The following is a 144179-nucleotide window of genomic DNA, read 5'->3' as shown; positions in this document are numbered from 1 at the left end:
TAACACGTGTAAAGGAAAATTGTTGAATTGTAAGAGAAATGGATGCAAAGTAACAGAGCCGTCCTGCAAAGTGAAATCGCACACACGAAAGTCTCTGTGTAATGTTCTGAGATGATTGGGAATCAAAGGCAAGAAAGCATTCGCGATCCCGAAAGAAAGTGAATGAATGAAAAGCATAGTATGTGAACTATATGTGAATATACTAAGAGAGCAGAATATATGAACTTTGTAAAAGAGGCCAAGACAAACTATAGAAAATAAGAAACCACAATTACCAAGAAGCATTGCTGTCATATATGAATTCTGGGAGACCCCCAGAAGGCAGACTAGAGAAAATAAGAAACAACAAATACCAAGAAGTATTGGGTGTTACATACAAATTTTGGAAAAATGCAGAAGAGGACAAACCGAAGAGAATAGGAAACTACAAGTACTAAGAGGCATTGGCGTTGTAAGAGGAAGAAGATTGTGGATTGTAGAATTATTGAAAGAGAGGTGGAAGTGGTCATGCAGAGGTCTATATAAAATCCTTGCAGTTTCTAAAGTCTTTGACAGTGAAAGGACACCTGAGACAAAACGTGGGGAAGGGAATCTCCATGGAGCGAAAGACAGGCTCAAGCCCGGAAGAGGGAAGCCGGTGCAGAACTGTGTGAGACAGATGAGACAAAATGTGGGGAAGAGAACCCCCACAGAGCGAAAGACAGACTTGAGTACCTCAGAGGGAAGCCTGTGCAGAACTCTGTGATAAAGTGAAAACTGAAAGACAAGCTCGAGCCCGGCAGAGGGAAGCCTGTGCAGAACTGTGTGACAAAGTAAAAACTGAAAGACAGGCTCGAGCCCGGCAGAGGCAAGCCTTTGCAGAACTGTGTGACAAAGTGAAAGGTGAAAGACAGCCTCAAGCCCGAAAGAGGGAAGCCCGGACAATAATGGTCAAAAGTGGAACTGTATATTTATGACAAGGCGGACAAAGCCTAAGGAAGTGAATGAACTACCAGAAGCTTGAAGCCCAAGCCTGAACTGTTAAATTGTGCCAGTAAGCTAAAGTGTGCAAGACTGTAAGAACTATACTATCCACTTATACTTTTTTAGGACTCTGTAGACCCTGTTGTGCTGAACGTGGGGAAGGAAGTTGTTATTTAGAGCCATTCAGACATTTCATTCGAGACACTATTTTCCTTTTGATTTCCCTTAACACTTTTGTCATTTTGAGAAGGAGGGCAAGGTTAGGTTTTCTTAGTATAGGCCTTTTTATGGTGACCAGACTGACTGGGACTGTTTTGTTATTCATTAAATGGTCAAGATTACTCCAATTCTAGAGTTAGGGCCAGTTAGGAATTCCACCACCCCAACCAAATTACTAAATAAAGGTTTTTGAAACTTGGATCCATTGTGTCTGTGTCTACTACTGATACCATGTCTTCCTTACATGTGCCAATGGTCTGTAAGGCGCAAACGAAATGCAAATGGATTGACTTGCTTCGAAACCACAAAAGGTCCAAAGTACTTAGGTGATAGTTTAGAACAGAAGGGACCAAGTGGCAGGGAAGAAACTTAGAAGCCAGCCAGACCTTGTCACCGGATGATACTCAGGATCTTCCGATAGTTTCTTGTCCACTTGGATCTTGTTACGGATTTTCAAGTCCCCTAGACTGCGAATAGCAGTTTGGTGGGTTTCATGTACTCTGTCCAGATGAACTTCCAAAGTGGAAAGCAGTGTCTCTTTTCCGATGGGTAAAGGAAAGTCCTGTGCGTGGTATTCAAAGCAAACAAAGAATGGAGACATACGAATAGCAGAATGATAAGAACTATTTAAATAAAATTCATCTGTGTCCAAATAAGACTTGTTTGGAAAGACTCCTAGGTATGTCAGAGCGGTACTGGAAGTCCACGGACGAAGAAGAGCCCAACTCCCTCCCCAGTATACACAGAGGACTCAGTCAACAGCAAGTTCAACTGCGGTTTATTAACAAGTAAAACAACAGGGATCAGCACAGGAACATGGAATCTTTCATGCACATCACAGCTTATCCTGGCTCGCAGGCCAGTTTTGATACAAAAATGAATCACTACTCCGTTACTGCTCGAGCCTTTCTCCAAAAACCTATTGAGGTGTGGGATTGGCCGTCAGGAGTATGGTAGCATACATGGTCCCCTATACTTGTTACTTCTACTGGCTCTCCCATGTCAGGTGGCTGGCCTGTCCTGTTCCCATAACATGTATTTTCTACATTGTTGCAGAGAAGTGGTCTCATCATTGGCCCTTGCCATCCCCCCCTGGATACTAAACTGTGATTGGTCAGCACTGTTGCCCCCAGGCCTGGAACTAGAACTAGTTCATAGCACTCTGTGCACCTCTTCAGGGTGATGGGAATGACTATTGTCTGCATTGTACCTTGTGTGTACCACCTTTTGCTCATGAGAATGTGCTCCTTACGATTGCAACAAATGTCGCCACCTATGTTCGTTTCTGCTGGGATCGGCTCCCTTTCCCACACAGGAGAATGTCGATGGTCTCCCTTTTCCGAATCACGTGTCTGGAGACTACGAAATTTAGCTTTGCAGCTCCTAATTCTGAGGATGTATTCCCTTTTCTACAGCTGGTCCCTTGTTGGTTGGGGACTGGAATGTCCCTCTGTATCTCTTGACCATGGCTGCGGGCCCTGTTTCGTACGACTTGCTCTCTGTCCAGCCTGAATCGGCTTCACTCGTTCTTTGCTCAGTGCTCTGAGGCCTGCTGTAATTTTCCTAAACTTTATAATGTGGGTTCTCCAGTGTCCATGTTACAATATACATTCGATAGGTTAGTCACACATGGTTCTGTCAGGTCCCATAGGTGCTACTGCAGTCCCACGGGTTATTCACGTTAAGCATCTGCAAGCTTTGCTCAGGAGCTCTTTTTGCCTTGCGTGTTTCTTCATTGCTGCATTTGGATAATGACAAAATAATAAAAGCAATGACAGTGTGTATATGTATCTGTCCTCTAACTATTGAACTGTACGCTTGTGTTCTTCATGTATTTGAGTGTGTGTTTATGCCGTGCAGTGCGGATTGTACGTGTGCTTCATGTCTAATGTTTCTATGTCATGGTGCCACTAGTGACATCAGCACTGTGGCTCCTCGTTGTTCAGCGAGACTGTCCATGTAGGATTCTTTAATCATGATCTCAGGCTCTTCTCCCACACATGGATAGACCTGTATGTCTCTTGGCCTGTATGGCTGACTGAGTGGGTAACTCTCGGTATATTTATCAATCATAGGTGCATTTGGAATTTGACCGAAATAGAATAGATGATTGTGGTGCTTTCTGGCCTTCTGTCTCGTCATGAACTTGATGGGAGCGGTTGGGGGTGGTCCCAAGATGCTGACTCCCTCTTCAATCCCCTCTCTGGTCGACTTGTCAACCACATCACAATAACTCAGTCCTTTCACTGTTGGCTGACATATCTTCGTTTTTCCTCCGAGGTGCCCATAGCAATTTGTGTGATCATCGAAAAACCAGTTCATATAACAGCACACTCCTTCAGGGTTGCACCACACCCGTTTGCCTTCATAATATTTTGCATAGAATGGGTTGTCCAACTTCATTGTCCTAAGCAAAATCAGTTCATATATCACTATTCTCTCCCTTATCTTGTCCCTTTCTGCCACAATCTCGTCCTTTGCTCTCCTATGTTTATCAGGACCTGCATGCCGATAGCTTCCTCCGCCGTCTTCTTACACCTCTTGAGACAGATTTATATTCCGCACGCCAACATTCCTGCTAGTACTAGTGCTCCCATTATCACCTTTAGTCCATCTGATAGCCATGACGTCATCCATGACCATATGTACCCTGTCCAGCTCTGGTATTTTCGTGTTCCCCTCGTCGCTGCTTCCATTTTGGCATGCACCCGAGCTAGCTGTGCCACTGCATCTGATAGGGTACCATTGTCTTCGTCATTGGCAGGCATAAATGTGCAACAAGAACTCCCTACCTTTGTGCAAACTCCTCCTTCCATAGCTGTGAGCAGGTCCAGAATGTATCTATTCTGGAGCGCCACCAGCCTTATTGCTTGGAGCTCTTCTTTTATTACCTTCAACCCATTCACTGTGGAGTTGATGGTCACCATCAGCTCCCACCCGGCACGGCCATCTGAAGCCATTTTGCATTTGTGTATCTCTATACAGATGGTATTTTTGATGCAAAGAACATTAGTGTACTTCTGTACAGCCTGTGTTCTGCTGGCACCTCATCTAGTGTGGTCTCTGATCATTCTGAGAAGTAATTACCTATTCTCTTTACTCTGCTCAAAGAAGCTGGCTTCTCTGTCGTGGCTCACTGTTCCTCTTTCAAAGATTTCTTCTTCCTCTTGTTCGTGTCCATCTTCGGGAACTCATCGAGCTTCACATATTTTCTGGGCACGACCAATGATGGCATGTTGACGTGCACCAATGAGCAAACTCCTCCCGAGTTGGGTGGCAGCTTCTCATATGTATTTGATCTGCATGCCCAGTATTGGTCTATCAGTACTGCTGTGCCTGTCTTCATTGCTGCATGCTTCTCTATGCTTCTGCATCCAATGTTTTCTCCAACTTCCACTTATAACACAGTGGCAGTTTCTTCAAGGGTATTATGGTCATCAGTCCAGCTTCATTCTCCACCCATGTCAGCACTTTTGCCCAATCCTATAGACACTTGTCATTTTCTTCTTGCACTTTGTTCACTGGTGACTGTGCTAGGGTGAGTGCTTTGCTTCCCACCACTCCATCCTTTGATCCATCTGCTGTGTACTCCTGGCCATACACCAGTATCTGCGGTCCCTCCCAGCATCCAGGTTGTCCTCCAATTCCCTTCACTCTTGTCCATGGACATGGCAATTCCTTCAGTGTTATAGTCTTAGTCTCTCCCTTCTCTGGCCCATCAGTCACGTACTGTATTGCTTTGACTAACTGCTGGTGGTTGCTCTTCATGTCTAGTGTCTTCATATAATTATCTTCATATAGGAAGATGGCTCAGGACAACCACCTTAATGTTGCTTTCTTCCCTTGATACATCAGGCATTGTGCTCTTGCTGCTGGTATTTCAGTTGCTATGAACTTTCTGGAGGCTCTCTTATCATAGGGGATTAGTGAGCGGACATAAGAGCTCTCCCCGGTGGTTTCCTTACCTACTTTTGTCATGTGTTTGTACCACATGTTGTTAGACACTCGAGCAGTGTCGGAGAGATACAGGTTTATCCTTTCATATCTGGTTCAACACTGTGCTTACCTCTCCATACTGTATCTGCAGTGCTCTTCTGTCCACCTGCAATATTCCCTTGTCCACCTGACATGATCATTCCACCGGCTCGGGTTGGGGCAAATGTTAGTAGAGGGTACAGTCATAGCGCTAGCAACACATGAAATTTTCTAAAATGCAAATATAATAACACCGCTAGGAATAAGTAGAACTATGACATTTTTTAATATTTGGTTCATTTTTTTTTTAACCTTGCTGCCCATCCTCCCGCAGCCTGGAGATACAGTTGCCCACCTGAAATGCACAAAGAAATGCATTATTGTTTTTAGTATTGTAAGTCACTCTTAAGCCCTGCAAACCAAATAATCACTTTAAGCAAATGCAAATACTTCGTCCCACACCTGCCTTACAGATGGGTCTCTTAGTGCAGGGAGGATAGGGGGATTGCCGTGCTCAAGCTGTTGGTATGTTTGGGCAAAATACTATAAAAAGACAAGGTAGTATATTCTGGGGGATCGTGCTCAAAATCTGCTGGGTCTCCTTACAGTGTGGACACATTGGTTTGAGAAAGTATCTGGGTGGTGGGCAGAGGGCAACATGAACAATCATCAACAATTACATCGGCTTACTTGTCAAAAGTATGTAGTGAATAAAACAACAGACAGTGTTCCCTCACTCTAAGTCGATCAGCAGTCGGCTCCCTAACTCTGTTGCCCGTGACCAAATAATCATTGACTGTCCTCCACTAGGTCGTGCACGCTCAAAGTCTGCTTGTATCTCTTACAGTTGCTGAACGTTGGCACTTTCGATCATGTTGCCAGGTGCGGCCGTTGCTCTGTAGGGCTTGATATGTGCCAGTTGGTTCCAGACCGACTTCCTCTCTAGTTTGACAGCATGGTCTGCCACCTGTTCAACTATATGGGGTCCTGTAAATCGAGGCGCATTCCAACGCCTCACAAAGTTCCCTAAAAGTACAATATTCCCTACGTTCACTGGGTTTTTTAATCCAGAGTCTTGTGGTGCGCTATTGCAGTCGCTCTCTTCGCCGTCTTCTGGGCCTCCCCGGTGTCGCTGTATCTGCCGAGAAATAAAAGAGGAGCTAGTGATCAAGTAAGTAATGTACTCATGCATTTCTTGTCCTAACACATCTGCACTCTTTTTTTTTAAACTTCTTTTTATCATTTTCATCATAATAAACAGAGACAAAAAAAACAAGGAAAAGAGAAAAAGGATCAAAACAGCATCAAACTAAACCCACCCCCCCCAACCCTTGCCATAGCGCCAATGGTTCTTCCCGCCCAGTCGTTTCCCTCTCAATCTTTTAACCATAGATGTCCAACAGCTTGAGTCTCTGAGGGCACCATTGCTCCCTGAATTCCCCTTTCAAGTAGGCCAATGTCTCTCCCCAGTCCGCCGAGAAGTTCTCCAACTTATTATTAGCTGCATAAGATGCCCATTCCATCAAAATTATATCCCACATTTTCCTTAACCACTCTTGCTCTGTCGTAATTGTGGGGCTCTTCCACCTCTGGGTGATGAGGGCCATCGCAGCCAACGTGAAAATAACTTTTCCCTTGGTTCTGCCTCTCCTCTCCGCCCCCCAGCCCTCTCTTTCCCAGGATAATCTCACGTGGGTCCTGACTGGCTCCCCCCCCCCCAGCATCTGGGAGAGGGCCTGCGCAACATAGCTCCAGAAGGGCCTAATAATGGGACAGTCCCACCATATATGGGTTGCTGAGCCCACTTCCCCACATCCCCTCCAGCACTTCTACTCGGTTGCCGGGTACATCGCATGTAGGCGAGCCGGAGTATAATGCCAACCATACATGTATTTATACCAAGCCTCCTGCAGCTGGATCGCCCTTGCCACCTGTTACTCACCACTCCGAAATAGGCCGAAGATGCAGAGAAAATGACCTTGGAGATGTTGGTGGTATAAGATTCAAAATTCAGCCTTCCATCCCAGCTCCCCTGAGTACAAGACTCAGGCTTCCTCAAAGAGGGGCTCTTTTCCACAATGTACCTCTCTGCTGTTTTAGTTGGGACAGACAGAGGTGTCAATTGAATAAAAGAGCGGGGAGAACACACACCACCAATACCAATGCTGCAAAGGAATACAAAGATATTAGACAGTGTTGAGATTATGCAAGTGATTAGAACAGTTGAAGTAATTGGACAACTACCTAAATAGATATTGGAGTGGAGTTTCCCCGGGATGATCTACAAAGAATAACACAAATGAGTGGAAATGATCTAAATCAGTATTAATTTCAACTATAGCTATAGAATTGATAACAACTGACCTGAGTAAAGATAAATGGAGGAAGAGGAATCCAGGATTCTGAAGACAACGACAGGAGAAAATAACAAACAGGGAAGTTAGTATAAGGAAGTAACCCCGAACGGCATGAGGGATGCTCTAGTGCCGGGTTGGTGCAGTTCAGGAAAGCGTTTATATGCACTTAAGAGCATCTCACAGGAAAGTCACTCAATGTCCCAGAATACAACAGAAGACAAATATCCAAACTAGTCGTGGAGGTAACAAATAGCAAAGATGAGGATTGTCAATCAACTATGTACCTGAGTACACGAGTATAGTTGAGTAGCCGTTGAGATGATCCGGATAGTAGACAGCAATTTGGTGTGCAGAGCGGCAACCAGGAATAAGAACCGCAAGACACAGAAGAGAGCCGGATCCAGTAGCGTTCCGAGTCCAACAACCAGACGAGCACGACAGGAACAAAGGAGGAGACGAGGCAATCCAAAAGTCAGGCAAAGGTCAAAACCAGGAGTTCAGATGAGGAATCGTGTAGGGAGACACAAAGAGGAAACGGACGAAACCGTGTGTAGCTGGTAACGCTAATTAGCAGCAACGAGCCCCTTGGAAGACGGTGGTTTTATAGTCGTAAGAGGGGCGTGGCTTGCTGTATGTCTTCCACGTACAAGACGTGTCAGGTGACCCGGAGTGCTTCGTCGTTTGTACAGACGCCATGGTAGCTTGTACCTGGACCATAGAGGTGCCTGCAAAGAAGTCGTATTCTGCAAGGAGGCCCGCGGGGAAGCCTGAAGTATAACAGCATCCTCCCCCAAAGACTCCGGCAACCCCCTGGCAGAATGGAAGCTCCTCAGAAGAACCGGGCAATGCAAATTGGAGAGTGGCTCCCAAGTACGGTCCTCAGGCCCACACCCCTTCCAATCCACAAGGTAGAACAACGTACCCCTAGACACCCTGCAGTCCAGGAACCCGAGACCTCATATTCCTCCTCACCATCCACCAAGATCGGCGAAGGACGAGTAGGCAGACGGGTCCGTGGACGAAAGGCTTGATCATGGAGACGTGAAAGACTGAATGTATGTGCCATGATCGTGGCAGAGAAAGCTTAACTGCCACAGGATTGATGACATCAGTAATGACATAGGGTTCCACATATTTGGGCAGAGGCGAGCGTTTGCCTGCAATTCGTAAATTGCGGGACGACAACCACACCCTCATGCCACTGCGAAAGATCGGAGCAGGTGATCGATGCACATCAGCATACTTCTTGGCACGATCTTGAGCTCGAAGTAAATGATAGCGTACATCCCGATGAATCTTATCGAGATCTCTGATGCAATCTTTTGCTGCAGGATTAATGGCCGGTAATACCGGATCAAGTGGGAGTGCCGTAGGATGACCACCATACAGGGCAAAAAAGGGAGAAACTCCAATTGATGTATGCATAGAGTTGTTGTATGCAAATTCTGCATAAGGCAGAGAAGTAAACCAAGACTGTTGGTACTGAAGGCATAAACAGCGTAGGTACTGTTCGATGGTAGCATTAGTTCTCTCGGTCTGCCCATCCGTTTGAGGATGGTAAGCCGAGGAATACCTGTCCTCAATATCCAGAGAAGCTGTAAGAGAGTTCCAGAATCGTGACGTAAATTGTGTGCCACGATCAGAAACAATAACCGAGGGTAAACCAAAGAAACGAAACACATTTGTCAAGAACAGTCTTGCCAATTCTGGAGCTGCAGGTAAACCAGAGAAAGGTATGAACAATGCATATTTAGTGAAGTAATCAACAATTACCCAAATAGTGTCATAGCCCTGGACGTCAGGAAGTTCCACAATGAAATCCATTGACAGCATCTGCCAAGGTTTGTACGGCACAGGAAGAGGTTGTAACAAACCGACTGGTTTGGCTCTAGATGTTTTACAGTAAGTGCATATGTAACAAGTCAAAATGTAATCCTTTACATCACGAACCATGGAAGGCCACCAAGCCCAACGCCGTAAGGCTTCAAGAGTTTTTTGACTTCCTGGATGTGCAGCAATCAAAGAATCGTGAGACCACTGAAGCGCTAAATCTCTAGCTTGACCTGGGGGTATATAGACGCGCCCTTGAATGAATGGCATACCCTGAATGATTTCCAGGTTGAGGTCAGTGATCTATTTTGGATGTTTTGAAACCCAATCAAGGATGATTGAACGCAAAGAGGGCTGAACCGAACAACCACAAACAACTTTGTTCGGTAGAAGAGGAAGAGCTTCGACCTGTTGAGACTGACCATCCGCATGCAAGCGCGAGAGAGTATCAGCCGAAACTTGAGCTTTAGCAGGACGGTATGTGATAACAAATTGGTATTGTGAAAAGAATGAATGCCACCGCGCCTGTCTAGCTGTAAGACATTTCATAGATTTGAAGGCTAACAGACTGCTGTGATCCGAGTATACAGTTACAAGGTGTTTGGCCCCCAGAAGATGGTGCCTCCATTCCAAGAATGCGTCTCTGATGGCTAAAAATTTGCGTTCTGTGATGGAATAATTTCTTTTGTAAGCTGTCAATTTACGAGAGAAGTAGGCAACAGGATGAATCTCTCCCGAATGAGGACAGGTTTGAGACAATACCGCCCCAAGGGCATAACCTGAAGCGTCTGCTTCAACAAAAAAAGGAAGCTCGGGATCAGGATGTTTGAGGACAGGGGCGGAAGTGAAGGCTGATTTTAATTGATCAAAGGCTCTCTGAGCTTCTGAAGACCATACAAATGGTACCTTGGCACTTGTCAGAGAGGTAAGTGGTGCAGAGATTTCAGAAAATCCATTGATGAAGCATCTATAAAAGTTTGCAAATCCCAGGAATGATTGTAAAGATTTGACTGAATTGGGCACAGGCCATTCCAGGATCGCACTAATTTTGGATTGACTCATGCGGACTCCATTGTTAGTAAGGTCATATCCCAAAAATACCACCTCTGAGGCATGAAATATTCACTTTTCAGCTTTTACAAACAATCTATGTTCTCTCAGACGTTGGAGTACTGTTTTGACATGTTTTTCGTGGTCTTCCTGGTTTTGTGAATAAATCAAAATGTCATCCAGGTAGACAACAACAAATTGATCAAGAATGTCGTAAAACAGATCGTTCATGAAAGCCTGAAAGGTTGCCGGGGCATTACATAACCCAAAGGGCATGACAAGATACTCAAATAGACCTTAACGTGTTTTAAATGCGGTCTTCCATTCATCCCCCTCTCTCATGCGGACAAGATTGTAAGCTCCTCTGAGATCAAGCTTAGTGAATATTTTGGAAGAACCCAATTGATCAAGGAGGACAGAAATCAGAAGAAGAGGATACTGGTTTTTTATGGTTGCTGCATTCAAAGCACAATAATCAATATAAGGACGTAGATCCCCTTCCTTCTTAGGGACAAAGAAAAGTGGTGATGAAATTGAAGATTTGGAAGGACGAATGAATCCCATGGTCAAAGCCTTGTCTATGTAATCTTTAAGGACTTTGTCTTCTTTGAGAGTGAGGGAGTACACTCTGCCGGATGGTATCTTTACTCCCGGTATTAGGTCTATTGGGCAATCATAGGCTCTATGTGGGGGGTAGAGTCTCCGGCATCCCTTTGTCAAAAACATCTGTGTAATCTACATATTGAGAAGGTATAACAGAGGCAACATTTTTAGAGGCAGCTCCAAAATGCATAGTAGGAGAAACTAGCGCCCTGACTGGACTATCCTGGGTAATACAGAGTAATGTATATATTGGAAGGGAACTGAATCTGAGATGTCAACCAGTCGATGGCAGGATTATTAAGTTTCAACCATGGAATGCCCAGAATGACTTTGTAAGCTGGTGCTTTAATGATATCGAATGATATGTCTTCAGTATGGCCTTCATCAGTACTCATATGCAGTGGAACTGTTTGGTGAGTTACCATTCCTGAGACAAGAAGTGAACCATCCACTGCATTCACTGTTTCATGTATAGTTTTGCGAACCAGTGGTATTCTTGACATGGCGGCAAAGCATTGATCAACATAATTACCTGTTGCACCTGAATCAATAACGGCTGTTGTCTGGAATGAAACACCGTGATATAAGGAAAATGTAACAGGTAGGCGGACTAAATGACTCAGATTCTGTAATGTAGAGTCCAAAGGTGAGTTTCCCGACATAGGGACTCTGTCTACTGTTGGGATTTGGTGTTTCCCGCCTTTCTTTTAGGTTTTTTGGAACACTCAGGTAATAAGTGATCAGAGGCCCCACAGTGCATGCAGAGATTGTGTGATCGACGATATTCCCGTTGAGCAGGGGTAAGCGGTCCCCTAACCACACCAATCTGCATAGGTTCAGGCGCAGGAGGTGAAGAAGATGAGGCCTCTGCTGAAACCGTGCTGAACAATGCTGTTTTCATTTCGCCGCGTCTTTCGGATTTACGAGCATCAATCTGAAGGACTAAGTCTAGCAGTTCCCCGAATGCCGCGGGAACTACAGGAACAGTGGAGAGGATGTCCTTTAGTTCATCTGAGAGGCCCTGATAGAAGATGGCTGTCTTCTTTTCTTCAGGCCAGTCAGTTTCTGCTGCCAAATGATTGAACCGAGCCAAATAAACCAATAAAGAATTGTTCCCTTGTCAATGTTTTTAAGAGTTCCAGGTCAGTAGCTTGAGTAGCATAACGTGTATAAGCCGACTTAGTTGTAGAGGTGGGAAATGAGGCGGGGCGACACAGAAAATGTAGTTTGCATTGGTTAATGAAGGTTCGATATTGTTTAGGGTTGCCTAGGAAGCATTCAGGAGGAGCTAGAGGGAACTTGGTTGTAAGCATGATCGGGTTTGATTCCTGCTGTGGAGGTGGAAACCCTGAACCTGATGCTGTAGCTCCAGCACCAGCCATTTGTGACACTGGTGTGGTAACCAAAGACTGAATGGCGTCCATGCGTTGGCGCAGTGCTTCTTGTGCATTGGTCAAGTCGGTATGTAGATCCGTGACCATTTGCACGATTTGATTCAAAGCATCACTGGCCTCCGTGGACATATTTTAAGGCTGCTAATTCTGTTTAACGGCTACTCAACTATACTTCTGCAAGGAGGCCCGCGGGGAAGACGAGCACGACAGGAACAAAGGAGGAGACGAGGCAATCCAAAAGTCAGGCAAAGGTCAAAACCAGGAGTTCAGATGAGGAATTGTGAAGGGAGACACGAAGAGGAAACGGATGAAACCGCGTGTAGCTGGTAACGCTAATTAGCAGCAACGAGCCTTCCTTACCTCCCCAGACATTACTCAGTGCCTAATCTGGAAGTATCAATGTCTCTCCTGCTCTCCCACCCCAAACTCCTGCTTGCATTCCTCAAACGTTTTCACCCTTTCACCACTGAACATGTCCCTCAAAGTTCTACAGTCTCCCCTCTCCCAATTTAGAAATGCCCCTCTCTCCAGCCCTGGCGTGAAGTCCCCATTATTGAAGATTGGGGTGAACGGGGATGGGAAGGTCGTAGTCACCCACTTCTCAACTGCCCTGTCCCAGCTATCCCTTCACAATCGCACTTAAGTATAGGTGGGACGGTCTCAGTCTAGGTGGGAGCCACAGTACTTCCCCCAAGTGGTGCCGAGCTACAGCTCTGTCCATTTTCACCCAGTGCTTAAGATAGTCCTCTGAAAACCATTCCCTGATTACCCTTAGTTGTGCTGCTTCATGATAGCGGCGAAAGTCGGGGAATGCCAAGCCCCCCCTTCCTCTGAAAGCCACTAACAGTCGCCTGGACAGATGCGGCCTCTTACCCTCCCAGATGAACTCCTTGACCGCCCTTTCTAATTTCTTGAAAAAACTTTCCGGGACCAACAGGGGGATGGCCTGAAAGAGATATAGTACCGGGGGGAGAACCATCATTTTGAGAACGGCCCCTCTTCCCAACCAGGATATTCTTAGAGCGCCTCATTTCCTTAAGTCTTTTTTGATTGTCAATAGTATGGGCTCATAGTTTGCCCCATACCAGCCCGCCAGAGAGGGTGTGATCCTTACTCCCAAGTAACACAGCCCGGAAGGACTCCACTTGAACGGGGAAATTGCCCTTGTCTCTCTCGCCTCTTGCTCCCCTAGGGACAGGTTCATTAGCTCTGACTTCTGGAAGTTGACTCGTAAACCAGAAAGCTCTCCAAATTTAGTCAGTAGTTCTATGCTTGCCCTGATGGAGTCCTTTGGGTTTGTGAGCGTGAGCAACGTGTCATCGGCGAAGGCCGCTACTTTATGCTGCACCCCCCAAATGGTATCCCCTGAATCTCTACCGCCTCACGTATGGCCAGGAGAAGTGGCTCCAAATATATTGCGTAAAGTAACGGGGAGAGAGGGCACCCCTGCTTTGTCCTTCGCTCCATTCTAAATGGCTGAGACATCTCCCCATTCACTAGGATCCGCGATGTGGGATTTTTATAATTTTCTGTGACCATTTTTATAGACCCCGTTCCCAAACCCATTTTTTCCATCACCTGGAATAAGAACAACCACTCCACCTGATCAAACGCCTTTTCAGCGTCAAGCGCCAAAAGGATCGCCGGAGTGGTCGTCTTACGCGATTTCTCCACCAAATCAGCCACCCTTCTGATATTATCAGCGGTTTGCCTCCCCACAACAAAACCTGCCTGTTCCTGGTGGATCAAAAAGGGTAGTTTCTTTTCCAGGCGCTTTGCCAAAATTTTGGTGAACATTTTTGCCTCTGTGTTTATAAGGGCGAAAGGACGGTAGGAAGTACATTCCTCCGGGTCCTTTCCTACTTTGTGGATAAGGGAAATTTTGGGCTCCTCCATCGAGGGGGTAATTCCACCCCCATCGCCAAATGTATTAAACAATTGTGTTAAGTGCGGTACTAAAAGATGAGAGGCAGTTTTATAGAAGGAGGCCGGATAGCCATCAGGCCCAGGTGCCTTGTTGAGGGGGAGCGTTACTATGGTGGCCCTAACCTCATCCTCTGTAATAGGTCGGCCCAGATCCTCGCCTTCCTCTCTAGATAATCGTGGAAGAGGGAGATTCCCCAGGAACTCTTTTTGCGGCTGCGTATGTGGGCACTGTGAAGAGTACAGCGCTCCATAAAATTCTACCAGCCTCCCCTTTATCTCTTCGCCCTCAGTGAGTCTCTTGCCCCCCTCATCCTTGATGGCTGTTATAACCTTCTGCTCCCTTTGTCCCCTCAGGAGGCGAGCTAGGAGTGAATCTGCCTTATTAGCCTTTGCGTAGAAGTTTTGCCTCACCCTGAGCATAGCCTCTTCCGCTTTTTTAGTCCGTAAAATCCCCAGCTGGCCTTCCGCCAACCTATATTCCCTATATGTCTTCCTGGTAGGAGTCTCCCATACCCGCGCCCTGGCAACCTCAACCTCATTTTCCAGCTGAGTTTCCAGACCTCTCAGTAACCTATTTCTCTCTGCTTTCATAGCGATGAGTTCCCCCCTCAAAGTCGCCTTAAAGGCGTCCCACCTCATACTCTGACTTGTGTCCAAGCTATTGTTCCTCACGAAGAAGTCCCGGATCCTGCCTCCTATCTCCTCCCGTATTGCTTGGTCCCTCAGGAGTTCCCCCACGAATTTCCAGCTCCACACGCCCGGCCTTCGCCTCCCAAACCGCACAGTCATTTGCACAACCTGGTGGTCTGCTATCCTTAGGGGGCCCACCTCAACAGCCTCCACACCCCCCACCAGGCTGGCAGAGATCCAGATGTAATCAATTCAGGTCTGGGTTCTGTGGACATCTAAGAGAAAGGTAAACCCCTCCTCGTCACCCTGTATTGCACGCCATACATCACATAGCCCGGCCTCCTCCCATCTCGCCCTCAACTGGGGAGAAGCCACTGCTCCACCCCGTTCCCTTTCGTGTCAGAATCGGTCCCCCTTCCTATCCCAAGCGAGATTAAAGCCACCCATCAATATCACCTGTCCCCTTGCAAAATTCTCTAAGATGCCCAGGGTTTCACGCAAAAATTGGTCTTGGCCCGCATTAGGGCCGTACACCGAAGCAATAGTATATTGTGAACCCATTATCTCCCCCCTCACCATAATGTATCTCCCATTACTATCCCTAAGGATATCATGAGGGCTAAAATTAATTCCCCTCCCAAAGGCCAGGGCATCCCCCCCTTTCTTCGTAGGGCCCGATGCAAACAATATCGGTGGGAAGCCCTTTAGGCGCAGGCGACCCTGGTCCCGCCTTAATAAATGCGTCTCTTGTAACGCCAGCACATCTGGCTTTTGAGATTTAGTAAATAGCTACAACTCTGTTCGTTTGAGGGGGAAGTTTAGCCCCCTCACATTATGTGTTAGCCACCTGATTGCTGTGCTGAGGTGCAACATGCCAACCGTGCCCCCGTTTTGCCCTCACCACACACCCCCTTCCCTTCCTGGGGAGGGCGCATATATCCTTCCCCTCCTTCTGCCCCTTTCATATTCAATCTACCATCCCCAGAAATCCATCCTACTCCATTGGCAACTAGGACTTCCCCAAGCCTCCCCTCCCTCCCCCCTCTACCTTTCCCCACCCTGAACCCCCAACTTAGGGTGAGGCTGCCCCCTCGCCCCACCCCCCTTCCCTGTCCCCCCATTCCCCTCGGACACTCCTGCCCTTACTCTTTCCAGGTTGTTTTCACCTCCGTGCCTCCAGGCGCCCGTGGAAAGCCCTTGTTCCCACCACCCCCAACACAAAGCTTCCAAATCGAGAGACTATGCCCCCGGGCTATCCCGTGTCATCGCCCCCATTGCACTCTTTGACTCCGCCAGAGTCCTCCACCCTGGGCCACACAGCACCGCTCTCCTCCTACCTCGAGGCCCCATCCCCACCGTGGACCACTCCCATGGTCTGCTCCTCACCCCCTGTTTGCCCCGGGTGGAGAGGGACCCCCCTGCTCCCCCTCCTTGTTTTCCATATCTAATCTGATTATACCAGCTGCCTCCTGCAGATTGGTGGCTCGCCTCTGGCTCCCCTCCCACTCAAACACCACCCTGAAGGGAAAAGACCATTTTTACTTTATCCTCTTCCAGACCAGTTCCCTCAGCACCGGACCCATTTGCCTCCTTTTCAACAGCATGCTAGCGGCCAGGTCCTGAAACAGAGAAATTTATTTTCCTTTATAAAACACTGGTTCTCTTTGCCTCGCCGCTTTTAGTACTGCTTCCTTTTGGCTATATCCGGCAAAAGCCGCCAACACATCCCGCGGTCTGGTATTTGATCCTCCAGGGAGGCGGCCCATCCTGTGGACCCTGTGCAATTCAATTGCCCCGGGTATTCCTCCCCCAGAAGCCCAGCAAAGATCCCCTCGATCACTCCCTTCAGTTGTTGGTCTATAACGGCCTCCGGCAACGATTTGATCCTAATATTAACCCTTCAGGATCTGTTCTCCAAATCTTCTATCGTTACCTCCAAGTTCCTTGTTGCAATGTCCAACCTATCTATGGCCTCATTGTTCGCCGTTGTATCCCTTTCGCACTCCTGGAGGCCCCTTTCCAATAGGTCAGTCCTCTCCCCCAGCTGGGCCGTCTCCTGTCGGGTTTAAATCACTCCTCATCAACTGAAATTGTTCCTGAAAAGTTTTGGCCAGTCAGTCTCTTAAGTTCTGCATTTCTCCTCTGAGGTCTTGCTTCGTCATTTGTATGGATGTCTCCGGGCCTTCCTTATTCCATTCCTTCCTGGGCTGATCGCCCCCTTCCTCGCGCCGCTCTCTGCTCTCGATTGCTGGCCAGAGTGAAGTCAAGCTTCCCTTGGGTTCTCTAACAGGAGGAGTGGCTTTCCCTGCCCTTCCCTTGGGCCTGGAAGGCATCTATATTAAGTCACCCTGGCGGCTCAGCGGTTGTGTACACTGGCGGTCAAGCTCTGTAGTGTCTTATCTTCTGCTTGGGGGGCCCTTCCCACGCCCACTCCCAGGGGGACTAGAGCAGACCCCCCGCATCAGCACTGCTAGTTCAGAGCCCCCTCCGCCAAAGCAGCGTTGTGTGCCACGCTGGGACCCCTTCCCTATTTTGGGGGGCCTCGCTGACCACCAAGGCCTAAACCACTCCAGCTGTGTGGGGGTCTTCAACCCAGCGAGGACACTCCCTTGTCAGCCCCCACACTCCTCATCTCTACTTGGGGCTGCTTAGTTCATCCGGCGAGTGCATGCAGTCCTCCTCTCACTCCTACTTCTCACTGCTCCATTTTTCACCTCCAACCCGGAGTGGGCCTGGCACCAATAGAAGGGCCCTAGGCGGCAGGCGGTCCGCACAGCTGTCGCCTTATCTCCTCCAAAGATCTAGTCCGCTGATGTGCCTTCTCCGCTCCTTCTCTGGGGCCTACTTGCTGCCCGCCTCACACTGCTGCCCCCAGCAGGTCCCTGCTGCTGTTCATGTTGGTGAGGGTGTATCCCCCAGGAGGGAGAGGCTCCAGATGTCCTTACGCCCGTTCTCCAGCCGCTTAGCCCTTCCTCTATGGCAACTCGGGCTACGTGCCTCCCTGAGGGGCCCCCTCACAGGCCGCCGCTTCTACTTGAATAGGGGTTTCTCAGGGGGGGGCCCTCCACACCTCCTCTCCAGCTGCCTTAAATACCCTGAAACCTCCCTCCGGAGCCGGCGGGCCTCTGCTGCCTTCAATGGCTCTGTTTATGCCGGGCCTCCCCCGCCGATCACCTGCGTGCGCCCCTCAATCTGGGGGGGCAGGGGCCACCCACCACCCCTCCACGCAACTCTGGAGTGGCTTCGGGGGACCCCGGAACCCCCTCGCGGGTCGGCCTGCGGCACTCGGCTCACCTTTCAGGGGGGAGGTGGGAAACCCGCCCCACTCGTCCACGTCTCCCGGGTGGTGCCTCGGGAGTCCTCGGCTGCTGCGGAGCTTCCACCACAATGTTCCCGGTGGCTCCGCAGGTGCCGGCTAGCTTCTCACAGGATGGGGCGGGCTGCCCCTCCGTCCGCCTCTCGCGTGAATCCTGGGCCCCAGATCCTCCTCTCCAGCCTGCGCGTCAGCCGGACCAGCTCCCAACACCGTAATGGCTCCATGGGGGAGGGGGAAGGGAAATCCTCACCTCCGGGCCGTATCCCTCCGTTTGCACTCCTGAGCGCCGCCGGGGCTGCACCGCCACAGTCCTAATGCTCTTGTGCGCCTCGATGTTGAGCTTTGGCTCGGGGGGTGGTGGGACCGCCCGAACCAAACCTCGGACACCGGAGCTGCCGGCGGGCATCTTGGAATCTCATCTGCACTATTTTCACAGTCTTTCAGTGCTCTTGTGGGAGGAGCCATTAGGAAATGCATGCGCTATCCTGTCACCAGCTCATGGGGCAATAAATGGTGGTCGGACCCAGGCTTATTGCACAATGCAGACAAGGCAAGAGGTAAGAAGTGCAGCCAATTTTTCTTTGTGCTCTGCTGCATTTTGGCTATGTCCTCGGTCGGGAAACCATTAAGGTGTTCACATGCTCCATTCACTTGCGGGTGGTACACAACGGCCAATTTGTGTTGAATACCTGGCAGCGTGGTGATGTGCTGGAACATTTCATTGGCAAAGTGAGGGCCATTGTCAGACCGCAGGACCTCACACATGCCCCATCTCGGGAACACTTCCCTGACCAGGAATTTGGTCTCTCTGAGTGCGCCAGCATGTGAACAGAGGCCTGCTTCAATCGAACCTAGAGAATGGGCACACAACCACTATAATGTAGCAATATCCTTGACATACTTGGATCATGTCGATGTAATCGACATGTAAATGCTGGAATCGGCCTACTGGCCGAGGTATGACTCCTCTCACAACTCTCAAGGTATGCCCTGCTGGAAACTGTTTACATGTCAAGCAGTTACGGACAAATTCAGCCACGTATTCCACCAAATTCGGACAAAACCATGTTTCTCCAATTCGGACAGCAATGACCTCTTTCCTAGTGTTTGTGTGGGATGGTGCAATGGTGTCAGTGCAGTGTTCAGTAATGCTAGTGGCATGGCCACTTCCCCTGTGTTATTCTGCCACCATGGGGCATCTGTAGAAGACATTGTACATCCCCTTTTGATCCAAAATTCCTTCTCTTCCATGGGTGCAGCTCCCCGCAACTCCATAATATGCGCTTCTGGCAATACATTGTACCCTTACTTCAATACCATATTCCTGAAACACTGTCCGGCATTTGCTGTTGCCTCGATTTCTAGTAGTTCTCCAAAATACGTTGCACATTTACCTTCAAAGTCCGATGCTTCATTTCCCCTTGAGATGGGATCTTCCCCTCTAGTATGGGCTTGGCACTTCACTATTGCTACCCTTGTTGGATAATTCATCACTTCGATCAGTTTTCACAATAGAAGTGCATGCTGTACTGGTGACCCATCCACCCTCCTGAATTCTCTCCTGATCCATCGTGCCAAACCTGCGTGCACTGTTGATGTTACATAACCTGAGTCAGAGTATATTGTCTTTGTCTCTGCTGTGCTGTAATGCTAGTATCAGGGCCACTAGTTCTGTCGCTTGAGTGGAATAATGGGATGATAATCGCGCACTGTCTACTACCTCACTTGTTCTGTCCTCCTTCAGCCTTACCACTGCAGTTCCAGTATGTTTGACCCCATCTGTCTGGTCAATAGTCGAAGACCCATCAATTTACAACACGTCTCCCCCCTCATGGGCATCCTTGTGTACTTCGCGAGTGCCACTGAATGCCTATATGTTTTCTGCGTAGTCGTGTACAAACTCCTTCCTGAAGAACTTCTGCTAGAAAAATGGCTGGGTTAACGACTCTGCACCTCACTATCTTCAGTGAAGCGTTGGATAGCACTACTTCATATTCTGATGCTCTTTGTGTTGTTAGCATGCTCTTTGGCTTCTGCAGTATCGCAAAGAGGGCGTGCCCCACATAAAGAGTGGTAGGTCATCCCATGGTAAGTGCTGCTGATTTCACTACCGTAAATGCGTCAGCTGCCAAAGCTTGTTCGCACCGATAGTGTCCTCTCATTACTGGGTCGTGCTTCCCACTGTAGTAAGCTAGTGGCTTGTGCCCCAAACGTGCCTTCTGTGTCAGTACTGCTTTCATCACTACACCATCAGCGTGTGAGAACAGGAAGAATTCCTTTTTGTAGTCTGGGATCCCTAAAACTGGTGCTGTGCATATTTCCTCCTTCAACATGTTGAATGTATCAGTGAATTCTGCGGCCCATGTCAGTGTCTTGTGTCCCTTTTGTGCTTCCTTCCGAGCTCCTAATAACGGTTTTGTGTATGTGCTGTAGTCAAAAATCCAGGCTCTGCAGTAGTTGCACAACCCTGAGAACTGTTGCATCTCTCCAACTGTCGTGGGCTTAGATGTCTTGCGTATTGTCTCTGCCCTTTCTGGGGGGTAATCTGTCTGCTATTTTGTGAAATTTTCTGTCCTATGAACAGCGCTTCCTTTCGCCAGTATTGTAACTTGGCCTTGTCAGCTATCACTGTCAACATGTGTACTTAGTCTCGTCTGCACTGATCCTCTCTCTTGCTACAAATCAAAATGTCATCTACATAAAGTAGCACTGTGCTCGCCATCTGTATGTGGCTCAGGTCCATCTGTATCACTATGTTAAAGATAGATGGTGACTCACAGTACCCTAGGAAGTCTTTTTTGTTTCCACTTCTGGTTTCTATACATAATGCTGGTTAAGTCTTGTGAGTCTGGGTGTAGTGGTACTGGGAAGAATGCATTCTTCAAGTCAATGACCATGACGCAGGCAGCTTCCGCTGGAATGCTGCAAAGGATTGCCATTGGATTGGCATCCAAAGGATATTCTGCTTCTACAATGTGGTTAAGAGGCCTTAAATCCTGTATGAAACGCCATGACCCCCCCTTTGCCTTTCTCACTGGGTGCACAGCTGTGTTGCTTGGTGACTCTGATGGCACTAGAAGGCCTCTCCCGAGTAGTGCTGTGATTGTCTCATAAATGCCCTTGTCTGGCTCTTTTGTGAGTGGGTACTGTTTTACTCTTGGTAAAATTGCTCCTGGTTTCAGTTTGATCTTCACTCTCCCTATGCTTTATGAAGCCCCACATCATAGGGACCTGGCCAGAACCTCCTCACATAATTGAGGTGGTGCTTCCAGTGCCATTGCCATCCTCTGTGGTACCTACCTGTAGTGTATCCTTAACCAGTAAGTTACACTCATCTCAAACACCATCTCTATCTCGAATTTCTCTTCCCTGAATAGCTTGTCTGTCACTGAGTCCAGTAGTTTTTTTTTTTTTTAAATGACCAAAGCGTAAGGCAAAATAAATTAGTGCTATTTATGTCCGCTCCGCGGACTCACTTCCCTGTTCGGTCCGCGGATTGGCCTCTGATTGGCTAGAAAAATTAGCTGACTTTTGCGTGCTCCGCGGACATCGGGACGCGGCTGCTGATTGGGTGGTGAGAAAACGTGAAATGCGTTAGTTTTCCTGAAACACCCGCATCTTGGATTTGCTGACTTTTTTGGGGTCCGACAGCACTGTGAATACATTTTTTTTTTAAAAAGCAGCATTGCACTTGTCAAACTCAACAAACAATCTCTGGGGATGTGGGGGGGGGATGAGGATTGGATTGGATATGGCCAAAAGAAGCCAAAAAAACGGTTGTTTCACCCCCCGAAAGTCTGCGAACACTCCAGATGTCCTGGGGCAGACTTGTGGTGTTCACAGATACTTCAGATGTCCTAGGACAGCTGTACCTATTTCTGCATTACAGAGTTGGGGAAAGGCAGTTTTTGGATGGATTATAACTTTTGCGCCACACAATGAAACTGCATGTAATTTTGCAATTATATTCTAGAACTAATCCTGAATGGTTTTGCAAAGTTTGTGGGATTCTGTCAAGAGGGGGCAAAATTAGAGGGGGGTCCCAAAATATTGTAAAGGCATTTAAATGTGGTGTCATTTGACGAATCTGCACATTTGGCAAAAGGATTTTGGATCTAGATATAAATGGTTTTCAAAGGTTTGGTGGGATTTTCTCAAGAGGGGGGTCTCAACATTTTTAGATGGCTTATAACTTTGTTGCTATTTGACGAATGTGGACAAAGGTTTTGAGAACGATTCTAGAGCCAACCTTCCATGTTTGTGTAAAGACTGAATGGATTTTGTCAAGTGGGGCCTAAGTTATAGGATTATTGTATGTACATACATTTTGATACTTTAAAAAAAAAACATGGGAGGATTTCACGCACACTCGTGAGGAGCAATGGCAAGGACATTAAAGCATGGTTTTGCAAATGTGTCCGTGTTTTATTTTTTGACAAGTTTCATAATGTAGGTACAAAAAATAGTCATATACCTTTGGTGACTGAGGTATATCCTGTGGCCGTGGGCAGTAGCCAGATTGTCTGGGTCATGGCATAAGGTCATGACACGGACAATCTGGCTACTGGCCATGACCGATAGTGACGGAAAATGGTGTTAAAGTGGCTATGTCTACTTGGGACCGGGTATGTGGTACAGTTATTCGAAGCTAGGATAGGTTTGGAAGGAAAAAAAAAGTGCTTGTGGTAATATGTTCATAGGGTTTTGCAGGCTGCCATGGCAAGGGAAGAGGGGCTGTGTACGGAGCCCCGCCTTCTCTTTCCATGTTGGCTGTCTTGGAAAAGGATTTGCCTCCCTACAGCGGGACGCCGCAAGCGTTCCGCTAGAGGAAGAAAAATGTATGTGTTAGCACCGTGGGTTCCCGGTTTGGGAACCAGGGGTGCTAATGGCCTTTATCCCCCATTTCAGGGGCTGAAATGGACGATAATGGTCCGTAGCCCTGCTAATTTATTTATTTATTTATAACGCGTCAAAACCCGCAGACATCAGGCTGTGTGGTTACAGTATTTGTTGAGGAAGATGAGGTGGAGGAAGATTGCTTACTACTTGCTGAGAAAGGAACAACCTTTCTGAGAGCATTGTGGTCATTGCATTTGGTGTGGTGGTGCATGGATGTGATCCCGTAGGAGTACTGTCCCGGTAGTCTGCGACTGAGTACAAAATTGCACTCAGTGCATTTCACTTTGGTAGCTTTTGCCTATGGTACACTCCCAACAGTAGCAAAGAACTGGCACACCCATGATTCGATCTTGGTGCTAGAAGTAGGCACTTCCTCTACCTCATCTTCTTGGTCCTCTTCATTTTCTTTTAAAGTACTGCGCTTTTCTTTTTGTGAAGGTCCTCCAGCTGGTGGTGGTTGTGGCTCTTGGGGAGGAGGGATGGAAATAACTGATGCCATTTTTAAGATAAATAGCAGTTTTGATAAAATTCTTCCAAGAATGTACTGTGTTCTAGATTGGTAGTGGATAATGAGTACGAAAAGGTGTAGGTGTGCAAGGGACATTTTGAAGTTGAAAGTTCCTAGATCAGTAGAAAATGCAGTTCTGAACTGTCTACGAAGCGCGGATCCGATCACAAAGTGCAGACATCTTCGCGAACACGTCACCGTGCCACGCACAAGCGTATGGTCACGTGGCACTGTCCAGAAGGTCTGCGATTAAGTCAGACGTTCCCGGACATCTACGGATGCAAAATTATTTCAAAAAGTAGCAAAAAGTTTATAGATGTGTTAACAATGATGCTACAAGGTGGGAAATAGCAGAGTTTTAAGGTGAAACTTTGTAAATTGGACAAAAATATTGCTTATTGGCTAAGTATGATATTAATACGTTGTAGGAATATAGCATGCAAAGGTAAAAACCCATGCAATTCACTTAAAAAACTTTGTTAAAGGGACGTTATGGTTAAGTTGCACTAATAAAAACCTATGAAATTCAATGAAAAAACTTTTACAGAGAAGTTATGGTTGTAGGTAAAACCGAAAAACCTCAGAAATTCGCCAGTTATGGTAAGCTAAGAAACCATAACTCGTGCCACCACCGTGCACTGCTAAGACTAACACCCAGGACAAAGATGACATCACAAATGTCATTGATGTGTACTCTAGATGTGATGTCACTTAGGCCACTAACATTTCATGTTTGTCTCCTATATTGTCGTAACTTTGATCTATCACTGCCAAATGAATGTAGTCTTGCAATTCTATACATCACTCACGATTTGGGGAAATCATAGTGGTCATCTTATGTGTCTTTCAAGAACAACCAAGAAACAATATTTCTCTGTGTCCCAAATGTAAGGGAATGCATAGTTGTTCACTTTTGTAATGTGTCTACATTCTAAAGCCCAAGTTAATTGATCCGTGAAGTAACATTTGTACTGAGAACAATGCCATAGGATTCAAGATTGCATTTTCAACTAAGGTTTGATACACTTATCTTCTTCATTTAAATACAGTTTGTATCCTTCTCTTCCACAGGTGGTACAGGCTGGTGGCCTATCGTTCGTTTACATGGTGGCTTCATGGGAGGCTTGGACACTGCGTTCGACGAGTAATACCAGCCTGTGTCGTTGGTGCAATTAGAGACACATTCCCCAGTGACAGCGGTCCGTACAGGGGATTTTCCCACACTGTGCTGCAACCCGAAGTATATAATGTGTAGTACATTTGTGCCATCAACATCAGCAACAAAATAAAATACAACTGAACTTTTATGAATGGTTGTTTCAATTTTTCAGTGAAACAAGGACACGCTCACTTGTGCTGGCAGGGCTGACTGGGTGGTAACGGCTGAGGTGCCAAACACTATGTACACTTCAAAGGTATCTTCTGCGCAGGGGCCATTGTTCACATGGCCTCCCCAGACCCTGTGTCTCCAGGCAGGCTCCCCTGATGCAGACCATGCCCCTGCAATACACATAATTGTGTCTCTCCCTTCAGCGCTGTTCCCGGGCATTGTCTCCATAGCTAATGCCCATCCATCCCCCCTCCATTATTACAACCCATGTCCTGGAGGCCCAGAAGAAAAAGAAGCATGAAGACACAGACAACAAATGAAACCAAAGATGCTGCTTGCCAAACAGATTTCACCATTGAGCAACTATTATTTGAGGCGCAGCGTGGTCCAGTCAATAAGCAGACTCGAGATGCGTATGCCCAATGGCCAGAAAATTAATTTTAATGTGACCAGTGAAGTAAGTAAAGTGTCTTTGGACTATTGCTACAGTGTGAGAACTCGACAAGATGAAGAAGAAACAGAATATAAGGAAGATGCTTTTTAATTACTCAGTGACCACTCCACACAATCTACACCCACAAAAAAAGGGCCACCCAACAAACAATTGACATTGATGGTTTCTCGAATTCCTGCGCAAATAACACAAGCTGAAATGACAGAGACTTAAGCCTCAACAGAGTTGACCGAGGAACTTTCCATAGATCTCGACTTCAGCGTGTTCTGTTCAGCCGTTATGTCCACCACAGTTGAGTCACAAACCACATTCATGCAGGACGATAGTCTAATAAAGGAGCACAAATACATTGTATTTGACAGCTGCCTGGTAAAGATTATACTGATGCTGAAATGTGTCCATCCAGTGAGGGGGGAAAGTATGCGGGCAGCCATTGGTGAATGTGACTCCTGTATCACAAGACACTAACCTGAAAATCCAAGCCACTTGTGGCTACTTTTTCATGGTCCGCTCTACCGATGCTGGGCAAAGTGCCAGCTGGAAATATACTCTGTGCAGCAGCTTTACTTTTCAGTGGCTCTACTTTTAGTAAGTGTCCAGTTTCTGTCAATTTGTGGGACTCCAGTTCCTTTCTAAAACACAGTACTACAAATATCAACAACAATATTTATTCCCTCCTACTAGTGAAACTTGGAAAACTGAACAAATGTCAATTGAAAGGACATTCTCTGACAAACTGTTCAGGCTAGCTGGTGATGGACAGTGTGACAGCCCCGGACTTTCAGCAAAGTACTGCACATACCACTTTCAGGACATGGAAAGTAAAAGAATTGTGAGTTCTGTGGTCGTGCAGGTGTCCCAATGTAAATCCTGAGTGGTCATGGAGAAACATGGTTTTATACAATCCCTGGAAGATCTCCAATCGAGGGGAATGCAAATAGACCTCATACCCACCGACAGACATGTTTTAATAGCCAAGGCCATCCGAGAGCAGTTTACAAACATTCGCCATCAATTTGATGTATAGCACGTTGCCAAATCAATCAATAAATAAATCACAGCTGCTGGTAAAAAAAAAAAAAAATCATAAAATAAAAAGGGTTTTGAAAATATTTTACAGTGGTCCCAGTCTTTGAGCAACCATCTTTAGTGGAGCTCCAAAACTTGTGGTGGGTCTGTGGAAATTCATCTTGAAAATGGGGCTCATTATTGCACCACTGTTCGCACTTTCACTCTTGGACAGAAAACCTACATTTTCACCAATGTGCACATGGACCTTTATTGGAGGAGCAGGAATGCAAGAAGAAGTGGTTGGTTCCATCTTCACCTCCACACAAAGCTCTTAAGAAGATCATATTTGATAAAACTCTATCAAGAGATCTGAAGGTACTCACAGAATTCTGTCACACAGGAGATTTTGGAGGTGTTCCACAATATGTGCCTAAAGTACAGGCCCAAGAGATTGCATTTCAGCATAGATGGGATGCAATATCGAACACTACTAGCGGTATTAGCACATAATGAGAACGTAGGGAGAGAACAATCGAGGACTGCAGGAAACTTTGGGATGCTTTGTTACACAATGGACTTAACGAAAAGAAGCAAAAAATGCTGGCCAAGCCAATATACCAGGAAATGGAATTTGATTTTGTGTAAGATCTCACTTTGACTGTGTTCGACATACATACTCATGGAATCGCTCATGATTTTGTTGTATGACCTAGTGGAACAGTTCACTTCCCGGTTCAAATGATTAGCAGCTATTTATTTGTTTAACAATGTTTATATAAATTGTCCAAATAAAGCATCCAAATTGTCTTTTGAAATGTATCCTCTTTGTCCATTTTTTTTGCAAGAAGTGCCTTTTGGAGAATGCCATACAGTGTAATGCTGTGCTTTCACACTTTACGCTTTAGTCGAGCTTTTGTGGGTCCTTCACTGATCGGGTGAGGGTCAGATGGATATCAGCATGAAAGCAACTTTGGGGTTCTGCAGTTGCCTTACCAAGCACGTGTCCAAATAGCTGAATAAATACGCGTCCCACAAAGGAATGAGACCTAGCCTAGATAAGAAACTTGGCAGGCAAGAACTACTGACTGTAAGCAAAACAACACATGAACAGGGGTTGTTGGTGAGAAATAGGTGCATTTTGACCTATATTTTTATGGGGCATGTGTTAGGGGTCGTTGCTATTGGATGCCTTATCAGAGGGGCCGATCTTGGATTTGCGGCCTTTGGAGTCTTACGATTTCAAACGCAGTGGGGAAAGGTGTCAGTGTTACCAAAATGTATGACCACTCCTGATTAGGTATATGGGAGGTGAATTTGAGGTGGTGCGGGGGTAGGGTCTGGGGACCAGATGCGTTTAAAGGGAACAGGGGTCATGGGTTCAGGGGACCGCGGCCTGGCAGGAGGGGGTTGGAGATGGCATGAGTCAGTGAGCAGAGGAAGATTGTGCACCAAGGCTGGAGCAGGGCTTGCTCTGACATTCTCGTACGAGCACATTTTGTCAGGGCTCGAGACTCGCTACTTGCAGAAATGATTACATGCATTGCCGTGAGAACAGGGAACAGGCTAAACTGACAGGTGGTGGGGCCTGGCTGTGCGAGGCGCTGGGACAGAGAGCAGTTCAACAGAGGGACTCTACAATTAAGGCATTTGGAAGTAAACTAACTGTAACTGTTTTCATTAAAAAAAGTAAATCAATAGAAATTGTGCACGGCATTGGTGGGTGCCAGCAAACAATTCATTTGTTTTTCAAAAATATTTCGAATGCCTCGATGGTCTGCAGGCCTATTCGCTCCCATGGGAGTGAAGGTCAACGCGTTTGAATTTTGCTTGTGAGCTGTGCAAACCCACGCATCCTACACAGAATAAGGTTCGATTGTTTTTCGTCCTTGGAAAAAAGGGAGGATTCGGAATGGAATGAATGAAGGGAGGTGTGTAATACCGTCAAATATGATAAGGTTCACCATTACAAAACTGACAAAGGAACATTTAATTTAATTTTATTAAAATTGGTTTAGCTGAACGGAGACTCTGTGTTACGCCGAGAGAATGGAAATGCTGAATATTATGTAAGTTTTACTGTAGATGATTTTATAGACGAACGAGTCAAGGTTTCATTTTCTGACCGTTATTGCTGGCTTACATTGTAATGGGTTGTTGTTTGTGGCCTATTGCAATGACATGCAAAAACAACCTGTGTGTACTTGTCTTTGTCCCGGGCACATGGGCAGTCCAGCACCAAAATGCACGTAGTCCACATCTGGGTTCCCCCAGGTTCCACCAACCCCAAATTCTACGCTAATATTCTGTTAAAATGCTGTCTCAAATTCTTCCGTCAGCTTCCGCATCCCATTGCGAGCTAAACATACTCCATAGCACTAATCTCTCAAGCACATTGTAGACTCCAACTTTCCACAATGTTTTCTATTCATTTCCATTGTTTCACGTTTGTGTTCATCATTAGTTTTCACACGGTGCAGATTTAATTGGTAAATTGATCAATTAGAAAAAAGAACAGCTACTGAGACACATTTCTGTTATGTTTTCTACACAGCTACATCCTGCCTTTCTGCGAATGCCATCGATTCCAGATAGCAATTGATGGCTTATTTAGCTGGCAGCTGCAGATACACTTAAATGGCTGGATTACAATGACGCTGCTTTGGGACAATCGCCCCGGCCCGATATGCCCTTTCGCGGTACCAGCGATAAGGAGCAACCTAACATCGTTTTCGGTGGCCTAGCGCCAAGCTGATACCGAAGCCTTGCGATTCACGGTGCAGAGCTGAAATAGAATAGGGACATTCATACACAGAGAGCGATCTTCCCTGGAGGAGCTGTGGAGCCCATGGTCAGGAGCCGAACAAAGCAGTCAAGGATGGGACGCTTACCCGTCGACAGAGACAATCCCCAGAGCTCTGCCGTGGACTGTGTCTGGAAGCAGGACGAAGCAGCAGCTGGTCGAGAGAGCCGGAGAGCGGGGTCCACATGGAACACGGTGCCCAAAACCAGGAAGCCGCTCCACAGCCGCCGCAGAGCTGGGACGGAGAAGGAGGTACCCAAACGGTGGCGAGAGGCCCAGAAGCAGCCAAGCAAGGCCAGTGAGCAACCAAAGGAGGGTTGGCAGCCCAGGAGGTTTGCTGGGAACCGTGAGGAACACTACCACAGTGGCACATGGGTCTGGGACCCACATCCAATAAGGAGTGGTATCCAGATCCATCTTCTTCGTGGCAGTCCCTGGCAGACTGGGAGACCAGGTCTGCCTAAACCACAAACAAGAGAACCAATCCCAAAGAAAGAAATCAAAGGGGCCTGGGACCCGAGAAAATAAGCCAAAGGGGTCTGGCACCAGAGAGAAAGAGGACAAAGGGGTCTGGGACCCAAGAGAAAGAATACAAAGGGGTCTGGGACCCAAGAGAAAGAATACAAAGGGGTCTGACACTTGAGAGAAAGAAACCAAAGGGGTCTGGTACCCGAGAGAAAGAAACCAAAGGGTCTGGGACCCGAGAGAAAGAAATCAAAAAGGTCTGGAACCGAGACAAAGAAAACCAATTGCAAAGTTGTCTGGAATACGACAAGAATACCTGGCCGGATAGTGAACCAGGTACAATTATTGAAAACCAAGAATAACTAAGAAAGGATTGGGATCTATACCCAATAACAAACTGCCTCCAAAACCATTGTCATAGTCTCAGTGCCTGGCAGGATAGGGAACCAGGCGGGCTGTGAACATAGTGAGCATTGGGAGAAAAGCCAGGGGAAGGGAGACCCCCTGGTGTTTGTGGACCTTGTGGAAGAAGCCAAGAGAAGGGAGTCATTCTCTTGGCACTACAAGAGCATTGTGAGATAAGCCAGGGTAAGTAAGACATGTGTTTATAAACACTGCGTAAGAAGCCAAGCAAAAGGAGTCATTCTCTTCGCACTACGAGAGCTCGAGAAAGGACAGGGGGGGAGTCATCCCCGAAACATTGCGAAGATACAAGACTTTGTGTTCAGCACATAAAACACAAAGGGCCTCATTAGGAGTTTGCCGGTCCGCATACAAGGGAGCCGGTAAACTCACTGGCACCCTTGTTTCTGGATCAGCAAACTGAGTCTGCCTGCCGTGCGCGCTGTGCCAGAAAGGTCGGACCCTGCCCGGCACAGCAGCCATGATATGCAGACCTGCCACGGAAGCACCGGCACCGTTATAAACGGTGCCGGTGCTTCCGTGTCCGCACTCCCATAGAATCCTATCGAACTCTATGGGAATGGGGACTTACAATTTACTGGCACCTGCCTTCCAGGCCGCCGGATTCGTAATCAGCCGATGGCACTGGGAAGTCAGGAGACGGTAAAATATTACAAGGCCAGCGGCAACCCGCCAGTAGTACCGGCAGGATTACTGCCGGACTCGTAATGTATCTTCACAGAGAAAAAGGGGTGATCTTCTTGGCCCAGAAGAATGTCTTCCTTCTTCTGGATGACAGCCGAAAGTTCACCTCGGGTGATGCAAATGAGACATATTCTCAAAGGATACAAATTAAAAAGTCTCAAAAGGTTCCTTGGAGTAATTCTGTTGGCACTTCAAGTGCTTGAGAAAGGACAGGGGGAGGGAGTCATCCCCTTAACACTTTGAAGACACAAGACTTTGTGCTCTATGTGCCTTATTGTATAAAGCGGTCTGTAATAGGGTGAAGGTTATGATAGGTAAACTTTAAGTGATGCATTCCAATGCGTATGCCTAGATATTGGAAGCCTTCTCTTTCTATTTTGTATGGGCAATCGCGAGGAATAGCCTGGTCCTTGCCTCACACCAGGAAGACAACGGATTTATTCCAGTTCACCCTCAATCCGGTGAATATTTCTTGGAGCCTTCTTGTCACTATTGGGCAGTAATTAATTGGGTTTTCAATATAAATAAACAAGTCATCGGCATATAGAAATGCCCTATCTTCCCACCCCGTTGGCCACTGAAAGGCTTTCACCATGTCTTGCTGTGCATTTAAACTTGGTCACAAAGTCCTTTAATATTGAATATTTTTGCTATATAGTTCAAAGGAAAATCCAGACCATTTGTCGGTCTCAGGACGATAGCTCAGCAGCAATGTGCTCGCCTTGGAAGCAAGACAACACGGAGCAACACAGGTTCGATCCCACGGTTAGAAAAGTCTGGGTATTAAGCGCGTTATAAATAACCTATCATATCATACCCTATGTGATCAGTGTAAGAGAGTAGGATTTGGAGACTGACACACAGGCGCGTGCTTTTGGCTATATAATTTTATTAGTGAGAAAACCATGTCTGACCCTAGTTCTATGTGGGGTTTCCCTGCCTAAACGAAATACTAAGGATTGTGTCAGGATGTCAGTCTAAAGCAAAGAGTCCCCCGTCCAGTGTCCAAAAACCTATTTCCAACCCTTACACTATAAAGTCAACTAAGAAAAAGGGGTGATATGTTTTACCCAGAAGAATGTCTTCCTTGTTCTGGATAGCAAAAGAAACAAAAAGTCTCAAAAGGTTCCTTGGAGTCATTCTCTTGGCACTACAAGTGCTTGAGAAAGAACAGGGGAAGGAGTCATCCCCATAACACTGAAGAAACAAGACTTTATTTTCTATGTGCCATGTTGGCAATCAGGCACATGTAACACAAATAGCATCATTACGAGTTAGGCGCTAAGTGGGGAAATTTTCAGTATGCAAGTTACCACCAATTTTACCACTATGCCAAATTATGAGTTTTTGTTTTGAGTGGAGGATTTATCTCCAGCAAAACCATGAAGGTAAATCCTCCCACTCAACGCCTAAAAATCGGCAGAATTGGAAATTCCATCTGACTAAGTGGCTGTAACGCTAATTCCTCAGGGCTATTTTTTTTGAGGATTTACCTCTGATTTTCCACCCAATCGGAGGTAAATCCACAAAAAAATAGCCTCGAGGTATTACTGTTACCGCCACATGGTCAAGCAGAATTTCCGCCTGATTACAAGTGGGGGTGGAAGTGTAATTCCCCATTTATTGGAACCAATGGGCCTTTTTTTGCAAAATTACTGCTGCCGATTTTTCAGCGTTGAGTGGGAAGATTTACCATGCAAAACAAAAATTCATAGTTTGGTGCAGTGGTAACATTGACGATAACTCAGTTACCGTCAATTTTAGCACTTACTGCCTAACTCGTAATGAGGCCCATAGTCCAGGGATGTAATTTAGGGGTACCCTGTGGTCTTCCTTGCTACCCCCTAAACAAATAGCAATTTGTTTAATTTTTTTTTATTTTAATTGAGGCTCCTGGGCTGTACCCAGAAGCATGTGGCTCCTTGTTTCTGGAGTGGCTGGTTTTCTGGTAGCTATAGCCAGTAAGATAGCTCAGTGGGTAGAATGCTCGCTGCTGCAATGTGTGTGTAATCTGCAAGCTCGACTACCGTCAAGGTCAACTCAGCCTTTCTTCCTGCTGAGGTTGATAAATGAGTACCAACACAGGTTGGGTGATATTGTATGTATATTTGTTCTATACAAAGAGTAAGTGCTATATAATAACACATCATTATAGATTGGCCTTGGGCGTCTGCTTGCATTCACAGTAATTTGGTAATATTATGCACTGATCTTAACGAAACATATGGTGATCCATTCTTGAAAGCAATGTATATCACTTTACAGTGATACCGTAACCATATTTTTCATAATGTACTTAGAAACAATGCTATGTGATGCCACTTCCTGTTTTTTCCAGGGGTGAAAAGTCGTGTTCCAACGCTTCCCGTGATGTTACTTTGGGGTGGGGTCAGATGACATCACTTCCTGTGATGTCAACAGCTGTCAAGGGTCGTGTGATGTCACTTCCGCTACTACCGCTGGCATTTTGGTGAAATGACGTCCCTTCCAAAGTCTTGCATCTTGATGTTAAACAGTAGAAATATCTCATGCTTATCTTTCTTGGGAGGGCCACCTTGTTTAAAATGCTCACGCTGCCCGGATACATCTATATTCTGCAGAATGCTGATCCCCCAACAAGAATTTAATAAAAGTAGACGCAGTTCCTAGAGACCTTTTGTGAGGCAGCAGGCAACGCCGTCACCACGCTGCAGCGCTCTGTATTGGAGGGGATTATTGGGGTACCACATGTGCAGCGTTACTAAAGGGCAAGTCGACGATTAATCACTGGTTGCGCAGCAACCCACAATTACCCATATAAAGGCCTAGACAGCATGGATGACTGGAACTAGACCGGCTCAAACCTCATATGGGAGGGGGAGATTCTACATAAGCGATAGGCTGGGGGGAACAGAATTACACTTGCACAACCACTATGGAGAAATACACATTTGCCCGAACTGAGCAAGATTGGCATCATTGTGTGAGTCAAATCCACTTTCCTAACACTGGATGATGTGATCAAGGAGGGGGAAGCTTGCATCCTTCGAAGTGCTAAAACACACATTCGTCGGAATGTGTGTTTTAATGAGACTGAATGTGTGTTTTAATCAGACCGATAATGGTATCGGTCTGAATCTGGTAGTCGACCACAGTCAGACCGATACCATTATTTACAATTAACTCATGCCCGCCGCACACAAGTTAGTGAACTTCTGGAGATCCCACAATGTTGCCCATTAGAGAGAAATGTCCTACCTAAGAAAATTACTAGCAAGGTTGCCTCCACACTATACCAGGCCATATCTTCTTTTGCAATGCAAGAGCTTTCTAAATGTAAAGCAAGACCTTGAATTCATAGAACCCGAAAGCTGGATTGAGGCCCCAATGTTCCCTATGGAGATCGCAATCTCATCTAGATTCCAACTGGTGCAGCTCAAAATATTACATACGGTATAGTATCCCTGCACCTTGCTCATCAGATGGGGTTGAACAGCGATTGCAAATTGTTTAAGATGTGGGTGAGGACAGAGATATGGGGGAGGATGCTACCTTCTTTCACATCATATGGACTGTCTGCAGAAATTGCCGTTATTGGGGGGCATGCCTCGATAGATTGACAAGAACCCTGGGTGCTGTTACCATACAAACCAAAACTACTGTTGTTGGGGTCTGGGGCACAACCTCTTACAACCGATATGAAAGATTATTTTAATCCACTGCAATTAGTCTCATTAAACATAATATCGCTGCCAAATAGGGATCGTCAGAACGGCCCCTCAATAGAGTGACTGGGTATCTGCCCTAAAAGTGTGTATATCTTATCCATCGACAGATTAATATATACGACATACGGATGTCCTGCAAAAGCAGCGAAAATGTGGGGGAAATGGAAGGAAGAAGGTTACAAGATCATAATATCTTGATGTTTGGAATGAAGCGGTCAGAGAGGGTGGTGGGAGGTCTATCACATGTCTGCTTATGCTCAATGTTTGATGCAATGTAAATCATGTTATTGATCAAAATTAATAAAAATGTGTTATGAAAAGAACTGCTGAAAGCCCTTTTTGGTCAAATAAAATATTTATCACCTAAAATGGTGCTTTGTCACACTGGAACAATATACTGAAAGCCAAAGTACTGGCACCAGTTTATGTGTTATTTGCAAAATATGAACTGGCATAAAAGGCTCCAGGATTGATTGATAATTTTGTGAAAAGCATAGTTATGTAAAAAGACAGATTGGGTTGAAAGGGTGCTTCGCTGCGTCACTTCCAACTCTATAGAAAATGATGTCAAAGTAAATTAACTCCTCACTCATAACGTAGCAGGGGGGAAAAACCATGCACCAGTGATACCCAATCTTCGAAGTAAGGGTGAAGGGGTATTTATTTATTACTTTCTTAGAAAATCATAAAACTATATTCCAATATTGAATGTGTGAACCACTACACTGTGTGTTCGACATTGGTAGCATAATGTTCCTAAACATATCCTTCTGTAGACCCAAATGCAACCTACCATAGTTTGTATTTTATTTGGGATTGTACTGAACTGCTATGTTAGGCGTAGGCCTCTCTCCCACTATACAGGACTCTCAAATCTAGTTAGGCGTAGGCCTCTCTCCCACTATACGGGACTCTCAAATCTAGTTAGGCGTAGGCCTCTCTCCCACTGTACGGGACTCTCATATCTAGCTGTGTGTAGCATTGAACTCAACTGTTTCAATTGATTCTCAAAATCAGCTTTGTTTAGGATTGTACCCAACTGTTCTGTTGGGCATGGCCCTCTCTCCCACTATACAGGACCCTCCCTCTTATCCTGTTGTGTTCATCCACTAACTGAAGCCAGACCCCTCCCGCTGTACAGTCACCTTAGATCTAGGCGCTGAATTATTACTCCCTAAATCCCATACCTTCCTCTAACTAACAAGAGGTTCCGAAACCTAGTAACTCGATTAACTGCACAAGATCGTCTGAATCAGAACCCCTCCACCCCCTGCATGGGCGCCAATTAAAGCGCCAAGCCCCAACTGCCATTAAAGATCACCCAAACCGGTGAAACCAAGTCCCAACTTCCTGCCAACACCCAGAGATCTATCAATATTCACCATAACTTAGTCCTAATCCACGCGACAGCTCAACGCCCACCTCCCTAAAAACCCTGACAGTCCACCCATAGCAAACAGACCCGACCTTTCAACAGGAATGACAGACTGAACCTGAGAGCATCCAAGCATTATCAAGACTAATACATCACAGAAGACCACCTACCATGTTACCTCTGCACCGTCTACCAAAATGCCCCGACCCAGAAAGGGACGCAGAGAAAGAGAGCAAGACCGCGCAACAATGGCCACGGACACACAAAGCCAACAGCACTCAGCAGGAGCAACCTCAAAGTCAGGAAACACCTCGCCCAACACGATAACCACCAGAACAAACCAAGTAGGAGAAAGATCCTTATACCTCACACCTTACCTCGCGACAACCACGGAGTGTCGATACCTCAACACTGACATCTCAACACAAAGAATCCCCTGACATCCCAGGAAAAAAGGGAACACCCAACAAGAGAGTGTGCCGATTACAATCCCCTTACCCCATACATCACAAGAACAGAGGGTCACTGTCGACACCTTCAACACACCAGACAAGACGACAAAGTCCTGGTGACCAACAATCCTATCATTAACCTAACAGACCAATTCAACCAAGAAGCCATCGCTGATCTTCAACCAATCGTCATAACTAGTGAAGCATCACATCTGAACAACCATACTGTCAACCGAGTGGCCCACTTCAATGAAGAAGCAGCTGTCGCTGTTCTTCATCCACACAAAATCAATACAGAAACACCACGATGGCACAACTACAACCCAGAACAAGGAACAACCAATAAACAAAACCACACCAAGAAAATCCACTGTAATTTAATAAACGCAAGGTCAATATCCAAACACTCAACCGAAATATACGACCTATCTGACAAAGGCATCAACATACTATTTGTAACTGAACCTTGGCTAGACGACAACTGCAAGATCACCCTCAACAACTACCTGCCTGGAAACTTCAAATGCATCCAAGCAAACCGTAAAACTAATAGAGGGGGTGGGCGGACTGGCAATCATCAATGAGGAACACCTGGCTATCAAACTTGAAGATCCACTGAACATAGATAAATGCGAATCATTAATAATACATAAGTAAACCCCAAAACAAACCTGAAATTCATGCTGATACACATACCTCCAACATAGGATGCAACCTTTGTAGACACCTTCACAGAAGCAATTACCATCCTAGCCATCTAGCACAATCATCTGATGATCCTCAGAGATTTCAACATCTGGTTCGATGAAGAAATAACAACCACACAAAAATCTTTAAACGCTCAACTAGCAGCAATGAATCTACAACAACTAGTTAAAGGAGCAACACACTTGGCAAGGCATACACTTGATGCAATCTTACCCAACAAAGACCTCATTACCATGACAACCCCAATTTTTAATAGTCTGGAGAGATCACCTCATCATCCCATTCATAATCACAATGCCCTTTCCAATAAACAAGCAACAAGACAAACCACTGATCACCATGAAAAGAAACTGGAGAACCATCAAAAACTTCAACCTAACTCCTGGAATTCAGCAAACCACAAGCAACAATTATGGAAGAAAATGACCTGGACAAAAAAGTAGCTTTACTCCACACCTGGATCACAACCCTAGACGACATCGCCAAAGAAAAACTTTTCACCCCATCACGGAAAGAAACAATGGCAAAATAGTTCACCCCACTACTCAGCGCGATGAAAAGAAAATCGAAAACTAGAATCAAAATGGAGGATCGACAACAAGGCCGCAAACAAATTGAAATTTCTGCAACAGATCCGCTCATACAAAAAGGAAATACAAAAAGCAAAGAGGAAACACTACGATAACTGAATATTCAAAAGAACCTAACACCCAAAAAGAGCTCTTCAAAATCATAAATGAAATAAAAAAACTCACCGGGGTGCAACAACACACCAACTCCATCGACGAAACTATGCAACGACCTAGGAGACCACTTCAAAAATAAAATCATAAACATCCAACAAACAATACAAAGCAGACCACGAGATCACACCACAGAATCCACCTATCCTCGCAAGGAACATACGAACAAACTACTAAGCATTCCCGAAATATCAGTGGAGACCTTTGTCAAAGTGGTAAATCAAAGGAATAATTCAGACTCTCCCGAAGATCCCTGACCCTCTCCCCCACCCCGGACATATACAAATCTATCCTGAAACAAGGCACTCCCATTGAATACCATAGGAATGTCCTCAACCCTTCAATATCAACAGGTAAAGTACCACAGGCCTTCAAATCGGTGTACATCAGGCTGATACTTAAAGACACAGCAGGAAACGTAGAGGACTTATCCAACTACAGACCCATCTCCAATATCCTGTACATAGCCAAGATACTAGAAATGTACGTCTACAAAACAACCCAAGAATTTATAGAAGAGCACTGCCTACTAGACCAGGCACAAGTTGGCTTCAGACCAATGAGAGGAACGGAATCAGCCCTCCTCTCAATATGGGACGACCTAAAAGCAAACGCAGACTCGGACAATAGTTCTGCCTTGATACTTCTAGACCTTTCTGCAGCATTCGATACAGTCAACCACACCAACCTCACAACGAGATTAGAAGGGCTGGGAATAACAGACACCTCCCTACTATGGCTTAAATCCTTCCTAACAAACAGAACAGAAACAGTATGGATGAAACCTTTCAAGTCCAACCCAAGAGACTCCACATGCCGAGTACCGCAGGGATCATCTTTCTCCCTGCTTTTATTCAACATCTACCTATATCTATTAGGGGTGTACCGAATAGTGAAATTACTATTCGGCCGAATACCGAATAGTTAGCAAAACTATTTGGCCGAAGCCGAATAGTGAGCCGAATAGTTGGTTTTTTAAATACATTGTCCAGCACATGAGAAATACTGGTTCGCAAGACAGTAAAGAGCATGCGAATGCACACTTCATGGATGCACACATTCAGCGGCCCTTTTCAACCCCATTTGAGCATTTGCACAACCAAAACAGGCCCTAGAAATAATTTTAAAATTGGCCCCATATTACACATTTTCAGCAAGCCTAACCTTTTTCCTATGGGAAAATTTGGAAGAGTGTAAGATCGAGTGGAGAGGGTAGAGTGTGAGATGCAGGGGAGGAGAGACGAGAGAGAGAGAGAGCAGAGGAGGGGGGAAACATGTTTTAGAACATTTTTTCTCATATCATTTAAAAGTTTCCAAAAAATGATCAAATCCTTCTCATACAATGATCTCCTATACAGAAAGCAACTATACATTACCATTCGACACAACTAACTGTATGCCAAATCATTTTATAAGCACACATCATCAAGGTTACATTATTCAAAGGCAACATGAAAAGTGCTCCTTAATGTCCACATATAGAACTGGCTGTTCAACAATTGAGTGTGTGATGTTTATTGGGTATTTTCCTGAAAATACCCACTTACAAATGGCACCTCCCTCCACACGTCATACCCAACCCTCCATTCACCTACCTTGTCAAACTGAAGCAATTATTAAAAAAAATAATCCCAGGCCATCCCATTGAGTTATCATGAGATGTCTAAATTCAAATCATTTAGCAAGACGACCTTTCCGGGCACAAGCACCCCCTTACCATGAATATCATGTGCATGACCTTGCCAAAGATATATTCAAAGGTTTCCTTTCTGAGCTGAGATGCAGCCCAGCCCAGCTCAATATGGCCTCTCGCTGCCGTGCACATTCCACCTATAACTGCATAGTTGCGTATTGAGTCTAGTTTGAGGTTGTGATTTCGTCATGAGAACTGAAAACCTTGGCAGACATTTTGTGGGTCCTTTCTTTGCACAGGCAGCCCAGTGTTCTACTAGACGCCTTGAATGGGGTGTCACACTCGCTTAACTTTGCTTCAACGTCATCAATAGAGCAGCCGATGGAATGGAATATGACCTACTCTGTGCAGCGCCTGATCTGTGGACGCTGCTGCATGCTGGATGGCGCCCTGCTGCCACCTTGCATTGCCTGGGCTGTTACTGCTTATTTGGATTGCTCGCACATGCACTTAAACTTACATTTTTTAAACCATAGGTTTATCTATATATCATGTGTATCTCACACACAGCCCAAGCCTGTGCTTATATTTTGTGTGGGGGAGGTAAGCATGCATTGTTGCTGCGTGTGCTCTACCTGGCTGTGTGCCCCTTTGTGTGTGGGGCCATCTGCTCTGCTGCAACCGTACGTTGGGTTCCTGTGGGGTGGGGTGAGGGGGGAGGGCGGTTGTGATGCAACAATTACGAATCACAGCGTCTTGGGGGGATTCCAGGTGCAGCTGACGGGATGCAGGATTCAAAATGTATTCGCTTTGCATTGATTGGTTTTGATTTGAATTGGCCAGTTGGCACCCGAGAGGCTCGTGATGGTTGTCTTGGCTATGGAGAGGCATTCTCCAGCTTACCACGGGTGCCCACTGAGTGCAGCCACTGGAGATCAGCCCCTCCTCCCCCCCCCCAAGGCGCTCTCGGGCACTAAAGGTGGCATCTTTTAAAGACAGCTTAACAGCGGGGTGTTGTAGTATGCCTTTTCATTAATGGACCACCAGCCACAGGTAAAACAGCAACGCTTCTTAAAGTATCTGGATAGTACGGGCCCCAGCAGGGTGTCACGCCTCCTCCCTGCCACACCATTGCCAGACAACCTTCCAGATTCACGTCCACCAGCCCTAACCATGCACGCTTCATCCGGTGTGTTCCCCATAACATTCATCGCACTCAGCAACTGAATTACCAAGGAAGGCTACGACCTTTCCTACATTGGTATCTGCCATGGCGCTTCTCTCCGGGACGGCACCCGTCCACGGGCGCCCGGAGACTACGATCCAGCCCACGAAGTGCTTCCGATCAGGTGACCAAACGCCGGCAACAGGTGGCCAATCGCCGGCTGACTTCCCGTGCAGCATCGAGGGTCACGTGACGTGGACCCGCGTTTCCTTCGTGACTGTATCACGTGATTAATTCAACACAGTCAAAAGGACAGGGGAAACGCGGAACAAACGCTTCACAGCTGCTTTTCGGAGTGCTGCACAGCGTTTTTGGATCTCGCTTAGAATTTGGATTTCTTTGACCACGGAACGTTTCACGGGTTGCTTTTGGTCTCTTCCTCAGGCTCTGGGGAACTTTAATCTTCAGGCTTCACGACCTTTGGCTTTGCACAAACTTTTGAACTTTGGATATTGGACATTGGCTATTGTTTTCTTGGCTTTCGACCCTGGACTGTTAACGGATTGTTTACGGATCATCCACTGGCTACCTGACCTACAGGTGTATTCCATCAAGAGTGCCCACAAGGACTCTTCTGTTCCCCTAACCCTTTGAGGCATCCTGACCAGAACACTTGGGTAAGCCCTTTAGCTTCTTCCACCATATTTCATTGTGATCATTGTGACTGTCTGCCCTAATCATTTATTGCCTTACAGTGGTCAGGGGGTCCTTCCGGTGTTCCTGGTTCCAGCTTGACGACACTCCACACCTGTGGCCTCAAGAATTGCATTGGTAGTGATATTATTCTTACCAGTGTGGTACTTGGGGACGGAGGTATCTTCATCTACACGACCATCAAGATCACAACAGACTGTGAAGCCTTTTGGTCGTCCAGATGGATACTTCTGCCGGGGACCCAGTGGCCGCTTTAATGCAAGCAGTCACAGCCCTTAGGACTGATATGGCCACAGCTACCACCGCTATTCACCATAGATTGGACGCCTTAAACAGCGTCCAACATCCTTTACCCGTTCATGCCGAATTTGGGGACGCTGCCCCCCAGAACCCTGTTCCTCCCACAGTTCCTCCGACTCCCTCTCTGCCCCCTCCTGTGGTACTCCCTAGCCCCATTCCGCTGGCAGCCCCCGAAAGGTTCCATGGAGACCCTAGGAAATATCCCACTTTCTTAAATCAGTGCACGCTCCATTTCTTGTGCCGGCCCTTGGCATTTCCTGATTCCGTCACTAAGGCAGCTTTTCTACTCTCGCATTTGTCAGGAGTAGCAGCCACTTGGGCAAACCCTTTTTTAGAAAGTGACCATCCTGCCCTATACAACTTCGACCTCTTGGTTAATGAAATGGCAAAAGTCTTCGACACCAGATATAGGGCATAATCCCAGGACTTGGAGCTTTTGGATCTCACTCAGGGCAGACAGACGCTTATAGAGTACATAACCCGCTTTAACCAGCTGTCTGCGGAAACGTCTTGGCCTGAAAACAAAAAGGCGGTTGTATTCTATAGGGGTCTGAGTAGCGCCTTGAAGGATGCCCTCTCAGTCGTCCCATCCCTTCCGGCTATCTATTCAGATCTGGTTGGACTTTACAGGTGGATGCCCGAAGGACTGAGCGAAGGGCAGAAGCAGGTTTTTCCGGTCATCACACTTCCCCCTCAACTGATCAAACCCCAGAACCCATGCAAGTAGACGGGATTCGTAGCCCCATTACTCATACTGAACAGGAACGTAGACGTACTGACAATGCTTGTTTCTACTGCGGTATCAACGGCCACTACGTAAAAGAATGTCCTCGCCGACCCAAAAACTAAAATCCGGGTTTTCAGAAGGCTTGCCCCTGAGATCGGGGTTACGGGCGAGCATTCCACTAACCCCCTCTGATATCGCTTTTGGTCCCATTAAACCAGTGGTGGTCCAGGCTATGCTGATCCCAGCCCGGGAACGCATGCATTCGGTTCACATTGTTATCGATTCAGGTGCCACTGGCTGTTTTATTGACATCACACTGGCTCAACAACTCAACCTACCATTGATCACCAAATAACGTCCTGAACCAGTACAGGCCGTAGACGGTACTTCCCTCGCTTCCGGCCCCATCAAGCAACAGACTGCTCCTTTGGAAGTCGTAATCCAAGGTATCCATAGAGAAACATTAACCTTTGATCTGATCACTACCCCTCAGTTCGGGATTATCCTCGGGATACCGTGGCTGAAACAACACAACCCTCTGATCAACTGGAGTACCGGACAAGTGTTTTTCGAATCCGAGGTCTGTCAGCATTTTTGCCTGGTAGAGTCGGAATCTTTGTCCAGTCCCACAAGAGTACTAGGAGCCTTGGCTTCCCTAACCTTGGAAGACGATATCCCCACAACCATTGCCACTTTATCTCATACTGTTGGGGCTGTCACAGCCAGGATACCCTCAGTATACCAGGGCTTCCACATGGTGTTTGATAAAGCCTCAGCAGAGGGCCTACCGTCTCACAGGCTGTATGACTGCCCCATCGACTTAATACCGGGAGCTCCGGTACGGAGGGGCCGCATATACTCACTGTCCCAATCAGAAGAACAGGCCCTGAAGGATTACATCCAACAGGCCTTACGGTTAGGTCACATCCGCCCCTCTTCTTCCCCAGCAGCAAGTCCCATTTTCTTTGTTCTGAAGAAAGAAGGTGATCTGCGCTCTTGCGTCGATTATCGGCGGCTAAATTCCATCACCATTAAGAACAGATACCCCATCCCGCTCATTTCCACGTTGTTGGACAGATTGTCTCACGCATCTATCTACACGAAACTAGACTTACGTGGGGCTTACAATCTGATCCGTATGCGAGAAGGGGACGAGTGGAAGACGGCGTTCTGCTCCCGACAAGGACTGTATGAATATACGGTGATGCCCTTTGGGCTTTGCAACGCCCCAGCCACCTTCCAACATGTCATAAACGATTTGTTCAGTGATATCCTAGATGTATATGTAGTGGTCTATCTAGACGATATCCTGATCTTCTCCCCCACTCTGGAAGAGCATGTCATTCACGTCAGAGAAGTCCTGTCCCGCCTCAAAAAGAACGCACTCTTTGCTAAACCTGAAAAATGTCTGTTTCACGCCACCGAAGTTGAATTCTTAGGATTCCATATAACACCCGGGGGCCTCTCCATGAACCAATCTAAGGTCCGCGCTATCACGGACTGGCCCGTCCCTGTTACACTCAAACAGCTGCAGTCTTTTCTTGGTTTCGCGAACTTCTACCAGCGTTTTATCGCTGGTTTTTCCTCCATTGTTGCGCCTTTGACTGCACTAACAAGCCCTCTTGTCCACTATCACTGGACACCGGAACATCAAACGGCGTTTGATACCTTGAAGGAGAGGTTCACCACTGCCCCTGTTCTTCAGCACCCCGATCCTGAACGCCCTTTTGTTTTGGAAGCAGACGCTTCATTGTATGCATTAGGTGTAGTTCTCTCTCAAACCTGCCCTACCACGGGTCGACTGCACCCGGTGGCTTTCCATTCACGGAAGTTTTCTTCATCCGAAGTGCACTATACCGTGACGGAGAAGGAACTATTGGCCATTAAAGACGCTATGCAGACATGGAGGCATCATCTTCTAGGGGCTAAGCACCAAACCACCATTTATTCCGACCACAAGAACCTACAGGATTTGGCTTCCCTGAAATGCATGAATAGCCGTCAAGTACGCTGGCATCTGTTTTTTGCTGCATACGATTTTGTAATAAAGCACCGACACGGGGTGGTTCATGGTAAAGCAGATGCTCTGTCCCGCTCCCCACGGAGGGAATCCCATCCTTTGTTCCCAGATACCTTGCTAGGAGAAGGCCATGTTATCTGTGCCTGCACACCCTCACCGTCCATGTTAACTACCATACGCCACTGGGTTGTTCACAATAGTCATGCAGTCAGTGAATGGGATCTTATAGTTCAGGACGGATTGCCGTTTGTACATGGGAAACTATTCCTGCCCACAAGTGACACGTGCACCCAGGCTCTGAACTGGTCGCATGACGCTGCGATCAATGGCCATCCGGGACAACGCTGTACTCTGGATCTATTGAAACGGTGGTGTTGGTGGCCATCGATGAGACGGGATGTAGAGAATTACGTGAATACCTGTTCAGTATGTGCCCAATGTAAATCCCGAAGGGGTCGTCCTCTAGGTCTACTTCAACCACTGCCCATACCCCCGAAGCCATGGCACACGGTTTCGATGGACCTAATTACGGACTTACCCCGCGTACAGGGGTACGACACCATTTGGGTGGTGGTGGACTCTTATACCAAGATGGCCCGTTTCGTGCCCTGCACAGGGATTCCCACGGCACCAGCACTGGCCCGATTGTTTTTCAAATCCATCTTCTGTCTCTTTGGCCTGCCACAGGTTATAGTGTCTGACCGGGGTACCCAGTTCACTTCTCGTTTTTGGCGGGCTTTGACCAAGTTGCTGGGCATTAATGTGCATTTCTCTTCCGCTTACCACCCTGAGAGTGATGGTCAGACGGAAAGGGTGAACCAATCCATAGAACAGTACTTGCGATGCCTTACTCTCCAATATCAGGACACATGGTTAAATCTCTTGCACCTGGCGGAATTCGCCTATAACAACGCTCTACACTCTTCAACAGGCTTCTCCCCTTTCTATTCCCTTTATGGCCAACATCCTCGTACCCTTTTTTTCCCAGATTTCACACCTACGGCCACCCCTGCTGCCAATGCCTGTGCTCGCGATCTAGTCACTGTTCACGCCCAAACCCTTGTCCATTTGCGGGAATCTCAAGTCTCCATGAAGGAAGCGGCCGACAAGAAACGGTTGGTTGCTCCGGCGTATCGGGTTGGGGATCGGGTGTGGTTATCTTCCCGGCATTTACACATTCCTGGTTCCCGTAAGCTGCTTCTTCGCTTTGTCGGTCCTTACCGGATCTCCAAAGTCATTAACTCAGTGGCTTTTCGCCTCTCCGTTCCCGCCTCATGGCGGATCCACCCAGTGTTTCACTCTTCCCTGCTCAAGCCCTGCCCTGCTCCTACCCGTATCATTACACCGCCCGCTCCTGTTTCAGTGTCATCCCTTGACGTGTTTGAGGTCAGTGCCATCTTGGGTTCCCGTCTCTGTAGGGGTCAGTTGCAGTACCTGGTGGACTGGATGGGGTATGGTCCTGAGGATCGCTCTTGGGTTTCCTCTCGGGATGTACGGGCCCCGCTTTTGGTTGCTCGTTTTCATCGGGACCATCCTTCCAGCCCACGGGGTCGTGGGCCGTTGGGGGGGGGGGACTCTGTCACGCCTCCTCCCTGCCACACCATTGCCAGACAACCTTCCAGATTCACGTCCACCAGCCCTAACCATGCACGCTTCATCCGGTGTGTTCCCCATAACATTCATCGCACTCAGCAACTGAATTACCAAGGAAGGCTACGACCTTTCCTACATTGGTATCTGCCATGGCGCTTCTCTCCGGGACGGCACCCGTCCACGGGCGCCCGGAGACTACGATCCAGCGCACGAAGTGCTTCCGATCAGGTGACCAAACGCCGGCAACAGGCGGCCAATCGCCGGCAGACTTCCCGAGCAGCATCGAGGGTCACATGACGTGGACCCACGTTTCCTTTGTGACTGTATCACATGATTAATTCAACATAGGCAAAAGGACAGGGGAAACGCGGAACAAACGCTTCACAGCTGCTTTTCGGAGTGCTGCACGGCGTTTTTGGATCTCGCTTAGAATTTCGATTTCTTTGACCACGGAACGTTTCACGGATTGCTTTTGGTCTCTTCCTCAGGCTCAGGCTGTCACGCCTCAGGGGACCTGGCGGCTTTGGAAGAGGTGGAAGCTGCGCCCGCCATAGCGGGTTCCATCACGTTTTTCAGGAAGCGCGCGGTGCAGGTCTAGCTGTCGTTGCAATGTCCCTGACACCGGTATTTAATCCTTTCACTTCCGGGGTCAGGTGCGTTGCAAAGTACAGTGTTTTTCGCCCTGTTTCCACCAGCTGCTGTCCGTGGAGTTTTCTTTTCCTCCTAGTCCTTCTTTTCCTTTTTCGCCCTGTTGTTTCCCTTTCCTTGTTCTCCGTACCTTTTGCCAGTATTCTCCTCGCCCTCTTGACTCCTCCTCCCTTGCCTGTTCCGTTCCCGTCTCTTATCCTTCCTCCCTCCCGTCTGGGGCTTTTCTCTCTGTACTTACTCTGTTGATTTCTGCTTCCTTCCTGTTGTGTTCTTACCTTTTGTTCCTCTCCTTAGTGGCCTCCTCTGTTCCTAATCCGATTTGATTTCCCGGTGTACCGACCATAGCCTGTCTTGTGGATTGCCTCGCCCAGCCCTACTGTTTATTCTGAATCGGAACTACTTCCTGTTGATTTCCCGGTGTACCGACCATAGCCTGTTTTGTGGATTGCCTCGCCAAGTCCTCTTCTGTCTATCTGTCCTGGAACTTTTCCCATTATCTGGTCTCATACCCGATCCTTGTTGGAACCTCTTCTATTTCTGGACCGTGTTCACCAGATTCCTCTCCCTCTGTTGCTGCCTCCGGAGTGTGTATACCACAACCTCTCTGCACTTGAAGATCCAAAACTTCCGGGGTTTTTTGTGCCACTGGCTTTTTCCCCATTGACCAGCGACCGAGGAGGGTTGCCACAGATCACCCAAAGGGTGTCACTGTGGGGTCCTACCTTGGTCGTCCCTATCTTCAAAAAAAAAGGGGTGAAGACTCGAACAAAGGACAATCCAAAGCTGACTCAACGCCAGAGACTTCAAGGTGAGGAGGAAGGGGAGGAAAGGGAGTCTGGAGCATCGCAGGAGGAAGAGGAGATTACAGACCTTCCTGACAGTTTGCAACACCCCGAATTCGACATTGGCCACCCCGCAGCAGGTTCAGGAGCTAGTAGCTGCAGTCCAAAACCTGAGCCTGGAAGTCCAGAATCTTAAGGGCGCGAATGCAGTGCTACAACAGAGGATAGCAGAGCGGGAACCACCATCTACCGACTTGCCTCCCCTACCGTTAGTCTCTGGGAAGTTTGATGGGACGCCCAAGAGACTAAAAGAGTTCTTGGATGCGTGTCACTTGCACTTTTCATTTCGTCCACTGGCCTTTACTTCTGGTCATGCCAAGGTTGGGTTTATGATAACCCACATGTCAGGCAATGCCTTGGTTTGGGGCAACCCTTTAGTCAATAGAACTGATCCTGTGCTTCAGGATTATGAAGCTTTCAAGACCTTGATGAAGCAAACCTTCCTTCGAACCGAGAGCACCTATCTGGCCTCCGAGGATCTGTTGGACATCAGACAAGGAAATTCTGACTTAATGTCCTATATTACCTCATTTAAACAGATCGCAGCGGAAGCAGGTTGGCAAGAACAGGCGCAGTATGCTATCTTTCGGAGGGGTTTGCGAGAAGAGTTGAAAGACGCACTTGCACGTATCGAACGCCCCTTAACCTTTGCTGACCTGATCACTGCAACACTTCGGATAGATTTCCGGCTGTCTGAACGGAGAGATGAGCGACGTAAGATAAAGAGTGGTATTCCGATGCCTCCAGTTCCTTCTCCTTCGACACCACCTCCCTCCACTCGTCTCTCTCGAGAAGAGCCTATGCAGATCGGCACCACCCGCTCCCCTCTCTCGGCTGAAGAACGCAGGAGGAGGCGAGAAGGGAATCTATGTATGCACTGTGGATCTTCGACTCACTTACTTCGAGATTGTCCTGATGTACCGCCCAGACGCTTGGGAAACGAGCACCCTCGGTAAATTTAGGGACATATTACCGAGGGAAATGTTCCAGTCCCTTTGTTACCCTCTCAGTCACCACTTTGGAGTGTACAGACGATGCTCGACTTATGGTGATGACAGTCACCCTTTTGAGCGGCCAGACCTCAATCCAGACTCAGGCCCTTCTGGATTGTGGAGCCGCAGGAAATTTCATTGATACCCATTGGGCAGAGAGCCAAGGACTGACTCGGGTAGCCAAGACCGAGGAACAGAAGGTGGAGGGAGTAGATGGCGGGCCATTGAGCTCTGGCCTTATTACCCATTCTACTGAAGTTCTCACCATGCGTATCATGCAGCATACAGAACGCCTTTCCTTTGATATCATCAGAGCTGCTCACTTCTCTTTGATTCTAGGCATTGGTTGGTTACGCCGACATAATCCCACCATTGACTGGTCCAGAAACCTGTTAAGTTTTCATTCAACCTTCTGCAAGGCAAGCTGTTTGCCAAAACCAACCTTTTCTACGATTCAAACTTCCTGTGGGGTGGAATCTAAGACCATACATTGTTTACCATCCTATTTGAGAGAATACACTGAAGTGGTGACAGAGAAAATCCCTTTGGAGCTCCCTCCTCACAGACCCGAAGATTGCTGTATTCATTTGCACACAGATGCATTGGTCCCATTTTGTCGCATGTATCCCTTGACTATGCAAGAAAGGCAGTATCTGAGAGACTACCTAGACAAGAATCTAGCCAATGAGTTGATCAGACCATCCAAATCTCCTGCTGGTGCCTCTTTATTCTTCATTCCCAAGAAAGACACTCAAGAGCTACGCCCCTGTATAGATTACAGAGGATTAAACAAAGTAACCATCAAGGACAGATATCCTATGCCCCTCATCTCTGAAATCATTCATGCCGTGCAGTCGGCCACTGTGTTTACTAAAGTAGACTTACGCAACGCGTACCATCCTCTTCGTATACAAACCGGAGATGAGTGGAAGACTGCCTTTAGGACCCCCTTTGGTTTGTATGAATATCAAGTGATGCCCTTCGGCCTTGTAAATGCTCCATCGATATTCCAACGTTTTATGGACAGACTTCTTTCAGATCTCCTGGGACACTCTGTCATCATTTATCTTGATGACATATTGGTATTTTCCAACAACCAAGTTGGGCATAACACTCATGTCAAGGAGGTTTTTCACAGACTCAAAGACAACCACCTCTCAGTCAAATTGGAAAAGTGTGTGTTTTCGGCAACGTCCATATCATATTTAGGATACATTCTTTCCTCTGAGGGAATTGCTATGGACCCTCAGAAGGTCAATTCTATTCTAGATTGGCCGTCTCCTAAATCTGTTAAAGACATCCAGAGATTCCTTGGGTTATCAAATTTCTATCGGAAATTTATACCAAACTTCTCACAACGGGTACTCCCGATGACCTTGCTTCTTAAGAAATCTTCCTCCCCTTTCCAATGGTCTCCTCTAGCCGAGGAGAGTTTCCAACAACTCAAACAAGCCTTCTGTTCAGCTCCCATATTAAGGCAACCTGACCAGCTCCGTCCCTTCATAGTGGAAGCTGACGCTTCTTCTGCCGCTATTGGTGCAGTATTACTGCAAGAGTATGAGGGTAAGGAACATCCGGTGTCCTATTATTCCAAAACACTGACCCTCAGCCAACATAACTACTCTGTGATTGAGAGGGAATTGCTGGCTATGAAATTAGCTTGCACAGAGTGGCGACACCTCCTTCAAGGCGGAGAACACCCTTTAACCCTCCAAACGGATCATAAGAACTTGCAGGTATTGCGTCAATTTGAATGTTATAACACAAGGCACGCTAGGTGGGCTCATTTTTTCGCCCAATTTGATTTCAATATCACTTACATCCCGGGTGACCAAAACTTAGTGGCTGATGCCCTGTCCCGACGCAGTGACTACCTGTCTGAACAAGAAGCTACTACAGAATTGATGTTTGCAAGATCTCAGAGAATAGGAGTGGTGTCCACGTTCCTGCAACAGGTCAAGGACGATTATGGAGGGAGATTTGAAGCAGAAAAACATAGCGACAAGACCGATTATGTAATCAAGGATGGGTCATATATGGTCAACAACAAGTTGTATCTGCCAACTTCGTCGTTAAGGAAGACAGCATTATCCTGGTGCCATGATACCAAGATTGCGGGTCATCGTGGTATTCGTAATACTCAAGAACTCTTATCAAGATATTTTTTTTGGCCAAAGATGAAGGAAGAGACCAGACAATACGTTCAGTCTTGTGTTACCTGTCTTCGTAACAAGTATTCCACACAAAAACCTCTAGGATTGTTGGAATCCTGTGCCATTCCCACAGGCCCATGGACCACTGTATCAACCGACTTCATCGTAGAGTTGCCAGAGTCTCAGGGTTGTACCTGTATAATGGTGGTCATCGATTCATTCACAAAGATGGCGCATTTTTCACCTCTATCTGGTGTACCTTCTGCATCTCGCATGGCTGAGGTCTTCTTGAGAGACATATTTAAGCTACATGGTATGCCTACTAAGATCATCTCAGACCGTGGTAGCCAGTACACCTATCTTTTCTGGTCTGCCTTATGCAAAAGATTAGGCATTGAAAGGGCCTTGACCTCTGGGTTCCATCCACAATCTAATGGGCAAACTGAACGTCTAAATGGAACCTTAGAGCAGTAGCTACGGTGTTTTGTCAACCAACAACAGGATGATTGGGTCCAGTTACTCCCGACAGCCGAATTCTCCTATAACAACACTTGCCACTCTGCCCTCAGTAATAGCCCTTTTTTTTGTACGTACGGTTATCATCCCCGTACCTTTTTTCCCTGACCAACATTGAGTCCTCTGTGCCCTCTGTGGAAGCTTCATTAGCGACTATCAGAGAGGCTCATAACAAGGCTAGGCTGGGACTCATAGAGACTCAAGAGAGAAATAGGTCCCAAGCTAATAAACACAGGAGACCGGTGCCCGATTGGGGAGTCGGTTCCAAAGTGCTTCTGTCCACTAAATTCTTACCACGTTGGGTACGCCCATCAAAGCTGTCCCCTAGATTTATTGGACCATTCAGGATAACACAAGTAGTCAACCCACTAGCCTTTCGCTTACAGCTGCCTACACGATTACGTCGTGTACACCCAGTATTTCACACCTCTCAATTGAAGGCCTTCATGGAAGATAAGTGGTCCCGAAGAAGGAAGAACACTCCGGTCCCACCAGATCCCGCTGAAGACATCTATGAGGTATCCCAAACATGTGACTCTCGATATCATAAGGGACGTTTAGAGTACTTAGTCCACTGGAAAGGATACCCGAGGTCTGAAGACACGTGGGAACCCAGATCACATTTAAATACTCCCCTCCTGTTGCGTAGGTTTCATTTCAGACACCCCAACAAACCTGGTGGGGTGGACCTTAGGAGGGGGCATACTGTCACGTCTCAGGGGACCTGGCGGCTTTGGAAGAGGTGGAAGCTGCGCCCGCCATAGCGTGTTCCATCAAGTTTTTTAGGAAGCGCGCGGTGCAGGTCTAGCTTTCGTTGCGACGTCCCCGACACCGGTATTTAATCCTTTCACTTCCGGGGTCATGTGCGTTGCAACGTACAGTGTTTTTCGCCCTGTTTCCAGCGCTGCTGTCCGTGGAGTTTTCTTTTCCTCCTAGTCCTTCATTTCCTTTTTCGCCCTGTTGTTTCCCTTTCCTTGCTCTCCGTACCTTTTGCCAGTATTCTCCTCGCCCTCTTGACTCCTCCTCCCTTGTCTGTTCCGTTCCCGTTTCTTATCCTTCCTCCCTCCCGTCTCGTGCTTTTCTCTCTGTACTTACTCTGTTGATTTCTGCTTCCTTCCTGTTGTGTTCTTACCTTTTGTTCCTCTCCTTAGTGGCCTCCTCTGTTCCTATTCTGATTTGATTTCCCGGTGTACCGACCATAGCCTGTCTTGTGGATTGCCTCGCCCAGCCCTACTGTTTATTCTGAATCGGAACTACTTCCTGTTGATTTCCCGGTGTACCGACCACAGCCTGTTTTGTGGATTGCCTCGCCAAGTCCTCTACTGTCTATCTGTCCTGGAATTTTTCCCTTTATCTGGTCTCATACCCGATCCTTGTTGGAACCTCTTCTATTTCTGGACCGTGTTCACCAGATTCCTCTCCCTCTGTTGCTGCCTCCGGAGTGTGTATACCACAACCTCTCTGCACTTGAAGATCCAAAACTTCCGGGTTTTTTTGTGCCACTGGCTTTTTCCCCATTGACCAGCGACCGAGGAGGGTTGCCACAGATCACCCAAAGGGTGTCACTGTGGCGTCCTACCTTGGTCGTCCCCATCTTCAAAAAAAAAGGGGTGAAGACTCGAACAAAGGACAATTCAAAGCTGACTCAACGCCGGAGACTTCAAGGTGAGGAGGAAGGGGAGGAAAGGGAGTCTGGAGCATCTCAGGAGGAAGAGGAGATTACAGACCTTCCTGACACAGGCGAACTTTAATCTTCAGGCTTCACGACCTTTGGCTTTGCACAAACTTTTGAACTTTGGATATCGGACCTTGGCTATTGTTTTCTTGGCTTTCGACCCTGGACTGTTAACGGATTGTTTACGGATCATCCACTGGCTACCTGACCTACAGGTGTATTCCATCAAGAGTGCCCACAAGGACTCTTCTGTTCCCCTAACCCTTTGAGGCATCCTGACCAGCACATTTGGTTAAGCCCTTTAGCTTCTTCCACCATATTGCATTGTGATCATTGTGACTGTCTGCCCTAATCATTTATTGCCTTACAGTGGTCAGGGGGTCCTTCCGGTGTTCCTGGTTCCAGCTTGACGGCACTCCACACCTGTGGCCTCAAGAATTGCATTGGTAGTGATATTATTCTTACCAGTGTGGTACTTGGGGACGGAGGTATCTTCATCTACACGACCATCAAGATCACAACACAGGGTCACAAGACCTACATTGGGAAAAGACATCCAGGGACAATGTTGCGGCCGTTACTTTACCTTTTTTGGTGATGTAAAAAAAAAAATTCACACTCACCCGTCTGCGCTGCCGCAAGCTCACTCTCCTGTAGGAACAGGCTACTTTCTCTGCCGTTGTGCAGGGTATGGGTATTTTTTCTTGTGTTGCTTGCAGTAGCCAGTAAGCTACGAGCTTACCGGCTACTGCTGCTTTGCCAATGTTCTCTTTCTAGGATTGGCTATCGTCTCTCACACTGAGAGAAGATTGGCAATCATAGAAAGAGGACATTTAAAGAACTTTGGCTTCGAGTAAGTATTCTAGGAACCTTTGGCCGAACCCGAATAGCTGGTTTTCAGCCGAAATTCAGCCGAATACCTACTCGAAGCCGAAGTTCGGTACACCCCTAATATCTATTAATCAAAATCATTAGAACACACAAACTCACATGCCACAATTAAGCCGACGACACACAGTCTTCAAAATACAAGACACCAGAGAAGAAAACACAAAACTAGAGAACTGCTTTGAGTGATATATTCAATTGGATGAACCTGAACCACCTCAACCCAGACAAAACAGAGATAATGATCGTCACATAAAACGGAGGAGACATCAATTACATCCCTTGGCCAAGAGAACTCGGCACGACCCCAACGCCATCATCGATTGTAAAAAACCCTCAGGGGTTTGATGGACAACAATCTCACTCTAGAGCCACAAGTAAACCCTCTACTCAAGAAATGCTTCTTCCTCCTCCGAGCGGCAAAAAGAATCCTACCATTCCTGTCATTCACCAACAAAACACTCACCATCATCGCTCTGGTCATGTCCAGAGTAGACTATGCCAATAGCCTATACCTGGGTATGCCTGAATGACTTCTAAAAAAAATACAACGCATACAAAATGCAGCACCTAGACTCCTTCTCAAATTACCCCGAAGAGAACACATCACGTTTGCACTAGAAATACTACATTGGCTACCAATAAAACAACTAATAACATTCAAATCAATGTGCATCACGCACAGAGCAATGCACAACCAAGGCGCAGAATTCCTGAGAGATAAACTACGCCTACACCAGCCGGCAAGAACACTCAGATCAAGCAACAACATCCGCCTGGAACCAAAACCGAAAAACAGAAGAAAATTCGGAGGATCCTCTTTCTCTCACCAGGCAATAAAAACCTGGAATGACCTACCAAATAATATACGGAACACACGAAACCACCTAGAATTCAGGAAACTGCTCAAATCCTGGCTCTTCAATGTGTAACTAGAAGACCACCCACAAGAACGCCCACACCACTAAAACAACAGTGAATAAAGATACGTCCCCGTCTCCCACCAAACAAGCGACCATGAACAGAATCCAAGGCACACACTCCACGACATACCATAAGAGATAATGAGAGATAACCATAAGAGGACACTAAAGACACTAAAGACTGAACACATAGACAGACCAAGACGGAAGCACTTAGACGACTCACCCATAGGATCCCGCCTCTACCATACCAGAAGCACCAACAAACAAATTCACTCAAACAGGGAAAGAGGACACCACAACTCTAGCCCCGACATCCATGGAGAAGAACAGACACTCCAATCTCACTACACATTGTTCATTAGAATACTACTCAACAAATAGGTCATTTGAAACAACAGGAAGTCGCCAGCGCCAAAACCTTAACTGATCTTGGTGTAGGCCTTCCTCCCACTATGCAGGGCCATCAGATCTAGCTGTGTTCTGGGATTTTACTGAATTGCTCAATTGTTTCTTAAATCCAGCAGTGTATGGTACTATACACAATTGCTCTGCTGGGCATAGGCCTCTTTCCCACCATATAGTACTCTCAAATCAAGATGCTCTCACGCCATGCAGGATCCCCGAAGTCTAGGCATCCGGCCGTACGGTGAGGACTAGCATCAAACCTTGCCCCAAGAAGCTCAAACTCTCTGCATACTTCACGCACTCAAAAACTCACACAACCACCTCTCGCACTGCATGCCGCATGCACCACCATACCACAACAACACATAAGCCGCACCAACAGCAAACAAGGTCTGACATCGCTCCGATACTTGCACCAAGCTCAGCGCATGGTGTATACCGAGATGAAGTTGCCAAAAGAACACCACTCCTCTCACTATCCTACTCCCTCTTCACCCTACTAACCCATCCAGCCTTCTCGTTTGCAGATCCGCCAGAGCGCCTGGGGACCAACTCTGTTGGTGACAGTGCGCGGTACAAATACCTCTAACAAAAAAAAATGTTCCAAACCTCTGGTCTGCCTGTGTTACTCTACTGGAAACCCCCAGTTCTAAATCGTAAGGCACGATTTGGTGTGCCCAACGGAAGCCTTGTTTGTTTTTTCAGAATTTTGTTTTGTAATACCGCAAGCTGGGCGACATTCGAATAATCGCCAAATCTTGCTGACTTAACAGCATTGAACCAACCTTGGCTTTCTATATACTAAGGCATTTGTTTAGAATATGGGTCCCAAACATACAGTAGAATCTTAGTAGGTTTCCATCCTCAGTGACACTTTCTCATCTTTATGTGGCTTAACCACTTTCCATTCTTGCAAAAAGGAAGCCACATAGCAACAGGAATCACTTTCCATTCTTGCAAAAAGAAAGGCACATAGCAATAGGAATCAACTACCTCGATTCTATTCGTGGCTGCCGGAATTATGGTTTAAACCTTTACCAAATAACACCATTTTTGTTTTTTGCATGTTCAATCTTATATGTTTTAAATCTGACAGAAATAAAATAATTAGTAGGGAGCTAGTGAGCAACCTTGCTTGACTCCTTTATTTGTAGCTAAATCTTCTCAGAAGTTTCCAACTCTTGAACACTGTACTGCTTAATGCGTGTTCACTTAATGCAATTGCATAAGGTCCGAAAAACTGAGCGGGCCATTCATTGTGGCCAGTTTCCATCACAATACATGTCCATCTACTGAATCGAAAGCTTTCTCTAGTTCATGAAAGGCTACATATAGTTTCCCCCCACAGACCATACAATATTTCTCCAACAAATTTAAAATAAAACAGTGATCCATTGCTTGCAAAGCTTTCAGAGTCCATTCCTCAAGCCTATACTTCATACATCTGGTAGAAGCCTTATTGGCAGTGTCAAAAAAGAGAAATAGGACGATAGCAATAAGAGTTGCTGGTAAAACCAGTTTTAATAATTTGGGTTATTAAACTGTCACGCCAAGACCTTGGCATGGCTCCTGGATGACTAATTGTATTGAAGACTTTTTGTCAGAATCAGCATTTTAACTTGTTAACTGAAGAGAGTTTGAATACACTAAGCAACAATGTGTGCTGCTTAAATGTGGATTGTATTATTTAGGATTAGAAATATAATCATTTGATATATGGAATGAGTGTGCCATTTATCTTTGAGAATCACACCGAGAGGCTAATTCTTGTTTCTGTAAAAGAGTTACAAATGCATCAATATTTTATTGTGGTGACTTGCCCAGCATAAAGTTAGGGGACCACCTTCCAAATGATTTTATTTGAATTAAGCAAACTTTTGATTCCTAATACAGATGGTTTCTTGACCCAGAATTGTGGAGTGGAATCGTAAATAAGGTGGCATTAAATGAGAGTTTGCCCCTCAGCGATATCTATAACTGAACCCACAAAAGATCTGACACCATGCCGGCTGGCTCTCCATGCACAACCGTTCCTGTTCAAGTTACTTCTTCCAGTCTATAAAGCCATCAACGGTCTTGCTCCTAAGTAACCTTCTCATTGTATTTCTGTCTGCTCACTAGCTTGTCCCCTCCACTTCTCCTATGCGCTCAACACAACTGTGCCATACTCCACTGTGCCTTTTCTTGCTTCCACGCTTTCTCCCGACTCACCCGACTAGATTGGAACCTGGTGACCATCACACTCAGGAAACCCAACTAAGACCTCTTCAAAGCTTGTCTTAAACTTCACTTACTTGCCAAAGAGGGAGCTCCCTTGCCATCTCTCCCCTATCCTCCCTACCTGACCCCATCACTCCCTCCAGTGCCGCCTAACATTGTAATTATGTATATTTGTATAGTACTCTCTCTTTAGTCTGCACCACTTGCCCCCTTAGATCAAAGTTACCTTTGAAAGTCAACTGTAATATAAACTGGCTCACCACTTATCTTTGTAATATTGTACCAATACCCTTCTGGGTCTGCCTCCATCTTCTTTAAATGTGTTACTGTAGTTCATTGCCAGTGCACAAGTTGAAAGTACATGCAGGACATTTTCACCAACCGTGCTGGTAAGGAGATCAAATACACCATTAAAACTATACCGGCAAGTGAGGACCGCGTACGACGACCTAGTGACTGCCCACAAGAAACTTGTCATTGAACCGAACAGAGACTGAGAGGTATGCGTTTAATCAGTGCCAGCAGGCAGCCCACGAGACAGTGGAAGAGTTAATCACCTGCCTATGCCAGAAACTTATCCATTGTCAATTATCAGCGTTCTCAGACGAAGCTATCCGCCTTAGTGTTATCAAGGGATGCACATCCTGTGTTACGGAAACAGCTCCTAAAGAAACTGCTCACCATCGACGAAGTGATCGACATGGGGAGGGTACACAAGAGGGTGGAGATCCAGATCTCTGCCATGGAGTCACCGAATAAGAGGGTTGAGAAAGACGACACAGTTGCGGCACTCTGACACGTCAGCGATACAGGAAGGCGTGCTCACGACAACACACCAATGCCGAGAACTCAACAAAAGGAGGGCTATGGGCAGACGCAGACAGGTTTTCGCCCACTAGACTATGTTACAGATTTGACCAGATTTTTCCGCATCCAGGTCCATGCCCGGCCATGACCCAACGGTGCACAAGGTGTGGAAGAGAAGGACATTTTCAGGCAGCCTGCAGGGAGGGGAGACCATTTCCCCGGGGACGTCAGCGACCGACGGCACCCACGACCTGGTGACAGCACTACATACTCAACTCACAATCACTGCCATGGACACAACAGCAATCTTAGCGATAACAACCTAGGAGGATGATTAGAGACATGGAACAAGGGTCCGACTACAGAGAGCCGTTCAGTGATGACCAACTACCAACCACCGATTACTAGAAAGACCAATATGCCTACCCAGACGACCCATTTGACTAGGACGACTATGCCCAGGGACAAGTCCCTGACTTCCCAGACGAGTTAGTCAACCTGATGCACGGCGACTCAGAGTGCAACGAAGCACCAAAAATATTAGTGGCGATGTGAAAAGTGAATTACGGTTCCTGAAAGAGACGGGGCTATGGTCAACATAAGGAACTCCGGTTTACAGGAAACACAGATGAAGTCACCAGCTCATTTGCCACATGCAATGGGTCCTGATTCAAAAGGAGACAGTAAAGGCCATGTTCTCCGAACTGTTCCATGGCCTGGGGAAGCTGAAAGACACTGATTAGGCTCCACATCAATGAAATCATCAAACCAGTCCTGCAACACCCCAGAAGAGTAGGGTTCCATCTGCAGGAGGCGGTATAGCGAGAGCTGAAACACCTCCTAGCAAATTATATCACTGAGCAAGCAAATGCCCAAGGCAGTGGATCTCACCCCTTGTGGTAGTACCCAAAGACGGTAATTAAATGCGGCTGCGTGTTGACATGCGGCTTGCCAACACTGCCATTGAGAGAGAGGCACCTCGGACCTAAAATGGAGGACATGAATATACAGCTGAACTGTGCTACAAAGTTCTTCAAACTGGGCCTTAACCAGGGGTACCACCAGCTGGAACTCCACCCCAAATCCCGAGGAATAACATCTTTAGCTACCCACAATGGCTTATTTAGTTATAAACCCTTGAACTTTGGGGTCTCCTACGCTGCGGGAGTCTTTCAGGAGACCATTAGGCATAAGCATCTTCTACTCCCAGTCAAATCAGCATTGAATTATTTGGATGACATCTTATATTTGGCACACCCAAGAAGAAGAAAACCTAGCGCTCCTGGAAGTATGCAAGATATTAAAAGAGGCAGGACTCACCCTGAGCTATGAGCAGTGGGCCTGGGAGCCATCCTGGTGCAACGTGAAGAACCGGGAGCACCGGCCAGCTGCGTTCTGGCATACGCAAGCAGAACTCTGTCCCCAATAGAGAGCGCATACTCACAGGCGGAGAATGAGAGTTTGGCTGCAGTATGGGCATGCAAATATTTCCATCATTTCGTGATCGGCAAAAGATTCACCCTTGTGACTGACCATCAGGCCCTCCTATCACTGTTCGGGAACCCGAGGACCAAAATGCAGCAGAGGAACAAAAGGTGGGGCATCCACCTCCAGGAGTATGACTATGTAATCACACACAGGGCTGGAGGGGATAAGAACCACATCAACTACATATCACAACACCCATACCCTCAGGCCCAGTCGCTGTGAAAGGGGGGCCACAAACTACCTTTGTTATGTCACAGAACAGGCCATGCCCCCACCCCCAACCATGGAAGACCTCGTGCAAGCAACAGAGGACGATCCTTCCATCAGATGGACCAAGGAACTGACACTATCCAACAAGTGGAGGGACTACAAAAGGTCCCTACATCCGCATAACGTAGTGAACAAGAGGGAACTGGAGTGGCTGGCGAAAGGCAGTGGGGAGGAACTATCCGTCTTGGAGCAAGGGATATTGCTCAGGGGTTGTCACGCTGTGATTCCATCGTCCTTGAAATGGGGGCTGGTGAAGACCGCACACGAGGGACATCGGCGGAATAGAGGCGACCAAAAGACTGAGACAGCCTGGTTCCCGCTCATGGACGTCATGGTAGAAGAGACGATCCAGAGCTGCCGGTCATGCCAATGCACGGCCATAAACAATCCGCCACTCTCGCTACAACCCACCAGAATCCCAGACAACATGTGGCAAGGAGTTGCGATGGACTTTTATGGCCCTTTGGAGTCCGGCGACCACCTGTTGGTCATCCTCGATGAATTATCGAGATTCCCAAATGTGAAACAGACGTCATCTACAGCATTCAGCCAAGTATCAGGAATTGTGGACGAGGTCTTTAGCGAGTGGGGGGGTTCCTAAGAGAGTGAAAACTGACAATGGACCGCCATTTAACGGTCAAGACTTCCACAGACTGGCTAGGCACCTGGGGTTCATACACAAGAGAATAACCCTGCTATGGCTTCAGGCAAACGGCATGGCGGAAAGTTTAGGTCATCCGTCAAGAGAACTATCCAAAAGGCAAGGATTGAAGGGATACCAACACAACAGGCTTCGCGACTATCGAAACACGCCACACTCTGTGACAGGAGTGCCACCTAGGACTTGATGAGAGCATATCGCGCCAGGCCACGAATCCCCCAAGGGACAGGAAACCCTGAGCACCAGCCTGAAGAGAGAGCGCTCTTAGAAGCAGAGGAGGGAGAGAGAGAGAGAGGGCGGGGTAGAGAGAGAGAGAGAGAGAGAGAGAGAGAGAGAGAGAGAGAGAGAGAGAGAGAGAGGCCCACACGAGAGATGCAGTCAAAGCTAGAACTGACTGGGCTTGAAAAGCACAGATGAAAGAGTTTGAGTAAGGGGAGGAGGTACTCGTGAAACAAGGGTTGCAGCAGAAGACAGACGCCAGATATGATGATACTCCCTCAAAGTGACAGGAGTAAAAGGGATGGTGGTCATGGCCATCAACCCACAAAAGGTCACCAGAAACGCATCCTTCGCCAAGCACTGCATACCGGACTAGGATCATGACACGGCTTACGACCAGGACCAATGGCAGAGAAGATCGCAGATGGGAAAAAATGCCAGCACACAGGAGCTGCCCCTACCAGCTGAGAGATGAGCAGAAGCAGACCTGGAACTACACCAGAGCCGGCCCATCAAGAAGATGTGCCGGCTGATTGAAGAAATGTGAGATGGACGTAAGGAGATATGCAAGGGGGAGGTGTTGCGAGGGAAAGGGTGCGTGTGCCCTTTTAGAGGCACTGTGATGGAGGAGGAAGAGGCAGGTCATTAATTAAGATGAAGCATCGAGATGGGTCTCTGTGTCGTCCTTTGGGGTTGGGTCCAACTCTTAACATAACCCAGCACTTGGCACACACGGGTCAGCCTTTAGAATTTCAAAGCGCTATTTGTGACAAGGTAACGGCAGCTGCTCTATAAAAGTGTGAATAGTGCGCCCATCTTGAGAAACACATTTTCAGTAACTGTCAGATGCCCTCGAGCATTGGCTGCACTGGTGTGGTTAACTACAATGGGGTGTGGAGTTATTACAGAAGCTGCTCTATCTCATTACCATGGTCGCCCCAAAAAATATTCACCTCACTCTGCTGGAAGAGAAATGTTACCCTTTTTTAATTCTCAAACATAAGTTGAACATTAAAATAAAAAAATGAAAGGTGTGAAAATCAATCCAATGTAGATAGCCCCTAAAAAAATAAGAAAGGTAACCCCTATAAAACATATGAAAAGTAAAGCAAACTAATTGTTTTGTCTTGAATTTCATCACTGTTGTGTGTCTTTGCTACGCTAACACCGTAGTAACTCGGCTTTTAAGGCAATATGAGGAGGATCAGACACAGATTGTGGCTGTCTAGTTGTAATGATTACACTGGAAGCGTAGCTTGGCATGGGCGGAACATGTGCTGTTCAAGGCAATATGAGGAGGATCAGACACAGATTGTGGCTGTCTAGTTGTAATGATTAGACTGGAGGCATAGCTTGGCATGGGCAGAGAATGGGCTGTTCAAACAGCCTTCAGGGACCAACCCCCCCATCAGAATCCATAAACAAAGGACACCGTTGAGTTTGCTGCGGAGAGAGCGAGAGAAAGCCTTGCCTGGGCTGTACTCAACTGACAGCTAATATCCCCCGAATATGACCACAGAGATGGGGGCCTTTGGTCGGCTGAAAAAGGCAAGGGACTGCCATACCCTTTGCGGAGCTTTCCCCGCATAGCGCCCTTTGCCATCAACTTCTGCACTACACTACTTACCACTGCCAGATCCTTCCTCCCAGCATCACTGCCTGTCAATTCCCTCTCATAGTGTGACTGCCAATCCCTTCTTGCACCGACCCTCACGAGGCGTCTTTGCCAAGCTTCTCTACCCTCTGCGATATATCGAATGAGGGAGAATTGAACGGCCCAGACTAAATTACCTCTTCCACCCAGAGCTGTACAGTAGAAAATTGGGGCAAGGTAAGTGGCTGGTTATCGGCCTGCTTTACAGAGGAGTAGATGAAGGCATCAGCATCACAACTAAGACTGACACACTTTCTTTTAGCAATTTTCAAATGTGTTCTTGCAACACATCTGCAGGTTCCCAAAACATAACAGTGCCCTATTGGTGTAAAGTAAAATCACCTGCCTTCTCCAATTCGTGAATTGACATGGAAAAACACAACATTATGTGCACACTTGTATAACGTATAGAATGGTACTTCAAAAATCACCCTTCCTTCCTCCCTCACCACTCCTCTCTCTCCATGAATATTGTTTACATCAGGTAGAGCTCAAACTGAGTTGTTTAGAGGGATACTTGTTTATTACCTGGATTCCATCTTTGTAAAGGTAAAGTGGCAACCTCAAATGTCAGATGATCTTGAGAAAGGTATATGGGATGGGCCATATATTTTAGTTTGCTGATAGAAGATTCTGTTATTTTCGGACTAACCTTTATCAATAGCTCCATTGAAAAGCAACCATATTTGCTTTATGATTTTAAACAAAACACATTTTTCTTGACTCTTAACGGTGGGCCCTTTTCGAAGATCAGATGAAAGGCGGAGTCTGAACAGTGTTAAATTACATTGCTTATCAGTTAAGTCTCCTAGCAAGGTTTTTTAAAATCACATATGCTTGACATTACATAGTTTATGACACCTGCAATTCAAATGTTGCTGAGGGAGACCTGCAACAGTCCACATACCCCTCCCGCCTTGCTCCAGATTTGACGTGATCCTTCCCATTTGTTTTTATCAAATCCTCACAGTGGTAACTGACACACCCTTGTAACATTGCTGCGTTTTCTCTCTATTTGTGTATTATTCGAAGGGCACTTAAACTTGAAAATATGGAAATTGTTGCCTCTGCCCCATCCCTCGAAATATGGTTGGATGCATCATTGGCAAAATAAAAGAGTGAACGTTTACAGTTAGATTTCTTTTATTTTTGGTCCTTTCTTCATTGTGAATAATTTGAGATATGTGATACCAACCCATTTGCTTATAAGAAACATTACTACAATGTAGTGTATGCTTCACCTTTACAAAGGTCCCAAATCTAGTCACTCTTGATCCTGTTTGTGGTTTGGCACACTATGTCTAGCAGCAGGTTTAAAATCTTACCAAAATCCAGTTTTGCATGGGTCAGTTCAGACCTGCAGTGATGTTTTTGGGACCTGAGGGGCTATTGGTGTTCCCAGGCCCACAAAAAGTCATACTTTTTATTATGAGGCAACTTGTTTAGCTGATTGGAACGACGACTAAAACCAGCCACTGTTATTCGTGCGAGTCCTGCAATAATTTGCCAATGGTGCCCAATGGCTCCTTTCTAGTCTCTCCGACCCTGGTGAGTGGGAGACCAGGTGGTGGAGTATGGCACAAAAGGCTTCTTAATCTACCCCACAGAACTGGTTCATGAAACCATAAGAATTACCTAGGGTGCATGGAAAAGGGTACTGGGTGTAGAGGGATGGAGGTGGCACTAAAACAAAATGTATGCACGTGGTGGGGATGTTTCAATTCCATTGTTTTTAAAGACCATAATCAATGATTGAGCAAGTGTGTGGGAACGTGTAGGTGTCACTTCACTGTCCAAACAGACATGACCGTCGTACTGTAACAAGGACACACTGTTGAGAAGACGTGGTGATAGAGTTGAGCTGGTCAAATTAGATGCGTCTGAAACATTTGTAGCAGACAAATGACTTACTTTATAGTCCAATATTTTGTAGTTGTTGCGCAGCTACATCGTTGGGAACAGCAACATTACACATTACACAGATTACTGCTGTGTCTTTCGATTGTCCAGGTGAAGTAAAAGAGGCAAGTTCTGAGGAAAGAATGAAGAGCACAAGCCATCCCTGCCAAAAGACTTAAGTTATCCAGCTTTTGTGAACAGCCATTAAGTTTGGGAATAGTCAGTTTCAACACATCCGCTTTTACAATACAATTCTCTTGTTTTTTTCACTGCATCTTCTTCTTGCAGTTCACGCAACACTCTTCCGTTTTCCAGCACTTGCCATTTTCCACCAGTAGCAGCTTTTTCTCCTCTGCCTTTCTTATTAAACCCTCAATTTCTCCCTCTGCATCACAATAGGTTTTCATCATTTTGCCAAATGTTTTCGGTTTCTTAATACACTGTTTCTTGGCTGCGGGTAAGAAAAAGGCAAGTTGAAACTTCAAAATGTGACAATCATAATGTGACTATCAATACAACAAACAATTTGCTTGACCTGTACGCTGGCGTGGTGAATCCCCTTAAGTGCGATTTTTTTTATTTTTGCTTATTCTTGCGCTCCTTGGCGCTCCCTCCCTACCCATGCAGCTACCCACAAGTCAGTCTAGCTGCAAACATACTCCTATCTGGACGACAGTCCCGAGGACATTCAACCCGTAGCGCTTTGCCAATAACAGGAGAAATCATGTAGACCATATATACTTTAGAGTTACTCTAGAGGAAATATGCTGTAAAAGATTAGTGGGCATTGTGTAGAACTCATTTGTATGTGTGAAAAAAAGGAATGCTTCTGCGTAGGGACGTCAGATGTACCCTCCTCCCCAAATATGAAATAGATTACAAACAAAAAATACATTGCTTACCTGCTGACTAGAAAAGCACTACTGCCTTGAAATCCTTTTATTCACGCATTTCTCTTCTACTTGCATCAAGACCTCGATCAGCCATTTACAATTAACTTCGCCATGAATTGCCAAAGGCTCAAATTCCCCATCCTTTCAAATACACAGAGAATTACCATAAACAAAAAGAGTGCCACAATTTGCCTAAAAGAAGAAATAAAACAAGTACATTTAGTATGCTCCAAGTATTTGTGAATCGTGTCTGTACCCAAAACCATTAATGTATAGTGGGCTTGCTTTGGATGTTCCTGCCTGAAATGTCCTGATTTGTGAGTGAAGCGTCTTTTGGTGCTGGGTAACTTTCCCCCATTGTGGCTTCAACTAGTTGCATCTGTTCGCTAATAAAATTAGATGTGGGTGTTGGATAGGCAATACGTTCTTAACCTCAGAAGCTTTTGTACCCAAATTGCTAAAGAGTAATTTTGTGTGTCCATTAAAAGACAAAGTACCTGTTTCAGTTTCTGTAAATATCAACCATAGCGAGTCCCCGCTTGCAAAAACATGTACAGGAAATGATAGGGACCGGAAATAGGAGGCGATGCAGGTACAGAACCCATGACTAAAGGTAAATATTACACCTTAGCAGGGAGGCCTTCACTAATATGAGCCAGGCACTATCCTCCAGAAGGGTCAGAAGTCTCCTGCCCATAAGCATCGCTACTGTGCCATAAATACTACAGCTGAATTAGTGTAGTGGAAATATCCTGCAAAAAAGTAAACCAAGTCATGGATACATTTTGCAGAGGCATGGTTTCTCACACATGCATCACGGCCCGATATATGTAGATAGTTCATTAGAGGGCCGGGTGCACCTATCTGAGGAAGGCATGGACCTTGGGCCATTGGAGCAGCAACAGCGTTAAAGCCAGAGGGGGGCAGCCAGTAGGAGCATTTATCCCCTACTTGGCGACGGTTTGAAAGCGATCAGATGGATCAGCAGAACAGTCATTGTGTTGCGCAGAACTAGAAGGGAAGGAATCTCCCCACCCAAGAAAAGGGGGCCTCTGTATGCTGAACAGCTAGGGTGCCTTAAGGCAGTGACCTTCAAACTGGGGGGCCCGAAGGATGGGGGGGCTTAATGGATTATGGTGACTGTTTTTAATAGAAAATATAAGCATTTCTGGTGGCTGGGCCTCGGAACATTTTTAGTCAATTGGGGGGGCAGCTCAGCACAAAAAGGCTTGAAGACCACTGCCTTAAGGGAATAAAGTGACCTCCCACTTTCAAATAGCAAAGTAATTAACAGCACTCCTTTCACGCAAAGATCAGAAAACTCCCGCTACCGCACCAGTCCTCTAATACACGAGACTGCAGAAAAATCCGAAAAAAGCAAGAAAATTGCTCCAAGCTCCACAACATCTAACGAGAATGAACTGGTGCCATCATTAGAGAAAAATACAAAAAAATACAACCATCACCATAGAAAGCATTCACCCCAAATCATCGTAAACAATGATCAAAAAAGATATTTTCAAAATTAATGACAGTGATCACTAGACCTAGCAAGCATTCAATAAAGTTTACAGGCAAACTATCTTCCAATCAACTGCTGAGGTGAAATGTTTGGAAAAAACTAACTGCATTGAATGGGCAATAAAAACCCTCCGGGAACCTCTTCAACCTATATAGAGAATGCAACATAAGTAGAACTATAACATGAGGTAAGCCCGAGTGCCTTAAACTTAAATTTGCATATATTAAATCATTTCGCGATTTCCCCAAAGCGTTGAACATAAACTAAACATAGATGGAGGAGAGCACGAGTCAATGGAGGGAATTGGAACACTGTCCCCCGCGCCCAAAGGCTGGCACAACTAGCCATACTGTGAACTGAAAAGACAATGGAAAACGGGGGGATAAACAAGCCCTCCATATGTTCTTTAAAATAAATGGTGTAAAAGCAATACAACAGCGCTGCCTCATGGGTATAGCATCCGTAACTTCCAGTAGTGAAAAAATATTCAAAAGCATTAGAATACAAAATGACAGTCTTCGAATGGCAGATAGTTCGCTTTTTATGGGGGCGGCTTTACAGAACCTCTTTAGGGGTGGTTTGACCTTGAAAGCAGAGTACCTGTCCTGCCTGTAAACTTTTCGCATTACACAAATCTCAAATTGATGCGCATACTGTAAACAATCTTCCCCAGCTTGAATGAGGTGGAACAGGGGGGCGGGGTGTGGCAGGGGGGGAGGTAGTGGAGGGTACGAGACTCTCCTGAAATGCAAACTCAGTTGCTGGACAATTAAAGGATGACACGGTTTGTTAGAGGAGACTTTTTGTCCCCCTTCTTAATGGGAGCTTGGATGGCCAATATCTGCACTGCAACCAATCTCTGTGCGCAGAATCACAACAGCAAATCTAATTTTGAGCCCTGTGCCACCAGAAGCAGGAAGGCAGGAATCAAAGAGCGCATTATCAGGGCATTTCAACCATCACCAGCCTGAGACTAAACCTAGCGGTGTGTGCAGCACATCCCGTATTACACAGTGGTTCGAACAGTCTGCCACAAACTTAGCCAGCCTTCATGCCAGCCAACATAACTTTGCCACCCTGCTTCAGAATTAAGCAATAGTGAAGATGCTACGAAAGACACACATCAACAATCCCCACAGAAGGGAAATATATGCCAGCAGGCGTCTGTGCACCGGCACGCAGCTGCCTGGGCAACTTATTGAAAAGTACAAGCAATGTAAGACATTCCCACAGGGTCTAAGCAACACTGCAATGTTCTTAAGCAGACGACCAAGTCAAATCTTGACCATCGCTGGGCCTGTGCGACTCTTTCCTTCACAGTAAAGCATTGGAATGATTTCGCTCGTACCCACTGAAGGTGCGGTCATGTGTACGAATTGTATATGCACTGCACCGTACACATAGAAATGTCGCACCCAAGGGTACCGCAAGCATGTGGATAATGGACCAATTTAAAAAGCAACCAGGGATTTTGCAAAGGTTTGTTTAGTACATTAAGCTTGCGCTGTTCAAGCCCACACGTGCACTGTCCCCTTGGGACCGGTGAGGGTCCAAGTGCTCTTCCAAAATAGCAATCAAAATATATGTTAACATACACTGGTGCCATCAAGATAGCAATTAGGTTTTTTGCTACCTGTCTTGGGCCACCATATACACATGGACTCCAAAATGTTTATTGGTTGCGAACAGTTATTGCCTGCTGGTGTATAATGGTGCCTCAAATGGAGGTGTGGGTACCAAACATCACATTCTTTCAAAATCATTGCTCACAATAACTCAAATTAGATTAGAGGGCAAATATGTGTAAACACAGCATTCAGAATGTTTTCCTACAGAGGACTTGACTAAACGTAGTGTTGGATATTTATTTCCTACAGCAACGTTTGACATGTAACAATTTTGTTTCTACAGTACAACAATTTTGAGATTACTATCAATGTAGTCACTTGTAATTTGGTCAGTAGCATACAGGAGAAATAGTGTGACAGGTGGGCCTGTCTTTCAGCAGCCAGCCTGTCACTATTGGGTTCAATTTTTCAATAGCCAACCACAGGTTTTGTTCCAGCTTTGACCGATATTTAGTCTTTGGGGCTGCAAGTGCTGAAAATCCAATCTCACAAAGGTACGAAGTGCTGAAAGGTAACAGTACGTTGACTACACATTTGGATAAAGTTGGAAACTCTGCATTTTGCCAAAATCCACCCAAGAATTGGCTCTCCAGTAGGCGGTCCCTTTGAAGCTCCATTATCTCCTCCTGGAGGTGTATTGGGAGGGTGGGCCCCTATGTCTGCTAGGAAAGGCTGAACCACTCCGACATTGAGGTTACTGGAAAGTACTTTGAGACTGGTTCCGAGATGGTTTCCTATTAGTTCAGCAACACATGAAAGATCATACTCTGTCTCCTCAAGAGCATCTGCTAATAATGGCAGTGCATCAGAACGCACATATCAACCCTCCTCCTCCCAAGCTCCAGCTTCTTCTTGAATGGATATTTTTGCATTCATAGCCAATGATGTGGTTTCTGTGCCTTACAGGGAGAGGTTTAGAAAATGTAGCTTTTCAAAGATGTTGCCATACTAAGCTAACAGTACAGCCAGTGTGAATCACACAGAGGCTCTTCTTTCGTCTGGTCTAAACCCAAGATAAAGTGTCTAACTTTGTTCCAGAGTTCCTAAACGTGATTTAAAACCTTTCCCCTAGAAAGCCACCTGACCTCTGTGTGAAACAACAAAGCATCATGTTCAGCTCCCATTTCTGCATATAAAGTGGCAAACAGACAAACTCTTATGGGGGTACATCTTAATAAAATGTACAATCTTCACAACAGAAGTCAGCACCTCTCAGAGTCCATTCCCCATATTGTGCACAGGCAAAGCTTCCCGGTGTATCACGGAGTGTGTCCACAATATATGTGGAGCTACTGCCAACATTTTTGCTTTTAACCCAGCACTAGCACCACACATTGAAGGAGCACAATTCATGCAAATACCAACACACGCCTCCCACTTTAGGCAGTGGGAACTGAGGAAGTAGTAAACAATGTCAAAGACTACAGATGTAGTTGCTCTGCCCTGAATCGGTTTACAAAATAAAGAGATCCTCCAATATTTCTTTCCCATGGCAGTACCTCACAAACAATTGTGCTTCTTTTGAAATGGCAGTGGCCTCACCCAATTGTAGGACAAACTGTTTCAATCGCGATATCAATTCTGGTCTGATATCAGGACAGGTCAGCGATGCAGCGGAAAATTGTAGTGTAAGACATAGTGATACTCGCATTTCTCTGCTGCACCGTCACCGAGCATTACCCGGTTGACAGCGAGAATTGTTGGCGGAATTCCTTTCTCAGCATCTGTGAAGGCTTTTTGGTTTTGCCCAGATAATGTGGTAAGAAGCTTCCAGAGCATTTGCAGATACAGAGACCACATTTTTAAGTGTCTTTTTACTTTTGTATGCCTTGCAGCTGCTGTACAAAGAACTCCCTGGTCTTTTTTGCTAAATCAGCATGTCTGGTTTCTAAATGCTGCCTTAATTGTGTTTGCTTCAGGCTTGCTAATGTAGCGCCACAAAGTCACACATCGCAGCTTAACTTATCCAGCAACTGCGATTTATGTGAACCCAAAGTCCAAAAGAGACATCATATTTCTGTATTTTTGCATTTCTTTTGTCTATTTCAACCTCTCCTTCTGCTTTTTGTTGGAGATTCCCACCATCTTTGGGCACTAGGAAACGGTACAGTTATATGTGATATTTTTGCATTTTAAAGCCCGAACACAAAAAAAACACATTTTTTCGGCCGTTTTTGTATTGGCTTTAAAATGCGTAAAAATCACATACTGCCCCCCCTCTTTCCCCACCTGGTCATTCACTCGGTAAACAGGGGGGTTAACCCCCAAACTCCCAATTTCCCCACCCACCACCCCATTAACAAACATCCTCCTCACACATACAAACACACACACACACACTCACACATCTGCCTCCTGTGACGACTCATGTGCGGCAGGGGGTTGACAAGTATATGATAGTTTGATTTAGAAAGACTGCTCTCTGCGGTCACGGAGCTGTCATTCTAAATCGACCTTTTTTCTACATCAGTACAGTGAAAAAGATCTTTTCACTTAGTACCAACGATCCATCTAAAAAAGGAGCCAGAATCTGTGAAAACATTGCAAACCCCCAACTTTACTGTATGTCACGTTAGTTGTTTAAAGCTTTTTCAAGTTCAAAATGTTAAATGCCTCAAAAGATTTAAAATGGCAAACACCAGATGCAAAGATTTAAAACTAAACAATGTGAAAAGGCTGGGGAAAACATAATTTTTAAAAAAAGTCCCCAAAAGATTGAAACAATGGAAAAATCACACACTCATAGCAAAAAAACTCCCCAAAAATGGGTCAGAAATACTAGTTGGATAAAACAAAAAACACCACATTGATACAAGTCTCAGAAAACTCCTTGTTCAGATCGTGAAGTTCCAGCTCAAATTTATTTTTTAAGTGTGGTCCTGGACTAGGCCACAGATGGCGGTGAAAACCACACCTGGATACACATTGCACAGGGCCAATATAAACCTTCAGCACTTCAGCTGAACCAATGGTACATAGGGAAAAGAAATCCTTACCTGCCTATGTGACTGGGTCAGGTGCTTCACTGGATTTTTCTTGCTGGGACACAGGTGGTTAGATTGACACACCAACACTAGGAGACATGCTGCTGCAATGAAAACAAACACTTAGTCAAGGATACATGGTCTACCTGAGACTTCAAAATTAAGATTAGATGAGCAGGGTTTAAAACTAGCTCTTGGGCGTTAGGCATCAGCTAGTAAGCAGGACCGAACACTGGGAAACCAGGAGAGTACACAGTGCACTGTAAATGCAACTCCTACATGAGACGTGAAGTACTGCCCCAAACTGGACATGAGAAAGTAACAGGCTCAAAAATAGGTTTGAAATCCCTGATTGGGACTCCCAGCTGTACCTTCCATCACCCACGGCAAAATACAGTCGTTTAAAAAAAAAAAGGCATTCTTATCATCGGCAAGTCCTACTATCCTAATACAGATGTCAGGATTTTTTATGGTGCCACTGCTCCTGGGGACGTTGCGGTCCTACCAATTTGTGTTTCTGCAATTGAAAAAGTACAATAAAAAAAATAGGATGTACCACATTGATCGTACCAATATTTGCGCACTATACTCTGGCAGTCAGCGCACATCCTCCCCCGCAGACAAAAGGGACCTAGGGTTAAGGGTCCTACAGGGAAATCTTCGAAGTTTCCTATAGGCCAGTCTACCCCAGCTGACAGAGTGCAATTGGAGCACATACCTGAAAACGTGACCCATAAGTCACAGAGACAACAAATGATATAGCAAGAGAAAGAGCATCAGCTTGTTCCATTTTACCCTTTCTAGTCCCCGCCTAGAAAAGTTGAGCTGGCATTCCAATCATTCATCTACATATCTTACCTAGAATCCGATACGGTAGCGCTTAACCCACCGAGCTTACTTAGCCATTTAGCTTTTACAGCAGTTCGGCGACAGCGCTGAAGTAGCAGCAGACTGCCACGGCTGCCATGCCAGACATGAGGGCCCATGGCTTCTCTGAAACCTATGACAATCCATGCAGGTGAAGGCCTGGCACCCACAGCAGGAAGATATACATGAATTCCACTTTAAAATCACTTCTATGGCAATGGTGCACCCCAAGTACTGTTAGTAATGCAGTGATTTTAGTACATCAAGGGATGCATAGACTTGCTCTATAGTAGATGGCTACCGGGGTAGCTCAGCAGGTTGACAGACCGTTGCCTAGACGTTATATATGCAAAATATAATTATGTGTACTGATATATGGTTGTCTTTTTTTAATGTGTTTAAGGTTGAATTCAACCAAAACAATACAAACCAAAAATATGTGCAATAATTAATCAAATTACTTTTTGCAATTACTTAAAAAAAGGAAGTGCTATAAAATGTGTTTGGGCAAGGTATAGGGTATTTCTGCCTCTGCAGTGAAAACGCAAAGTTGGCACCCGTGAACCCAGTTTAATTTTCTGATAACTGCTGTCAGCACAACCAAAGCATTTATTTGTGATTAACCAGTTTGATAAACATAACATCTTTATAAACATAACCTGTGATGTGATAAAAAACAAAGCCTGGGGCACACAAATTACAGAGTATTGGTGTGGTGCTCTGACAAAAAAAAAATACACAAACAAACCCCCCAAAAAAACCACATCTCAAATCAAACCAGCAAACACAAGTTTCAGTTGCGTTTTTGAGTTCAGAAATAACTTTTTTCCCCTATGAACGAGTAAAATGCACATTTGAACAACAATATTGTTTCCAGCATATAGAATGCCTGCTTCAGAACTCAGACCCGTCCAGAGCCGTCCCATGGACCAGAGACGTGACAAGGGAAAGGGGCAGCCAAAGCAGGCGGGCCGGTGTTGTAGGATATTCTGCTTCCCCCACCGCAGATTGCTGGAGCCGTAGGGAGCAGGATTTCATACAACACCGGCAATGCGTGCTTCCGTTCCTGCTCGCCTCCTCTCCCCCTGTGGCCTCCAAGGTGGGGGCACAGAGGGAGTGGGCGCAGAGGGACCAGCATTGCAGTGATCCGGCCCCCTGGTCGTCTCCTCTCCCCATGCATTCTCCTTTGGGGGTTCACAGGAGATAAAAGCAGAGGGACCGGGAAAGGCCTGAAACGCTTGTTTCCTGGCACCCCCTCCAACTGTGGTGTGGGGGGCTAAGCCGAGAAGCGGCATCCCTTCACAGGCAAGAAGACGCTGGTGGCACCAGCAGGAAGCAACAATGCAGGCTGGATACGCAATCCAAATACAGAGAAAGCGCATGTCCAGGCTGCATTTATTTCCTGTTTTGTGGCCACGCTCCCCCCCACTACGTCACACTGTGAGCATGTGCAGAGGGAGCCAGTGGCTCGCCATGCACAGTTAAGTGAGGCAAAAAAAAAGTATTTTCTCTTTTCTTGCTGTCCTGGATCATGCGCCCCACAGATTGAAGACCTCTGCCTACTGTATGGCTATTTTTAAGGCAAAATAATCAATTGTTAGCTTGCTGGTAAGACTACATACGAGTCTGCATTTTCACTGTATACTAGCATAGTATACATGAACATACAGGCACCTAGTAAGTGAGACAACAGCAGGGAAATGAAGAACTCTGTCCTATACAAACAGCAGAAGAAACGCCCTGGAGCTTAATTTCCAATATGGTGAACTCATTGCTGTTTTAACAGTAAAAGCTGTGTTGCGCAGATAAGGGTGAAGAAAGATGGCAAATAATCCGAGGTGCTGCCGAAAGGCGAATTTGGCAAAAACATCTGAACTGAAATGTTCTCTGCGTGCATGGCGCGGCCATATATCACTTGTGTTTGGGGCAGGATGGGGATAATACTTACAAGCAGTGCTGGTCATTGGGCCGGCTCTCACCGGATCCGAGATCCGGCACCAGATGTGTAGCCGGATCTCGGGATCCGGCCAGAGTCAGCCACCAGAAACCCCAAACCCATGCTCTGTGCTGGGTTACAAGGAAAAACAAATTTGGGAAAAAACGCAAGGGCAGAGTGTTCATGGCAGCGTTGAGCGGCTGAGCTACTCCGCCCCCCTACAGGACTTTGATTCAGGTCACAGCTGCAGAACAAGCAAACTGTAACTTCCTCTGATGACCCCCGTGCGAGGGGTCACCAGTGGAAGTTAGTCCTTGGCCACGACCTGGTTTATTTATGTAATGTTTGTTGGATCAATGGGCCCAGATTATTTATGCAAGGTTTGTCTGATACCTGTATCAGACAAACCTTGCTTAAATAAATATATATATATATATATATATATATATATATACACACACACAGGTATCCACAAACATTGCATGAATAAATAAATAGCCCCATTAAAAAACATTGAAACAATTACACTCCATGCAGCCACCCAACTGCTTTCAGAGGGGTGCTGCAGGAGCTGAGCGCATGTAGTTCAAGTAAAATAAAACGTTGCTTCTGGCGAACAGAAATCAATCACCACATTTGAATAGTACCCAATCATGGGGATTTTTTTAAAAAAATAAGATGGGATGCAAATATTTACTCCGCAACACTGGTCAAAACTATTATCCGCACAGTTAAATAACTCTCACCAGTGGTAATGGAAGTGGTTTAAAGTGGAATTCATATGTATAAATAAAGAAATTGCGCTATTTTAAACTTTTCCTTTGATCGAAGATCAACTGGCAGCTCCGCCCCCAACCCCGCCTCCTCAGACACCGCCCCCCAAACTCCGCCCCCACCCGGACCTTGACGGATCCCCCACCACATTTTTTAAATTTCCACCACTGCTTAAAAGCCAAGAAGACACACAAAGATCAGATGTTGCTGCAAACAAAATCAAAATATGAAAAACATACCAACCGGCACCTAAATGAACCTGACGCTTTGTAACAGTTCCGAGAGATCCATAATCGCATTATAAATACCTGCTCCTCCTTGATTCTCTCATCCTAAACACGTAGACGCCCTGCGTGGAACGTCACGACGTCTTGAAAGAAATACTTGAAATACGTCATGACGCCGTAAAGGCAGTTCAGAAAGTGTCGGCAAACTTTTGAACGAACAATAGAGACTTTAAATGTATGATTGATAATAAAAGCAATATAAGGCCTCCCGTTACGAAACGCTCATGTCCCGATTCCAGGCAGCATCAGGTGAGTGTATGCGAGACAGGTTTTGTAGAGAATTGTATATGCATTTCTTTTAGCATCCGTTAACATAGACGTTCTCGGCCCTTTGTTGTTTTATTGGTAAGAGGGCTTTTAGCATCCGTTTACTTCGACGTCCTCACCCCTTTGTTGTTATATTGGTAAGAGGAGCCCTTTTGCAACCTCTGGAAATGCTCGTTTAAGCTGTAATTCGTTGTGTTGTACTTATCACACTCTGGTTTTGAATTTCGCAGCCGGGCAGCCTGTTGTTGGTATCGTAGACACTGTAGTTGCTCCGAAGCTTATTTACGGTACAATTCTGGCCGTGGCAGTAACTGCTGTGTAGCTACTACACAGTCACGGACCCTGCTCTGGTGTAACTGTGCCTACATATATCATAATACCTGGGCAGGCTAATAATTGCAGACTGTATTGTCTCCAGTTCCAGTGCCTACTCTAAAAGTAATGATTCCCAAGGGCTAATGGCTGCAGATCCGTACTTTCTCTGGGTCTAATGACCCTTCTGTGGATAATGACTGCAGGCACAGTGTGTCTGTTCTAGGACTAGTGACACAGGAACAACACCCTGATATCCGCAGACCCTAGCTAATGGTAAAGGCACATCCTTTGGCTGGGAGCTAATGACTTCCGATACATTACGTCGTACCTGTTCATCGGCTACATCTGGCAATAACTGCCATGGGGCAAATAATTACAGACGCAGTACCGGATCTGGGATACCGATTCCAGCCACAGTACCTGCATACATATGACAGAATACCTGCCCTGTGACTTATAACTACAGACACAATACTTACTCTGCACAGTACGTACTCTGGGGCTAACGATTCCGGTCACAGTATCTGCTCTGGAGATAATGGTATTTAACATAATACCTGCTCACGAGCAAATCTGGGGTTATTGACTGCAGAAACAGTAAAAACGCCATGCAGCCTTTCCTTCGTGTGTCCTTCGCCAATGACGCATCAAACCAATATCTCTGGAATGAACGTACAGCGTAAAGAAGTGATCAGTAGGGATAAACCATCGTGCCACGATTTTTAAAACGTGTTTGATGCAACTGATGGGATACTCATTCCCTACCCTTGCGCCAAAAAGGTGGTGAACTGTGCACAAAGGACATGTAAATGTGTGCATCATAGTTGTGCACATAGAGGTTCTCTTTTTCCACCAATTGCACAACTGCACAAGGCAGAGGATGGGAAGGTAATTTTTGGCATTTTCAAGTAAATACTGATTTTAAAGAGGTTCACTTTTTTCAAAGCACATGGGCTTGGGGAAATCCGTGTGCCTATTTGGAACAGGTGCAGGGGGATATAAAATGTATGGGTAGGTCACTTATTACTCACTCATGCGACGAGAGAGTGAATGCTGAGTGTGAATAAGCAAGTGAATGTTGAATCAAATAATGTGGGTGTGTTCGTGCTGGGCCAGGGAGCTTATTTCGGCTGGTGAAGGCAGCACAGTAACAATGCACAAAGTATTTTATTGGCATTTTCAACAGTAAGAACACATGTAACCAACAATGCACCCAGTCCTGTCCGCCCCCCCCTCCCCAAGTCCATATGTAGATGGCTCCCGGTCCCAAGTTTCTGTGAGGGGTCAGCTCTCACCAGCTGTTGTACGGGCGCTTGCACCGTTTGAACCCCCCTCCCCGAGTCCATGTCTCCCCAAGTAACTTCAGCCATATCTCCTCCCAGCTTCCTGTGAAGGCGCCCTCCCCAAGTGGAGAGAGAGTACTGCCCCCAGCAATCTCATTTTCCTTGGGCAGCATGTGGCCAGCGAGTTCTGCAGCCAGGTAATGCAGCAAAATGCCTCAGTCTGAGAGAACTTTGGTAATTCCCCCCTCCTGCCCGCCACCCCCTTGAATCGAATAGGTCACCCACTCCAGTGCCATAAAGTTCCAGATTTTACTAAATCATTTGTGTTCTGTGGGAGCAGAATTTTGTTTCCATTTGTGTGCCACCACAAGTGTTGCTGACACGATCAGAACGATGTATGTCTTTCTTTGAGCTTTCAAGGGTAGATTTTCCAGAACCCCGCCCATTCCCAGGATCGGTATCCCTGTGTTGTCTAGCATCTGACTCCCAAACATACTATTCATTGCTGCACAGGTCATGTCCCAATAAGGCTGTATGACTGAGCATTACCACCAGATATGATTCCTCAATCCCAGTTCCCCACATACCTTCCAGCAGAGCGCTAATGCAGTTGGTTAGAATTTGTCGTTTTTCTTGGGTGAGGTGCCATTGGACCATTATCTTAACCCACAACTCCTGAATCTGGATGGCCTGCATGAGCTTGGGGATATCTGCCCATAACTGAGTCCAAAGTTCCCCCTCCAGCAGCTTCCCCATTGCAGTTTCCCACTGCTTCATATAGTGCAATGCCTGGCTCCTTGCCCCTTATAATGCCATATAACACTCCTACTAAATGCCTGTTCCCGTGTCTATGGTTACGAACTGTTCAAAGGGCGTGAGATCCCTGATGGCCGCTGACCTGGCCAGTGGGTTCGCAAGGCGGTGCCTTAGTTGAGAGTAGTGATACCTCTCCCCCTCATGTAGCCCTTAGTCCTGCTTGCACTTTGCAAAGGATTTAACGTCCTGGCTCGAGAAAATGCCACATAGATTGCGGTACCCTGCCGCCTCCACCCATTGAAGGCACCCCTTTCCATACCTGGTGTGAACTGGGGATTCCTAAACAGAGACGTCTTCGGGGAGAGGAAGGTGGTCAAGTTCACCCTCTGCACCAGCTCATACCATGAGTCCCCCACTAAGGCCTCTATCCTGCTACAACACATGTTTGCAGGTCTATCTCCCTTGGGCTGCCACAACACCTCGTCCAGCAGCGAGTCTACCACCAGACCTTCCTGCAATTGTCCCTGAACCAATCCTGGCTCACTCCTGAAATGGAGGCAGAAGTTGACACCCTCGGCCCTCCCTTGCTTCTGGGAGACATTAGCATCTGCATAGCTACCTTGGTTCTCTTGCAGTTCCAAATAAATGACTCCACGTGTTTTTGAATGGTCGTGAAGAAACCTTGGGGCACCCCCACTGGCAAGGCCCTAAAATAGTACAGGAGTTTTGGCGAAATCACCATTTCAAGGGCATTTATCCTCAACATCCAGGATATTGATATTGATGAGGGCACCCATTCCACCAGCAGCAGGTGCAACTTTTCTGCTAAAGGCAGCTAGTTAGCACGGTAAAGAGCACCCAGAGAACCAGTAATCTGGAACCCCCAAATATCGAATGCTGATTTCTGCCCATCTATAGGGTACCATATCTTGCAATTCCTGAACCTTTTCTGGGGGGGGCGGTCATGTTTAATAACTCTAACTTGCTTGTGGGCATTTATATATAACCCTGCCACCTCCCTAAAGAGAAGTTCTTGTGAGATCCCTGGAAATTAGGAGCATAATGCGCTTTGCTATGCATGGTTCCCCCCCCATCCAATTTCCAATTAGAATTTGAGTATGTTCTTCTGCAGTTTCCTTACATCTCCCTCTGGGACATGTACCAGGCGTGCTGCACAGTGATAAATTAATCTTGGGACACTATTCATTTTAACCGCATTAATCCTCCCTAGCCATGAGATTTCCTGTTTTTGCCAGTGCTCCAGGTCTCTTTGAAGTTCCTTAAATAACAGAAGGAGGTTCCATTGGTATTTGTTCCAACTTCCTGGGTATATGGACTCCAAGATACCCCACAGGGACCCCATAGAGGGCTCCGCTCATGGGACAGGGAGATTAGGGGTTAGTGTTTCCCTCTCTTCACATGAGATATGAATGGCCAGACCCATTGATTTAGCGTAATTCACTCTGAATCCAGGGACCTCTCCAAAGGACGGGATTTCTTCCCACAGAGACGTCAGGGATTTGTCTAATTGCGTGATTGTGAGAAGGACGTGATCTGCGTACATGGATATTTCATATTCTAGTCTGCCTACTGTGAGGCCTTGTATGTTTATGTTCTGTCGGAGATTAAGGGCAAATGACTCATTGATTAGCGCAAAAAGTAGTGGAGACAGCGGGCAGCCCTGACGTGTCCCTCTAGATATGTGAATCTTGTCTGATCTAGTCTTGTTAATTTGTTAGTGTGTGGACGGGTTCTTGTAATTGGACATTGCCCAAGCTGAGAAGTTGGGACTAAACCCAAAGTGAGTAAACTCTACCTACTGATTAGATTATTCATCAGTGTGATTGGTCTGTAAGAGGAGCAGAGGTCTGGGTCTTTGCCTGGTTTGAGGGTCAGTATACTTGGGAATTCCGCCATGGACGGGGTGATGCTACCTGTGGTGAGAAATTAGTTGAATAAGATTGTGAGCTGTGGGGCCAGGAAATGTGAGAATACCTCGTAGAATTTAGCTGCAAGTCTATCGGGACCAGGGGCAGAGTGAGATTTGATCGCCTCCACAGTAATTGGTAGGTCTAGGGGATCCAATTGGGCATTAGGTGGGGGTTTGCTAATGGAGCGTAAGGTTCCTGGTTTTCTGATGTGATAGAGAAGCCGGCCATAATTTCCCTGTGATGTACCAAATTTCAATTTTTTTCTCTTTGGGATAATCTCAAGCTGCCATCCGACGCCCTGAGTTTTAGTATGTTGTTTCTATTGTGTATCTTTTTTAGTTCATAAGCGGGGATGCGATTAGCTTTATTACCGTTAACGTTGTACTATTGCTTATTATATGCTAGGGCCCTAGCCGATCTGTCTGCCCAATGCATTTCCAAGGCTGTCTTTGGCTCTTTTGAGGTCCCTCTCAATTTTCCTAGATTGGTGTCCTTTTATTGGCTTTGTCCAATTCAATCACTTCCCTTTCCAGCTCCGAACCCCTAAGTCATGAGATCCTATTTTGTTCTGCTGTTGCCTTAATTAATGTTCACCGTATTACCGGCTTCATGGCATCCCAAATAATGGACCTGGGGGAATCCTCTGGTGTGTTTTCCCTAAAATAATAATTACGGGTCTCGCCCACTTCCCTTTTGATAGCTTCGTCCAATAAGGTAGAGCCCTGTAGTTTCCAGTATTTTTGGGGTGGGGGGGGGCGTAGGGGGAGTTCTGGAGAGCCCTGAATTCGGAGGTCTGCTGTGACAGTAGCATGGTCTGATGGGATTCTAGAGTTAATTTGAACCTTTTCAAGACAGGGAAATGGGGCATTAGGATTAGATCTATTCTAGAGAAGCCTCTGTGCACGTTTGAATAGAAGGTAAAATCTGTTTCTCCCTTATTTGCTAATTGCCAGACATCCACTGTCTCCCTAAAATTTAGCACGCCCCAGGGACCTGGAGAAACCTGCCCTCGTAGGTGGGAGTGTTTTGTCCATTTGCGGGTCTGGGACCACATTGAAGTCCCTGCTGATTTAGGGGGTGTCATTCTGTGAATGTTAGAATCGTGGGGATCCAGTCAAGCAGGAATCTCTATTGAACAGTGTTTGGGCAGTAGATAGCTGTGATAGTAAGTGGTTGTTGTACAAAAGGTCCATTATCAGGAGATATCTACCCCTCGGATCCCTTTTTACTGTGATTTGGGTTAGTGGAATATTTTCGCTCAACAGCACGGCTAACGAAGAGACAAAAGTAGGATTTTTCCAAACCCCCTGAATTTGATTCAGTATTCGTCCTCCTGAAGCAGATGTGTCTCCTGTAGGCATATGATGTCCCCTGAGAGTTGGCCTAGCCTTCGTTCCACAGACTTCCTTGTACCCGGGAAATTGAGCCCTTGAGCATACCATTTGATCATGCGAATTTCGCATTCATTGTCATCCCCCATGATTCCCAGTGGTGTACTTGCTATTCTTTGGTAGTCCCCCCTCCCAATTGGCGGAGGAAAGGCTATAATGTCTGTGTACATCTGTATAGGATTTAGATGTTGATGTTGTGTTCCCTTTCGTCTCATGTGTCCTCCTGAGTGTATTTATTCCCCAAACCCTCCCCATTGCCCTTCCCAAACCTGTCAGGGGTGGGACCAGCACTAAACCAACGGGGCAACTAGCTCCAACCCCCTGCCCCCCCCCCCCTCCTCCGACTAACTGTAGGCCAACAGGGTCAGAAGCTGTTTAACGGCATAACTCCAAACGCGTCAGGTGGCCTTTACATTCCTTATAGGGTAGTTGTTTCCCATATTTTTACCTTAGGTCGTTGGTCCTCAGGCAGGGACCAGGGCTCTGTATCGGCAATAGTGAAGCCGAACTCCTTCGGGCAGATATTGCAGGGTTGGCCAAACCCCCCCCCTGCAGCTCGCTTGGCTGTATTGATGTAGTTTTCCTGAGCCAGGAGACCAGAAAAGGTGGGAACCAACCCATGGCATGTTCACATTTCTTTTCCTTTTTCAGGTCGTGGATTTGTTCCGCTGCGGGCTTCTCGGTCTGCGCCTCCGATGACTCTCGTCAAAGCGCCTGTAGTCATTTTTTCTGGTTGTTCTTGAGAGGCTAATTCCTTCTCTGATCCTCCGCTTTCCTCTCCAGGGCCCAAGAACCTCTCTGCTTCTTTTAAGTTGCGTATTTCCCTCTGAGTGCCTTCCCATGTGAAGTTTAGTGAGGTTGGGGAAACCCCTGTGGTACGGGATCTTCCTATCGCGCATCCAATACGTGAGGTGTTTCAGCACCTTCTCTTCAGGAGGGTGGTCCTGGTACACTAGAATAGTTGCGCCTCTAAATTGGATGTGGTTGGAGTTTCTGGATTTCCTCCTTCACCTTCTAACTAGGACATCTGGAGGGGTGGAGAATGTTCGCCGAGACCCTGTGCAGTGGACTCTGTCGTTTTCAAGTGGGGCATCATCCGGCGGGGTAATTATGAACCTAAATAAGTCTTTTGTGTAGTTTTCAAGATCTGCATCAGTGACTGTGGGAATTCCTCGCAGGCGGATGTTGAGTCTCGAGTGGTTCTTCACGTCCTCTTGTTTAGCTTCCAGTGCCTTGAATCTGGCCTCAAGGGCCACTATCCTGTACATTTCATCCTCTACTTCAAAGGCTTGGTCACAGAGGCTGATTTCGATTTCCGCCGTCCTGCTTTCCACTGCCTCCACCCTCTTGTCAAGCGTGGAGATCTTACTCATGACTTCCTCAGTCCCCTTTTAGAATTCCCTCATCATGGCAGCTAGTGAAACTTGCAGGTCTGATTTCGTCACTGACTGCATAGATGTGGGGTTGGTTGATGCTCCCTGGGGCTCAGCGGACTGGGGCTCAGCTCACCCCCCCTCCCCCTTATCAGAGGAAGGATGGGTCAACATTGAGGAGAATATCAGTTTGCTTGGTACTTTTCCCGCTCTTCCCCATGCTTACCCCCACAATCGCTCTGGGAGTAGGATTCCTGCGTCAAATCCCCTCTGGATGTTGCACTTTAGACGGTCTCGGGAGGGTGGGGGGCCCAAGCCGAGGCAGCTTGGCAAGTCGATCCAGCTATTCAGCAGCTCCTTTGGGGGTCGTTGGTCCAATGGCACTTCACTTTCTAGTGGGGGACCCAGAGTTAATCGTTCCCAGTCTGGGCTTTATCGTGGACTGCAATATTGGGTCTTGGTATAGTTAAGATCGGTTTCAACCACACACCTTGTTGTCTTGTTGACACTACTTTCTTGTTGGCTTCTCCGTGCGGTTTTGGGTTTCCCCCAGATCATGTGAGGTTGATCATTTCATGTCCCAGGGATCTTTTGCACCACTGCTCCCCATTGCTCTCTGTGGTCGGTCGGCTGGTTAGAACCAGTCAAGGTTGTTTTTTGCCGCCATTCCAGTGGTGTGATGCTGTACGGGGGATCGAGCTGAGGGTGCAGGATCGAGCTGAGGGTGCAGGTTATGTCCAGCAAGTTGAAAGCAATTACTGTAACTGGGGGAAGGGAGGGAGGAAGGATTGCCCCCTCTGATTGCCGGGCTATCTGCAGGTACCTGCTCTTAGATACAGGAGCTCCGTTTTGATTCCTCTCACTTGTCCCTCATCGCGTGGAGCCCCAAGTTTATTATTCCTGTGGTCCGAAGGTATTGGCCCAGCTCACTCCTGTACCCTTGGCCACAGGAGTGCTAGCTCAGGAACACGGTACCCCTCTCAGTGCTGCTTAAATCCTTTAACCTACTGCTCGGGGGCTGTGTGGCCACGTAACTACTCTGGAGGAGAGCGCTGTTGGTGGGAGTCTTGGCGGATTCCTCGGCGGACTTACTGTGCTATAGCCTCGTCATGGAGACCGGGTGGCCCGTATCGCCAGTGCTGCCATTCGCAGACTGCATCGCGTTGTGCAGGTCCCTCACCGAGCTGGCCCAGCCTCCGGAGCTTCCTCGGGGAGTTGGGGGGGCAGGGTCAAAGGAATCTGTGCAGCACTGCCCCGCCACTGTACACCGTTAAGTTGCCTGGATCAGCGGGCCCAGCCTCCAGATGTGGCCCACGCTCCGGACCACCTTAGATTCTCTGTGCGTTCCTCCTCCGCAGCCCTCACCGCCAGGACAGACCCAATGCAGCCGTTCGTGCAGGGACTGCTCCGCCTGCACCTCCAAAGGTCATGCGGTCACGGATGCAACTCTGCTGCAGGTAAGACACCACAAGACAGTCCAGGACCAACCATCCATTTCGGGTCCGGAGCTACAAGACGGTGTAACGCGGCTGCCATTTTCTCTGCTCCAGGGCTGCCGAACCCGGCGCCTGCAATGGCTGTTCGTTATAGGCGACGGGAGGGAATTCAAGCCTGCATATCCGGTCTGCCGCCCCACCGTCCCTTCCTTACTCCTTCTGCAGCATTTCTGGAGATGTGTGTGGAGTTAAGCCGGCGTATTTGTTGTCGGTGGCTGGGTTGAGGCAGGAGCTTCTACGGAGCCATGCCACCAGCAAAGGCCACGCCCCCAATGACCTGACTTTTATGGTTACATTTGATCAGAAATGTGTGGAGATATTTGCGTTATTCTTAATTGGTGGTTTTTAAGCATGTGTTAAATCTACAAAGGATAATGTGTGCTTTTATTTGGCTGAACTGGCATTTTAGAGCACCCTGTCTAGCCAGTCTTTGCTGTGGCCATGAAATCTTTAGGGCAGCCGGGCAACCCATTTCTTACTGTGGCGTGACTTTTTTCACTGGGTATCGAGGGTAAAGCAAACATAAGCATTATTACGCATCTAGACTCTCCTGCATTGTGCAGTCAGTTTGGATATGTTTTCTTGTTGTGACAAGACCTTTTTAAAGGCAAAGCCAACAGTGTGTGGCAGAGACATAATGGGTATGTTTTCTTAGTCATTACTGGCGTTATGTTAAGTTGATTTGTACCGCACCGCTACCACCCACGGGGAGTCTCCAGGCGCTTGTGTGGCTCTGCCAAAAAGTGGGGGGGGGGAAAGGGTGAAGGGATAGATTCAGAGCCAGGAGGAACTAGCGTCTGTGTTTTGCATGTGGTCACTTGTGAGTGGCCTCGCGCATTGTAACCGTATGGGTAAGATTCTATGCATCGGGTGTGTGGTAGTGGTTGGTGTTTGTGTTGTGTGCTTATGATGGGTTGGTTGTGTGCAATGGTTAGACGGTGTCCATAAGGGATTCCGAGTCACAGGTGGCCGTAGCTGTAAGGTAGTACGGCATCTTGGTATGTTGTTGCATTTTACATGGTATTATTCACTCTGGATGTTGGCATAGTAATGGTTCTCTGTATGTTTGAGCGTGGCTAGTCCACGATCGGATGTAGGAGGAGCAGGAAGGGAAGGTGGTTAGTAAAGGCGTGTGGGGCAGCCCTTTGGATGCCGCTCGACAGCATCTAGCTAGGTTCTTGTTTGCGGTTCTTTGGTCCCTCGCATCTCCTCTCTAGTTGTTTGTCTGCAGTGTAGTTGTTGCTGGCGTCCTTTCTAGGTTGTCATTGTCTGCTGAATAGCCATGTTTTTAGCAGTTTCCTGAAGGTGATGTGGTCTTCTGTGGTTCTAATTACTTTGGACATGTTGTTCCAGATGTTAGCAATTAGGCGCGAGAATGTTGTTCGGCTGAATTTCCTATTTCTGTGGTGTTTTGCCTCTATTTGTAGGTCGCTGCTGGATCTTTGTTCCCTTCCTGAGCGATACCGGCTAATTTTGTCTCAGAGGAATTCTGCTCCTTGTCTGTGTAAGGCTTTGTGGGTGATGCAGAGTGCTTTGAATTTAATGCGCTTTTTTACTGGTTACCAGTGTAGGGTTTGTTTTCAGTGCTGGAGTGATGTGGTCTCTTCTGTTTAGTCTTGGTAGGATCTTGGCTGCTGTATTTTACAGTTTGGGGTTTCTTGCTGAGTCTTTCTGGCATATCTAGGTAGTGGCTGTTTGCGTAAGTAATTCTTGCGAGTATCGGGGATATGATTTTTTTTTTTTTTTCTTTTTTTGGGGGGGAGACAGAGGTAGCGAGTAATCCTCTGACTAGTTGTAGGAGGAAGAAGCATTTTTTGGCAGTTGCGTTAACTTGTGGTTCCTGTGATAGTCTGTTGTCCATGAGTATTCCTAGGTTGTTTACTACATTGATGGTCTCTGGTTGCGTTCCCACGCCGATTTGCCAGCCTATATTAGATTCCCTCCATCGAACCCTGTGGGTGAGAGCATTATTTCTGTTTTCGCCGGGTTCAATTTGAGGGTGTTCGCTGTCATCCAGTTGTATGCTGTGATGCAGTTGTGATTGTGAAAAAATCAGTTGTGTCATCTGCTTAGTTGTAGGAGGGAAGTCCGTGGGATTGAATGATTTCATTAGTGGGCATATGTAGATGTTGAAAAGTAAAAGTAGAGGAGCGGCTGGAACCCCGTGGGACTCCGCAGGATATATTTTTGGTGTTTGAGGTGAACGGTGGTAGGTAGGTACGTTCGGTTTGTTAGGAATAAGGTAAGCCGCTTTAGTGTGGATTCCTGCATGCCACATTCCATCAATCTTTGTATTAGTGTTGTGTGGCTGATTGTGCCATAAGCTGCTGAACGTCGATTGAGTGTCTGCGTTTATTTTCAGTTCATCCCATTTTATCGGTCTGAAGCCAATTTGTGATTGGTTGAGTATTCTGATTGTTTCGACGGGTTTAAGATGGATTTTGTTGATGTGGTTCTCCAGGATCTTTGCTGGGTATGGCAGGTTGGATATCGGTATGTAGTTGCTTGGATCTTTTGTCAGTGGTTTGATGTATGCTGATTTGAAGGAGGACAGTACTATTCCTCTTTTGAGTGATGGATTCAGTGGGTTTCAGAAGCGTGTCGCTGGGGTTCTGTGATTGAGGATTCCTTTGAAGACGTCTGGGGAGCAGGGGTTCCTTTGAGCTCCTGTAAGATTGGTGTGGTGAGTTTCCTCTGATTGGTTCTAGGCAGATGAGTTTTGCTGTATTCTGTTTTTCGTCTGTGGTCCACGGTGTATTTGCCCCGGCTAGGTTGATGGTCTCCTGAATTGTGTATTTTTGCTCTCAGGTGGTTGGTGATTTTGTCTCAAAGAGTTTGTGTTTGGGTGATGGAATTTTTGCAGGAAGAGGTTTTTTTTAAATCTGATTTTGAGTTCTTTGTGGGTTTCTATTCTTGTGGTGTACTAGAGGGGTGTGTATGTGTGTTTTTATTTTTTTTTGTCTTTTTTTTTTCTGAGGATTGTTGCTTTGTAGAGTTTGTTGTTTATTTTATTTATGATGTGCGCCAGACCCCGGGGTATGAGTTTGAGTTGTCGTTGGTATTTTATTTTGCCTTTGTTCTATTCTTTTTTTGTTTCCATTTTGCGGTTGGTTTTTTTCAGTTCTTCTGTGAACCATTTTGCTGGCAGTTGTTTTTGGTGTTGCTTTGAATGTTTTCTGGTGCTAATTTCTCAAGCGCCTTGGTGATCCAATTGTTCAGTGTGTCTTCTGTTGTATCTATGTATCGGTGGGATCTCTTCCGCTTGGAACCGTTGTGTCTAGAAGGTTTGTTAGGACCTCTAAGTTCTTACAGTTTCTTTTCTTGCTGGTGTGTAGTATTTATGTCCCGGCCAGTAGGCTGGTTTAGGGAGTGACGTAGAATGGTATCCGTCAATGCGCATAGTTCTTTGCTGTGGAAATTGGAAATTTGCATCCAGGGTGTGTCTGTCGCGGGTGGATCCAGTTACTCTTTGCTTGAACTGCAAGGTTTCCAGAAGAGCGCAGAGCGAGTATGCTTTGTACACTTTCTTTTTCGAACCATGTTACAATCTCCCAGTATGACTAGCTTGTTGTGGTGGGTTGATAGCAGCCTTGTTGGCGTTGTACGAAGGTGATCTGTATATCGGGAGGAATACTATGTTGGGTTGGTCATTGAGTTCTATCTTGATTAGGACGGGTTCATAGTCTTCTGCGTTGGTTGTGATGATTCGAGAGGCTCAGGTGTATAATTGAGATTCTGCCTCCTCCTTGTTTTCTCTGTTGGAGTGTGTTCATTTATAATTGTCTGGTATTGCTTCGGTCGTGATGGCTTTATAGTTGTCTGATAGCCAGGTTTCTGCAAGGAAGACCATGTCTGTGCCTCCTTCGCTTAGGAGGTAATTGATTTCTGTTTAGTGTTTTGCCATGGATCTAACGTTGAGGCGGCTGCAGTGTAGTTCGTTTGATTTCCCTTTCGTGGTGTTAGCATTATTTGTTCTGAACGTTGTTGTGTTGGTTGGATTTTGTTCCAGGTGGGTTTTCCCCGGTTGAGTCTTTTGGGTGGTGTGGTTCTTTGTTGTTCAGTCAGTCTTTGTCGAGTAGACCGATAAAGGTTATGATGCGGTTGGTTTGTTCTGGGTGTTAAATAGGGTAGCTACCACTGGATTGCCATTTGTCCCTTGTTCTGGTTGGGGTATTGTCCATGGTGGAGACCGGGTTGGGATGGTTTATTAGTTGTCGTGTTCAGTTTGTTGTCCTGGTTGGGTCTGTATTCGTGACACTTGTTGGCTGTCAGGTTCGTTGGCGCTGTGCCATTTTTATTTACCACATTGTCGTATGTGGACAGGTGGCGAGCAATGTATCTGTCTTTGCTCTGTATGTCTCCTTGGGCCATCTCAGATGTTTGTTGAGTTTTTTGGGGTTGTGAGATCATGCTGGTCGGTGCCTTCCTGAGTGGTTTGGATTTTCTTATTATTGTCTGTTCTGGTTTCTTTGTCTTTCTTGTGGTGAGGCATGATGTGTGGGTTATGTTCCTTGAGTGGGCCTCCTCTTTCGATTTGTTTTTTCCTGGTCTTTTGGGTTTAGTCTTTGCTATTTGTGCTTTGTTGTTGCTTGTATTTGGTAGGTTGTGGGTAGTTCAGACCTCGGTTGATGGGACTTTGTGGTTCCATTTGTTTATTGCTTCTTTCTTTTTTGGATCTTGTGTTTTTTTTTCTTTTGTGTTTCTTATCCTGGAGGTCCTTTTGGTTATGGTTGTTTATGCGCAAAGCGAACATGAATACTGTGAGAAGGAGCGCAAATGAATACTTTTAATACTGGTGCAGTCAGCATGGAAATGTATTGATTGTGAGGGTGCTCCGTTCCTGTTTTTGACTGGGATGGCAAAGGATTCTCACCGAGGGGGGGGGGGGCATGCTTAGGCCTCTGGTTTCTATTTTGGGCCAATATAGTCTCCAACTTTACCCATGCCACATTGGGCATTGTGAGGGTGCTGGGGGCCTGCTTTTGACTGGGATGACAAAAGATTCTCACCCAGGGGGTGCATGCTATGTTTAGGCCTCTGGCTTCCGCTCTGGCCCAACATAGTCTCAAGCTTTACACTTGCCACAGTGGGGGAGGGGTCATTCAGCATAAGTGCAACTAAGCAAAAGCATAATGACAATCTGTATTGTTCCGCATATCATCCTACAAACTCTTTCTGCAGTAATCAGTAAGTCATCCCCCAAATCAGCAAGAAAAAACCTGTTTCATGGCAATGCTCATCAGCAGGTCCTCCCCAAATCATCAGGGACAAACGTACAATCTTTTGAAGTGATCAGCAAGTCGTTCTAAATGCATCAGGAACAGTTTTCTAAAATGGGGATGATGTTAGCATATTCATTGTCATCCTAAGCTCATCCTCAAATCATCACCCACCATTCTGAGGCATTTGCTGATGACTTTATCGACGTCTGATGTGGGAATGACGTCTAGTGTAGTTGGCCCCAGGATGGTCTCTAAAGTCATCTTTTTAGACAGGGTGGTCAAGGTGACATGGGTTTTTATTTTCCGGGCCACGGCTGATGTGGTCTCTTCAGGGTGGAGGCTGGACCGTCCGGGTTGCTCAAGGCACTGTCCTGCGCAGTGTGTATAGCAGCTGTGATATACATTATAATTTGGTTTACGGATGTTATAATTTGGTTTACGGATGTTATGGTTGCAGTGAAAAATAACATTCAACAGATGTGGTTCGTAAAGCAACCATAACTAAGCCACTGACATGCCCTGCTCCTGATGCCACGAACAGTATACCAGTGCAAGCGATAGGCTTACTCCCGGTTAATATGCATGAGCAACAAAAATGCCTAAACAATAATGGTGTCTCACGCTAGATGAGGTGCAAGGACCAGCACAAATGGACTGTAAACCTTTTCCACGTCTCTTTCAATTACGAAACGGGTAATGTCATTAGCATAGTTGTGATTGTGTTAGGAACTACAATTCGTGAACATTGTTTTGTGCTGTAGATATATCACTTTAGAATGGGCTATTGGGTGTCCCTTGTGACACCTAGAAGCCTCAACTATTGCATTGGAGTACAGACTGGGAGGAATGACATATGAGGGACAGTCTGTAGGTGTTTGGTTATGTGACATCCATTGTCTGCCCATATCCATGATAATCCATATGGCATTCCTGTCTCTGTCCACCCAAAACACTTCGCCAAGGGAACTCTTTGAGCTCGTCTGATCAAGCCTTACCATCTGGTTTGCGTTCAAAGTTCCTGCCAGTGTTCGTTCAAAGTAGTCTTCTGAGAGTTTATGAATTTGGAGTTGTAAATGCTCTACTGGTTTAATAAAAATGTCTTAGCAGGTTTTCCTTCAGCCACTCGATTTTTATAAGCACTCCGCCTGTCCTTCAATGGGGTCCTGTTTTAAAGCAAGAATTGGCAAAACCAACATTTTGGGCGTGTGCATAAAGTTTTAACCTTTTGCTAGGCACTGCTATTACATGCTACAAACAATGGCTAATTAAGGCCACTAAAGCGATGCCTTGCCAGTGCCTTTCCTATGCCTGCACAAAAGCCCAAACTGTTAGCATTGCCAATGTTTGCTTGTCTGTCCAGTGAATAACCACTTTCAAAATTTCGCGGGAAAGTAGATTTAGAAAGACTGCTTCGAGCAGTCTTTCTAAATCGAACCGCCATGCCCCTCGCCAGTGCCACACATGTGCACAAAGGGGCTGACTGGGAAGAGGGTGGTTTTGGGCGAACCAGGTAAGTGTTGTGTGTCTGTTTCTGTGTGGGGGACGAGAGCAAATGTTTGTGATGGAATGGTCGGGGGTGAGGGGGAGCCCCTGATTTATAGCAATGCAGCCAGTTCAGAAGGTTGTGGGAACAAGGGGTCTGAAGGGGTGGGTGGGGACACCGCCGCCCCCAAATCATTCAGAATTGAAGGCTGCGCCAAATCGACAGGAAATTGTGTTTGGCCTTCAATATTCTGGAACCATCCACCTCTCAGTTGTATCAAATCAACCCAGTAGTTTACAGTTAAAGGTTAAACTGCAGTCGCTGTAGGCACACCGCATTTTTAGATGCTAATAACTGAGCACTGCAACAAATCTTGATGCAATATTTTGCAAATAGTCCAGAATCTGTATTTTCCTGGACATTTTGACCGCTTCATTCGAAGGGCGTGGGAGTAAGTTGGGATCTTATAAAGTATGGCAACGAGGCTTTGAGGCGCCAAGTATTTTGATGGGTCACATGTTTCCAATTGATTGTGGGTACATTTTGTTCTTGCCTACAACTGGAACCCCTGGATGGGTTTTGCATGGCCCTGGAAGCTTGCTTTAAATGGCTTGGCACAAATCTGGTGTACAACCCCACTCCTGTAGGTAGTTGTTGATGATTCTGAAAGTGAGATGGGGCACCACATTCAAAATGTTCCATGCCAAAAAGCATATTGCTTCTTGGCACGGAACACTTTGGGACCGTCTCCTGACATCGACAGCTGCCACCCTGCATTGACAGTAGGGCTAGATCAAAGGTCCAGTGCATTCCTGAACAAAGCTGCTGGAGCACAATGTTCAACAGTCATCAGTGGATTTTTTTTTTTTTTTTGTTTTGTCATTTTTTTGTATAACTATGCACCACTGGTTCCAAATAGAATTGTTTACTCCAGCAGCCTTGTGGCAGATGGAATATCTTAATATTAGCCATTCTGGCTTTGACATGGTGGCTACTGAGATTATAATTATACATCTACAAGGATTTGTCATTCTATTACCTTGGTGGACAATGACTCATTCATGACGGGGCCCGGTGAGCATTTAACTCTGTGCTAGGTGTACCAACAACCATGTTGGATCTAGCTCAGGAAGGGTTGTTGCCTCCCTGCCCTACAGGGAGCAGGTACGACTCCTTGGGAACCAGTGCCTCACTGTCCTAATTTCACATTTGCCACCTCACACCAATGTACTGATTAGTCGAGACCTTTATGATGTTGGAAGATGGAAGAAGAGGGTGGAGTTTGGGTAATGCAGAGTGGAGCCTCAGTGCAAGAGGGTCTCCCCAACTATTATCTAGGGCTCTCAAACTTCCTGCCCCCTCCCACTCTCTGCAGTCTAGGCACTCTGGCTATGGTGGTGTAGAGGAGCAGTTGCAGGAAATTCTGCCTCCTATATGTTGGAAGCCTGAGATTAACAGCTGTTGTGACCATACCATGGCAGGTATTCGAAAGAAGGTACCCACTGAGACAGCTCTATTGAATGGTTCCCCGAAGAGACGATAATCTGAGGTAGGAACTCCCTGAAGGAATATGAAAAGGAGCAAAGAGAGGAGCTGTGACGTCACGAAAGACGAGTGTGACGCCCTGAGGATACGGACTGAAGAGAATGCATAGCTCTTACAGAAACTGATGACTGAGTTATCGAGTAAACTTTCATATGCGAAAAGAAGTTTGCAGAAAATGCAAGCCGTTCAATAACTGTACAGATGCTGTAACGCAAGTAGTTTGAGTAATCTTCAACTGGACATGAGTTTAGTAAACCAGGACCCATGGAGAGTAAAGGTGAAAACTGTGTTGCAGCAAAAAATAAACTGAGATTGTCGAAACGAATGGCGAGGCTGTCTGGCCTGGTATTGTAGCTGAAGCAGCCAAAGTCTGTAATCTATGCTTGAAGGCAGTGAAAGTGTGAAGCTGAATCATCCCATGTTAATGTGCAAAGAAAGAACACCAAGAGTGCTAGATTTGATACATTTAAATGCTGCAAAATGGACCAAATCGCGGTCTCCTGTCACGTGAGCCAAGGATGGAAATAGAGTTGAGCATGGAGTACTAGAACAATGATGGTGAGTGCTGGCACTCCCATATATTCCCAGAGACATGGATACTTTGCAAGGCCATGTCCAAAGACCATCTTTATGGCAGTAGGCATAGGTGATGAGAGATGTTGGGCTAATTGGGTGGTGAGGTAAAGCCAAGCCCTCCTTATGGGTCTGGGTTTATGTGCTGCTAAGTGAACCGAATTTCACAGACATGGCACGGTTGTGCCAACCAATGATAGCGGGCCGTATAACAAAGATAACCTGTGTACTTAATAGTGTTGAAGATGACATGTTTTTAGAGGTAGGCATACGGTGTCCACCTGACAGTGGGCAGCCAATCACAATTCTAGTTCCTATACAATGTATACTTAGTTATTCCGCTTAAGCCTATCACAGCCTTTCATAGGTTTTCTATTTGCCACATTGTATGACGTCATGTCTGATGTTTGTTTTACATATAAAGATGTTTATATGATAAATGCACTGAGCTCGAACAGTCAGTTTATAACCGATGTAACTCCCTGTTATAGTTTATAAAATGGCACCTTTTCCATCTTCCTGAGTTGGTTTGATTATTTGGTGGCAGTTATTCTGCATCCCCCATCCATTGCATGCATGTTACTGAAGGGTCCATATGCCCATGTAAAAGACAATAGTTAGTGCAGCCTTGATTGTACCCTTCACCGTCTTGCTCTGGAACAATGTGCTGCAGGATGTTGCCTATATAAGGAAAAGGAACCAGCCCCATGGTCGATTCCTCTTTGAGCACTGCTTGAAGGATTCATTGGAACATGAGTGGGAGTACGGTCTACTCCACGTCCCCTACAAGAGAGGTGAAGACAGGAGCTCCAAGAACGAGTAATGCCCTTCTCCTTAACCATAAAGGGCCGGCTTGGGGTGACCAGCTGGCTGCACAGGCCAACTGAGACGCCGGTACCCACGACCCTGCTCACTGGAGGTGATGGAACCCTGAAAGCGCTCTGTACAAACCTTTATGGCTGGGAAGGACAGGAGAACGGATTTCCGTGCGTTTCAGACCCCGGACTGGGTCTCCCAGCAACCACAAACCAAAGAATAGACCACACCCCTTCATCTCTGAACAGCTGCAGCACTGGTTTCGGCATCTTGGACCTCACACTCCTCTGACCTCGCCATGGACCCATCTGATCACTTCATTGTTAATTTTAACATCTTGGTCCCTCCACCTTCTACTCATCTCCCCTCTTCAATGACTAAGGAAATTCAGACAAGATTCTCTTGCCCCTTAAGTTTGAGGACCTTCCACTGACCAACACTACTTCTCCCCCCCTCCTCCCTCATCCCCCCCCCCCTTCCTCCCCCTTGCACATTCACACCTTCCCGTCCTCGGCCTTAGATTACCTCTGAAATTCAGACACCCCTCATCCCAAAAATAAACCTGCGCTTGACCTACAATACTGGTGAACTACAGACACCTTCCCTATTTCTAGCCTACAAAGTTTCCATTGCTGCCCTAACCTCTGCACTGGACTCAGACAAATCCTTCTACTTCACAAACCTAATCTCCTACCCTCCAATCTTTGCTCACACTTCCCAAGCCAATATCCAGCACCTCCTCCTTTTCTGCTAATGATATTGCTCACTTCTTTTCCTCTAGAATGTGACACTCGCAGCCCTCCTTCTGTCCACGCTTCTATACTTCTCCTCTACCTCCCCTAACTTATCTAGCCCACTGTGCATTATATTGCATCCTTACGTTTAATGTAATTTACTCCTATTCTGACTCACATTCTCAAAAACCTCACTAGACCTGCACATGGTGACAAATTTACCAGTGCTTTCTGTAAAATGGTACATTCCACCATACGCCCACTTCATATTTGGTGCAATGCTAGCAGCCAAGCACACTGAAAATACTTATTTGCCATTTATTGCAAACACGTTTTGTTTGAAGTGAATGTCAAGTTTCAAACTTGCCAGCAAGGTAAAGTACCATGCGAATGGAATCTGCCCAGTCTCCTTGCCAGTGTGAATGGGCTAGTGGATTTTGCAAGCCCTACTCTTACTATATTCTAGTGACTTTATTTACCAAGTTGGCATATATGGATGACCCTTGTTCTCTTCTCTACCTGAAGCCAATTTGGTATGGGATGTTTTTCGCCCTCTCCTGTTTGAATCACCTAGCGCTCATTCTGCATACAGTGAATTCCTGGCTCTGACACGTGTCAGTGGGCTACCCTGTACCACATTTCCACATCAGCAGGAATCCTATATAATTATCTGGTTAGTAGCCACCACAACACCTCGGCGTATATGTGTACATCTCAAAGCGATCACACATTCACACCGTGACTTAATGTAATATCCCCACTTACCTTCCAAATACCACCATAAAGGTTCTGCTGGCCAATAAGTGAAGCTGTCTTTTTCTTCTCCTTTTTTGTTTGTCTTCTCCCCCACTCTTACATGGTCCTTGGCCCTGTTACTCGCTCCTTGTCACTGCACAGAATACGGTTTGGTTGCCGTCTGAAGGAGCAGGCACAATATGCCTTTAGAAAGACAATGCTGAGTGCTTAAAGTTCATGGTGGTGGTGATGATGATGATGATTCATGCAGTATAAAAGACTAATAATCTGAGTACCAGATGCGGAGCGCTACTGCCATACAAGGATGAAGGTGCTGGTTCTGTCAGCATTGCTTTTTAGCTTGTGTTTCCACCACTCGAATACTTTTAGTTACTCCTTAACCACTGAGCAAGTGATTTAAGTTGTGTGCACAATACTAAGCTAGTTTGGGAATTGGTTCCATTCAAACTTCTTTGGATCTTCTACATGTTTAGCTCAAACCTTGAACGGGGCTTTTTGCCTGATTGCTACCTAGAATTAAATGTTGCCAGTACAGTTATGTAAACACAGATCTTTAAAAGAAAAGGCTGAAGGGGTGTTTATTTGCACTGCTTTCTAGGTCAGATCGGGGAGGCTTAAGAATTGACATTTTGGGAGCCTGGAAATGGGACGAGTGTCTTCCGTGAGGGAAGAAGTTTCTTAACCATGTTAACTGGCTATTTTCTTTGTTTTCAATCTGAATTTTTCATGTTCTGCATCCCAAAAAATTATTTAGGCTCCTAATTGGGAGGAGCCAGTGCTGAAGCACAATAGTTATATTGCTCCTGTACCCTCCCCAGTCTCTGGGATGCTGTTGGACCAGTGGGCCCCCATGCTGCCTTCGTATTCATATCGCAAGCAAAATATATCAATTTACACATATAGCCCAATTCCTCATCCATCGAAGCACTGGAACAACCGCTATTACTCCAATGCGATTTTAAATGTTTTTACTTTTTTTTTTTTTTGTTTTTTTTTTTTTTTAATATATGCTTGGAAGTGCCAAGTTGGCCTGCTGGTCTCAAACCTGTCGTGCACAATCGCCCCCGCTGAAGCAAGTGCATAATAATTGAGCTTTCTATTAACTAAGCTCGCATCTCTCCAGTACATTGTCTAGATACTGATCGTCCAATATATCCAGCAACTGCCAGATTCTTATCGCTCTTGTGTCTTCGGGACTAACAACATGAACATCCTCCACCACAACAAGGGCCTAGTCTGTGGCACCAACACTGAAGAGATTTTCTTTGTGGGACTTAACCCAAATGAAGGGAGATTTGACTGAATGGGCAGACTGAAACGGGCAATAATCAATCACTCTCTTGTGGAAAAGACCATGATCATTGTGGGAATCCCACAATGAGCGATTTGTTGCCACTAGACCAGGGAGCCCAAGAACTGAGGCAGGGTGCAAGCAGCGATAGTTAGTCAGCCCTGTGCCATGGCGATTACTACTGGACTCTGCACACACCATTCCTTTGGCAGGTTACTAGGTCACTTAGGAGTGACCAAGACCGCTGGCCAGTTGTCTGCTCGTTTTTACTGGCCTCAGATAGGCGTAGAAATCGAGGAATGTGTGCACTCTGTAAGCATCTGGTGGGGCAACGAAGACCCTTGCCTCCCCTCCTGCCCCTTAACTCCACGATCAGTGGCTGGGGTGGCCTTTCAAGAAAATGGGGATGGACCATGTGGGTGTTTTAGTAATGGTAGAACATGCCATACAATACCCAGAAGCAGTCCCTTAAGTAGAACATCCCCTGTGGTGCTGAAGGCTCTTATTCTTGAGAGGTTCCCAAAGAAGTCTTCTGGCAAGCACTTCAGCTTCCTATCAGTGTACATGGAAACACATTATTTGAAACACTTACAATATAGGTTAAATTGCATTACACGCCTTCATGTTCGTTTTTTTTTTTTTGTTTTTTTTTTTTAATTTATTTTTTTAAACTCCTCTTATGACCCCACTTTGGGGTGTGTTCACCAGAATAAGTATTGGTCGGTTGCCCCCCCCCCCCCCTCCCTGCCAACCCTCCTTTTTTGTTTTTGTGGTGTTAAACTTAGGCGGGTGGTGGTTCCAGCCCCTTCTATCTTTGCAGGTCCCTGACAAAAAGAGAACTGGGTCACATTTGTGAGATTTGCAGTGGTTTGGGCTATACACCATTTAAAAAAAAAAAAAAAAAAAAAAAAAAAAATACCTTGGATGTCCATGCAGTGTTGAATCCAAAGCTTTTGCGCTGGGCCATATCCTTGATGATTGAATCGGGGATGTATAGCACAAGCCGCATCAGGACTCTTAGTGCAGATGGCCTCTCTTCATACTTTTGTCTTGTGTGTGCCTTTTGCTACCCAAAATGTTGGTAGTTCTGCTTAGGGAAATGTGCGCTGCTAAACAGGCTCCCTCTCCTAGGACTCCATGCTAAAAGGTATAGTGCGAGCCTGTAACTGCTCGGACCATCTGACGCTCAACAGCTGTCCCGCTGTTTGTAGGAACGCGCAGTACCCCCAACTGCCATGTTGCCTAGCATCCTATTGAAACGCCCTGTTCCAAGTGCTGCCTTTAGCTTGGGGCAGCCCATGCCGCAACTGCGCAAAATGATGCCCTCCTACTAGGCCTGTGGGTAATTAATAAATATCCTATATGGTTGTCTAAGGAAAATATATATATTTGCAAGATATAAGCCAGACATAAAAATGTACTCCCGCCCGCCGCAGCATTAATTGCAGCGCACAATTTCTCTTTTCAAGCGCAAACTTCGAGGCCATATATATATATATTTTGGCAGCCCCCACAAGTTCTGTCTGGGAAGGGCAAAATGGCTTCCTTTATCCTTCACCGGCAATCGAGCAACTGTTCTGGGTTGCTTTCCAGTTGTTAAGCTGACTCTGGTTTTAGAGTCCTTTGCGAGCCACTATAGGTCCCCAGGAGCTGCCTTTCTCATTGCAAGCTTCAAGATGATTCAACCAACCCTTCTACTTGACCCGACTTGAAAGTGCTTAGAACCTTGTCTCAAAGCTTTCAATTCCCCACCCCCCATACGAAGATAAAGGCTCTCCAATGGCCTGGTTGTAATGGCCCCAGAGAGACACAAGACCCCACTTCAACTTTTTTTTTTTTTTTTTTTTTTTTTTTTAATGCTTCTTCATAAACTTGCTGCAAGTACTATTGCCGGACCACACTGCCCAAACTGCTGGGCAGATTTTAAACCAGGTCCAAAACAACTGGGGCACGAAGCAATGACTTGCAATCCTTTTGGGGTTATTCCATCCAGTATCTTTTAAAATGTTTAAAAGAGAAGGGGGAACTGAAGAAACAGCCGCCATTGTTTTTCTCGTCTTAGTGTGAGATTGCTTTGGTTATACAACGTTACAGTTGAGGGTATTGGAAAATGAAACGCAGAAAAAAGGTTTTTATGGGTCATAAAAACACATGCAAATACCATCATACAATCAGGTGGGGGGATAGAGGAGGTGGAAAGAAAGAGGACACCAAGTGAGAATTTTAGGTGGCTAGCGACCACATTTGCAACACTAACATTTCCCCACATCCTCTGGTATAGCCGACATTTCAAAGCAAACTGTCACAGAAACATTGAGGGGAATGGGAGAGGCCAGGGGAGGCAAGGAGGCTTTCGGGGTAGTGTGTGTGTGTGTGGGTGGGTGGGGGGGCAAAACATTGTCACTGATATTCATACCCCTAGTTATCAGTAGTCCATACTAAAATGGGCATCAAGGACTCCCTTCCATGCAGTAACTGGGACCGACCCTGCTCGACTTCAAAGCGAGGAAGGGGCCGGCCCCTTTGGGCCATGTTGACTAATAAATGAGCACAAGTTAGAAGACCTTTTTTAGAGCAACATGGCCAGAGGGGGCGGCCCCTTCCTCACTTTGAAGCTAAGCAGGGACAGTCCTGGTTACTGCATGGATGGGATACAGTATTTATTAGAAGGCCATGGCTAGTGGTCTGATGGTGTTCTAAAATATGGGCACGGCCAAATGCCATGGCTCTTTTACCTGAATATGTACATGGGGATGGCTGAAGGGCGTGGCCACTGCTTTTTGTTGGATAATATACTGTTGGCACAGCCAAAAATTTGGAGGCCATGGCTAGTGGCCCCTTAAATTTGTCAAAATATACAAGGGGCCCTGCAGTATTTAGGAGACGCGATATAGTATGCTTTCCAAGTTAAGTTTAAACATTTAAATGTATTACAAGATTAGGAGTCGAGCGGAGTATTGGTTAATGGTACTGATCATTTTATCTTTTGTCAGAAGGTTTTGTATGGCATCTCCAAGAGTTTTGATGCCCGCCATACTCCAGCAAAATTTACTTTACTAGTGGTGCACTACACCGTGTTCAAACCCCAATTGTCCCATACTGATCGAACTAAATTTGCGGTATGTTAAGTGTATGTTAGATATCTAATGCATCAACCGTGTTGAGTACCTTTGCTGCTATAACTGCGAAGCACTTAGTGGGGTGGCGGTGGAGGGTACCACGTTACCCCTACCAAAGTCATTCGACCCAGTGAAATGGCCACAACTCCACCCTAATAAGCTGATGCAGCCATTCTCCTACCATGAGGCGGTTACTGTACACTTTCAGCCTTACTTTACTGGTGGGTTAGTCTTGTATATGGCTTTACGCATAGGGTGACCAAACATCCCGGTTTTGTGGGGACAGTCCTGAAATTGGACCCTCTGTTAACCCTTTCCCCGCCTCCAGATTTTTGAATTTAAAAACCCTGTACCGGTTTTGGGGAAGGGAGGGTGACAACTTAAAATCTTTACAATCTAACAACTATGCTGAATAAACATTTTAAACTAGTGTGAAAGCCCGTTCACACAGGCCATAGTGCGTGAGAATTCAAGGCAACAGCTCCCTCTGGCGGTGACAACAGGCGAAGCAGGCAGTCTCTACTGCGCATGACTGCATCAAACGTACATTTGGCCTTTTTAGTAAATTGTTTTGATAATTTTACACACTCTCCAGCATCCCGTGATGGATTTGGTTATCTCCAGTTTAAGGCATAGCAGGAGATTATGGACTGTTGTAAACTCCTTGCTTGGTGTTGTGACCAGAAAATAAGATGTTCAGCATTGTGTAATTTAACCTTGTTTACTGTACTTCTTCTGCTTTAGATTGCTGCGCCTGACTGGGAAGAAATTGGCCCATACAGGAGTGGTCATGAAGTATACCGGGATCTCCGAGAGCCAGCACTTATCCTTTTTGTTGGAAAATGCCTTGGCTACGGAAGCCCGACTTTCGAAGGTTCCAGCATTTCAGAACTGCATGCTAAAGGTAATCTTTTATTGGTCCAGAATATCCTGTAGTTGAGAACTGGATTGTTTGATTGTATACCTAATATGTCAAAAGTTTTTGGTTGCAATTTTTCTCTCCATGCATGGGGGTCTTGAAGTGCACGGTTCTTCTCAAACAGTGAGTGACAAGCACAGGGTTTGTGTAGGCTGAGGAAGTTGGGATATTGTAAGTCTATTGAAACCACAGGGGCGGGGGGGGGTGAGGGGGAGAGATCTTGGTGCAAACTGTTGTCGCATTTTAGTATGCTTTGCCAGCCCCTCTGCAGATGGGCTGTCAGCAAAGGTCCCCCTTGCATTAATAATAATTTATTTAATGTTACAGTTTAGTTCAACTTTACACATACAAAGTTAATAAGACAAGAATTAATTCTAAGATCAAACTAATATGACATGAGATAATAACACCATAAAATAGCAGTAAATGTCTACTTTCAGAAAGTAAGGTAAAGAATTAAAATAACAATCCAACCTAAAACATGTCCAAAGTATACCACCTTAGCTAACAAGGAGTAGAGTTAACATAAATTAAAACACAATTCAGAGTATCAAGACATTATGGTACACATGTGGCCACGGACTTCAATGATCCTTTGTATAGGCAGAGTCTAAGGTTGTAATATGGACAACATATCCAGATCTTGATGCCTAGTTTTTCCTCTAAGCCAGATGTTGTAATACTCTCCGAATTTAAGCAGTGATGCCAAAATAATGAATCAGATTACCACCAGATCATGAGTATACTTTTCAATATGGTGATGAATTACGTCAATCATACTTCCACATTGTGTCAAGACATGTTACACAGTCGGCAGATACGTTGTTCAGACAGAGTGCGCTCTCTCCTGCCCGTGACCAATAAGGTCGGGAGCTGGTCCAATCTTAATAGCAGTACAAAGCGTTGCAGTCTTTTGGAGGGGCATAGGTTAAGGTAGTCTTGCGGTTTCATGAATGAATAAAGCCTAAATTGCACAAATTCATAGCTTTTCAATTAACTAAGCTGGGCAAAGTTCTCCAGCCAGTCCCACATTTCAATACACTTGTCAAGAGCCATCTGGACCTGCTTAGTGTACCCCTTCTCGTCAAGACCATCCTACCTCTGCAAGATATTTTAACATGTGACAGCGGGTGAGAGGGGATTTTGCTTCTTGCATATTTCCTTGTTAACTGTAATCAGTAGAGGATTCGTTGTACCACTACGCATTTTCATGAATAGCCCAGACCTCTTTTTCATGACAATAGCTTTCAATGATGGTATTCCCAATTCCAAAAGTATAATGGCCATTGGAATTCCTGGTGCTAGGCCCAGTACCCGCCGCCAAAATTTCCCCTCTATGACCTGAAGCCAGCTGAGATCTAGTTCGAAAAGAGCCTCTAGCCCACAGGTCATCATGGGTATGAGCACTTGCAGATAGTTGGCGTGTGCCCCATAGCGTAAAGCCTCCTTGTTTGTGAAGCTAGCAATTAACGCTGTGACCTGTGCTGCGCCTGTGCTCTGGGAGTGTTTGCATGCCACGTATTCACCGCTAGGCTCAAAATCAATACCCAAATAGTGATATTGCGGCGCATAGGGGATTATGATCTTGTCCACCATTAAGGTTAACGCGTGATACTTTTGTTGCTAAATCGCAGGACCTTAGTTTTGTCAAGATTAATGGTGAGACCGTTGCATTTAGCATAATCCCACAGTGCTGTAGCCGATCTACGCAGACCACTGATCGTATGATTAAAAAATGACCAAGTCGGCTGCGTGTGCCAGGACAGAGCAAACCACCTCCCCGATTTTAGGAGGGCAGTTATAGCCACAGGTATGTCATGGACATAGAGATTGTATATCAAAGGGGCGGTCACACATCCCTGTTTCACCCCCCCCTGTTCTGCTGCACTTTGAGTCAGGTGTCCCTCTTGATCTAATTTCAACCTGACCGAGGTGTTATGGTGCAGCAGTCTAAGGTAATACAGAATGCCAGCGGGGCAGCCTAGGACAGTAAGTTTAGACCAAAGACGTTCTCTAGGGATCGTATCGATATATATAAAGCATATAGCGGCGGTTCACCCTTACTACGGGCCCTAGATCTCAACAAATTAATGACCATAAGATTGTGACTCGTCAAATAGCCCGTCCTGAATCCGCATTGGAAATTGGACAGAATACAGCCCCATCAACCCATGATTGAAGCTCCTCAAGCAATAGCGAGGCAAACAGTTTACCTGTTGTATCCAGCATAGAGAGGAGCCGATGGTTATTGGGATCTAACCGGTTACCCTTTTTGAACACGGGTATCAATACTGCCGTCTGCCATGAGCTTGGTATTGACCCCTGCGCCATTATCTTCTCAAACAGTATAGCCAACACGCTCGCCCAGAACTCGGGCTGATTTTTAATGACTATGTTGGCTAGACCGTTAGGTCCTGGTGCTCTGGAGGATTTAAGAGTATTTATCTTATTAATTATGGCCAAGTATGATATTTCAAAGGGCATAATGGGTGCCAAGGTTATCTGAGGGCAAGACTCTTCTCTCTGTAATATAGTATTAGGGCCTTGTACCCATTCCTCAGCTTTAATAGGGTTAACCAATTGGCCCTTGACTGGCTCCCTGGCTTCCACAAGGAGTGACCAGATGCTACGCGCATTTTTGGAGCAGATGGTCTGGACTAATTTCTGGTGAGCCCTGGTATTTTCGGCAAATCTTATATTTTTGATGATCGCTCCATATTTGTTTTTAATTTTCCTCGCAGACACACCTAATACGCAGTTCCCTTCTCCGGTCCCTCTTGGCATCTCTAATCTTCTTGTTAAACGGGGGGAGCCCAACCACAGGTCTGATCATACTCATAGTTGGGACCGAGGCATGTGAACGAGAAAATACCTTTATTCAGTTTTCTTTTGATTCAATGGACATGAAGTTGAAATCTGGTTAAATTGGGCCATTTGTCTATCTCAAGTGCTAATGAGGCCTGGATTATGTTCTTGGCCGACCACCTAATGTTTGTACCTTCTTGTTGCTTTTATCAGGTACTCTGTTCGATTTTTAATACACATCGAAGTGCAGAATGATCACTCCATTTGTTTGATGAAACCATCATATCGTCAACATCAAGGAGCATTTTGGGGCACATGATTATGTAATCGAGTATACTACTATACGACCCATTGGACCGTGCCCCTTGCATTGAATGTGGTTTGAACAGATAGATTTATTATCTTCGCCATTGCTTAATAGCTGTACAGTGCCTGCAATAAAACAAATGGCCGCCACCAGCAATGTAGAATTTTCTCATTGCATATCCATGGAGTGGTTAAGCGATTTTTGTTTTTTTTTTTATTTTAAATTGTCACGAGTGTAGTGAAAGGAAACCCTGATCCAGGACTGATGGTCTGCGCCCTCCGTCTGCACTAGCTCTGCACCAGGTACATTCTGTATAGTCCAGCTTACTTCCAGTTGGCTCTGACTGTCCCCAAGTACCAGATGGTTCAACGACTAGTCTCCTTTAGTTCGCACTGAGCTATCTTTTCTCGGGAGGATAGCTCAAGGGCAACATGCTTGCCTTGGAAGCAAGGCGACAAGGAGCAACACTGGTTCGATCCCTGGGTCCGCGCTTAGAAAGCTCTGGGTATTAAGTGCTTTATAAATAACATCATCTCATATGGTGGTGGTTAGGCTTACTTCTCGCTACTACCTTGCTTTGTAGATCTGAAAGTTGTTCTGCTTCTAGATAGGTTGGCCTAAAACGCAGACATTGCTTTGCTATTCCTGTGTCTTGGGGCTGAAGTCCATGTATAGTCGAAGCACCATGCTTAAGCTTCCTTTTGTGGTGTGTGTAATTGTCCCACAGTGAGTGAATGTGTCTGTATGCCATGGAGGGCCAGCCGGGCAACGGCCTGGGGTGTCATTAACCCCCCCCCCCCCCCCCCCCCCCCCCACCCAACCCCTGTCATGCCAGCTCAGAGGAATCTTTCAAGGTCTCCCTGATCTGGTGTGGTGGGTGAAGTTGTGCTATTCCGGCACCTGTGATGCTGGAAATGCATCGGAGGGACAGGGCCTCCGTATCCCTGAGCTTCCCTTTCTGCCTTTATCGTGTTTTCGGCGCAGGAATTCATGTGGGACTCATGGCGGTGCAGCTCTTTTGGTTTTGGTGAACGGGCCCATGGGATACCCTTATGGCACCCATGGGTGGGGGGGGGGTACAACCCTGTGCCCCTAGTGTGTGTGTGTGTGTGTGTGTGTGGCCCACAGAGCAGGGTACGGGCTGGTGGCAGCTCTGTGCTGAAATGACTGGTGCCCTGAGCGGCCTCCATTTTGGGATGCACAGCCCCGTCATTGGAATCGGTAGATTCCTGATGGGGACAAGATGGCCCCCGTAGCCTCTTGCCCTCCATCGCCCGTTTCCTTGATCTTCCCGAAGTCCCGGGAAGCCCTGTCCCTTCCCCCTAACTGGCTGTTGGGTGGAAGTTCCATATATGTAGTGTGGAGAAGTGCCGACCAGACTGCCCGGAGCCTTCCCAACAACTGTATGTTGTGGGTGGGACCTGGGTGAATGGAGTGTGACGAATACGCATTCTGTGTTATGGATGTCTAGTATCTTGTGACAATGACTGAGGCAGCCCTGCCTGAAACTGGTATGAATGCAGTGTGGAGTGTTGAATGGCTGGGTACTTGTCCCAATACACAACTTGTTGTGAGTGTCTGGAGAGAAGTGAATGGCCTGACTGCACTTATTTATTTGGATTTGTATAGCGCACATCTGCCCGGGGCATTGTGGCGCTGAAAGTAGTGTTACTTGTTACATAACATACATGGTGCATAGATTACAACAGGAAATAGCATAGGTGAATACAAAACTCATTTACAAAGCATATACAGTAGAAGAGTAGGGGGGTGGAGGGTTAGTTGAACAAAGTGGTTTTGAGTGCGTTCCAGTTTTTTGGTGCTAGGTGTTGGAAGCTGGACCCTCTGGCTTTGCTTCTTTTGAATGTGGGAACATGGGTCTGGTTAGTCAGGTGAGACCTGGTGGATGTATTGAGGGTGATTCTTTCAGAGAGATAGGGCGGAGCGTTGGCGGAGAGGCATCTGTGGGTGATGGCCATGGATTTGAATAGGATGCGTTCTTTTATTGGTAGCCACTGGGCCTCTTTTCTGGCTTGGGAGATGTGCTCCCTTTTTGGGATACTCAGAGCTGCTCTCGGGGCATTGTTTTGTGTGACTTGCATTTTATTTAAAGGTTTTTTTGCAGATGTGCCCAGGAAAAGGGTATTGCAGTAGTCCAATTTGGTGCCTACTGTGGCTCTGGCCAGGCAGTTTTTTGTGGATAGGAAGGGAATAGTTTCTTACCTGTAACTCCATTGGTATCTTTCATGGATTCACATGTTTAGAACATTCCCCGTCGTCAGACTGGGACCCCTCGGTACACATATATAGCCTTTTCCAATCGGAAAACTTTTTTGTGTCCTATCTACGTCCTTTTAGGACCCGCCTACGCATGCTCCGTAGGCCGTCCCCGTATAAGAGGCCCGCCCCCGCGGTTCCCCTTCAGATTTCGGCCCCTCCAAAGTAGGAAGGGTTAAATTTATCAATTAAATACATTACATTCCGGGGAGGTTGGCGGGCGCATGTGAATCCATGAAAGATACCAATGCTGGAGAAATGGAGTTACAGGTAAGAAACTATTCCCTTCTCCAGCATTGGATCTTTCATGGATTCACATGCTTAGAATAGATTGTATAGCAGTAACACTTGAGACGGCGGTGAGAATGTAATGTAATATACCCTCAACATACTACACAATGTATATGTACAGTAGGAATAAGTTACCGCATATAACCTTACCCACCTAAAATAAACTGTCATTAAAAAAGGTAGACAACAGATTCTCCACAGCGTGGAGCTTACCTTACTGAAACAGATGGCGCAGGACAGCTCTTCCCATCTGCACCTCGTCAGCATGCTGCCTGGCAAGGCAGTAGTGGCGGGTAAACGTGTGGGGCACTGACCATGCCGCAGCTTGGCCTATGTCCGTCAACAGAATTCCTGCCCATAACGCTGTTGAGGAGGACATCGATCTTGTAGAATGGGCTCTATGATGTCCTTGCAGTGGCCTTCCAGCCTTAGAGTGACAAAACGCAATCGTCGATGAGACCCATCGAGCCAATCCTTGTTTAGAGATTGCTTTTCCTCTCGTCGACGGACCATATGCGACGAACAGTTGTCTGGTAGACCTGAATTCCTGTGTACGATGTAGGTAAAATTTCAGATAACTCTTAATGTCCAGGGTATGAAGAGCTTTTTCTGCTGCCGATGATGGTGTGGCGAAGAAAGTAAGGAGAACAATGGACGAGTGTTTGTGATACACTGTCGGAACTTTTGGGACGAACATAGGATTAGTTGCCAGGACTACTTTGTCCTTAAAGAATCTTAGGTATGGCGGGTCTACGACCAGCGCTTGCAGTTGCGAGATTCTTCTAGCTGATGTGATAGCAATCAAGAATGCCAACTTCCACGAAATGAATTTTATGTTGGACGTGGCCATAGGCTCAAAAGGCGGTTTCATTAAGCCTGCCAACACTGTGTTGAGACTCCAAGTTGGGGGGGAAACGTTTTTCCGGGGGAAAAGCTCGAAATAAACCCCTCATGAAGTGTTTACAAGTCTGTCGCTAAATAGAGGAGACGACTGCCTTTTCCTTGTGAACCTCGAGATGGCCGCCAGGTGCACCTTTATCGATGTGAAGGATAATCCCCTCTCCGCCAAGAGGAGCAAGTAAGGTAGAACTTGTTCGGCGTCACCGACAACGGTTGTAGGCCCTGTTGTCCCCTACACCATTCACAGAACCTCCGCCACTTATAGGAGTAGGATTTGTTTGTAGAAGGGGCTCTAGCCGCCTGCAGAATTTTTTGACAATCCTCAAACGTCTAAAGCACCGAACTCCAAAAAGTCAGGAGCCAGGTTAGACTGAGGTTGAGACTGTCCGGGTCATGATGCCACACCGTGCCATTGTCCCGGTATAGTAGGTTCGGGGCTTTCGGAAACCCTATGGGATGTTCCAGCGACAGGTGAAGCAGGTCGGAGAACCACGGTTGCCTTGGCCAGTATGGTGTCACTAGAATTACCCGGCAATTGTATCTGCGTATCCACTGTATTGTCCTCCGTATGAGGGGGAACGGGGGAAAAGCATAGAGGAACATGTCCGTCCATGGGAAGGAGAATGCCTCCCCCCTGGAGCCCTCTTGAGGCCATCTGCTTGCGAATTGCTCGCATTTCTTGTTGTCTTTGGTCGCGAAGGCGTCCAGAGGGGGGTGACCCCATTTCTCGAACACTTTCATCAGGTGAACTGTGTCCAGTTCCCACTCGTGTATCTGGGCCATGCTTCTGCTGAGGGAGTCTGTTTGGGAGTTCCTCACTCCTGGAAGGTGATGAGCCACGATGGAAATTTCGTGCTTTAATGCCCAATGCCATGTTTTCTGGGCTTCTATGGAAAGAGTTCTTGATCGCGTCCCTCCTTGTTTCCTCAGATAAAACATGGCCGTTGTATTGTCGGTCAGTATTCGTACTCGCGAGCCCTTGATGTGTGGTAGGAATGCCTTCAAGGCCCATCGTACTGCTCTGAGTTCTAACACGTTTATGTGTAGGAGTGACTCCGTTGGAGACCAGCGACCCTGCGTTTGGAGAGCACCCATGTGAGCTCCCCATCCGGTTAGGGAAGCATCCGTGACTATGGTTCGCTGAAACTCCGGCTCCTGTAGGGGTACGCCGTTGTTCAGATTGTGGAAACTCTGCCACCACTGAAGGGTCCGAAGCAGCTTGTTGTCGACGATGGTTATCTTGTCTGACCACGATCCTTGAGCGTGCGTCCATCGGTCCACGAGGAATTCCTGGACTGGCCTCATGAATAGGCGACAGTTTTCCACCAGATGGATGCAGGATGCCATGGCCCCTAGGACCGAAACGTATTTTCTCACAGATCTTGGTGTTTCGCCGTAGTCGGCATGCTTGTTGATTGAGTCTTGAGGTTCTGTCGAGAGAAGGTTTCACTAGCCCTAACTGGGTCTCGAACTGTGCCCCCAGGAATACCAGCGATCTCGATGGCTGCAGAGTGGATTTTTCGAAGTTTATGGCGAATCTCACCTGTTGTAGAAGCTGCATGGTGGCTTGTAAACTTGTGTTGGTCGACGCTGGGGAGGATCCCCTTGCCAGTCATCGAGGTATGGGTATACATGGTGGCCTTGCTTCCTTAGCCAGGCCGCTACTGGGGCCAGGCATTTTGTGAACGTTCTGGGGGAGGTCTTGAGCCCAAAAGGAAGAACCGTGAATTGGTAGTGAGTCCGCCCTATTACAAATCTTAGGAATTTCCTGTGTTTCCGACACATTGGAATATGGAAATACGCGTCCTGTAAATCCAGGGACGCTAGAAAATCCCCCTCTTGAACGGCGCGGATCACTTCCTGCAGAGTGAGCATCTTGAATTTTAGGCTCTTCAAAGATTTGTTGAGATCGCGTAAGTCTAAAATGGGACGCCATTTGCCGTTCGACTTTTTTACGACGAAATATCTTGAGTAGACTCCTTGACCTCTGTGATGTTGGAACTAATTCTATCACACCCTTTGCTAACATGAGTGTTACCTCTTGTTGCAGTATCTTCAGATGGGAATGAGCGGTGAACGCAGGTGGAATTTGCGGAGGGCTGTGTTTGAATTGTAGAGAGTGTCCGTTTCTTATAGTATCCAGCACCCATTGATCCGTCGTTATTCGTTCCCATTCGTCGACATATGCTGAAACTCTTCCCCCCAGAACGGTGTGTTGTATGTCACTGCTGATCTTTATTTTGCTTGTCTCTCGACGACGACGGATATGATGGTCTTTTTCTGGAAGTCTGGAAGTTCCGGCGACGGTTTGCCGTTTGAGAGGCACGTCTGTATCCCTGGGAGGGGTAAGCTGATCTGCCAAAGGATCTGTCTCCAGATGCAGAGAATCTTGAATTACCTAAAGCCCCTCTAAAGGGACGAAAAGACTTGTAGTTTCTGCCACTCTGGAGGGCACCCAATGAACGTGCCGAGTCCTCTTTCATTCCCTTTAGGGCTTCGTCCACCTTCTCACCGAAAAGAAGGTCTCCCTCAAAGGGCATATCTAAAACTTTGTATTGTACTTCTGGCCTGAAGTAGGTACACTTAAGCCATGACTGTCGACGTAATAAGACCCCATTATTGACTTGCTTGAAGCCTGACTCAGCGAGGTCCACCGTGATGTTTATTGCGTGATTTGAGGCTTCCTCACCTTCTCGGACGAGTAACATCGCTGCCTTCCTATGCTCTTCCGGAAGATGATCAAGCAACGGAGCTAGCCTGTGCCACATCTCCCTATCGTATCTGGCAACAATTGCCAGAGAGTTTGCGGCCTTTACTGTGGTCGCTCCCACAGATAGTACTTTCTTGCCAAAGGCATCTTGGCATCTCGCTTCGTTCTCAGGAGGAGTCGTGCACTTGTGCTGGGCCTTCGCCTTCCTCGCCGCTGCCGCCGACACGTTGGTTGGGAGGATAAACACTTGGGGGTAGACTCTGGAGCCTTAAACTTTTTTTCCAGGTGTCCTTTCACTGCTGGCTCTGAAAACGGGTGGCACATTGTCTGCAACCCCTCCTTCCATACATGGTCTAGTATCGGTATCGAGAACACAGACCTCCTTCTCTTACCCATGTGGTCGAACAAAAAAGTCCTTTTTCTGTTCTTCCTGGGACAAACCAAATTCTTTGCATGCCTTCTCCATCATGGAATGTCGCAATGTCGTCCGGAGGGGACGGGTGAGCTGGGCTTCTAGGGGTTTCCAACTCCACCTCTGACTCCCAGGTTGGATCCCTGGAGGGGGATGATGAGATATCCGACATGGCTCCCCTGTCAGACTCCGAATCTGGCAGCTCACCTTCCTCTTGTGCCAGTGCTGAGATTGGCATGCGTAGGTGCGTCGGTTGACGGGACGGGCCCGGCTCGTCGACGGGTGACTGTGGCAGGTTTGCCTGAGGTAGTCTCTGGTCCAACGACTGTAACAACGATTGAAGCGTGGACAGAATTTCCAACTACAAAACAGATTGAGGATTGAGAAGAGGGGCAGATACCGGTATAACGGATCCCCTCGTCGTCGACGACTTGTCAGCCACTCGTAGCCCTAGGTCTGCTGGGCCAGCTATTCTCTCATTCTCGTCCGCCGAGGACAGCAACACAGCCTGTTCTTGTAGTAAAGTATCCGGGGGGATCGGATCAAAAACTTCAGGCCTCCTGTAGAACCCCCGTCGACGAGGACATTGTCGTCGGTGGGACGGTGGATGCCACCTGCGTAAGTGGCAGGGTGGAGGCCGATGACTGGGCCGCCGTCGACGACGGTGACTTAGCAGGTGGTTTTGGCTGTCCCGCCTTTTCCACACTTGGCTTGCTTTTACTCGACTCTCGACTCGTGGTCGATCTATGATGATCGCCCGAGGAGGATTTCCTTTCCTTTGATGAAGATGATTTCTTTGACGAGGAGTCTCTAGTTGAGTGACTTCCAGACGACTCTTTTTCCGTCGGTCGAGATTTCTTCGCCGGTGGTTCCGACGAGGTAGCGCGGCGTGATGTTTTCGCCGATTGTGTGGAGCCTACCTCCGAAGGGGGGTATGCCCCCGCTCCCTCATTCAGCCATGCCACCAGTCGTCGACTGCGGTCTTTGAGGGTTTTTTGAGAAAACCATTTGCATATGTCGCAGTTATCTGCCGAATGATGAGGGTGGAGGCAATATATACAATCCATATGTCCACCCACCCCCCCCCCCCCCCCCGTAAACTTTTTTCAAGCCGCACGTCGCGCAAGGGCGGAACGGCGCTTTTCCTGACACGGAGGACATTTTCTGTACTCAAATTCCAGTAACGCAACCTTGTACAAAATAGTAAGACAACGCGAGGAGATCCCACTACTTTGGAGACGGTTGAAATCTGAAGGGGAACCGCGGGGGCGGGCCTCTTATACGGGGGCGGCGTACGGAGCGTGCGTAGGGGGTCCTAAAAGGACGTAGATAGGACACAAAAGTGTCGGAAGTTTTCCGATTGGAAAAGGCTATATATGTGTACTGAGGGGGTCCCAGTCTGACGACGGGGAATATTCTAAGCATGTGAATCCATGAAAGATCCAATGCTGGAGAAGGGTTTTACAGCATTAATTACCTTTGTGGGAAGTGCAGCAGAGGAGGCTATGGCATTGACCTGCCGTGTCATGGATAGAGTGGAGTCAAGGTATACACCTAGCGTTTTTACTGCAGAGGAGACTGTGATGGTGGAGTTATCAATGTTAAATTTTATTGAGGCAGGAGTTTGCTTAGTGTTTCTTTGGTGCCAACTAGTAGGATCTCTGTTTTGTCCCCATTTAGGCAGAGGCCGTTGGCTTCCATCCATATTTGGATGGCTGTGTAGATCTTAGTGCCGCAGCATCTTGTTCATAGATCCCTGTGGGGGGGGGGGGGAGGTTGGACTTGCGTATCGTCAGTGTAAACTATGTGACGATGATCAGGTCGTTGAACAGTGGGAGGGTGAATATGTTGTATAGTGTGGGGGCAGTGCAGGACCCTTGTGGGACGCCACAGTGGATTGTGGTGGGGGTCGCGTTGGCTAAGTCGAAAAAGACTTTCATAAATCGACCCTCGAAGGATGTGACCCAGGAGATGGCACCTGGGTCACCTGGCACACTATGCACCTGATTGGCTGCCTGCCTACATGAATGCCCGTGTGACCCAGCAGAATGAATGGGAGACCAACTAGTAAATCTGGGGTCCCTCTCACTGCTAGAATTCGTGTTGGTTCAGAAGCTGAAGAGTAACTGGAGTGAAACTGAAGCTTGACCTTGAAGCCCTGCTGGAAGAGAATTGCTGTTGCTCTCCTTCATCAATCTGAAAGCTGCTGTGTCGCCAATGACTGACCCAGAGAGGACCTGGTAAAGCGCCCTCTTCACGAGCTACAAGGGACCATCGTGCACCAGCTGATCTTTGCCAAAGCTCCCTAGTAGACAGACCTACGACAGGCTGCCACCCGAGACGGGGACTGCCGCGGAATCCCAAGGAGAAGCGCCCGTTGTTGTCCGCCACGGTCGACGACCACCGGAGCCGCCATGCCCCCGTTTGCCTAAGAACTTTCAAATCCAAGGACGCTCTCGTCCGCATCACTGCCGCTTTATCCCGCTGGAGAAGGCCCGACCGACGCGCCAAGGAGTATCCACCGGTGGGTTTCCTGCCACCCAAAGACCAAACGCCAACTACTTGACGCCCTTGCTGGGCCACAGTTCTTCAAACTCTTTGCGGTCCACAACTATCGACATCGAGGTGCCCCGCACGCCTCCTACCATATAGTACAGACACCCCCACCCCCGGTCCTTCACAGCACCTATTGAATAATGTGGGCCCCCTCCCTGCATGACCATTGGGGGGGAGGGGGTGGGGGGAGAGGAGTGCTCGAGGCATGTGGGTGCAGCAGGAGATGGTTGGAGCCACCCAATTTACGCACATCCGTAGCCCACCCCCCCCCCCCCCCCCCCCACATGTGCCATGTGACCAGTTACGGTTCTAAACTAAAGTAAAAGCATGTTCCTGCTTGAAGCACTCTCTTAACCACTGCCCTTCAGCGTCTACAAGTAAATGTTGATCTGCCGTGCTTTCCTGCTTTCAAGGCTCTGCCATTGTCTCATTCCCATAGCACCTCTACACAATGGATCTGAGCAACATTGTAGGGTTCTGCGAGCAACACAATGCTCACAAACTACACGTTGGATCACTGGCTTCATGGAAGGTGGCTGTTGGCAGTGATCTTCAACGGAAATGGAGTGACAGGTTTTTCTCTTCTAAATATGTTGCTAATTGGAATGTCTGAGCACTTCCACATTGGCCCTGCTTTGCCTACATCCCACAGAAGGTACAGGCTCAAACGGAACTGTTTGAGGCACAAAGGTCTTTGTTTAGGCGCCCACTGGTGTCAGTCATTCTCAAATTAGTTGCACCATGATCAAGGCTCTTTGGAAGGAATGGGGGATCCTTACAAGAGGAGGTGTCTTAATGAGTGTTGGGTGTAAGTGGGTTTCCTGTCCCTTCCCACTCATCTCCCTGACTGGTAGGGACCCAGCAATTGTTGTAAACACATGTTCCTTAGAAGTCCCCAAAGAGTGACTGCTACTTTTTCCTCTCGATGGTAGCATGCCTCTTTTGACTGAGGCAGAGTAAATGGTGCATATATCGGACGAGCAATCCTAGAAAGCTTTACATCACAGCACATGGGGAGTCCCTTCCATAGGGGCCCCAGGGAGCTGTGGTTGGAGGGGGTTAGGGGCGGAGGAGACCTCCATTGCCAAATGTGGGTCTAAAACTGTGTACTGCCTTACTTCAACAGGAACATAAAATGCTAGGCTGTCTGCACATCTGATCTCTTGCCTCCATATCCATAGATGAGGCTTTAGGAAGGGCCTGGGGGTATGAAGGTAGTTGGCGCTCTTCCAAGATATCGAAGCAATGTAGTGCTCGGCGTTGGTGGACAGAATGCATGCACTGGTCCAATCAATCTCTGACCTTGCCTTTTGATGCCAGGGGTGCAGCTGTATCAGCAAGAGGTTTTGTGCACTTCTGGGATTGGCAGAAAGCAACATGGTTCTGCTATTGCTTCAAGATCTGCTGTTGCTGTGGACGAACTTTAAGAGGTGGTTGGGGGGGGGGGTGGGGTCTAATGTATTTAAGGACTGAATTAGCAATCCCTAGTAGCCTTCCTTTCATTAGGGTGTCCATTGTATTTAACAACTGGCCTAGATCCCCGTTCAAGGGAAGACCAGCAATCACTTTAGACGGGTCAGGATGTCTGTCCATTCCTCACTGGAAAAGTGGTCTTCTGACTTTCCATTAGACCACAGGAGATTCAGTGGGTGTCCACTTTGTTGTTGGGGAAACCTTTCTAAACAGATGGATTCTAAATGTGAGAAGATGGGTAACCTTCTCCATGTCCTTAACCCAACCCCCCCACATCATTGCAAGGTGGAGATGTGGGCACTTCCTTATTGTTTGGGGTAGGGAAAGGGCAGTCTGGATCTCCCACGGAACAAAGCAATTGCTGATCAGAAAAGCAAGGAGGTAGCTGGGGTATGGGAGAGGCGCATCGTCCTGTTTAGTCCTGACGGCAACCTTCAAACTAGACCTGGATCGGAAGGTCTTGGTGGGGAAACATCCAGATGGCCAACACATTCCTACAAATGGAATACCTGACCACCCTTAAACCTGTTGGTTGCCACCCTTCACATTATCCAACTAATTTCCTGCCAGCCAACAAACCATCACTTGCTCTTCGTTGCACTGACTTGGCTTGATTCAGGTTATTCACCAAGTGCTTGTACCGATGGTTGTATCCCTAACTTGACCATTCATCGTCCATATGGCTGGAAGGTGGCTGATCTTGATTAGCTCTAGGTCTGCAGAACACTTGTCCCATCACTGATTCATCAACTGGCCGAAGGTCCAGCATTCTCCTTGTCCTCAGATCGGGGAGAAATCTGGTCTAATGCACAGTGAACATTCGTGGCTGTCAAAAGCCTGATGGGATGAAATGTAAGTGAGCAGAGACTTTTCTTTATGGGCATGTGTGCAGAACTGGCTTCTGTAGGTGTGCATACTTGATCTATTTGCACCCCGCCCCCACACAGGATTTTCACACTGTTTTTGGGGTAGGGGTGGTTAAGTGAAGGAATGTTGATTGGGCTAGTGCAACCTCAAATTCTCTAATTCTTCCTGGACTGGTTCCTGTTTGGGTGGCTGTGTATATGCCAGCAGTCCAATGTCCTCCGGTTAAGAATATTAAGGGGGCCACTAACTGTCAGTCGGGAAGTGGAATTGGGTGTTTCGAGGAAGTTGTTATGGTAGCCATACTTCCCTGCTTTGAGAAGTAATGAATCGATGCATAGGATATGGATTTTGGAGGGGGAAGACGAGTGGTTCAGAAAGAATTCCCGGTGCGGGGCCCTCCCGTGTCCCACGCCTCCATGCTGAGCCCCTCCCTTCCCAAACCCTGCCCCTGATGCCATAGCTGCTTATACTTTCTTTGAAAAGCAGTCCCCATGGTCTCTTTTGGAACATCCTCTCCTCCTGCTGAAAGCCACCCCTCAATCCCCAGACTTCCTTCAGACCAGCCCCACAGTTTATAGCCCACTGCACTACACCCAAGTGAAGGGGATTTTATTCCATTGCAATAATTGCCCACCAATAGCATTGGTGCAAAAAACTACATACTTTTTACTATAGTTTGCAAGGATGCTTCCATTATGGGACAACCTACCTTTTTGATAGAACTTTACTTTGCTACTATCCTCAAGCCTGGCTTGTGTTGGAGATCCTGATCCTAAAAATGTAGCATTCTTACTTAAAAATGTTACTGGGCTTTGTGGTTGAATCCAACACTGTCAACTGCCATGCATCTATCTTTTTTAAATGTTGTGTAGATATGTAAGGTTGCTTGTGAATTTCAGTGGACGCTACTTTCTCAGAACCAGCCTTTCCTTTTATTTACTTGTCCTGGCACACTATCCGTAGTTTATGTGCAATACTACTAAAACCTTGATAAATGTTTTGTTCTAGGGCACAGACATCACTCCACAGCATTATGAAGAAGCTGTGCTGTGGATTGGAAAATTAAGTTCACAGTTCCAGTTCAACCCAGAAACATTTGGTTTGGCAGTCAGCATCCTGAATAGAATACTAGCATCCGTGAAGGTACTTGCTCGTTGGAATTTAAAGAAATGTAAAGTTTGTAATTGAAATTGTGTGTAGCTCGCACTCATTTTCTGTATGCATTTCTTGCTCTACTATTGTAAGTTTGCGTGAGGGCTTAGGTTTTTTGTGTGTATTTTTCACCATTGGTGAGTGACTAAAACTGTTTATTTGGTAGTGTGCACGTTCACCTGTGCTGTGTTAAATCCAAAATTCCTTTTTTGTGGACCGTGCTTGTCTAAAAATGTTTTCCTAAATAGGTTTCTGTTGAGGGTTGGCATGCAAATTAAATGTAGCCTCAGCAATTCAACCCCATTTGAGATGACTTGGTGGTTACATTAAGATGTATATCGAAACGTTCTGCTCCTTTGTATACCTCCTTTCACCTTAATTATGGTCCCAATGCCCTGTTGGTTGAATGCCCTCAGAGGGACTAAAGTCCAAAATATGGGAAAATTGGCAGGTGCTATTGTGCATTTCGGCCATTAAAGTTATGAGAGGGTGTCCAAAACCCTGTTAGTCACCCATGTCTGAATGGCATGTAAATTGGTGGAAAGGAGGTATGCTATGAATTACGCAGGAGGCTTTGCGTTTAAGTGAGTAGAAAGTTATGTGAGTAGCTACAGTTTGTATTTTTTTTTTTGTCATGAAAGGTAGTTTCATTCTTCTAGATGTGTTGTGCAATAGTGTTTGTGTTCTGGGTGGGAGCGAGACCGTGCCTTCAGCTAAGCTACGAAGGTGCGGGGTGTGAGAGGGGGGGGGAGAGGAGAGGAGAGGAAATGTATCAGAAGGTCGGTGCAAGGATGGAGAAGCGGGCTCCTCCTAGTCTGGAGAACTCGAAAGAGGGGTTGGTGGGGTGGAGTGGGGGGAGACGACTACCAGGAGGTGTGCAGAACCTGATCGGAGGATTCAGGTGGGTTGCTAACGTTTGTTTTTGGAAGAATTCAGAGCCTTTCTTATAGATGGCTTGAGGAGTGATGCACATGGCTTTGAAGGAGGCCAGTCGGATGATGGGCAGCCAGTAAAGTACCCTGAGTGCGCAGGGTTCTCTGGGGGACAGTGCAAGGCGGAGCCTTGCTGCAGAGTATTGGAGCTTTCTGAGTTGAGATGCAGGCATGCCTAAATGGAGGGAATTGGAATAGTCCCTGAAACCAGACTGGCTCAAGAAGGCTGTGGGATTCTGTGAAGAGGCTGAGCTGGGAATAGGCCATGTGATCTATCAGTTCGGCTAAGAAGCAAGTGTTAGGGCAGTAATTGGAGGGGAGAAGGGGATCAAGAGGTTTTTTTTTTTTAAGTAGAGGACGTGAGCAGTTTTGTATGCTTCTTGAAAGATCCCAGCTATGAGGGAGTGGTTGATTGATCTGGCGAGGGTGCCTGTGCAGGTGGAGGAGTGTTTGAGGATGGTGGGGGTGAGTTGCCAGAACCAGGTTTCGATGATGAAGATGTTGTGGTTTTCATCGGCGATCGGGTAAAAAAAAAAGAAATTTGCTCCTGGCAACTCATCTGGCATTTACGAGGATGCAAGAGGGGGGTTCGAGGGAGGAAGGGAGGGAGGGGGCTGTGGGGGTGGAGTAAGCAGGGGAGAGGGTGGACCGGGTTGATCAGAGGGGGTGTGGGAAAAGATGGGGAGGAGAGCGGCGGTGGGTGGCTTTGAATAGAGGGTCTTCTGAGTCAATTTGGGGGGGGGGGGAACACAGGGGGAGGGGGGGTAGTGGTGAGACTGAGGGTCTGCCAAATGGGTAGTTTTGGTCAAGGCTGCGCTTGGAGGAAAAGTGTAGGGGGGTTGGGAGTGGGAGACCGGCGAGAGGAGAAGGGGGGGGGGGGTTGGGTTGGGCTGGTGGAGTGTCAAGTGGGACCAAGGAGGAGGAATGTGAGATGGGAGAAGGGATGTGGAGTGGTCTGAGGTTCGCTGTGGTGGTGGGGGGGCAAGGAGAGGGGGGGGGGGGGGCCTAGGTGCAGTTCGAGGTCTTCTGATTTCTGATGCGCCAGAGTTCCCCTCTGTACTTGGAGGAGGAGTTTGACATGGTTGAGGAGAAGGTTTGGAGTGGTGGGTAGGAGGGAGGGGGGTTAGGGCGAGGGAGATTGACCAACGTGATCTGGGATTTAAAGGTGCACAGGGTCAGAAATGTGGGAACAATGACAATATAAAACTGCTGAAAATGCAGACCCAATCGCGACAGAATTTTATTGTGCACAGGGCCTACAATAAAATGCAGAGGCAATCACAAAGTGAAAAACGCCTGGATTCAAAAGGTGAACGGGTGTAAAATACAGGGACAATCGCGATGTGAACAATCTTTCAAAGCTATCGTAGATTGTACATTTTTATCTTTATATAGTTGTAGCCATGATTTAGTTGTTTGCTATTATAATTAGCTGGCCTGGATCTATTCTGTTTCAGCCTCTCTGCTACCGTGTCCGGTCTGAAGAGACCCCGGTTACTTTAAGTCTCGCACAGGTGGGAGAGGGATGACTGGTGCGCCGTCAGCCGGCGCCAATAATCAAATGGTTTTTGTTACTGTTGACGGCCCTACCTTCATGCGGTCGTATAGCGTGGTCCGACTTTGTATGCTAGTACTTTAAATCTAAATGGGTGTATTTGCTAGGTAGGGGTGTCTAGAGAAGTTGAGGATAGGCGGTTTGGTAGGGGGGAGGTGAGGTGGGATGAGAGGTGAAGCACTAAATCGTGAGCTCGAGGAACATAGCCGTGACGGTCGTTTAAAACGCGCTGGACCCAGGAAACTTTGCACCCACATGCTAGAGTCTGTCAGAAGCCTGTAGGTTGGAGCATAGTGATTGGTCAGTCACTAGGTTCTTCAATGACCTTTATCGATTGGAGCCGTAGCCGTCCAGACGCATGCTCATTGTGCTTTTTGTGAAATGTCCTTGACTATCTTGCTATGTCTGGGGGTAAAATGCATGCTTCCAGAGACTGTGCAAACATTTGCAGTTTACATTCCTGCAAATCAATTGCCTGTTATCCATGCATTGCCATGGGTCGGAATCTACACTTGGGACCCATGAATTTCACAATTGTCTTCTTTAACATTCTTGAAGGTAAAAGGGATGGTGCAGTATTCATGTGTATTTTGCATTATGAAAAATTGTTGCATCCGCATTTGAGTTGGTCACTGGGGTTTCCTTCTTTGCTCTAGGCCCAGTTGAAATATCTTCGCTGCATCGCTGTCACTTGTGTGGTCCTCGCTGCCAAAACCAATGAAGAGGATGAGGTAACTATTTCATCAGCAAATACAAATGACTAAGCCTTCTAAGATGACGTTTATCCTGTGTGCAGTGTGTTCTTGCTGTGGAAAAAAGATCTAATATGCTTTCCGCTTATGCGCAAATTATACTAAATATGATAACAACAAGTCTTTAACTCCAGGCGAGAGAAGAACATGGTTTAATCTTGATGTTACCAGACATAAGTGCTATCTACCTCCCTCCTACTAACCCCCAAGTCCCTCCCCACGCCCCCCCCCCATGAACATGGTGGGCCTTTGTAGAAGAGGGTTAAGGGAAATGAGATAATCTAGGGACGTCTCTCTAAGCTGGTGTATCTTCTGTGCAGTACTTCGTATGGGCACTTTTCTGTTCTTTGTCCACTAATTTAAACACTCGAGCTTGATTTTTAATTGGTGTGCAAGCACAGTAGCCTGTGACTGCAATTGAAACCTAGATGCACTTCCATCTCCCACAAACCATGTGAAATGATGACATTCACCTCATTACCAAGCGCTCTCAACCCAATTTGAACTAAGATCTAAGCTGAAGGGATGGGCAATATGTCAAACCGTGTTGCTCAGTGAGCACTCTTTTGGAAGCCCGTTGTTGTTTTGCTGAGTCGTTTGCATTTGTTGTCATGTGATGGATTGCCGGTTTTGTTCAAATTACCTTGATATAGCTGTGCGCAATAAACAATAGGTTGCGGTTTAACATTTCAGCAAAGAGTTGCTCTGCTACTAAGACAGGAAAGCAAACCAGCCATAGGAAGTATTAATACTCACTTAACAGTGAGTCAACTGCTCACTGCCTTTAGTCGGTACACTAGTGATTCTACTGTATCAACAAGACAATGGTCTCCTTTGGAAACTACAAGTGATTTTATTTGGGTTTGTGTGGGGATTTTGCAAATAAATGGTGTGTGCTCAGGTGTCATGCCCTGCTTCCCGTTTTAGTATACTCTCCTCTGATCTTTGCTCTTGGTCTCAATTTGGATTAAGGAATTTCTCTGCTTTAGGCCTAGAGAATCCTTCAGAACTACGTTCCCATTTTTTTTTATATTACTGCTGTTCTCGTGCTTCATGCCAGACTTCCAGCTTCTAAGCGCCGGACTAGGGATCAAACCCATGCTGTGCTACATTGTCTTGTTCCCTAAGCGAATGCGCTGTCCCTGAACTTTTGTCCTTGAACTTTTTCCTCCCTCTGACCACTATTTTTCTTCACTCTATAAATAATTCTATACAGCACCTTTTTAGCTTACCAGGAAGGGACGATCTCAGCCCTCGGATTTCTCACTACTAAAACCTACCCGCCCTTTTGCATTTTTAGATTTCTAGAGCAACCCACAGTTCTGGCAATTGGTGGTGGAGGGACTGCAATATGAAACAGTAAATATATATTCCTTGTTTATTGGCACCAACAGTCTTAACTAACATGGCACTTGGGGTGCTTCTGCCACATACATATTCTTGCACCTTTTCAGCTGGGTGTCTGGGGAGTGGAGGCCGCCTCTGCATTGGTGGCCCTCTTCCCTTGAGGTGCTCCTAGCTTTGTCTAGTGGTGCACTTGGCCTGCTGGTGAATTGCTGCATTGCCACTGTGTATGTAAACACCTTATACTTGACAAGCCACAATCTTTTCTGGCTGTGCAGGCTGTCCAGTGGTCCTTAGTTGGCCGCCTGCCAGCACGTTGGGCAGTGCTCCAGATAATATTTTGAGGTGGGAATTTTTTTACTCCCCATTTCTAAACTTTGAGAGTAAATGTGATTTCAAGAGATGGGGATTTACAATATTTTCACTAAACCTCTATTTCACCGTCTTGATTTGGGTGTCAACTACACCAACTCTGCAGACCACACCCAAATCCTCATCCCCATCACTGGCTCTTACGACAGACTCAAAATATGAATGACCCAACATGGACTGTGCCTAAATGATGAAAAAACGGAATTACTCCTTATAGGCTCACAAAACTGTCTTAAACTATGCGATTCCTTCAGTCGATGGCATCATAATCAATGTCTTCAGGGAAGTAAACCCTTTGGGTATATACAAGTCAATGCCACGGCATCGGTGGCAGCTTACACCTCTAATCTCATCAATGCGTGTAGACCTCATCCAAAAGCTGTATTACGCTGGCTAGAGCCCTTATCAAATCCAGATTAGACTACTGTAATGCCCCCTGCACTGTCACTAATGGCCGCAATATCAAAAAATTGCAGGTGATTCAAAAATAACTCCTTAAGAGCAGCCCTGAAATCCCTAAAAATACACACATCACAATGACAAGACGGAACGTCCCCGGTCCATCATCGAATACTATTCAAAGCCCTCTCCTTGACGCACAAATGTCTGTCCAATCAGCCCCCAAGTACTTAGCTAATCAAATCGCCATGAACCAATCCAAAAGACCCATGCGTTCAACTTCCTATCACTTAATCACCATCCATAGATTCAAGTAACAGAAAGCTTGGGGAAGGAGCTTCCCAGTGGTAGCTGCCAAACACCGGAATGCTGTGCCATCCTCCTTAAGATTGGAATCCTCCTTTTGGTCTTTCCGTAGAAGTTTGAAAACTTCGCTTTTCACACAAGATCTGTTAAAGTAAGTCTCTATCACAGCAACTCTAACTGTATGCATGACTCTGAACAGAAAACTGTAACCCGATATGCGTGATTATTGTACTTTTCTATGTATATATGTACTCACTCTACTGCCAAGAACCAACACCCAGATGCCTTAGGGTTCGGTGTCAAAATAAATAAGAGTAAAAATGACTTTTCTCCTTTTGGAAAAGAGTAAACCTATGACATCCGACGTGTGCAGAAACTGTATGGAAATCATTACCATGTGGCAGCATTCTGCATTGTCACCTTTCATTATTTATCTAGGGTCTGGCCATTTGATCTCTCCTGTATATATATTCAATGTTAAAAACACAAAAACCTAGCCAGTTACACAGTAAAGCAAACATTAGTTTTATTGGGTGTTTTGAGGTTCGATAGCAGAATTGTCTTAAATCCTAATTTCCTGGTGCTATTACTACCTAATACATAGAACATATTTATCACAATTATCACCAAACTAAAGTTGGTACTTCTTATTGATCTCGAAAGGATGAAAGCGGAGTTGGCCTTGCCGGGATTCTAACCTGCAAACAGATCGCAGCAGCGAGTACTCAACTGGCTGAGTTATCTTATTAGCATCCTTCAGGGGGTCACTAAGTATCGACTAAGATATAATAATCACAGTGCCTAGATATTAGATGAACCATGTATGAAGCGCTACATAAAGTTAATTAACTATCTGGATTATCACAAGGACAGGTTTTGCTGAGTTTCGATTTCAATTACAAATGTAACTTTTGTTTTTTGTTTTGTAAAAATGATCTGCCTCTGCATGATTATGGACACAGCACAGGAACTCTGAAAAATATAATCGTGCAGTACTGGTTTGCTTTCACTGGGGGGGGGGAAAGCATTTGTTGCCAAAGATTATTCTCAATTGCAACTTAGTTTTAAATCTTATTAATTATACAATCCTAAAATGCTAGGAAAATAAATATGCACAGTGCTTCCGTTTGCTCCATGAACATCTACACACAATACAGCAGAAGCTGAATGGAAAGAATCCATTCCTTTAACCTGGTGAGCAGCCTATTTCAGATGCTTTTCTCGATGGCATGCAATCGCAACAATGTAGATAAAAATCAAAAGCGTTCTTGTTTCTGTCAAGTAACCGGACCTTTGCACTGCCCTCTGCTCACACTAAACATGTGTGTAAATGTACGCAGGAAAATAATAAAGCTGTCATTTACACAACGTTCATGCATAAATAGGCCTGGTACGACCCAGATCTGGATGCCTGATGTTGGGAAAACTTTGCTGCGTGTTACACAGTGAAACTGCAGTCTGAATCCACTGTCCTTCTCGAGCATCCCTTCCTATGTGGGCTGGTACCAGGTAGCATTTGGGCCCTTATCTTCCTAACTAAAATCCAACCTTTGCTGATATTGTGTGTTGCTTTGCATCTGACTCGTCCTGATTACCTGGCCGTGTTTGATGTTTAGGGTGGATCTGCCTGCCATAGAAAGCACAGATTGGGACAGGGAGGGAATAGAGGTGTGAAGTTTTCAATAAGTAAACAATATAAAGAAACCTTGATCTTGTGGAGTCTGCCTTGGGCTTACAGATGTAGTGGCGTTCCCAATTGTTACTAGTTGACACTCGACGTGGCCTCCTGCTTTCTTTATTAAAACCTAGGATACCTACTATATGTTAAGATTTACTAATGCCTTTCTGTCTTAAACTAAACTGTGAAAATGTAACTGTTGCTCGTCTCGTGGAGAGTGATGTCCTAACTCCACTTTTTCTTGTGTTCAAGAGAGCACCTGGAAACGGCATGCTCTTGTGCTTTACCTCTAAAACCGTGTAATACACTGTGCCTGCGAAGACACTTGCTATGCTATTGTATGTTGAGCGAGTCACTATGGTGTATTGGCTGGTTTTGAAATGTAATGGTTTCCATGTTCACAACAATGAAGATTACTTAAGCAATAGGTGGGGGGGGGGGCGCTTACCGCTTCAGGTAATGCCCTGGGGCCCATAGTTACAGCCTTAGTGGAGCAAGGGACATTGCGCAGGCCCGGGGCATTACCTGAAGCAGTATTGTCACCCCAGCAAGGGCCATTTTGCTATTAGTGTTCAGGCCTGTTAGTTGTCAAATGCTCCGATGTTACTGAAAATAAAAAGAGATGCCCACCATGGAACCAGCTATGTAGTCCCTTGCCATGGTGGCCATTTAAAAATGTGACAGGAATCTGGCTGGTAAGGACTCGGCGCGGGCCACTGAGATTGCTTGTTACCATTTCATTGTCCCTCGCTTGGTTCTAATACAATATACACTTCTAACTTTGTTTGGGCACAAGCTCCCATTAGTTTAGCTTTTGGCAGCAAATGTAGAAGGCATTCAATTTGAAAGAAAGGCGCGTGTCTATGCTCTTTTATAATATATATTTTTTATTGGTTTGTTTTTACAGGTAATACCATCACTCAAGAAGCTTGCAGTGCAGAGCGGTTGCAAATGTTCTCCAGCTGAGATTTTACGAATGGAAAGAATTATTCTAGATAAACTTCACTGGGACCTTTACACCGCTACACCAGTGGACTTCCTAAACATTGTAAGCATCGGCTAACGTCTAGATTATTTTAAGCGCGAAGTTGTTGTAAGATACCTTTACAAGAATGTAGAACACAAATCCACACACTGCACAAGCTCTACAGAAGACCACCACCTGCAAGTTTTTGATGAATAGTGAAAATGCAGTAATTTTAGGCTTTATTCTGAAGGTCAAACATCAACCTGACAAGACTTTAAATGCTTAAAGGACAACACAATGTACTTTAAAAAATTCGTATACTCTACTGTTCTGGTCTCTTTTTAAATACACACACTGCAAAAATAAGTGACTCTTATTCATACTATTTGATAACACTGTACATAGAAAGCTGTAGGAGTTCTTGATTCTTACCATAACACGAAGGTCTTAACAAATGCATGGTTGTAAAGTTGTCCACTTTTAGACCATATTGATCTGGCACTTGAATTTAACATAGGGTGAAAACTAAGGCTTTTTCCCAAATTTATTGAAGATAAAAAATCGAGCGTGTTCTGGTGTTTGTGACCGACCTAAAAACAAAATGCTGCTCCTCGTTTGTGAAAAATACTCTGATTGCAAACTGGGCCGACGATCTGGCAGCAGCAAATCCTAAAGCAGGAGGGTTTGCTTCAGTGTGCCCGTTTGCATACTTTGGTAACAGAAAGCGGGGATCAGCCATTTAGCTAGTCAGTAAAACAACGCAATAAACTGTTTTTTGAAAATACATTCATTATCCGTTCACACAGTTCAGTAGTTGGTAAGTACATCATAGCACTCCTGACCCAACATGGTTCTAAGGAAGTATCGTTTCAGGCTTCTGATACGAGTTGACATATTGCACTCCTCGTAACACAGTAAAAGTATGAAGCTCAGAGTTGATCTGGAGTGTGTGCAGTAAATATGTATATTCTCTCCTTTAGTTCCATGCCGTAGTGATGTACAGGCCGCATGTACTAACTGGCCCCGCTCAGATGAATCCTTCCCGCCACGTTGCATTCTTGACTAGACAGCTACAGCACTGTATGGCACGCCACCAAGTATTGCAGTTCAAGGGCTCCACGTTGGCCTTGGTGATCATCACCTTGGAGTTGGAGAAGCTGACTCCTGATTGGTTTCCAGTGATTACCGATCTACTGAAGAAAGCACAGGTAAGAATCAAACACTTAACAAGACAGCCCTGCATGCAATACTAACAAACGAGGGTGGGGGGGGGGCATCAAATGTGGTTACTCGAGTTCTCTGGCATTAGCAATTCTCTGACTTGCACAGCAAGGAGCAACTGGGGTAATCGTTTTGGTTGCTGTATCAATAAGATCTTCAAGAGGTTTCACCTGATCTGTTTTGCCCTCGATGGACACAAATGCAGCCTTTAATTATGTGCAGTCTCCTACAGGAGCATTGTGCATTACAACAGCTTTATGATATGTCACTTATAAAGCACCTGTACACCAGTGTTTCTAGGCGTGACAAGGGAGGGAGGACAAGACAAACTATCTTACTAGGCCTTCTCCTTCAGATCATGCAAGTGCGACATTGTGAAGTGCAGGGGTTCCAGGGAGAGGGAAAGGGAAGTGCATCAGGGCAGCGTGGCTCTGGGTATGTGGAAGGAGGCACAGGACTGTAGGGTTACAGTCCCTAAAGGCGTGGTAGGCCTGGAGGCACTGCATGGGAGACTGAGCAAGGAGTCGTCTGTTTCCCAGCAAGACTCTTGAGGGTAGCCAAGCAACCAGTCGTCACAGCAGACAGGTAGGTCAGTAGGGGAGAGGGGAAGGGAGGCCATTCCAGAGGGAGGCGTCTGCAGGGGAGAGATTGCCCACCCGTACCCCCACCCCCCAACTCTCTGCCTGGAGAAGGCCTGACTCTCGGAGTTTGAGGTAGCTGAGCGAAGGGCTTGAGGGAAGGTATTTTGGAAGATAGTTGGATGTAGTGTGGGGCCCCGGCACTAGAAAGCCTTGTGGACGATGCCGAGGGTCTTGAACTTGATCCTTGCAGCCAATGGAGAGATTTCAGGGCTGGATAGATGGGCACTGGGCTTGAGGCCAAGGATGAGTGTTGCAGTCTTGTTCTGGATTAGTTGCAGAGGGTGGAGAGTGGAGAAAGGCAGGTTGAGAAAGAGGCTGTTGCAATAGTCCAGCCTAGACAACCAGGGCTCTGGAGACAGTGAGCTTCTGGGGAAAATTAAGAAAAGGAAGAAAAGGAAGAATACCTCTGAGGAGGTGCAGCTGGTAGTGGGGCTTATTGACTTGAGAATACACCAGGGCTGCTGAGTGATTGTTATAGAAATTCAGTTTGCTGTACTAGGAGCAGTAATTGCTGCCATTGTTAACCCTTAAACTGCACTATGTGCACTTGGGCTCCAGGAGGGTCGGAGGTTGATCATGCCCGTCTTTTAAGGTCTTAACAGCATATTTGTATCTGCACTTCACTGTTCGTGAAATCGTAGGATGACCCTGTGAAATAATGCAAGTACACAATTAAATGAATACCCGTGAAGTACTTACCGGCAGTCTTGGGTAAGGACTCAGAAAACTAAGATGGGAGGTTAACTGGTATAGTCCTGTCCTGTTCAGCTAAATCCTGGCCAAGAGCCTTGTGCCCATGCTTCAGCTGTGGACGCTGTACGGGAATTTATTTACGTAGTGGTATATTAACTACAATTTAGTTAACTTTTGAACAGTAACTGGGTACGAATAGCAGGATTTGTGTACTAGCTGACATACACTGCAGATTGAACTAATTCTCAAATCCGTCTTCTCTCGAGGTCCGAAAGTAGTTACTAGTCTGTGGAACTGTGTAATGTTGACATATAGTGGTGTGTTGCCCTAGGATTTATTACTTGGAGATGTGTTTTGCCCACGATCCCCATGCAACCTATGTGGAAGTCACCGGCACAGGGTGTCCACCACACCCCTTTTTCTGTTGTGAAGGATCACATGCATGCCTTTGTATTCTATAGTAAGTTCTTTGTTTATTAACATCTCGCCAGTATTTAATGGACATTCATTTAATTGGTTGTGGGTGGAATTTCAGTGGCTGGTGAGGAAGAGGGAGGGGGAAGAGGGAAGGGAGGGGGGTGCGGAGGAGGAGCACATGGTACACTGGAATATCCTAGAGAAAATGAATTGATAATGGTGTATGGTCCCAGATGTGTGAGCAGTTGGGACTTAGTTTGAATTTAGTGTAGTTGTAGTTTAGTGTAATTGCACTGGAAGTTGTGAAATAAGTGTGTATTGCAATTCAGTTTAAGGTTCAAATGCCCATGCTCCGCTATCTTGTTCGTCTTGTGTGGTTTTTGTGTTTTGCTGGGCCACTGCCGTCAGTCTTTTGGGGATTTGCATCCTAGTCCACCACCTGTTTGTCTGGAGTACTACATCTTGTTACAACTTTAAGCGTGGTCTTGGGGAAGCGGTAATTGGGGATCCATATGACGTGTGCGTTCTACACACAATCGCCATCTAGTCTGTGTGGTGTGGCTTTTTTCTTTTTTTTTTTTAACCTGTTGCCCGTTTGTCATGGATAAAGCAAACTCGTCTTTTATCTGTGTCTGTAAGTACCTGGTGGGGTGGGGGGGGGGGGGGCTTTGGTGTCTGGTCAGTGGGTAATAGGCGACCAAGGGGACTGTGGAGGACATTTACTTACTGCTGTGGGGCCTTAATGGAGGTTTACCATGGGCAACAAATTCAATGACTAGGAAACACTTGCATTTAAGGAGGCATTGCATAACCTCAAAGTAGAACAGTAGCTACGGAAAAGAAAGGGCTCTTGTAAGCTCCTGCCGCAGTACCATTTAACATACCAAGTTGCACATTTAAAAACCAGAATAGATGGGGGTACTTTCTGCCTTGTCTTGTAAATGGTATTCCTCTTCAGGAAGTGTCGGGCGTGGATTGGCCTGGGCTGACGAATCCTTGCCATTGACTGACAGCCAGACCATTATTCGGAAAGGGGTGGAACTAGATTCCAGGTTAAAATTGAGGACGGCACATTTTAGTGGAACCATTCAGTGCTCCACAACTCCTCTCTCCATGTCACAGGCAACATCCACGTCTGTACACATGATTTATTGGATTAAAAATGTACACAACAGGACTGTGTTGGAGGGGGATCGCCAAATGGCAGATATACGTAAGTTACCATGGCCAAGATGCGTTGTGATGACCCCCAGCACCCACGTCGTATGTCGACCTACCAAGAAAGTGAACCAAGTCATGCACTGCGTTGAAAGATTGGTACCAATACTGCATATAACATAATTGCAAAATTCACTGCACTCCTTGTTTGGTATGATTGTTCAAAAAGCATCCAAGTATCTAAAGTAAGCTTTTACCATAGCAGCCAGCAGTGTCGGCGCCATTATGAGCGGAGAAATGTTTGGTCAACAAGCAACTGATCGCTTTTGTGGTTGGTTTGCCCTGTGCCTCCAGGGACTACCGTGCCTTTCACGGGGACAACCCGTCTGATTTTAAATGACCAAATCATTATGGTACAACACTCTCTTGTGCCCCTCCTACCCCCAACCAACCAATGTAGAAAAATAGTTTGACCATTATCCTATACCAATGATATTGGATACAGTTCTCAAAGAAACCATGCCAAAGCGGATACTTTGACTTCCAAGTCAAGATGCTCTTTGAAAAATAGAGGTACTTGTGGGGGAAACGAAAGCGAGACTCCAGTCCATTACACTGAAATTCCTGTTTCAACCCAGAAAAATCATTCTGACCCGTCTTAGACTTGCGATCACAAACCATATTTTTGAATTAAGACCTTACAGGAGTTCATTCTCCTGCTGATGTGAGGAGAGTATACATACTACCCTAGAACTAACAGTTGCATAATATCCCAGTTGAGTGCATCCCAAGTTTATAAGGTGGGATACCTTTGAGATTCCAAATGAGGGTCTCAGAAGACAAAGGGTATCTACAAAGGTATGATCAATGGTAATGGAATTGCGTGTAAACCCATACCTCAATGCCTAACTGCTAAAGGGGAAACCAGTGACTCCATGAGGCATAGACTCTCCTGCATTGGTCCCGCTGCTACATCATTTGAGATTTGCATTATGTCTGAAGCCATGCCTGGTCCCACCAGTACAGCAATGTATAGGAGCATCATTGGGCTTTTACTTTGCAAGGGAGAAGGACCGGCCTTTGTAGGAAACCTTCTAACCTGGCCCACGCCCAGACTGAAATCTGGTTAAGTATGATGCATGCATGCATGCATGCATGCATGCATGCATGCATGGTTAGATTGGCCTAAACAAGTCTGGTGTTTGCCTGACAGCCAGGAACATTGAAGACTGTGGTTGGTGTCTTGCTGGTTTGGGCCACTTGGCTGTGTGATGATCACTGTTTTTTCGGGCCATTGGTGGGCACGAGATGGAACAATTGTAATTGTGAATAGGCACAGCTAGAGGACTGCACGCTTTCTGCAGCAGGTCCTGGTCACTAGTTATATTCAGCTGCACAGCTCCTGCTCCCCTGCAGGGCGAGTGGCTTGCTGCTTTGGGGGTAGGTGGATGTGCTCGCACTGCAGATGGTGTGCCAGAGCAGTTTTCTTTCTGAAGTTCTTCATTACTGCAATGGTACACATTTTAACACCAGTTAAATGGGATGCAGCCTTTTTGGCAATGCATGTTGAGGGTTTACCTTTTGTGGCAGTGCTTCTGGGACCCAAGGCACTCGGTTGGTGTATGTAGGGGGAATGTTTTGCACTAGAGTTTGGGGGTTGCTGGTGGATTCAGTCCACCCATGGTATGGTGGCATTATGCCATGTTTCATCCACATTTTACCAGATGCAAGACTATACCAGCAAGGCATAAAATAAGCAGTGTCGCATAGCAATTCACTATGCAATTCTGTAGGTTTGCGACTTAAATTGACAGTTGTGTAGCAAAGCTAGCGATTGAAGTTACCTTGTTCAATGAAAGCTCAGCTCACCCTGGATTCCTCTTGCCTTTAGCGCTCGCTTTTTCCACCCTCTTTCACTGAAGTTCAAAGTGGCTGATATGGAGAGTGCAGCATTAATCCTCTCCTCCAGTGCCAACATGCTTTGTGGGAGTACTAGGCAAGATGTTTTTATTTTTCAAATAATTGCAAACCAGATTTAATTGGATAATTTGTGTGTGTGTGTGTGTGTGTGTGTGTGTGTGTGTGTGTACATGTGCGTCCAGCTGAAGTAATACATTTGTGAGGGTAGTTGAGACTTGCAACTTCTTTAAAATGTTGACCTGCAGGTTGAGTAACTTGGTTTATAAATGCACTCAACCCATGGCAACGGATGACAAATGTGCTTTCTGTAAAATGGTGCATGCACCATAAACCCACTTTAAGCACACTGGTGCACCGCTCAGTGAACATTTGACGTTTACTGCAAACAAAGTAAATGCTAAATACAAGTTTACAAATTCCTCTGCAAATGGTGCTCACCCTACAAAAAAAATCACAATGGAAGTGGGAGAGAAGACTTTGCAAGCCCTGGAGGAGTGTCTGTAAAATGTTACCTGCATGAATGAGCACAAATGTGATACGGTTCTTTAAACAGTTTGGCCATATCTCTTCCACAGGTGCCAATATATCATGCAATTGTAATCCTAGAGAGCTTTGGATGCCAACTACAGTCTATGGTAATAATGCAGTAGATCTGTCGATATACAGACTGGGTGGCACTGTTGATCACTGCTTTGCCTAAACATCTAGCTATCTTTTGTGTATTCATCGTGCAAGAGGAAAGAAAGTTGAGACACTAAGAGTGGATGGCTTAGCAGGCAAGGAACTGGGCAAACTAGGTAAAGTATTGTAGTTTATGGCCATCTCAGTTTTAGGGTAGCTGGTCGTGTAAAGCAACATAGTGTCCAGAGCTCTCTGATTATAACTGCGTGATAGGTTGGCGCCTGCGGATGGGATATGGCTGTTTTCAGAGAATTTGTATCATATTTGTGCCCATTCATGCAGGGAACATTTTACAGACACTCATCCGGGGCTTGCAAAGTCTTTTCACCCACTCCCGTAGTCTAGTTGTTTTTTTTTTTTTGGCTAGGGTGAGCACCATTTGCAGGGGATTTTGCAAACTTGTATTTGGCGTTTACTTTGTTTGCAGTAAACATACAAAAATGCACTGTGTGTGGCAGCAGTGTGCCAAACAAAATGGGTTTATGGTGCATGCACCATTTTACAGAAAGCACATTTACATTTGTCATCCGTTGCCATGGGTCGAGTGTATTATAAACCAAGTTACTCGACCTGCAGGTCAAAAATATTAAATATTTGCAAGTCTCAACTACCCTCAATAATGTTTTCCTTCAGCAGTACACAACACGGCTGTTGCTCATTGTGTCTTGGGTACAAATAAGGTCTTGTGACATTAAAAATATGAGTACTCCTAATGAAATGGGTTTATCAAGGCACATTTAATTGTCAAACTCTGCTAATCTGTTTTTGAAAACGTATGCCTTGTACCAAGTCCCTTGCAGGAATGGCTCCTTACTGTTGCAGGTGCAAGGGTGACTGGAAGATCTAGTTCAGGTGAACTGCTTGCTGGAATTGGCAACACAAGGACAACATAACTGAGAGGTGGTTGGCCTGTTTACTTGTGGGGTTCTTGATTCCGAGAAGTAGATTCTGGGAAGCATTGAAACGTGGCACCATTGGGTGTGTACAACTATAATGAAGACTGATGTGAGATCAGTGCTGCGTGCTCACTCAATTTCCTTAGAGTGTAAGTTTGGTAAAACCTGTGAAGTATGATTTTGCAACTCTATATATTTTATTCTTCAACCAACAGTATTGCAGACTTAAACATGCGGCCCAGTGAATTTCGGAAATGCATCTTCATCTGGGCCACTCTAGAAGAGTCCAGATGAAAATAACAGAGCAAAGTGATCCTGCCAGAAGAATACAAAGTAGCTATACCAACATGTAGGCAAACTTATCATATCTGTCCAAGAGTCCAGCCTATGTAGAAAATCAATTGAAGGACATTTCAAAATGTGAAAAACAATGGAGAAAAAATACCTGCATGTTCAAGCGTGGAGTGTGGCGATTAAGGCCTTATTTAAAACAAATACTGAAACTAAAGGGTGGAATAGCCACAAAGCAGCAGAAAAAGTAATTCTTGCCAAATAGTAGGTTTCATGAGGCACCCGGATGAGTTCTGGTGCATGAATGAAAAGGGGACGCTGTAGATAAAATGCTCATTTTTATGTACAGAACACAAAAAACCACCATAACTGAACATGGCGACAACAGTGTGACATCACAGAACGTCCCATGATGAAGGTCCTACGTGGGGACGTCATATGTGGGAGACATCCTGTGTGAGCTCTCGATTTTAAAAAAAATTGCGACCGAAAGTTAACTTGGAGGAAACTGGAGGGAGAGAGGGGGGGGGGGCGGGCATCACAGGAGCAGGCAAGGAATTCTAAAAAGTAGAAAAAATGATATTAAAAAAATATATGAGCAAGAGTCAAGCACACGAATGGGAACCTAACACAGGGGTGGAACAGCAGGAACGTTTGCAATCTCTCGGTGCCCCTATTACCTACCCCTCACCCTACCCCACCCTCCGGGGGATCACAATGTATCGCTTGGGATTAGCGGGCAGACCTGCTTTCCATGACAATGCAGGAACTGCTGACGGGCTTAATGTAATGTGTTAGGAATGGCAGTTTTCCTTGTTTCTTACTTTTCAGGTCTGTGTTGCTGGAAATCTCATCCATTTGCTGTGCAAGAAACTATACTCGCTCATGGTTGAATAACCCTCGGTTTCATAAGGAGCAGTTCATTTTTAGCATACACCTAGTTTAATTTTGATTTAGATTTCATGTAAGCCAATTCATACTGTATATCCTATTTTACAAAGTATCTTCAGGAGTTGCATGTGTGCAGAACAGATCCGGCTTGCAAAATATTTTCTATCCGAAAGCTGGTATGAAAGGGCATGGCTTAAGTGGGGGGCGGGGGGGTGTTGGGTAAATCTTGATTGGTATAGGTCATGGCTGCCTTGTGCAGTAAATGGAGGTATGAATGAGTGGTACAAATCTTATATACTTTCTGTTACAAAGTGAAATTATAAAACGCACTCCTTGCGTGTTTAGAATGTTGGATTCATTTTAAGATGCATTTTGTTTCTTTTTTTCCTCTAATCTCTTTGTAGAATGCTCAGTGTATATATTGCATATAATGTCTTGTCTTACACATTCATCTGCATTGTTTTTTTTATTGTAGGTTGATAGCACCCAGTTTATCCATTGCAAAGAAATGGTTGACCAACTCCTCCGTCCTGAATCCAACACTGTCTATATTTTTGATCCTGCCAACCAGTACGTAAGAGCACCAACCCATTCCAGGCCATTGATTGGCTCTGGGGTCATTCCGAGCCCTTCAGCTGCTGCAACTTTGAACTGTGCAGTAGAGGGAATGCATGAAGATGGCATGGAGACTGACTTCTATGATGGACTTCGCTATTTGTACAAAGAAGACAGTGTTTTCGAAAGTGGAATGCTTAGCAATTCTGGTGTGTGTTGTAGGCCAAAACTGGAGTCCTGCAATTCCCCTTGCCCCCCGTTGCAGGCTCCGGAAATTGATTAGAAGCCTATTGTGAAATGTGAGTCGAACAGCGATACCTAGAACGTCCACAATGGTGTCTTTAATGGGACAGACCAAAAAAATGGGAACAAATCTTACTTACAATTTATTTTTTAAAATCTTGTAAAACAGTGTTTAATGTCTGCTGCAATAATGTTTTTATTTTTTAAAAATCTCGTATTCAGAAATTGTCTTCAAGAGAACTGAATGTCTTACACTCAGGGATCACAGTTTGACAGAACTGGCAGCTATTATGTTTGTGCTCCAACAAACGTACTACTTTTGTCCTTGCACATTTTCTGGGGGAATACACATGTGTACCATGAGCCTTCTATGAACAGGTATGTGAAGGCCGTCTGACTTGATACCGGAAGAACCATTTTCTGATTTACCAAGTCTGGGTTGCGTATCCAGCGGGGACCAAACGTCAAGTGATCAGTGAAGTGCCATACCAAAAGCCTACACGCTGGTGTAAGATTTATGTTTTTGCGTTGTGCAATTCAGTTGGGTTTACACTTCTTTAATTCAATGTTATTTAATATACTGTGTGTTTTTTGTATAGCTTTTTTGTGTATTCTGTTTATTTGCCTTAACGGCTACATTTGTACTTTTTAACAATTCTTTTTAGCGTGCTTGGTTTTCTGGGCATGGCTAGGTGGCAGTAAGGACTTGCTAACCTCCCATTTATTTTTAATGCTTTTTCTATAACCAATGTTACTGTATGAGTTCACGCTTTGCAAATGAGATTGAGCACGTGTCAGATAAGAACACTGTTCAAAAGAAAAAGCTTGCATGTGTACATGGAAGTAACCGAGCTCCCCCACGTTGGTGCTAAATGTGTGGGATTTTAGCTCAAAGCTAACTGTAGCTGTAATCCAATGCAAGCTTACATTCCTCTAAGCTGTGAATGCTGTGCTTCCAGTGTGTACTCGGCACAATGTACTGCAATCTGGATCTTCTGCCAGGGGGTACAGTCTCACCACGTGTACACCAGTTACCTACTTATGGAGGGAATTGCCCTCCAATCGCGACGGCAATTGGAGGGCAAGCAAGCCCGTTTTTGTTGTTGTTGAGGATGAAGTTGAGCAGCACTATAATTTCGAGAATGGATGTATTGTCTCGATGAAATGGTTTCCTTCGCCGTTGGAACAGCCTTCCAGTACTCCTGGCACTTACACAAGCAGGATAGGAAGATGTATTTGTTTTATGTAGTAAAACGTTTTGTGGGAAAACAAAAGCACTTTTTATTTAATCCCAACTGTGACTTTGAGTTAAGGACACATATTTTATACGTTACATGAAATGTAAGCATTATGTTGCACTCCGTTTTTGTTTTAAAATTAATGTATATTAAATCTTTAAATCGCTAATATTGTCTGAATTCATAAAGACCATTACATCCATTTTGTTTGTGTGAGTTTATTGTGGGGTTCTCAGATAGTACTGGCAACTTGGTACCTGGGGAGAATAGCCTGGACAGTGTATAAATCTTAGTAAATGAGCAGAGTAAATGACTACCTCTGACTCCAGGGCTTTTCTTGTTTGGTTTCTCTGGTGCCGGGTCTCGTTCCATCTGCCTATGCTGGGTAAAACCACTTTTGTGGTGTGCCTGGGCTACCACAGACGTATCCCTTCATTGGACCAGCACTCCCTCTGACAACAGTGGTTGGGTCCCGACCACTCCATTGTTTGCGCTGATGCATTCTGTGTTTAGTTAGAACAAATGCTTGCGGGCCTCTTTCCGGGACCGTTTTGGCAGCTCCAAGAATTATGGGAAGCAAAATGCCAGTTGGCTGAGTGGCCTGTTGTGAATTGCTTTGAGTGTGCATGTCTGGTAAGGATAGAAGGTATGTTATGAAGTGCTTTAATGGGTGTATGGAATGCGTAAATGTTGTGAGTGAATGTTGGTGGTCCAACCCAGTCGGTTGGAAGATGAATGCAACCCTCTGGGCATGAGATGAGCTTTCGGGCCAGATCTGTACAGGACTAGAGAATTCTGCTCTTTGAAGTGTTTTTTTTTTTTGTGTTTTTATTGTGGCACTTCCCTCAGTCAGTGTAGTGCCTAAGGTGATTGGAGCTCGTGGGATAGTCTGCAATTGTGCAGAGGTACAAACTCACGTGTGCTGTGAGGGACAAGGTGGCTTTGTAAAGGAACCGTCTTTAGGATGTCCTCACCAAGGTGTTAAAATGGACTTCTTCCTCTGCATGCACTACTTCATGGATGCAAGCTGTCTGGCTCGCGTCTGGTTGCCCAGCACTGATTCAGAACTTGTTTAGATCCTGCACCGCTCCAGTGCACATTGCTTGGTAGTCTCCTAAGAGCATGAAGGAAGGGGGACCGGACAAAGACCTGAAAGTTACTGTTGTGACTCCTTTGCTCCAGGTATTTACCACACCTTCCATGTGCCCTCCGGCCTCCCCTGCTAAAACTACATCAATCCGATGCAGCATGTGTAGATTGAAAGGGACCGGAGAGCACGAGCTGAGGGGGCAGGGGGCGAGGGTAGTGCCCCTGGATGGGGCATGGCTACAAGCTAGATTTAAAAAAAAGCAAGTAATTTTCTGCTGGAAAATGGCTCTGGTTGTGTCCCGTCTGTGGATGGCTAGTTCGAAGACTGGAAGAAAAGGAGGGAGGGTGGACAGTGACTAGGAGTTATTTCGTCACTATAATACTGTTTTTAGATTTGAAGTGACAATACTCTGATCACATGATCTCATGTGGACTCAATGTGCCTTGTTTCCTCTGCTGTTCTGGGTTGCAGGAAAATGCACCCAAACAAGTGAATGTGTAAATCCAATGCCTAGTCGCCCCTGCCCCCTCTTTTGTACTCCACATCCTTTAGTCCACAGAATGAACATTTGTCTGGCCCAATATTGTTTTCGTTGATCGCACCAGGTACATGAGTGTTGTCTGCCCCTCCCCCAAATCAACTGCACTAGAGCTATAATACTGCGTCTATTGTGACTGACCTGGGGAAAAAGTTGTTACTAACCGTTTTGCTGAAGATTTCTCTTGCAAAATTGCCTCCCTCATTTAATTAAGTAAGGTAGAAGTAAATGAGTTGTTCAATATTGTAAAATTATCACCACCCTGATTTTCTGGAGCAGCTTACTTGATATATCCCCTTTGGATTTTCTTTAATGTGCATGAATCGATTGGATAACTGTTGTGCTAGCGCTTTGCTGGCATTTGACTTTCACAGATGCGCTTTACCAAGGCTGATGGGTGTAAGAGTTAAATGTCGTGATCAGATTTGTATGTGCACTTATTCAATAATCAGTGCAGAGTAAGGCCAGTCTATTTTACATATCTGTTTTTACAGAGAAAGTATTTAGTTGTCATGCAGCACAGATCACCACGTTGTCTTCTGTTCTTACAGAACCTGACCCCCCCCCCCCCATGTGTTGCAAATGTATTAAAAACTGCTTTGCTACCCAGCGAATGTCTTATCATTCCAGTGAAGTCATTGGTTTGTAGAGTCTTCTTGCTGTGCAAAGCTCTGCACATCTTGCAAAGAAAACAAACTGCTCGCTTGTTTCACAAGTGCAGTGTTGACAAGTAGCACGTAATTGGACTGCTGGGAATAGTTTGGAGACATCCCAGTGGTGTTTGGCACACTGCTAGGGCCTCGAACACCCTCCCCGTTGACTTGGGTCTCGGGACAATTGTCTCCATGTCAGTAGACGGTGCATGGGTAGACTTTCGATCTGTGAAGAATTTGCCCATGGCGCATTATCGTTCCGTTTGGCCTCTTGCACATCTTGATTATGCACTTGCAATGTAATGTGTCTACTTCACTTGTACAGTACTCAGCATTGCAAGTTGCTTACTAGTTCCTAAGGCTCTGATTCACAGACCGGTTTCCTATGTGACTGTGCCATTTATAAAACGCTTCTATGAATCAGCCGGCCTCCTTATCCTCCCTCTTGGGATGCTGTGGAGCAACAGCGGCCAGGAGGATGGCGGTGCCAGAGACTATGTGCCTCAGAGGTGTCAGACCAGCAGGGAGCCTGGAGAAGACTGGCGAGGTGGCAGGCTGGCAAAGATCCAGTGGTGCCAATGTCTGGTGGTGATGGGAGGAAGAGTCTAAGAGCTGAGCCTTGCCATCAGGGAAAGCCTGCCTCCTAGTCAAAGGGAAGTTAGTTTGGCCAACTATGTGTATTAATTCAGAAACATCAGGTTTACACACTGGCACAGGCATCACAATATTTTATGTTGTATAAATGTGCTAAAGAGGAGCCAACAGAGGTAGGGGAAAATAGCCATTCGAACACCCATCACCTTACGTGCAGTGATTATTGCATGTGTAGCGACTATAGGGGAGCAAGAACGGCAACTAATCTGCTCTGTTGTAGAGCGCACAATAGAATATTTGTAGCCAGTCGTCCGACCTCTGTAGAATGTGCATACCCTGCTAACCAGATGCTTGAGCTCTTGCTCTCAGAAGACAAAGACTCCCCCAATGAACCTCTCCCTCAGCCTCTATTTGCCACATGTTTCTTTCCGATTTTCAGTGCAGAGCAAGGAAGAGCTGGACGACGGCACATCCTGCTGGTTGTGCCAGCAAGCCACTCGCATCAAGGCTGTTTTGCTCATGTAACACATTGGGCCTCACTACGAGCCTGCCGGTCCGGATACAACGGTACCGGTAAGCTTGCTGGGACCGTTTTATCCGAACCGGCAAACTCTTGAGTTGTGCTCGCAGGTGCCCTTTTATTCTGCCAGGTCTGACCTGGCGGAATGAAAGGCACCCGCGAGCACAGCATTTGGGATGCACAGGCACCGTTCATAACGGTGCCTGTGCATCCGGCTTCCCATTAATGGGGAAGAATTTTTTTCCGGTGCCCAAGAATGGGCAAATACTGGGTCTGGCAAGGCCGTAATGACCCGGTAACTGCCCATTTTAAATGCAGCTCTGGCGGCAGCTGTGCCTGTAAAACGGGCACGGCTGCCTCCAGGGCTGTAATGAGACCCATTGGGTCTGTACTTGGAAATGTAGTGCATTTGTGGTTTTCACTATCTGCTTAAGGTTTGCCTGACTATCTATGCAGCCTAGTAGGTTAAGGAAGGATGGTAAAACCGAACTCCGTCAGGAGAGTTTTTATATTTAACTAATCAAAGGCCATTTTTGTTTCTTCAGTTTAATGTCCCCTAGCTAGCCCCTGTGGTACTATTCACTAGCAACAACTGGAAAACCACTTCATGTCTCACTCCTGAGCTTCTGGAAACATCAACTTTAGTGTCAGAATGGTGCCTGTTGGAAACCCTCGAGGCATCCATTACGCAGTTGACAAATCTCAAGGAACTCTTGTTTTGAACAAAGAAGGCAGGTGTGCTTTGTATGATAGCAAACTGCAGAAATTGGGGTCCCAAAGACACTAGATGGTGATCTGCCCTGGAGCACTGCACTGCTCTAACTCATTGCATTACCTTCCAATGGAAAGTGGTCTTCAAGAAGACCAATCTAAATCCACACAGAGGTTGTCGGCCCAGTCTTCAAAGTGGTCCATTAATGTAAATCGTTCCAGGTCACTGAAACGAGGGATCCATCCTCGCTCTCATCTGACCTTTCCTGCAGACCAAGCATGGACACGTCATTCCTGCGTGACTGATCTTTGACTTCACACATTTAGTGTGAACCACTTTCAACTGAGTCACTATTTTGGATTGTACTTTAGCAGGCACTTTAAAGTGTAAATAGTCTCAACCGCTACCTTCCTGCCTTGCAGTTTGTCCCCATATTGCCTAGTGATTCTCATGGTATGGGCTATGTCACCCTTCTGATAAACCAACTGCTTGTTTCTAACCATTAGCAGGTTTCGTTCCTGTGTGGGGGGGGGATTGTCTTACCTGCCAGGCTCGTCCTCCCTGTTCATTCCACGACCTCCAGGAAACCACGTCTGCATCAAGCTAAGCGACCACCAATGGAATGTTGGATTATTTTCTCTGTATCTGACTTTTCTGATTGCCGCTAATAATCTGGCAAATGCAGATGAACTGAGCCCTATTTTTCAGTGTACCATCCTGGAAACTCCATTTGTAATGTTACATCACTAAGATGTTGTCCAATATGTGGCAAAGATATAGCCCTCTTGTTAATTGTGGGAGAAGAGAACTGGCTCCTGATCCGTCAGCAGTCGCAGTCCCCCAACCCCCCCTCGCCCCCTCCCCGATCACAATCCAAGATGGTGTCCATCTGTTGAAAATGCAGCTGCCTCGTTTTGTTACTCTTCTGAAATATCATCAAAATGTGCAGCTCGTGGTGCCCCAACGATTGAAAACGTCATTAGTGCCATGTTCCTCTTACTCATTCCATTCCTCGCTCGTTAAGGTGAGCCACTTCCCCCCCCCCCCCCCCCCCCCACTATATCTTCCCAACTACTATACCTTCATCATTTTTTTTATCTTTCATGCCCCTCTTGATAAAGGGTAGCCATTTATCCATGTGAAATGAAGCAAGTTGGCCACAATCTGTTCACGCTAAGCATATTAAAATCACTTAAGTCTTGTGTCGCTCCTTCACACATCTTCCAACCGATGCTCTGGAACCCTCCTGCCGCACTCTTTACCAATGATGCCCACACGTTCCACCAGGCCTCACTCGTCTTCATACAACTAGTTATATATATATATATATATATATATATATATATATACACACACACACACACACACACACAACACCACCAAACTTTTCACATTCGAATAAATTAGGCAACTTGGTACAGCATATATCTATGTTGATCTCTGGTCTGTGCAAGACCCTAGAAGCACGAGAAATCGCGTTCTCATCACAATGTCTACCAATCTGCTCCAATGTCACTTGCATCTACTATTAGTATTGATGTCTTACTGGTATGAAATTGTTCCAACGCTTTCACTATATCTCCTACTTGTTTACTACTTGGTGTTTTCAATGTGAATATTTAGAATAGATGGAACCCGTGAGCTGTTTTTTTGAAAAATTGTTTGATTGTGCTATGTAAATTATTATAACTTTGTACTATGTAAATTATTATAACCTTGAATCTTATAGATTCACATGCTCTTCACACTTAGCTACCAACAGTTTACCACAGCACACATCCACTAGCCTGATCTCCATGGGTTGCTACCATGGACTCTGCTGCCCCTCCCTACTGGCTACAATGCACACACACATTCTAAAATCCTCTTCTCAATTCTCATACCTCGGGCATTCACTGACAGCACTTTGAGGCCATACCATGTCATTAGGCGCTATACAAATGCCATATAACATATCTATTTCCTCCTTTATCTCTCAGAATTCGCTTTCACACTTGCTATGATTCCTCCAACAATTTCCTCATTGTGCTTACTTTGTCAGCAACATTTTGAACACATTTGTGGTAGAATTTAATCCTGCCCGAAAATTAGCCTAACTCCCATTTTGTGTCGATCTACTCTATTTTGCATATGCCCACAACCATATCCTCCTTCAGTTTCACTCCCTCGCCCCAGAAGTATTCCACTGGGGTAACCATCAAAAGTCCTTTTAACACTTCTACATTAGAAGTAACCGTTTCCCAGGCCCCCAACGTGCACATGTTACTTTCTCGGTTGCCTCAGTCTTTTCAATTGTTATAGGGTGGCTTGGCAACCAATGTGGTGCCCGACTCGTGTGCCAGCATGGCTTTTTTTGTTTTTTCCTTCTCTGTTGGCTGCCATGTCAGCAACGTGTCAATGCGTTGTTCTGAACCCTGTGTGCCACACTGCTGTTTGCACATCACTGCCTTGAAGGGCCCCGGGCACACTGGTGGAGGCTGTTTAGCTTGTTGCCAATTAAGTGAGTTGGATACAATCCGTTCACAGTAAATGTGTTTATTAGATGTTTAAGTCTTATGGATAAAAGCCCCCAGCCATACATCTCCACACATCTTACAACTGATGCTCTGGGACCCTCCTACCTCACGCTTCACCAATAATGTCCACACATTCCACTAGGCCTCACTCGTGTTCATACAGGTAGTCCCATATACATAGAATGTTGATCCAAAAGAAAACAAATTGATACCTTTTAATTAGGCTAAAAAAGTCATTTAGTTTTGCATATGTGCAAACTTTCCTCCCCTTTCTCAGGAAAGAAATGGAATGAAGCCTTTGAAAAACAGAATTTACATGATCCCTCCTGGAAATACGCCATTATCTATGCCGAATTTGTAGATTTGTTTAAAGTGCCATGTTTTAGATGTTGAACTCCCCTTCATATTGCAACCTTCAAGGTCTTCATGGTACACAGTGTTAAGTGGGGCAAGGTTCAGTGTCACAGAAGAGCAGGGAAAGAAAAAACAGCCCACCCTGTTAATGCTGTCAGGAAGGCAGGAGGGAATGGGTTAGTGTCAGTCATAGTAGTTGCAGTCCAGTTGGCTCGGTATGTCGTGCCTTTGCTGGATTAGTAGTAGCACACTCATCAACATAGCAGGCTTGTGCCTCTTGAAGGCTGAAATATGGAATACACAACAACTTAATGTGTTGGGTCTGTGACTCGCGGAGCCCAGTGTGGTAACTTTGTGTCAAATACCACCTCGGGATTGTGTTGCATCACTAATCTGAGGAAAGGCTGGGGCTATGCAGAGAGACGGGAACCCTGACCAGTCTCTCGGATCATGATTTTAAGATCATCCAGGGTATGATTTAGCTTCTGAAAAATGCTCACCATCTGCACGCTCATTTTTAGCATTGCTGAACGATGGAGGTTCATGCGTTTTTATATAGAGTTTGGCTAGTTTCTCCGACATAGTAGCCACGGCCGGTACATTTCATGCACATAATCAAGTAAACAATATTGCTGGATGCACATGCAAAATGCCCACAATCTTGTATATCGTCCAGTTTGTTGAGTATATCGGTGGTGTCTTGGATGTAGCTGCATGCCACCCCTACCAGCGGCTTCAGGATGTTTTTGATCCACCCAGAGATGTTCTCAGTCAGCGTGCCTGACCAGAGATGATTGGGCATCCAGGGTGGTTTTCTTTGTGTATTTTGGGGGGCATGTAGAATGTGCCAGGCATTGGGTATCTGATACAAGGCCCTGAACGTGTACTTGGAAGTAATTCAGGAGTTTCTTGATGATCATCTTGAGTTGTCTTTTATATTATTTCTTTGGTTCTTCCTGCAGGTTTTTGTAATATCTTCTGTCAGAAAGATGTGTATCCTGTGCACAGCCTGCACATAGTCATAGGTGTTCATTATGACAACTGCTCCTACTTTGTCTTCTGGTTTGATTATAATGCTTGTGTTGCTGTTCTGATATTAAGATAAATATATATCACAATATTCCTTCTGATATATATTTTTTTTATTTTAGGAATTACAGATTTTCCAGAAAACAGGGTGACTACAGGTCTCACATTCCATGTTGATCCCGTCCTGGGGCCTATAGTGTAAACACTATTTCATGGATTTGCTTTTTCGCCTGCCAAATTACCTCAAATGGAAGTGTAGATCTATTGAAAAGTAGCAAACGGATTCATTATAGAGTTTCATTTTGCCCCCCTGGCCGTTCCCTGCTGTTGCTGAAATGTTTGCTCATCAAAGCAAAAAATGTTATTTGTATTCTAGCATCAATATGAGCATTTGGTTCTGCTCGTAATAAGATGATTTCAGAAAATATTTGCTTATTTCTATCCATTATTGATGTTGAAAACTTGTATACAAAGAAGTCACATGCAGTGTTACAAATCTATAGTTTGTCTGCGATGCAATAGTCTAGTTGTCGAATTACATGTTTTGTGTCCTTAATGTTGGATGATGGACTTGAGGTCAATGGTTGTGGAAGTATGTTAATATGTTCTTTATGATAGTTTATTGATATAGCGCCTATACACAATGTGTTTCAAAGCAAGGAAGGGAACAAGGGAAAATACGACATTCTTACAGGCCATGGACAGTAAAGATGTGAAATTAACTATCGTACTCGGCCTGACGACATTTCAGATAGTGCAAGTGCTAAGACATAGAGGGGGAGAGTGGGAAGGAAATGGAAACAGATGGGCGACTACCGTACTAGGCCTGACGACATTTCTGGTAGAGCCGGAGGAAAACAAATGGTGAGGGAGAG

General features: G+C 46.1%; 1 protein-coding gene and 1 long non-coding RNA gene across 12 annotated transcripts; one reads left to right on the top strand and one right to left on the bottom strand.

Annotated features, from left to right (window-relative positions):
- Positions 1-61649: 61649 nt before the first annotated feature.
- LOC138581288 (uncharacterized) lies at positions 61650-75235 on the bottom strand. 11 transcript variants are annotated; one of them, XR_011304498.1, is made up of 4 exons: positions 75150-75235; positions 71277-71368; positions 65140-65322; positions 61650-64688 (listed from the first exon to the last, which is right to left on the bottom strand). It is a non-coding gene; the product is annotated as an uncharacterized lncRNA (long non-coding RNA). The 11 variants fall into 11 exon arrangements; XR_011304496.1 differs by having other exon boundaries at positions 65140-65271; XR_011304502.1 differs by having other exon boundaries at positions 65140-65271; positions 71277-71365; positions 75150-75208.
- Positions 75232-135500, top strand: CCNI2 (cyclin I family member 2). Its single transcript, XM_069652500.1, has 7 exons — positions 75232-75377; positions 100224-100383; positions 116005-116139; positions 119292-119366; positions 124394-124534; positions 125434-125661; positions 133738-135500. The coding sequence occupies exons 2-7, from the start codon at positions 100270-100272 to the stop codon at positions 134098-134100; spliced, it is 1056 nt and encodes a 351-aa protein (XP_069508601.1). The 5' UTR covers positions 75232-75377; positions 100224-100269; the 3' UTR covers positions 134101-135500.
- The last annotated feature ends 8679 nt before the right edge of the window (positions 135501-144179 follow it).

Source organism: Ambystoma mexicanum, chromosome 3p, assembly GCF_040938575.1.
Source record: "Ambystoma mexicanum isolate Mex_15411 chromosome 3p, UKY_AmexF1_1, whole genome shotgun sequence".
NCBI lineage: Eukaryota > Metazoa > Chordata > Amphibia > Caudata > Ambystomatidae > Ambystoma > Ambystoma mexicanum.
Note: the sequence above shows the minus strand (reverse complement) of the source record. Positions and strands in the feature narration are given on the sequence as shown.

What these genes read in the sequence shown, in the direction of transcription:
- CCNI2 (XM_069652500.1), top strand. Translation starts at nt 100,270, where the DNA reads ATGAAGTATACCGGGATCTCCGAGAGCCAGCACTTATCCTTTTTGTTG. An exon ending in CAGTGGACTTCCTAAACATT is followed by an intron (nt 124,535 to 125,433) that starts GTAAGCATCGGC and finishes TCTCTCCTTTAG; the next exon opens with TTCCATGCCGTAGTGATGTA. An exon ending in ATCTACTGAAGAAAGCACAG is followed by an intron (nt 125,662 to 133,737) that starts GTAAGAATCAAA and finishes TTTTTATTGTAG; the next exon opens with GTTGATAGCACCCAGTTTAT.